The 140,360-nt window shown below is 47.7% G+C and overlaps 23 protein-coding genes across 23 annotated transcripts in view; 9 read left to right on the top strand and 14 right to left on the bottom strand.

Moving 5' to 3' along the window:
• PtA15_8A710 (uncharacterized protein) overlaps positions 1-1,260 on the top strand; it is a gene marked incomplete at both ends in the record, with an annotated part of 1,565 nt that extends 305 nt beyond the window's left edge. Inside the window, 4 exons of the mRNA XM_053172168.1 lie at positions 50-771; positions 859-952; positions 1,026-1,111; positions 1,225-1,260. Of these exons, the coding sequence (XP_053023358.1) occupies positions 50-771; positions 859-952; positions 1,026-1,111; positions 1,225-1,260 (938 nt within the window). The remainder of the gene's footprint in view (positions 1-49; positions 772-858; positions 953-1,025; positions 1,112-1,224) is intronic.
• Positions 1,261-31,491: 30,231 nt separating this feature from the next.
• Positions 31,492-35,300, bottom strand: PtA15_8A709 (uncharacterized protein; the record flags this gene model as incomplete). Its single annotated transcript, XM_053172166.1, has 10 exons — positions 31,492-31,600; positions 31,667-31,840; positions 31,922-32,019; positions 32,086-32,181; positions 32,261-32,377; positions 32,488-32,575; positions 32,655-33,189; positions 33,257-33,292; positions 33,445-34,060; positions 34,212-35,300. 10 exons carry the CDS (start codon positions 35,298-35,300, stop codon positions 31,492-31,494), a joined length of 2,958 nt encoding a protein of 985 aa, XP_053023357.1.
• Positions 35,301-36,889: 1,589 nt separating this feature from the next.
• Positions 36,890-39,445, bottom strand: PtA15_8A708 (uncharacterized protein; the record flags this gene model as incomplete). The annotated part of the gene is made up of 11 exons (XM_053172165.1): positions 36,890-36,926; positions 37,085-37,190; positions 37,279-37,385; positions 37,472-37,655; positions 37,714-38,158; positions 38,231-38,477; positions 38,561-38,646; positions 38,723-38,921; positions 38,996-39,078; positions 39,184-39,291; positions 39,383-39,445. 11 exons carry the CDS (start codon positions 39,443-39,445, stop codon positions 36,890-36,892), a joined length of 1,665 nt encoding a protein of 554 aa, XP_053023356.1.
• A 349-nt stretch (positions 39,446-39,794) lies between these two features.
• Positions 39,795-41,515, top strand: PtA15_8A707 (uncharacterized protein; the record flags this gene model as incomplete). Its single annotated transcript, XM_053172164.1, has 8 exons — positions 39,795-39,821; positions 39,910-39,987; positions 40,172-40,231; positions 40,397-40,555; positions 40,641-40,853; positions 40,982-41,148; positions 41,237-41,412; positions 41,484-41,515. The coding sequence occupies 8 exons, from the start codon at positions 39,795-39,797 to the stop codon at positions 41,513-41,515; spliced, it is 912 nt and encodes a 303-aa protein (XP_053023355.1).
• A 1,759-nt stretch (positions 41,516-43,274) lies between these two features.
• Positions 43,275-48,486, top strand: PtA15_8A706 (uncharacterized protein; the record flags this gene model as incomplete). The annotated part of the gene is made up of 11 exons (XM_053172163.1): positions 43,275-43,524; positions 43,587-43,677; positions 43,758-44,457; positions 44,519-45,110; positions 45,575-45,757; positions 45,871-46,227; positions 46,303-46,485; positions 46,578-46,793; positions 46,863-47,989; positions 48,059-48,211; positions 48,283-48,486. The coding sequence occupies 11 exons, from the start codon at positions 43,275-43,277 to the stop codon at positions 48,484-48,486; spliced, it is 4,056 nt and encodes a 1,351-aa protein (XP_053023354.1).
• Positions 48,487-60,326: 11,840 nt separating this feature from the next.
• On the top strand, positions 60,327-62,832 carry PtA15_8A705 (uncharacterized protein; the record flags this gene model as incomplete). Its single annotated transcript, XM_053172162.1, has 3 exons — positions 60,327-60,580; positions 60,868-61,030; positions 62,827-62,832. 3 exons carry the CDS (start codon positions 60,327-60,329, stop codon positions 62,830-62,832), a joined length of 423 nt encoding a protein of 140 aa, XP_053023353.1.
• An 8,642-nt stretch (positions 62,833-71,474) lies between these two features.
• On the bottom strand, positions 71,475-73,122 carry PtA15_8A704 (uncharacterized protein; the record flags this gene model as incomplete). The annotated part of the gene is made up of 2 exons (XM_053172161.1): positions 71,475-72,029; positions 73,108-73,122. 2 exons carry the CDS (start codon positions 73,120-73,122, stop codon positions 71,475-71,477), a joined length of 570 nt encoding a protein of 189 aa, XP_053023352.1.
• Positions 73,123-76,142: 3,020 nt separating this feature from the next.
• PtA15_8A703 (uncharacterized protein) lies at positions 76,143-79,404 on the top strand (the record flags this gene model as incomplete). The annotated part of the gene is made up of 5 exons (XM_053172160.1): positions 76,143-77,321; positions 77,400-78,585; positions 78,705-78,772; positions 78,855-78,961; positions 79,062-79,404. 5 exons carry the CDS (start codon positions 76,143-76,145, stop codon positions 79,402-79,404), a joined length of 2,883 nt encoding a protein of 960 aa, XP_053023351.1.
• Positions 79,405-80,841: 1,437 nt separating this feature from the next.
• On the bottom strand, positions 80,842-83,115 carry PtA15_8A702 (uncharacterized protein; the record flags this gene model as incomplete). Its single annotated transcript, XM_053172159.1, has 11 exons — positions 80,842-80,904; positions 80,966-80,984; positions 81,050-81,232; positions 81,311-81,369; positions 81,440-81,529; positions 81,759-81,817; positions 82,201-82,287; positions 82,350-82,464; positions 82,521-82,706; positions 82,896-82,961; positions 83,035-83,115. 11 exons carry the CDS (start codon positions 83,113-83,115, stop codon positions 80,842-80,844), a joined length of 1,008 nt encoding a protein of 335 aa, XP_053023350.1.
• Positions 83,116-91,131: 8,016 nt separating this feature from the next.
• On the bottom strand, positions 91,132-92,606 carry PtA15_8A701 (uncharacterized protein; the record flags this gene model as incomplete). The annotated part of the gene is made up of 4 exons (XM_053172158.1): positions 91,132-91,262; positions 91,348-91,443; positions 91,518-92,242; positions 92,329-92,606. 4 exons carry the CDS (start codon positions 92,604-92,606, stop codon positions 91,132-91,134), a joined length of 1,230 nt encoding a protein of 409 aa, XP_053023349.1.
• A 524-nt stretch (positions 92,607-93,130) lies between these two features.
• PtA15_8A700 (uncharacterized protein) lies at positions 93,131-93,512 on the bottom strand (the record flags this gene model as incomplete). The annotated part of the gene is made up of 2 exons (XM_053172157.1): positions 93,131-93,349; positions 93,435-93,512. The coding sequence occupies 2 exons, from the start codon at positions 93,510-93,512 to the stop codon at positions 93,131-93,133; spliced, it is 297 nt and encodes a 98-aa protein (XP_053023348.1).
• Positions 93,513-93,873: 361 nt separating this feature from the next.
• Positions 93,874-94,186, bottom strand: PtA15_8A699 (uncharacterized protein; the record flags this gene model as incomplete). The annotated part of the gene is made up of 2 exons (XM_053172154.1): positions 93,874-94,002; positions 94,094-94,186. 2 exons carry the CDS (start codon positions 94,184-94,186, stop codon positions 93,874-93,876), a joined length of 222 nt encoding a protein of 73 aa, XP_053023347.1.
• Positions 94,187-94,377: 191 nt separating this feature from the next.
• On the top strand, positions 94,378-99,050 carry PtA15_8A698 (uncharacterized protein; the record flags this gene model as incomplete). The annotated part of the gene is made up of 4 exons (XM_053172153.1): positions 94,378-95,662; positions 95,749-96,195; positions 96,291-96,470; positions 96,625-99,050. The coding sequence occupies 4 exons, from the start codon at positions 94,378-94,380 to the stop codon at positions 99,048-99,050; spliced, it is 4,338 nt and encodes a 1,445-aa protein (XP_053023346.1).
• Positions 99,051-101,395: 2,345 nt separating this feature from the next.
• On the bottom strand, positions 101,396-104,437 carry PtA15_8A696 (uncharacterized protein; the record flags this gene model as incomplete). The annotated part of the gene is made up of 9 exons (XM_053172152.1): positions 101,396-101,510; positions 101,593-101,908; positions 101,980-102,148; positions 102,214-102,560; positions 102,633-102,784; positions 102,909-103,422; positions 103,511-103,764; positions 103,860-103,975; positions 104,063-104,437. The coding sequence occupies 9 exons, from the start codon at positions 104,435-104,437 to the stop codon at positions 101,396-101,398; spliced, it is 2,358 nt and encodes a 785-aa protein (XP_053023345.1).
• Positions 104,438-105,878: 1,441 nt separating this feature from the next.
• PtA15_8A695 (uncharacterized protein) lies at positions 105,879-108,997 on the bottom strand (the record flags this gene model as incomplete). Its single annotated transcript, XM_053172151.1, has 18 exons — positions 105,879-105,887; positions 105,978-106,185; positions 106,280-106,440; positions 106,512-106,735; positions 106,864-107,151; positions 107,221-107,330; positions 107,410-107,443; positions 107,512-107,571; positions 107,638-107,653; positions 107,740-107,793; positions 107,891-107,938; positions 108,012-108,063; positions 108,131-108,146; positions 108,274-108,334; positions 108,438-108,461; positions 108,550-108,581; positions 108,660-108,749; positions 108,826-108,997. The coding sequence occupies 18 exons, from the start codon at positions 108,995-108,997 to the stop codon at positions 105,879-105,881; spliced, it is 1,659 nt and encodes a 552-aa protein (XP_053023344.1).
• Positions 108,998-117,634: 8,637 nt separating this feature from the next.
• On the bottom strand, positions 117,635-119,012 carry PtA15_8A694 (uncharacterized protein; the record flags this gene model as incomplete). The annotated part of the gene is made up of 6 exons (XM_053172150.1): positions 117,635-117,754; positions 117,843-117,909; positions 117,996-118,070; positions 118,162-118,614; positions 118,684-118,752; positions 118,813-119,012. The coding sequence occupies 6 exons, from the start codon at positions 119,010-119,012 to the stop codon at positions 117,635-117,637; spliced, it is 984 nt and encodes a 327-aa protein (XP_053023343.1).
• Positions 119,013-119,437: 425 nt separating this feature from the next.
• Positions 119,438-122,098, bottom strand: PtA15_8A693 (uncharacterized protein; the record flags this gene model as incomplete). The annotated part of the gene is made up of 5 exons (XM_053172149.1): positions 119,438-120,887; positions 120,952-121,197; positions 121,282-121,412; positions 121,484-121,698; positions 121,825-122,098. 5 exons carry the CDS (start codon positions 122,096-122,098, stop codon positions 119,438-119,440), a joined length of 2,316 nt encoding a protein of 771 aa, XP_053023342.1.
• Positions 122,099-122,277: 179 nt separating this feature from the next.
• PtA15_8A692 (uncharacterized protein) lies at positions 122,278-122,626 on the bottom strand (the record flags this gene model as incomplete). The annotated part of the gene is made up of 2 exons (XM_053172148.1): positions 122,278-122,435; positions 122,605-122,626. The coding sequence occupies 2 exons, from the start codon at positions 122,624-122,626 to the stop codon at positions 122,278-122,280; spliced, it is 180 nt and encodes a 59-aa protein (XP_053023341.1).
• A 394-nt stretch (positions 122,627-123,020) lies between these two features.
• PtA15_8A691 (uncharacterized protein) lies at positions 123,021-126,750 on the top strand (the record flags this gene model as incomplete). The annotated part of the gene is made up of 10 exons (XM_053172147.1): positions 123,021-123,202; positions 123,835-124,135; positions 124,215-124,260; positions 124,328-125,224; positions 125,293-125,379; positions 125,459-125,487; positions 125,558-125,900; positions 125,960-126,337; positions 126,409-126,622; positions 126,699-126,750. 10 exons carry the CDS (start codon positions 123,021-123,023, stop codon positions 126,748-126,750), a joined length of 2,529 nt encoding a protein of 842 aa, XP_053023340.1.
• Positions 126,751-127,703: 953 nt separating this feature from the next.
• On the bottom strand, positions 127,704-128,849 carry PtA15_8A690 (uncharacterized protein; the record flags this gene model as incomplete). The annotated part of the gene is made up of 1 exon (XM_053172146.1): positions 127,704-128,849. The coding sequence occupies one exon, from the start codon at positions 128,847-128,849 to the stop codon at positions 127,704-127,706; it is 1,146 nt and encodes a 381-aa protein (XP_053023339.1).
• A 1,490-nt stretch (positions 128,850-130,339) lies between these two features.
• On the bottom strand, positions 130,340-131,773 carry PtA15_8A689 (uncharacterized protein; the record flags this gene model as incomplete). Its single annotated transcript, XM_053172144.1, has 1 exon — positions 130,340-131,773. One exon carries the CDS (start codon positions 131,771-131,773, stop codon positions 130,340-130,342), a length of 1,434 nt encoding a protein of 477 aa, XP_053023338.1.
• A 231-nt stretch (positions 131,774-132,004) lies between these two features.
• Positions 132,005-134,042, top strand: PtA15_8A688 (uncharacterized protein; the record flags this gene model as incomplete). The annotated part of the gene is made up of 5 exons (XM_053172143.1): positions 132,005-132,070; positions 132,160-132,176; positions 132,256-132,594; positions 132,682-132,833; positions 132,904-134,042. The coding sequence occupies 5 exons, from the start codon at positions 132,005-132,007 to the stop codon at positions 134,040-134,042; spliced, it is 1,713 nt and encodes a 570-aa protein (XP_053023337.1).
• A 5,333-nt stretch (positions 134,043-139,375) lies between these two features.
• Positions 139,376-139,614, top strand: PtA15_8A687 (uncharacterized protein; the record flags this gene model as incomplete). Its single annotated transcript, XM_053172142.1, has 2 exons — positions 139,376-139,437; positions 139,503-139,614. 2 exons carry the CDS (start codon positions 139,376-139,378, stop codon positions 139,612-139,614), a joined length of 174 nt encoding a protein of 57 aa, XP_053023336.1.
• Positions 139,615-140,360: the final 746 nt, after the last annotated feature.

Below are 140,360 nucleotides of genomic sequence, written 5' to 3'. Positions count from 1 at the left end.
GTTCCCCACACACAGGCAACTAAACTGACTGTCTGTATGCTGTCCGTAGTTGTTGATTTTGCACCATCGATTCAGCTGTCCCAGCTCACGCCTGCACTGCGGGTCGCCCTGCGCTCGGATTCCTATCAGCTCCACTCGATCCTGCCATCCAAGGTCGATCCCCTGGTCTCGCTGATGATGGTCGAGAAGGTGCCTGACTCGACGTACGAGATGGTCGGAGGGCTTGACAAGCAGATCAAGGAGATCAAGGAGGTCATCGAGCTGCCCGTCAAGCATCCCGAACTATTCGATGCGCTGGGAATCGCCCAGCCGAAAGGGGTGCTGCTCTACGGGCCTCCGGGCACGGGCAAGACGCTGCTGGCTCGTGCGGTCGCACACCACACCGACTGCCGGTTCATCCGGGTCAGTGGGAGCGAGCTCGTCCAGAAGTACATCGGCGAGGGCTCCCGAATGGTCAGGGAGCTGTTCGTGATGGCCCGGGAACATGCGCCCTCGATCATCTTCATGGACGAGATCGACTCGATCGGCAGTTCCCGGGGCGAGAGCGGCAGCGGCGGCGGCGACTCGGAGGTCCAGCGTACCATGCTCGAACTCCTCAACCAGCTCGACGGCTTCGAACCCACCAAAAACATCAAGGTCATCATGGCCACCAACCGTATCGATATCCTCGACTCCGCCCTCCTCAGACCAGGCCGAGTCGACCGCAAGATCGAGTTCCCCCCTCCCGGCCCCGAAGCAAGAGTCTCGATCCTCCGAATTCACTCCCGAAAGGTTGGCTTCCTACCCTCCTAGTCGCCCGTCTGATAGTAATACATCATCCCACTGAAAAAAAAAAAAAACGCCTTCTTCCCTCTCAAGATGTCCTTGACCCGTGGGATCAATTTGAGAGCCTTGGCAGAAAAAATGGGCAACTGTAGTGGAGCTGAAGTGAAAGGCATCTGTACCGAAGCAGGCAAGTTGTCTAGGAGGGTTCTCTCATCAGGCCTCGGATAATAACGTGCTCTTCTTTTCTTTTCTTTTCGTAGGGATGTATGCCTTACGTGAGCGTCGACAACACGTGACTCAAGAGGACTTGGAACTGGCCGTAGCTAAGGTCTTGAAGCGCAACCTCGTCAGTCTTCTGTCTCCTTTGCACCCGCTCTCCATCCAAAACAAGCCTAGCAATACACTGACTCTCTTCCTTTTTTTCTTCTTTCCTGGCAAAAAAAAAAAAAAAAAACACAGGATGCAAGTACCTCGACTAATAAGCTGTTCACATGAGCTCAACTTAATGCTCACCACTTCTACAATCTAGGTCAATGTACTCACCTCATGTAATTTCCTTGCCGCTCTACATAATCCTTCCTATGATGCATTGAACCTATCCATCATGTCTCTCATCTTATTGAGCACATTGCTGAGCAATGGTCGTCTTAGCAGTCCTGTTGGAAAAATCTTGCTCAATGGGTCTTCGAATACATTAGTAAACCAACTTCTTCACACCTCCACACAAGGCCTCTTCAGTTGCGGGTCAGATGTCGGCGGATTTCAATCTATTCTTAGACAAGGACAAGAAAAAGAAGGTGCTTGGTGTGTTTAATCTGAACCCTTGTTGTGTATCTTGTTTAACAGCAGTCCGCTATCACCACAATACCGTAGGATGCGGCGGCCCAGCTGTGATACCCTGCGGTGCTCGCCTCACCCAGAGGATTTGATAGGCTCGCAACTTGAAGTGTTTCATCTCCGCAGTTTGAACTGCTGATTGTGGGATCCCCAGTCACATTAAGTCAGGCTGCTTTGAGATGAACATAAGTCCCTCCTTGGGGGAGCGTAGCAACCTCCGAAGGAGGCACTTGTCTCTAGGCCTGGTGACATGTCTGTCCTACAGAATCAAGCCAAATAAATGGCAGGGCATGTGTCACACTCCCCTATCTTCCCCAATACCTCCACAAAGCCTTCTAATTTTTGCTGTGCCTTTGGCACCATTGGAATCACAAGATTCTTGACTTATTTCCCACCACTTCAAACTCCTCCTGAACATCCATTGATGCCCCCCTGGTAGAGATGGCACTTGGGTACCCATTTGCGGGTACCCGGCACCCGCCAGCAGGTACCCGGAACACCCGCTCAGCACCCGCCGGCGGGTGCTGGGTGCGGGTGCGGGTGTTCAGTTTTTGGGGAGGAAAAAAACGGGTACCCATCCGGGTACCCGCCCATCTTGGTGGGCCAGATGGATCGGAGGGATCTCTCCACTTGAAGAGGTGGGAGGTGTACATACCACCTCAAGCGGAGCGATCCCTCCGCCCAGAGGTGTGTACACCTCCTCAAGCGGAGCGATCCCTCCACCCAGAGGTGTGTACACCTCCACAACCGGAGGGACTCCTTGACCGGAGGAGTCCCTCCGATCGAAAAGCTTGTGCACCTCTTTGACTGGAGGGATCCCTCCGGTCAAGGAGGTACTATACCCCCGGACTCCGGGAGGAATCCCGGGGTCAGCAAGTATATTGATGACCAGGAGGAAGTCCTCCCAGCCATCGATATAATCAATGGCTGGGAGGACTTCCTCCCGGTCATCAATATAATCAATGGCTGGGAGGACTTCCTCCCGGTCATCAATATAATCGATGGCTGGGAGGACTTCCTCCCGGTCATCGATATAATCAATGGCTGGGAGGACTTCCTCCCGGTCATCGATATAATCAATGGCTGGGAGGACTTCCTCCCAGTCATCAATATAATCAATTATATCAATGACCGGGAGGAAGTCCTCCCAGCCATTGATTATATCGATGGCTGGGAGGACTTCCTCCTGGTCATCAATATACTCGCTGCGATGACCGGGAGGAAGTCCTCCCTCCCGGTCATCAATATAATTGATGGCTGGGAGGACTCCCTCCCAGTCATTGATATAATCAATGGCTCGATGGCTGGGAGGACTCCCTCCCAGTCATCAATATAATTGATGGCTTGATGGCTGGGAGGACTCCCTCCCTGCCATCGCGATGAGCTTGCTGACTGTGGTAATCCCTCTCGGTCAGCGAGTGTATGTATTGCTGACCGGGAGGGATTTCTCACCGGCAGTGAGTATATCAGAGCGGGTACCCGCCCCTGCACCCGGCACCCGCCAGCAGGTACCCGGTATACCCGCCGAGCACAAGCCGGTGGGTGCCGGGTGCGGGTGCGGGTGTTGAGATTTTGCGAAATTTCAGGTGGGTACCCGCACCCGCGGTGGGTACCCGGGTGCAAGAGGCCATCTCTACCCCCTGGCAAGGAACATCCTGTAAATGATTTTATGTACAGTGGGTCATCTAATGTTTTTGGCACCACATGTTTGAATGCAGAAGCTCAGGCCACAGCCTTTAAGTCATGAGATTGGCTACAGGGAAAATAAGTTCCTAAGAATGATTATGAAATATATAAAAAAAGTAAAAATAAAAAAATGAAAAATGTGGAAATTTTCTCATCCAAGTATATTAAAGTCAGTGAAATATAGAATGAAAGATCAAGGGTTCTCCCTAGCAATTTACAAAATCACAAAAACAAATACCAAGGGTTTCCCCTCTACAAAAGCTAAAATCAAAAAAAAACAAAAAAACACTTGGGTATACAAGACACTCAGACAAAAGAAAGAAAAAAAACTACACTCAGCCCGCTCCCACCTTCCATTCCTGTCTAGCAGGGTTAAAAAAAGGTGGGTAGATGACCCTCAGCGCGCGCAGTAAAGGCATTATGCAAAGGGGGGCCATCAAATATTGCCCCTCAGACTGCGCAAGTGCAACAGCGGAGGGGTTGAGGACAAAGGATAGCTGGAAGTTCAGCATGTCCAATTGCCTGTGGATTCAACTGCACCACCCAGCTATACCTGCCTCTAATTAAGGTCTCTGCTCACGACAAATCAACTCAAATCTCAACCTACGGCCAGAACGCTCGTTCCCCTCACACAAACACCCCACACCGCGGCCCAGTAACTGTAACAGATTCCACGGAAACCGCGCCAGCCATCAAGAATTTCAAGCCTATATACTCAATTCCCCAGGCTCACCTGTACCCACCCAACCCACAGCCCTCGCAACCATTCACATTTATTTGATCCCCTCACAATTGGTATCCCCAGCCATGTTGGAATTTTTCTTGCTACCTGAAACTGCTGGATTTTCTTTGACCCATCACCAGACAGTAGCACTTGTGGCCGCAAAGATCACTAAGAAAAATCCAAATGATCTCTTGATACATGAAGGAATGGTATCCAAATTGAGCTTGGCCACGCCAAGACCCTCAAGACTGTTTCAGTCGCCGAAGCGGCCTCCACAGCCGACATGGTGATTTCCAAATCCAAGCCAAAGTTCTTCTCCAAGCTCCTCGCCCCAAGCTTGACGGTGTGGTGGTCAACCCGGTAGTCAAATTATTTTTCAGTTCTCAAATTCCACCGGCGCTCCTCTCAAGATCAATCCTCTCAAGACTCAAGACTCTCAGTTCATGACTCCTTTCCCTTTCCCCTATTTCCCACTTCTCTACCTATTTCCTCCCTTTTTTTTTTCTTCTTGGTCCTAACACAGCTTGTACTGTGGGTTTATTCCATGTCTTTGTTTCTGACCTGCTTCTCTGCTCCTCCTCTCTGTGTTGTGTCATTTCCTTCTCATCTCTTAGGCTGTGGTTTTCTCTTCTTTCTACTTTATTTTCATCCTGCTGAGTTCTTTTGTTCTGTTTTGTTTTTGATCCTGTTTCCTAGTTTCTTTTGTTTGATTTGTTTTTTTTTGTGTTGTGTTGTGTGCGCGCGCACGGCGCGCAAGGAGATGATGAAATGTATGTGACATGTTGCCTCCCCGAGTCCAAGTTCGCAGAACTTGGAGGAGGGGAGCAGCATGGCATTCTGATCCGCCATCTCGAGTCAAGAGTCAAGAATCCGAGTCCGACATCCAAAAGAAGTCCCAATCACCCATCCAGAATCCTATCAACAAAACCCAACCACCGCCAAGGATCCAAACCCCGGCGAAACAAAATCAAAACCACTTCCCCCCCCCCAGCTATCGCTTCGCATCCACACGACTCTTCTGGACCGATCCGTGAGGGCAGCCACCAGGCACATCTTTCCCCTCCCAGCGCTGCCGCCGGCCTAGCACCGAGCGGAGCTCCATAACGGCTCCTCCTCACGCCCTCAAATCCAAGATCGTCAAACGGTTGCGGGACTACATCTTTGCATTGGCTGACATATTGTATCATGATTGGGCAAGTTTTTTCCCCTCCCCCTGTTCTCTTTCCTAGACCCCACTTGCTAATAAATCCAATAATTCCACCCGATACCACATTTGCAGAACAGAAATTTGATGATCAGATCATTGCCAACTTTTGCTGCTCCTATTTTGAGGAGAGGAGAAGCGCTCTGATACGTAGTTATTGCTTTAGTGTTGCACATAGGTCAGGATTTATTTTTGCACATTCTCAGCCTGCGTGTGGCCTCTCCAAAAGCTGGTCTCAAATTCCGCCACCCTCTCACAATGACTACTGTGCAACATGATTGTGCTCGTGTATGTTAGACCGTAAAGGACTGTCAAGCTGATTCATCTTCCAATCCAAGCTAAGCATTGTTCGAGGGAGCCAGTACAGTATTACCACAATGAATCTCCCCGTTAAGCCCAGGTTTCTGCCTGCCTGTCTCAAATTCTCACGTCTTCAGCTGAGCCGCTTCCAGAACTGACAATCTTTTTGTTTGGAATCAGGAAATGCTACAATCAACTACTCACAGGAGCACAACGCCGGCAGCGGGCGGGCCAGAGCACAAGATTATGGAGATAAGTAAAAAGGTACGTCTCTGTGAAAGCAACAGCTTTTTTATCTCCAAACACGGCAATTTTTCCTTCAGTGCAACATCAAGCAAGCTTCCCACAACACTGTCATCTGCACAATAAACACTGGTGAAAATGACAATCCTGTATTGGTATTTCATGTGAAAGACTTGGCTGTTTTTATGAAGGATCTCAACCAGGGCATAGCACATCGAATCAAATTGATTCAAGTGTTTGTATTCAAATTTGATTCAAGTCGAATAATGCCTGGGCAAATTTAAGCTTGAATATTCGAAAAAATTTGAATAATGGCTCAAAGGGGCGCGTAGAGGGCCAATGCAAGCTTCCCTGGGACCCAAAGGCCCCAGATGAGTTTGCACAGGCCCTATACCAGCCCCTTTGATGCAACACAAAAAAAATCTGCCTCTGGCACTTTGAAAAGTGCGTCCGCCACTACAATAGGTGCGTCTGCCACTATGCAAAGTGCGTCTGCCACGTTGAAAAGTGCGTCCGCCACTTTGAAAAGTGCGTCCACCACTTTGAAAAGTGCGTCCACCACTTTGAAAAGTGTGTCTGCCACTATGAATAGTGAGTCCGCCACTATCCAAAGTGTGTCAGCACTCTGAATAGTGAGTCCGTCACCATCAAAATTGCGACCGTCACTGTGAAAAGTGCATCCGCCACTATGAAGAGTGCGTCCGACACTATCAAAAGTGCATCCGGCAGTGAGTCCGCCACTATCAACAGTGTGTCTGCCACAACACTGGGTCGCTACGCTAACCATAGCGGTTAGCGTAGCGTAGCGCAGCGCAAATGCGCTATTTTTTAGCGTAGTGTTAGCGCAATTGCACGCATATGCGCTAACGCTACGCGCACGCGGTGCGCAGCTATTTTAGCTGATAGCGTAGCGTTAGCGCAGATGCGCGCAATTGCGCTAACGCTAAACATGTAGGGCGCAAAAGAGCGCGCGCTACGCTGCGCTACAGCGCCTTTAGCGGGAAAAAAGGGCTTTTTTTCCGCTAAAAGCGCTGTAGCGCAGCGCAGCGTAGCGTAGCGACTGTAGCGGCGCGCTAACGCTAACAAAGAATTGGCGCGCTGTTAGCGCCGCTGAAAATTAGCGCAGCGTAGCGGCGCTAACAGCGCGCTAACGCTATGCAAGATAGATGGGCGCTTTTTGCCGCTACGCTAACGCGTAGCGCTGAAATAGCGTAGCGACCCAGTGTTGTCTGCCACTATGAAAAGTGCGTCCGCCACTATGAAGAGTGCGTCCAGCACTATCAAAAGTGCGTCTGGCACTATGAAGAGTGCGTCCAGCACTATCAGAAGTGCGTCTGGCACTATCAAAAGTGCATCTGGCACTATCAAAAGTGTGTCCAGAACTCTGAATAGTGAGTCCACCACTATCAAAATTGCGTCCGCCACTATGAAAAGTGCGTCTGGCACTATCAAAAGTGCGTCTGGCACTATCAAAAGTGCGTCCGGCACTCTGAATAGTGCGTCCGCCATTATGAGATATGCCTCTGGCAATATTATAAGCGCCTTTGGCACCAATATATGTTTGAAGGATGACCCCCTCAAAATTATATGGCCCAGAAATGGGCCAAAATAAGTCAAAAACACAAAAAATGTAATTTTTTGGTGTTTTTAATGTATTTAGGAAGTTTTTCCGTCGAATATCTCCGAATACTTGGATATTCAACGAATCAGTATTCGAGGGGCCCAAAAAACGCGTCAAATACTACCGTGCTATTCTCTGATCTCAACCCCTTCAAAGATGAAATCAAGGCTGAATTCAACATGAAGGACATTGGTTGTGCCAACCTGATGCCTGATATCAAGGTCCTTGATGGGCTGGACGCCATTGTCTTATTGCAGCTCCATTTTGTCAACTTGCTCCTTGATCTGTACCGCATAACTTCCCTTCACCCTCTACACCACTTGTCCCCAACTCTTATCTTGCTAAAGTGACTGTTGAACAACAAGACAGATTCAAGTCACAAACTGCTTTCCTTAGACAAGCTAATCAACAAAAAAAATCCACACACTCTCTTCCAACGGCGCACTCTTAACAAACGCCTCATTGCTTCCATCTGTACGCACATGTGGTTCATCTTCAATGGTGCTGCAAAGCGGCTACGCGCACATCCAATTTGTCGGAAAAAGCACGGGTTCCCGCTGGATACAGTTGCAAGGGGCATATTACTGTACGGCCTTGCCCGCAAAATCAGATCTGAGACGCGGGCCAAATTAAGCCCATGCATATGGGCTTGATATAACATGTAAATGATAGTTTTGGGCCTTTTGGAGGCTGTAGATTCTAGTTCTAACTTCTATCCGGGCTAAGTTTTCTGACCAGCCAATTTTTTTTTTGTCCCCTACATTACAAACCCAATGCTAAGTACATGCCATAAACCCATAATTATGGGTTTATAACCTGTAACTCCATGACTATGTATCTCATAAACCCATAGCCATGGGGTCCAAGCCTGTTCCAGCACTCATCAGCCCATAGCTACAGAGTCCAACGGCCCTCTTCACCTCTCAGCACCCTTCACACAATTTTGATACACACGCGGCCCTCGCCGACTGCTTCTCTTTGAGACTCAAGACCATCCAAGAGGTTGTTCATTCAGAAAATCAGTGTCAGATCCTGCCAAATTAGGCTGAATCTCCTGTTGTTTTCCCCTCCCAGATCCCAAAATTCCAAACCGGGGACCCCCGGGGGTTTAATCTGTACAGGAATATGCCCCTTGCAACTGTACAACCGGATCCTGTTCCAGATGCCGGTGGGCGGCCTGATCTTGCAGGTGCCCTCCTTGCCCAACTGGCCATGTAAATCCAAACCTTTCCCACTTGTGCCTCCTCACGCTCCTCATCCTCATTGCCTTTGCCTGTCAAACTGCTTGCCTACTGTCGCTAGAAGATCAGCATCTTCTACTGCCTTCAATGTCTGCATTATTTTTCATTATTCCCTGTGTCACATGCAGGAATAGGGAGATTAACATAGAGAGAAGGAAATTTGTCAGGCTGATGTTGTTGGCCATTTATGGCCTGATTATTCCTACTTTTAAGTTTCTGGCTAAATTATTTTTTTCCTCAGCCTGCTCCTCATGCCTCCCTCTGGAGAGATCACTGATGTTGTATCATATTCATGATGTGCCACAGTTTATCTATTGAAATTGAACATTTAATGTGAAAAACTGCTCCACACCAATGTCAATGTTGGATTTTAAAGTGGATCACAGGTGCAGTTGATGAATTTCATATCACAACTATGTGAGAATTCCAGCTCAGGGGAACGGGGCCATTCTCATAAATTGAGAAAGGTGCCGCGAACCAAATCAGCTGCGGAAAATGGTAAGCAAACGCGAACAACTTCCGCAGTCCAAATCAGAAGCCGCGGGAGCTGTAAAACTAAAATCATCTTTTGATTGTTATAGTTTTGGCGAACGTGAGCGGACAGATTAGGCTCAAGGAAAATCCTGGCCCACAATCACTCAAAGAGAGAATCACAGTTAGCGCCGAAGGTAAGCAACCGTAGATAACTCAAGAGATGTTCAGATAGACACTAAAGTGCTATCGTTCTTTAGGCAAAACTGTCGAGAACAATCAGACCAATCAAACCGATACCGCTCAAAGAGACGGAGAAACCATTGGTGAGTATTGTGTTCTTAGCCTCATTGAGCAATAACAAAAGACAGTGACTGATGCAACATTGTTCTGTAAAACAGACAGCGTTGCATCACTCCTAAGTCGTTTTGCAGAGGCTACGTGAAGGAAATCCTAGGTCAACAGACCAAATCACGTAAGGAGATCTAATCCCCAAGAAGAGAATGGCGTAGACCAAGAACTTATGAAAGAATAATGTTCTGCTCTATATAAGATTGAGTGACGCATCGAATCGAGTGTTGCATCGAACTTGCTCTTGTCCCTTAAAGACAAAACTCTCAACTATTCCTTATTTCTCAGTAGAGAGCGGTCCTCGTTCCTGCTCTTAGGTAAAACTCTTTTCAATTACATTTGTCTTTTACGCACTAGTCTCAACAGTGTCAAGATCTCTAAATAAAAGTTGTAGTACAAGTCTGATAAAGAAATACATCTTAGTGGTTTGGAGTTTTTCAGATTTACAGTCTCAAGACTACAAACGCAACCTCAGAACACCAACACTAGGAGCAGGACGAAAAGATGGCCAACTCTGACAGCGACTCAGGTGAATCCATTTCTCTCGGAGTAGAGATGAACATTTGGTACCTGTTGGGGGGTACCCTGCACCGCTTTGCAGGTACCTCTCACACCCGCCATGCACCCGCGCAGAGGTGCCGGGTGCGGTACTAGGTGCTTGGTTTTGGCTGGAAAGCGGTGCGGTACCCGGGTACCGCCCACAAGTACCTCCCACCCCCCGGGGGATCAAGGGTTGAGACCTGGTAAATCTAGTTCGGCGGGGAGGTCTCCCAGCAACAAGGCTGAAACGCTGCGCGGTCAGCCCAAAAAGCGGTAGCGCAGCGCCAGTCCCGCTGCGCTACCGCTCCAAATAGCGGGGCCCCGCTTTTTCCCCAACCCAGAAAGCGGTAGCGCAGCGGGCGGGACTGCTCCGTTCAGTGCCGCGCAGCGCCCACCAAAACAGCTGCGCTCTGCTTTTTTGGCTGGCAGCGGGGGAGCGCTATGCGGCCAGCTCAAAAAGCGGTAGCGCAGCGATGGTTCCGCTGCGCTACCGCTGAAAGTAGCGGGACCCCGCTTCTTGCCAGACCCAAAAATTGGTAGCGCAGCGGGGGGGCCGCTACTTTCAGCGCAGCGCAGCGGCCACCAATCGGCGAGCTGGATACACATGTATCCAGCTTGGCGAGGGGACTCCTCTCCAGCTCACCGGGTGGACCTCCCTTGCCGAGGCTCGCCGCTGAGGGGGGTACCTGGGGTACCTGCAAAAAGTACCGCCGGTACCCTCCAAGCGGTGCCAGGTGCGGTGTGAGGTGTTGATTTTGGAAAAAAAACAAGCAGGTACCCGGGTGCCAACAGGTACCCGAGTCTCGATTGTTAATCTTTATCTCGGAGGAAAGCCAACGATGAAAGTGCCTACTTTCTCGGGCGAGAACTTCGAAATCTGGGAGAAAAAGATAAGGATGGCGCTGTCGGAATTCAATCTGGAACATTTCATCGACAACCCACCTCTGCCCGACGTGAACAAAAGAACAAAGTCAAAATCTCAGAAAGCAGCAAATCTATTGTGCGCTAATCTGACGGACGGAGTCTTCAATACAATCGTAAAGAAGAACAACTCCAACAATCCTTACGAACTCTGGAATATGTTTAAGTCAGTGTACGCCTCCGACTCCATTTTGGCGAGCTACAAGGTTTGGGCCCGATGGGAAGATACCCAGTTCAACAATGACATGGCTACATACATCAATGGGATAGAGGAATGCTTGGCTAAATTTGACTTGCTCGGCATGGTCGTTCCCGACTTCGTTATCTGCTGTAGCATAATCAGTCGAATCACCAAGAAAAGGCCATTTCTGATGCAAAGCTTATTTGGTGATTTAAACTCACTCAGGAAGCCGAAATATGTCATTAATCGACTGCGAGAAGTAGGAAGGTTTGAACAAACCAACAAAAGAAAGGCCACTGAAGCACCCTCCTCAAACAACTCAACAACAGCCCTCGTAACAGAAGCTGGCAGTGCCTCAAAGAGAAAGCGTCCCTACGTACCAATCACGTGTCCTGGGAAGAAACACAATCCTGAATCCAATCACACCGAGGAGAATTGCTGGACCCTGCATCCTGAAAAGTACCAGCAACATCTGGAGAAGCAGAAGGAAAGGCGTGATAAGGACAGAAAGAAGGGCTCTTCCTATCACACCACGACGCAAAAGTCACCCGAAGGACAGGAAAGCGAGAACATTCGTCCCTTGTTCAGTTACTTGTCTGGTACTCAGGGACCAAAATCGCAAACCACGATTCTCGACTCCGGCGCTAGCAATCATATGCTGACGTTGCTGGGCTACTTTAAAGAGACCACAAAGGTGCAGATCGATATAGTTACCGGAAGCGGATCTGGCGAACTGATTGCGACGGCGAGGGGAGACGCCACTTTGCTTCTGGCGAACAGAGGATCTCTTACGCTCAAAGATGCGCTCTACGTACCTAATTTAACTCAAAACCTGGTTTCTTTCGTACAACTTATGAAGACAAAAGCCCTGGTTCAACAAGGGGTGGATGGACTGGACGGGTTTGCTGTGAAGATTGATGACGGACAAGCTTTCGGTGTTGATACCAGCAATGATCTACTTGAAATCAAAGGATTCCTGGACCCAATCAATCTTCCTGTTGGTCTGTTCTCAGCTGCATTGTTGAAGACATCTGAATTCGTAAAATGGCACAATAGGCTGGGACATGCATGTGCCTCTCGAATAGCCACCGCATTGCCGGAACATCTGGACAGAACAAAGCTCAAGGCCGGCGATGCTTGTATGCTAGGAAAAATCGTCAAGCTTCCGTGCAAAAGCCACTTCAAGCCGGCATCTGCGCCTCTGGAAACCGTTCATGGCGATTTGGTTGGTCCTATCTCTCCGTCCACGAATGGCGGCGCAAGGTATTTCTTGACTCTAGTGGACCAGTACACTGGTTATATACACACTGTGATCTTGAAGGAAAAGAGTCAAGCAGCCGAAGCCGTACAAAACTTCAGAACACTGTTTGAAAAGCAAACCAGCCATTCGATGAAGAAGCTAATTACTGACGGCGGGGGCGAATTCTGTAACAACTTACTGGGTGAGCTGCTACGGGAGGCAGGTATACAACATAATGTTTCTCCGCCGTACACGCCACAAAATAACGGGCTAGCTGAGCGGGCCAACCAAACCATTATCGACATGACAAGATGCATGCTCATGCAATCAAACCTGGCGCCGGAGTGGTGGGCGGAGGCGGTCAAGACAGCAACAGCAACAACCAACAGTCTACCGTCGCTCTTGAAGAGCAAGAAATCACCGATTGAACTCCTGTTCAAAACCCCGCCAAATATGAATTTTTTCCGGCCGTTTGGGTGCCGCGCATGGATTGTTAAGCCAAAACAGCATAGGACGGAAAAATTTGGACCGATATCCTGGGAGGGCGTCTTGATAGGGTACAAGAACGACTACTTGTCATACAAAATCTGTCGAATGGAGGATAAGCAAATACTCACAGTCAAGCACGCACACTTCGATGAGCACACGTTTCCTGAGTGCGCTGCCTTGAAGAAGAGTGTCAATCGTTTGTTGGACCAGAGGCTACCGGTCTTCAATTCAGAAGTTGATCTCCCGTTTCAGGAAGAAGATGAAATCAGTGATGAAGCACCTGCTGCGTCCTTGGAGGACGATGACCCAGAAGATATTCGAGGCATTGATGAAATTCTAGATACACTGCGTTCTTGGAGCGGAAGTCCGGGCGTCATCACTGGAATAGAAGACCCGGATCAAACTGAAGCTCGCCAACCGTCTAGAGCAATAATTGGGGTGATTGATCAGCAAAACATCGTTGAAGGCAAACGAGAACGCCGCCAAGCCTATACTGTAACGGTTTCAATTGAACCAAAGACGCATAAACAGGCCATGGAGTGCTCTGAGAGTCTCAGCTGGAAAGAAGCAGAGCTCAAAGAAATCAATAACATGAAGAAGCATCAAGTGTGGGAAGTTCGGGTCAGAGTGGCGAGTGACAATCCTATCCCGGCAACATGGGCGTATCGGAAAAAGCTGGGCTCAGAGAATCAGGTGGTGGAATTCAAGGCACGGATATGCGCGCAAGGGTTTAAGCAGGTTCATGGCTTAAACTTTGAGGCAAAATATGCTCCAACCGGTAAACCGGCCTCTCTTTGCTTCTTGCTCTCATTTGCGGTCAACAACAATCTGCAAATCCATCAGCTTGACGTGCAAAGTGCGTTCCTCACTTGTCCTCTCAACGACAAAGTGACACTGCTACCTCCACCCGGTCTAGAATGCCCGCAAAACTCGGTTCTAGAGCTGAAAAAGGCCATCTACGGATTGAAGCAGGCGCCGCTGGTATGGTATAAGCGACTCTCGTCCTATCTCATCAGTCTCGGCTTCAAGGCGGCTCTGTCGGACCCGTGCGTGTTCTGGCGCATGGCAGCGGGAGGCAAACCCGCGAGTTGGATATTTGCGCATGTGGACAATCTCGTGATCATCAGCGACAAGCCTGAAGTGTTCAAAGAAGAAATGGAACGTGAATTTGAAATTAAATACATGGGGAACGCTGAGTTTCTTCTAGGAATGAATATCAACAGATTCAACGGTGGGTTGCAAATCAATCAGACGCAGTATACCGACAGGAAATTGCAAGAGTTTGATCTGGAGAATCTGCATCCGGCATCCTGTCCGCTAAATCCTCGCGAATACCTAAAAAAGGCGACCCAGGCGGAACTCAAGGCCTTCCAAGAGCTGGCTGTAAACTATTGAGCGCTTGTTGGATCTCTCAACTATCTCAGTATCCTGACCAGACCGGACATAGCGTACACGGTCAGCACGTTATCTCAATACTTGGAATCCCCTGGAATAAAACATTATCACGCTGCGGTGCAAGTTTTTCGTTACCTGAAGGGAACCAAGGAAATAGGGCTAACGTACGCGAGGGGCAGTGGCAAGGCAGTACAGGCGTTCGTTGACTCAGATTGGGGAAACTGTCCCGACACCAGAAGGTCCACAACAGGCTACGTGGTACAAGTAGGAAATCACCTCATAAACTGGAAATCCACCAAACAAACCACCGTGTCGCTGTCGACAACAGAAGCCAAGTACAAAGCGTTTTCAGATCTTGGTCGGGACCTTGCTTGGATTGCGAACCTAGCCGATGAAACCCTAGTGATGCCGCAACTCAAGCACATCAATGTCTACATTGACAACAGGGGAGCCCTAGATCTTGCAAAGAGCGAAACGTTGCAAAACAGATTTAGGACGAAACACATGTCGATTTGCCTACATTTTGTTTGAGAGCTGATTGCCATTGGACTCATCAGAGTGCTCTACGTGAAAACAACCAAGAATTCAGCCGACTTCCTGACCAAGCCGACAGGAAGGGTGACCATCAAGAAATCTCTTGCAAAACTGGCTGTAATCCAAGTCTCAGAAACTGCTTCGAATCGTGAGACTCGAAGCATGGAAGGCTGTGAGAATTCCAGCTCAGGGGAACGGGGCCATTCTCATAAATTGAGAAAGGTGCCGCGAACCAAATCAGCTGCGGAAAATGGTAAGCAAACGCAAACCACTTCTGCAGTCCAAATCAGAAGCCGCGGGAGCTGTAAAACTAAAATCATCTTTTGATTGTTATAGTTTTGGCAAACGTGAGCGGACAAATTAGGCTCAAGGAAAATCCTGGCCCACGATCACTCAAAGAGAGAATCAATGTTAGTGCCGAAGGTAAGCGACCGTAGATAACTCAAGAGATGTTCAGATAGACACTAACGTGCTATCATTCTTTAGGCAAAACTGTCAAGAACAATCAGACCGATCAAACCAATACCGCTCAAAGAGACGGAGAAACCATTGGTGAGCATCGCGTTCTTAGCCTCATTGAGCAATAACAAAAGACAGGGACTGATGCAACATTGTTCTGTAAAACAGACAATGTTGTTTTGCAGAGGCTACGTGAAGGAAATCCTAGGTCAACAGACCAAATCACGTAAGGAGATCTAATCCCCAAGAAGAGAATGGCGTAGACCAAGAACTTATGAAAGAATAATGTTCTGCTCTATATAAGATTGAGTGACGCATTGAATCGAGTGTTGCATCAAACTTGCTCTTGTCCCTTAAAGACAAAACTCTCAACTATTCCTTATTTCTCAGTAGAGAGCGGTCCTTGTTCCTGCTCTTAGGTAAAACTCTTTTCAATTACATTTGTCTTTTACGCACTAGTCTCAACAGTGTCAAGATCTCTAAATAAAAGTTGTAGTACAAGTCTGATAAAGAAATACATCTTAGTGCTTTGGAGTTTTTCAAACTACACAAAGGGAAGTATTGCAATTTTAGATTGGTGGTTGGAAAACCTGGTACATTGGGGTTTGCTTGGGTGTCCCAATTTTAATCTAGCAGAGGTTGAGTGCCTTGGCCCCTGCAGCGGCAAAGCAGCCTTGGCCTCTAGTCTCATCTTAGACATGATTATCTTTCCCAAAGTGTTGGGACACCACTTGTGGAACTTCTACACAAGGAGTGATATGAGCTTGGAAGGGAATATAGCAAAAACTAGGAAAGTTTAGGCTAAAGGTGCTTGAAGGTATGCCTTGCTAAAAAAAGCTCTGGAGAATTTTAGTGTGGCACAATCTACTGAATTATTCTATTTTCTAGCTTTTTCAGAACCTAAGAACCAGGTTTTGTGCGCATAAAGAGATGTTATAAATGGTGTGATTGGGTTTGTTATCAAGGGAAAGTTATAATTATCAATTTCTAAATTTATGATCTAATTCTTAACTATGATGATCTAACTATAATAAAGTGATGAATGCGGAAGTAATATCTTAATATTACTATTTGGTGCAAGCATGGGGAAAAAGGAAACAGGAAGGGGCAAGGAAGGCCTCCTTTTATAGATGAAAACTTTTCTGAGAGTGGTTTTTGTGATGTACAATAATGTATGTAGTGTGAAATAAAATATCAGAGTGTGAAAAAGAAATTAATATAGTGTGAAAAGGAATTAATGTAATGTGAAATAAAATGACTACTTTGGGAAAGATAATCATGTCTAAGATGAGATTTACCAACATGTTAAAATGCAAATCATTGAGGGGAAATATGTGTGAAAACAAAAACAGCCAGAAGTAGCTGTGGGCCTAGTATGAGTATGAATCTTTGTGTGAAACTGATGTTTTACTGTGCTAATTTGTGGTGTGATTGATTCCTGCTGAGTGGACTATCACATGTTTTCTGGGTGATAAAAAGACGTGAAATCTGAGAGAAAAGATTTAATGTAAAGTATTTGTACTAAAGATATTTAATATGCAGTTTGTATTGTACTTTATTATATAAAACTATACTAATTTGGCGCTGTTGATGGTTGATTGATCTCACCACAACCTCCCCCAACTTAGTTGTCTGCCCTCAGACAAAAACTCAAAAATTCTAACTGAGAATTATAAATTTTCCAGCTTGAAAGAGTATTATTACCTTGAGTGAGTCCCGCGCTCCACGCGCTAGATTTAACGTCTTGAGTCTGAGAAAAACTGAGGACTTGAGAAATGTAATTGATTTCATTATGCAACTTGTGTGCGCTGTCCTGCGGCGTATTTATCCTATTGAGTTGCTGGACCCAATTGAAGGAACTTTGGCAAAAGTTATCCTAGTGCGCGGGAATAGACGTTTTGCTCAGAGATTTCGTACTTGAGATGTTGAATAATATCAATAGATTTGTTTTGACTTTAATTGAAGTAAGGCAGAATCATATCAAACTATTAATCTAATTTATATATCAATAACATCCAAGTTTATCAAAGCCTCTGAATCACAAAACAAAACTCCAAGGGTTTCCCCTACAAATCTCCAAAAATCACAAAAAAAATCAAGGGTTTCCCCTTTACAACTTCCAGGAAAAAAACATGACCGGTTTTCTGTCTACAAATGCCAAAATCAACAAAACACTGCAACCAGCCACCTAACATCAGCAAGCTGATGCACCGTGGCCCACCATCCATCCCTGTCTAGCAGGGTTAAAAAATGGCGAGAGGATGACCCCCAGCGCGCCGCATTTAAGGCATTATGCAAAGGGGGGCCAACAAATTTAGCCCCTCAAACTGTGCAAGTGCAACAGCGGAGGGGGTTGAGGACGAACCGCACGCTGGAAGTACAGTGGCAGAGGACGCCTGGGGCAAACAAGTAGACAAGGCAAAACCCTCTTTTTATAGAAATTTGGCACCACCTGGCACAGCCCTCTCAAGATCCACCAGACTAGCACACTCGACTGGCGCATTGATCCTTCCCTGACAACTATACCACCGCCACGCCCCTGCCAAACCCATGTAACCCTCGCCACAAGATGAACTGAGCCGGGATTTTCTCAAACCGTCGCCTTCACAATACGCCTGCCAACGCAGGTCCACTCCGAACCAGCCATGCCTGCAACTTTTTCCTTGCATCAGAATGACACCATTGCCAATAGGGCAGAGCGCAAGCCCCGCTTGTTCAATTTCCGCCAGCTTTCGCCCACCGCCTCCTACTCCTGCGTCTCCAGCTCCAAAACAACACTGAGCGTGCCTTCGACGACGAGATTCGTCATGGCGATGGCCCGCCATGCTACATATGCTGGAATCTTGCATCCTTTTGTCAAATATTTCTGCGCTGGCGCAGCTGCGGCGGCTATGTCAAGGATGGTGGTCTTGCCCCTCGAGCATCTCAAAATCATGTTGTTCACTCCCTCTCTCCATTCTTCCCTATCTACCTCTCTCTCTTCTCTATATTGTCAAGTCTCTGCTTGAGCTCTTATGCAATTTTGTCTCCCTGTACTTAGTCAGACCAAGGCTCTGGAGTAACGAAGATTCAACGGCTAAGCTGTTTCTCAAACATCTCGCAGTATAGATCCGGCCAGTAATCACACCTGACCAGGCTAATGCTGAGTGTGACGCCAAGCCCAGCTGTGATTGTATGTCCACACAGCCGCGTCTCCTTTTGGTATGAGTCGTCTTTCAAATTGTGGACTCTCTCGGAGAGCTTATGTAGATTATTTGAAGTCCTATTGATTCAGACCACAAGAGTAACTTGGGCTCAAATTTCACCCCGACCAGACCCCTTCAAAGTCTGGAACAGTAAACAGCCACCCAACCACGACCGGCGAAGATGAGATCCCAGCAGAAGCTGCGGGGGACGCAGAAAGGGGGATCTAGAAATTTCCTGACCCAATCAAGGCGATCAATCAGGTTGTTGCCAGCAATCCCGCCTACTGGTTTATAATCTCTGTCCACCCAATCAACCCCTTGATTGCAAAGTCCACGCTCCCATTGTTGGTTTTGCTCCTGTGTTTCTATCCGTAGACATTCCAGCATGATCCACTGATAACCCTTCCCGCTATCCTCCACCCTCACCAACTGCCTCAGGCCAATTGATTGTGCCAGTTCTTCGCCAAGCCCCCTTAGTCGCAATGTTCCATTCCGGCTTGCTGAACATCCGCTTGGCGATGTACTCATTTAGCGCCGGCCATCGGGCCAGGCCGCTGGCCAAAGGGAGCAGCCGGATGAAGAACTAGATCAAGTGGAAAGAGCTCCCCACCGCCCATCCCCTTGCCCCCGCCCCCTCCAACGCAGATGCTTGTAAAAATAAGCAGAACTCTAGGGACCTCAGGCCAAAGTTGGAATGAGCAGCTCTACAGACCCACCCCGCCCTCTGCTGGCTCCTCAACTCTCATCCCCCCCTCCTCCGCCGCAGACCACGCTTCACCCCCTGACCTGTCCTTGGACCGGCTCCTGTCCCCCCAAGAACCTGCCGTCTCCGGCCACTGGACTGAGGTCATCAACCAATCCTCAGCACCTCTGGCATACCTTACCAACTGTGTTATGCAGGCCAAGGCCCTACCCACCATTGTCTATATTTTTCCTTTCTACTGTCTATTTATTGTGAAATTGAGCTGTAGTATTCAATTTTAACTCCATCATTATGTGGAGAAGATTCATGCTTAACAGAAAGACAGCACCATAAGCTACAATTTGCTGCTAGACTATACCCCTTGAGATTCCACTTTGAAATCTATTTTTATATATACAAGCTTTTCCAGCTTCTTTTTCAATTGAAGAACAAAAATGGGGGGAAATTGAATCAGATCAAATAATAGCTGGTGGTGACAAAAAAATTGCACCAGTGAAGAGGATGAACTTAGAATACAGTGAATAGAATCTGCAATAATCAATATGAAACCTAAGCTCAGTACAGCAGATTTGTATACTTTCATATGTATCCTACATGTGTTTCTCTTTCCTTAATCTTTTTTTACAGTTTCACTAATCTGTATCTAATCCCCTTTGTTTTGCCTCCATTTTTTTTATCTTTGCAATCACTCTCTTCTTTTTGTTCCTGCCCATTTCTCATGCTGTTCCTTTGAGGTTTTCACCCTTAGCTCTCAGGTTTTTATTGAATCTGTGTTTCCTAATGTCCATATTGGTTGGAAAAATTAATGGAGATTTTGGCTTTTAGTGATAACATCTTGCCATACTTATATGAAGCAATTCTGTCAGACTGGAGGAATTTTTCTGCAACTTTCAGAAGGTGAGCTTAAATGACTTTTCTGTATATAATGAGGGATGAGTTTCTGAAGGCAAGATAAGGGTTCCCTTGGGGGTTTAAACCCTGCAGCGGCAGAGCCGCCTTTGCCTCTAGTTCATTTAAATCATCCTCATAGATCACATTCCATGAAGATTACCTGGATTTCTAAACTAAGTGTGTTAACTTTCTTGATTCTGGCTGAGTTCAATTATCGTCTTCAAATCTAAATTCTAATTTTCTTCACCCTTCACACAATCACCCTGTCAATTTGACCATTTCAACTTGACTAGCTCAACCCCACGTTTGGATTCCGCAACTGGTCACTCATTTTTGCCGGCCAAAGATCATTGCCAAGGATTTCGCAGCGCCAAGGTAAGCCACTTCCTAATTCTTTCATATGTACAAATTTTACTGATGTTTCCTTCTTTCATTTGGGGTGCTTTTCAGGACTTCGCCGTATTGGTCCAATGCTAAGATTTCATGAGGCTGGATGATTTGTTTTCAGCTAATTGAGAAGGTTTGCTGTTTGGGTCAAATCGCTCCTCTAAAACCACAGCTTCTTTTTCAACTGATCATTCCCACAGCTTGAGTGCTTCACAACACCTTTTGAAATCAATCATCAGTGCAACGTTCCTCAATTTGACTTCAATTTTGCTACGAATTATATCTTTATTTGATCTCAACATCTTTCACGGATGTACTAATGTTGATTTCACCCACGGTGTGGTAGACGGAAAGGTTCCACTACATCAAAAATAAAAATAAAATAAAAACTTCTCTGTTTTCTTTTCAATACATAACATTCATCAGAAAACATGGACTTTGGCGCAAGGACGGGACTCTACAGGACTAGAAGTTACATTCAAAGCTACATATACACCTCACCTCCTATTACAACCTCACGTTTACATACACAACCCAGCTGCAGGACAGCTACACATACTCATTTACACTGCATAGTATATACATACATTCTAAACTAGTGGATTTTCACAACTGACAGCTGCAGGCGACATCATAGAAGTACCACATTAAATCCCTCATGTTCTGACCAATCATAGTCACTCATTCAGTTTCCCTGCAGCTAAAATCCCTCATACAGGGCTTCCTTGTAGCTAAATTACCTCACATTTGTCTATATAAGGAGCTCTCTCCCCCCCTCAGTTGTTTTTCCCGCAGTTCAGTACCCACCTATCACAAACCCCACAACATTACATACCATCCAAACCCTTTACACATTATAACAACCCTTACCAACTCAATAACAACTGAACTCACTCTCATATTCTCATATCTCTCACCGCAGTTCATTACTCACCAATTACAGTCACCCCAACATTTACATAAACAACCTTACATACATTTAACAACCTACATACATAACAACCCTTACAATAACAATATCAACAAATTATTCAGTGTCATCAACAAGCTCATCTTGAACCAACCAACCCTATCACTTCATTAAACTTGCCAAGCTTACCTTGGTGGGTCTTGTTATCTGATAGTATAGAAGGGCAGAGTTTGCACCTCCATCATCCCCTTCTCCATTCAGCAAAAGGCTCTCAGGAACACTTTTGAGTCTTACAACGGTATGCTTTTCAGGACTTCACCAATTGGTCCAATATAGATTTCACAAAACTAGACGGTTCGGCTTTGATTCTCAAGATCATTTGCGGATCTTTGACTACAGTTTCCTTTTCGACCAATTTTTCTTGAATCCGATAGGGCTTCTTCTTGTTTTGCAGTGCGTAAATTTTGTTTGACTTCAAACCAGTCGACCGATCTGTCTCAAATATAAAAGACCACACTTTCTCTCCATAAATTAATCAACAGACCTCCTCCCACTAAAAAGTCCTTCTAACAATGCAAAAGAAAAGAAAAATGTCATTCAAATCTCTGATATATGTACCTGAAGATTATTCTACTGAAATCCAAATCGGTCCACTTACTGAGCTCTTGTGATATTTATGATTTCCTTTGAATCCGATCGGGCTTCTTTTTAGGTACATCACCGGATCAATCTTCCGCTGAATTCACGAATCTAGTCGTCACTGATCTGATCTCGACTATAAAACTGAGCTTTTCTTCCTCTAGCTCGACCAACAAACCAGACCAACAAAAACACCCTACTGACAACCTTTACTATACCAAAATAAGACCAAATCACGATGTCTTATGAATCCCCGATATTCGTCCCTGAAGACTATTCCACTGAGAAAGCTCGTGCCGCAGAGCTTGAAGCCGCCATTAGAATTCTTTCACCAAACGGAATTAGCCCCGTCTTCAAAGACTCTTTCACCCAAACAGAGTTTAATGAGTTAGGGGGCTAATTCCGTTTGGTGAAAGAATTCTAACGGCGGCTTCAAGCTCGGCGGCACGAGCTTTCTCAGTGGAATAGTCTTTGGGGACGAATATCGGGGATCCATAAGACATCGTGATTTGGTCTTATTTTGGTATAGTAAAGGTTGTCAGTAGGGTGTTTTTGTTGGTCTGGTTTGTTGGTCGAGCTAGAGGAAGAAAAGCTCAGTTTTATAGTCGAGATCAGATCAGTGACGACTAGATTCGTGAATTCAGCAGAAGATTGATCCGGTGATGTACCTAAAAAGAAGCCCGATCGGATTCAAAGGAAATCATAAATATCACGAGAGCTCAGTAAGTGGACCGATTTGGAGATGTCCTGAAAAGAAGCCGATCGGATTCGAGTAAAGATGATGAAAAGCTTTAGCTGTGCATTGTTTGGGACGGGGAGAAGCTGTAGTCGACAATTTGCGAATGGTCTCGAGAATCAAAGTCGAACCGTCTAGTTTTGTGAAAATTATGCAAGGACCGATCCGGGGAAGTCCTGAAAAACAGACCGTGAGTTAAATTAACATCAGTATTCGTGAAATCCGTCGAGATCAAGAGAAGAAACAATTACTAGTAAAATCAAAGGCGAGTTGAGAATCAGTGCGGTGACGATTGGTTTTGAAAGAAATTGTGAAGAACTTAAGCTGTGGGATCAGTTTGTCAATAAAGAGCTGTGAGCTAGCGTACAGCGAACGCTCCCGATAAGCTGAAAAAAAGAAAAAAAAATCCAGCCTCATGAAAGCTCAGCAGCGGACCAACACGGCGAAGTCCTAAAAAGCACCCCAGTACTCATCAGTGAAATAGTAAATATGAAAGAATCAGTAAGTGGCTTACTTTGACACTGCGAGGTCCTTGGCGATGAGCTTCGGCCGGCGGAAACGAGTGACGGCCAGTTGCGGAATCCGAACGTGGGGTTGAGTTAGTTGATTTGAAAAGGACCCTGGCAACCCCCTATAAATGGGCGGCACCAAAATGTATGAATTTCCCGGCCAAATTGCAAAATGGTACGCACGGAAAATGTATGAATGGCATTTTTTGCCATTAAGGGTAGGCACCTCAAATGTATAAAATTTTCCTCAGAGAAGGGAGGGTAGTAACCAGAAATGTATGAATTTATGAGGGGAACACAACTGCTCTCCCCCCCCCCCCCCCCCCTCAGCAGCGGTGAACACCCATTAAAATTTTTGTACCAGTTTACGTAGTTTACCCAGGATCCCTGAAGCTATGAGAAATGGCTAGCTGCAAAAAAAAAAAAAACAGGCTTTGCGCCCCTGTCCACAAAAATAATGGTAGGCATGAAAAATGTATGAAAATTTTGGATATCCTCTGAGGGTACGCACAAAATGTGTATGAATGGGATCTGCAAATGTATGAATTTTTGCAAATTTCCAGATTTTTGGTGCCGCCCATTTATAGGGGGTTGCCAGGGTCCTATTTGAAATGGACGAATTGACAAGGTGATCGTGTGAAGGATGAAGAGTAACAGAATTAAGATTTGAAGACAAAAATTGAACTCAGCTAAGAATAAAGAAAATTGAGGCACTCAGTTTAGAAAATCTGGATAATCCTCATAGAATGTGATCTACGGGGAGGATTTAAATGAATATTATTAGGCCCCGTTTGGAGCCAATATAATTGCGCGATATAATCCAGAAACTTGTGACATCTGCTCAAGTTTTGGCGGACCTGATCAGATGTCACATAGGATGTCATGCAAAAAAACTCATATATTGCCTGGATTATATTGGCTCCAAATGGGGCCTTAGAGCATCCACCCTCGTCTCCGTAAACCCGCTCTTTAAGGCAGATTTACAGAGTATGTAAGCGATTTTCCACCCCCGTGCCCTCTTTAGGGCTCTTTAGCTAAGTAGTCGTTTGGCAAATCTTTAAGGCTTGCTAGATTTACCAACGGCTACAGAGCCTCTGTAAGTAAATATTTGACGAGCCTCCCGACCCTCGCCAAACACAAGTACATACTACACAAACATGCCAACACCCACCCCCCGCCCCCCACAAAAGAAAAAATAAAAAACAATAATATCTACATATAACTAAAGAAATGGCCTCTGGGGGCCAAACAAACCAGTACAAATACCTGTCATGCGAGTAACGCCGGCGTCGATACTTTTTTGTATTAACCGCGTCCATTCAATGCAGAGTCCGTTCAGGTCCGTTCCCTCTGAATTGACTCTGCTTGAACGGACTCCTGGTGCCGGCAAGACTCTCTTGCAGGAACTCTTGGTTGATCTCTACATTTGTGTTGAGGGAAAGCAGCTTGATTACTACAGGTTCAATCAGGCTCCAATCAAGGCTGACAGCTATCAAGGAGTGCTCGAAGCTTTCTATGAAGGCGCGGAACAAACGGGCCGACGGGTCATTCTCCCATCGTCATTCTCCGGATCGCCGCAGGCGATGAAGCAGCACTATCAGGATGCAATGGCTACAGTACGTGAATTTGGGAAACCGTCTCTGTTTATAACCATGACCGCCAACCCGAAATGGCTGGAGATGGCAGCTGTACTTCAACCACATCAAACTGCACCTGATTGCGCGGATTTGGTCACCCAGCTGTTCCGACTGAAAGTTGAAGACAGGATGGAGCACATAACCAAGGGCAAGTGGCTTGGGACCGTTGCCGCGTGGTTTTATACTGTTGAGTTCCAAAAAAGGGGGCTGCCCCATGCCCATGTCATCATTATCATGGAACCGGGAAGCGTTCCTCGAACTCCCGCCGATAAGACTGCTTAGTCACGGCAGAAATACCTAACTTAACTAAGTCCCTCTATTGGAGGGGGGACGCCGTCCCGCAGGGACCCTCTGAAGGAGGGACTTATGCACTATGTCGACCCCGTGGCAGTAGAGAATTAGAAAAATGATCTTTTTCAATCCTCTCTGGACGCGCCATTTGTCACCAGGCAATAAAACTTTGGGCAAGCAAAATGTGCACAACATCATGGAGTTTCTTTGTACATATTTTACAAATTTTTTGGGGCCTTGGGTGCCCCATGAAGTCCTTTTTTGTGACTGACAAGTGTCCACTTCATCGTGCATTCCACATTTTGCACTGTACAGAATCTGAAATTGATAATGTTACAACTATGATTGCAGCTCAACCAGAGGAGTTGAGGATGAGAAAAAATAGTAGAAAGAAGGGGACAGCTTAAGCCATCCCAGAAATGTAAATTAGAAAAAAAAAGGTTCAGAAACTCATGCGGGAGATTGGTTTTAAAAAAGTCCCCACCAAAATGCCTAATTCTCTACTGCCGCGGGGTCGACATAGCGCGTAAGTCCCTCCTTCGGAGGTCGCTTCGCTCCCCCGAGGAGGGAATTAGCTAAGTTAGCAGAAATACCCAACCCAACTCAAGAGCTGAGGCTCTACAACATAATCAAGTTGTGTATGCTCCATGGCCCCTGCACACCCAATTCGATGTGCTGAAAAAACGGGGCTTGCAGCAAGAAGTTCCCCAAGCCTTTTGCGCCAACCACAATTGTTGGGGACGACTCTTACCCAACCTACCGTTGGCGCGACAATGGCCGGACAATAAATAAAGGGCACAATGTCTTTCACAATGGACATGTTGTGCCTTATCACAAGTGGCTTTCACTTTGGTACAACTGTCACATTAATATTGAGATTCCCTATGGTATTGCGGCGGTAAAACATCTTTTCAAGTACATCACCAAGGGTGTCGATTGCGCAAGCATGGCATTGGACAAGCGGGACAAGGTAAAGAAATTCATCAATGGACGCTACATAGGGCCGTCCAAAGGTAAGCCACTATATTTATATTGTACCCTCTCAATTTCATTTGCTGACGCCTTGCCCCTCAGCCGCATACCGCCTGTTCCAGTATCCAATGAGTGAGAGATTCCCCCCGATCAAGCGGTTGACATTGCACTTGGAAGGACAACACATTAGGGGGGTTCACAATTGAAATTTACAAAACTTTGGGACATTTTTTAACGTGTTTACAAACATTTTTTTTTAAAATTAGCAAATTGCACTGATTGATCAGTATCACCTGCTGCTGTGCATTTTCCCACAATTTTAAAATTTTGTTCATAAAGGCCTTAAATTTGGCTCCAAAGTTTGGTAAAATTCAATCGTGAACCCCCCTATTGTGTACTTCATTGACGGCCTATGGATGCCCCATCTGCAACTAACGTCATCAATCTCGACGTCCTCAGACGGGCAGGCGACACAACCTTACCAGCCAACCAAAGGTAGGCACACACAGTGAATCTCATGTCCCTATCCCATGACCAAACTTCCCCATTGTCTCTTATAATCATCATTCTTCACTTTATACATAATATTCTCAACCCTATGCGCTCTCCCAAAGATCGCATTGTACCTTCCACTCAGGACCAATTCCCATTTCTTTCCCTTTCCCAAAGCTTGCTGCGGATACGCCGCGAAGGTAACCTTCCTTCGGAAATATTCCAAGAATCATGTAAACAGACCAAATGCATGGTGTTGGACTGAGCCTCCTGGGTTCAGGCCAGAAACTTAGGGCAGTGAGATGTTGCGTGAAGTGTCAAGCCATAATCTTCACAGGATAAACAACCTAACTTTGCTGCCACCAAGGCAGGATCACTTTATAAAAACCACCCCCACCACCTGAATTGCTTCAGATCTTCAAAATTACATATCAACCCAATATACCTGAGGGAAATCAACTCATTCTATCCATCCGCTTGATAAATAGCAACTTCACATTTACATCTCTTGGAGTCAATGCCTCAACCAGAGATGCACTCAACAATCAAGGTGAAGGTATCCATACATTCAAGGTGAAGGGTACAATTCACCATAACATTGGAAGTTTGCTTCAACTTTCACAGGAATTCCCCAAATTCTTACAGCTGGACATATATGACACAGAAAATGAGTTTGAAAACCACAGAGTTCATGGTCAAGATCTACTTCCAGGACTTATGCAAAGAATCTAAACAATTCTTCACCATTAATATCCTCTCATGCAACAGTTTGAATTTGTTCCATCTGAAATAAATCCAAATCACTCAATAAGGCTTACTGATAATGCTACAAATGTGGATCAAAGAGTTTACAAACTCCCAACAGGTGACCAAATTGCTTGATAATAATGCTCAGGAACCTTGATTGTAAAATGGGACTTTGTAATGGAACCAGGTTGGGCCCAAATGTGATTTACATAAGAGTTGTATCAGGTAACAGAGTTAATGATTCTGTGCCCATCCCTCAGAGTCACATTCCTTTCAATCTGACCGAGATAAGTCTGGAGCTGTCTGGACTGCCTTTCAAGCTCATACACAAGAAATTTCCGGTCAATCTGGCCTCCTCCCTCACAATCAATAAATCTCAAGGTCAAAAAATTGGTAATTTTGGTATTGTACTTCATGAACCTGTGTTTTGCATTGTCAAGAAGCAAGTCAAGCCAAAATACTAAGGTAGTGTTTCCAAAGCCTGAAAGTGGCCAGCCTTCATAATAAACTTCAAAAATTGTTTAAAAGGAATTTCTCTCACATTTCCAGAGTTTTTGAGTATCTCTCATCACCATTTTTCCAAATATTTACTTTTTCAGTAACAAAATTTGTGTCTTTTCCCAAAATAATATGCCCTTATTTCACCCAGTTTTCACTTGAAATGTTGTTTTTCAACCTATTTTTCAGTTGAAATTTGGTTTCTCCTTTGACTGAATGCATAGTCACCCTGAAATTGCATCATCAAAGGTTTGAAAATTTTATGTCATTTCCTTTGCTCTGTCCCATTCCCTTTTGGTCCTTTCACATCCTGTGACTTTCACACCCCCTGTAACCCCAAATTTGGGGGCTAGGCCCTTGCTGTGATTTACAAACCCCTATGACTTTAACACCCCCTGGAACCCCAAATTTGGGGGCTTCCCCTTGTACAATATACATAACACTTTGACTCACCGGTCATGGATCGAGCGGTCATCAATGGGATGAACGGTCATTGATTGACTGGTCATCAATGGGATGACCGGTCATTGATCAAGCGGTCATCAATGGGATGACCGGTCATCAATCAACCGGCCAATGATAGGATGGCCAGACCGGTCCTTAATCAAGCGGTCATCCCATTGATGACTGGACATTGATCAACCGGTCAATGATAGCAATCAACCGGTCAATGATAGGATGGCCAGACATTGATAGACCGGTCATTGGAATATAGGATGACCGGACATTGATATGATGACTGGTCATTGAATGATCCATCATCAATAGACCCGTCCTTGATGGGATGACCGGTCATCGGATAGTACAACCGGTCATCAGGATGACCTAGTTGAGATGATAACTGGTCTTCAGTAGACCGGGCATTGGGTCATTGGCCTATATTCTTATGAATATGTGGGCTGTGTTGTGCTTAAATACATACATACATATTTATGTAGACACGAGGGTGGCGGCGGTGTCTTTATCTAAATATGTGTAGCCTACCGAGCCGCTATCTAGCGATGAGGGTGGGTTTTTTCTTTAGCTAAGCAACCAATCCTCGCGGGACTCGCTGGCTACCTAAAGATTTACCGCAACGAGGGTGGATGCTCTTAATATCATATAACTTAGATTAATAATCAATAAGATTCATCCCTAGTTTGATTAAAGTCAAAAACAAGTCTAATGATATTAGGACGGTTCACGTAGGGATTTTTTAACCACGACTCGGCACACAAACCAGGCACGAGCTGCTCAACAGAATCACGGAAGACACAGACAACCGTAAGCACTGGAGCAGCTCCTTAGACCAGAAAGAGACAGAAGCCAAGCTGATCAAGAATGACGCTTGCGCAAACAGAAAGAACCGCAGCGGAAATATTTCGTCAGGACAAAACGTGATTACTCCAATAATCCGTTGTCACTAGAGTAAGCAAACAGCAAACAAAAAGACAAATCCAGATGAGCACCAGGGACCGACCAAGGTAGGAGCTCTGCTTGATGTGTAGACCAACCAGACAATTAGCAACGACAGCGCAGACTCAGTTTTTCCTCAGTTATCCCACTCATCCCTTGTACCCAAACCAGCCATCAGGTTGATCTTGACCTGCCTTTAGGTACACAGCGAGATCTATTTCTTATTCATGATCTTGTAGTTACAAACATAGTAGTACAAGTCTAATGAGAAATAAATCCTTTAGCTACTCCAAAATTTTCAAGAACTGCCCCAGAGGGCACCTCAACCATTCCGCTGCTCTCACTGCCCCTCCATTACATCCCATTAGGGATATAAATCTTTAAACCACACCTTCTTAAGGAGTTACCTCCTTAACCCCATTTTTCTACCGCGTCTAAAGACACATTCAGTCACCGCAGTCACTTGTGCAGCTAGAAGACTTTGCGTCTTGGCATCACCAAGCCTGACATTTGCTGATGCTGAGGTGTGATTGTCTTTGAATATTGTAAGTCCACTCATATTGACCATCCATCTCTGACACATGTTTTGGCTCTGCAAATTATTGGAGGCAACCCAATGAATGGGTGAAGCAGAAGGTAAAGCCAAAGGTGCATCCCTGAAGGATTTTTTTTCTGGACAAGTGCACCAGGGGAGATATGTTCCCACTCCCCAGGGAGTGCCAGAGCTGAATTTTATGTGAGTTTTGGTCGGATGTGAGCCTGATGTGGATTAGTAACTCATCCCCAAAATAGTAAATTGGATGGGGAAGTTAGTGAAAAGTCAGTCACAATTGATTTGGAAGTCAACACAATGTTGTGTAGAATTCTTTTGTTTTCTATGTACAACTGTAGGAAGAAATATGATGAAATGATATTTCACCAAAGTCCAACTCATCAATTGCTCCTGTTTACTGATTTTTAAGGATAGCAAAGCAAAATTCCCATTCTCAAAAGTAATTCCTCCAAAAAAATGGGTTTCTTGTAATTCACATTACATGCCCTGATGTACAAAATTAAACTAAAAGTCAACTTGGTATTATTGGGTTTAGATTTTTGGAATGTGGTAATGTTGCAGTCATTGAAATTGAAACCCATTTTCTTGGAAATGTGGGAATTAATTTGAATTTGGCTGATAAAAATGACAAAAAACTGTTTTAATAGGGTGAAAGTCTGAGTTAAGTCAAGGTTGGATTGTGGTGCCAATTCACTTTGGCCATATATCCTGTCCTCCTCACAAAAATGATCTAGTGAATTTTGTATTTTTTTGCTTTTCAAAATTCACATGTGCACATGCAAGTTAACCTTTTTGCACTTTGCTAATAGTCACCCTGATGTACGCGCGTACATTGAGGTGGAAATATCACAGGATGGGCCTTTCACAGCCACATGAAAAGTAAAAAATTTGTTTTGAGACAACAATTGTCCCCCTGATGTACGCGAGTGCATGAGGGGGAAAAAATCACAGGCTGGGCCTTTCACATCTCCATGCAAAGGACACACTGGTCATGGAGCCAAGAAAGGACTATATTCTGGATGAGTTCTGGATGAATTATAGATGAGTCCTGGATGATTTTTTGGCAAATTATAGTTTATTTCAGGATGATTTCCAACTGATTTCCACGCTGACTTCCAGTCTTGCTCATACCTATTCAATATTGCTTTACCAAAGGCCTCCAGCACAGTTATGGAAAAAAGTTACGGTAAGGCACTCCCTGGGGAGTGGGAACATATCTCCCCTGGTGGTGAATGGTGTGACTTGAGGGGAAGTGGGGATAACATTCACTAGCAAGTTGATTGCTCAATCACCATTCCCCCTTGTTGTGCATCTCTTCTGATGAAGCCCTTGGAATTCTTCAACTATGGGGCAGAATATTTGACAGGGGGTTTAAATTGATTTAAATTTGAAAATGAAAGCCACACATGCACTTGCAACCAAATTTGGGGAGTACAACTTTGAGTAAAAAAACATTTATTATAAGTTCTGATATATAAATAGAAAAATACAGATGATATCTTTATTTGAAATGTGAAAGTTTAAAGTAGCACTAAGCACATGCTAATAATGATAGAACCAAGGGGTCCATGATAAGTTACATCATAAGTAAAACATATTTGGAGTTTGCTGATGATAAATAGATGTTGAGTTGAATACAAAACAGGGTATACATTTTAAAAGAGGGGCTGGATTGAGTTAAGAAAGGAATGAAGAACTAGCTCAGATTTAACATCAGCCATCCTTCAAATGGAAAATAATGTATTCAACATGTATCAAGGAGTTTATTTTTAGGAAAGCCAGTTTTAGCGTTTCCAGTGTTATCTCCGTGGGCTTGCTGGTATTGTACCCATGTAGTTAAGTTGGGATTCATACTGCACAGAAAGAACACATTCTCAGCAAATCAATTTGATCATCGCTCAAGCTACATGAAAACTCACTAAGCTGCTTGATGGTCTTGGATGTACTGGGCGGTCGGGTAGTTACTTGGACTACAATTTGTGTTAATGGGTGTACCCGCCGGCTGATAAACTCGAACCCAGTCTACCCTCATCTTCGCTGGAAGACCTAGCTTTTTCAAATCAACCGCTCCAAACGTCGCCGAAATCCCAAGGCTTCAATTATGAAAGGAAAACCGCATCATCTTAGCAATACTTTGGAATAATAAAAATCAAAGAGTAAAGCGAAACGCTTACTTGAGCAGTATGTACATTGGCTCGTTCGGAATCACCCTGGGTCCAATTTGTGATAGTGGATCTGGTCCAATCGCCCCGGGAGTGAGTTGCCACATGGTCTAACAAAAAAAATTGATGGGTCAGTTGACGAAATATTTTTCAAAATATATTGAGCCTCCGTTTACCTGATCCTTCTGGGTCCACGTGATGAATGGATTGGCTGAATCTGAAGTGGCATATTCAAATCCGTAGCTTGCGTATCCCTTACCATCGTATGATGTCTTGAGGATGAAAGGAAAACCGTGTTTTAATGTTGTGTTAAAAAAATACCGGAGTGAATTTCAAAAATAACAAGCTTACCTGGTCGGTATTACTAAGGCCAGAGGCGGCTTGTTGATATATGTTTCCTGTGTATGGATTCATGACTGTTTCGAATGAATTGTCGGCTACTTTCACATATCCCTGGGTGCGGTTGTTCTACAGGAGATAGAGGTGGCATGGCTTGTGTGGGTTCCAGATCCACGTTTTGGAGTGCGAAAACAAAGAAGAGCTTGTGATTTTTCCTTTCGGCACTTTTGGATGCTCACCATACGATAATTGGCGTTATACGGAGCTAACTGCACAGATTGCGAGATTTGTCCCAACTTGGTTTTTGGATCGGTAATTGCTTCAAGACTAAAGACGTTCCAAAAATATTCAGTGGTCAACTACCGAGCTCGTCCAGTATTATTTTACCCCAGCCCATCAAGCTTACATATCGATCTCAGGTGCACTTCTTCCCACCCAAGTACCATCAGGATGCTTCGGGCCCGGGTGATAGTTTTTTCCAGATGCTTTTGGACATGTGCACCGACTGAAACGCTGACCCGGTAAGTAACTCAAGACATTATCGTGGTAGGGATCCCCCATTGTTTGAGCAGCAATAGGTCCTCCGGTTTTAGGATCAGTTTGGTTGGGCAATGTGCCTATATCGCAGCTGTCATAACTATACGGCCATGTGCCATCTAGTGATGCACCGTAGCCAGCTCGCCCCAAGTTGCCCATCGTCCAAAAAGCAGGCCAAAATCCACCAGCCTTTGGGTCTCCTGGCAAAGATATCGAAGCCTCTATGATGCCCCCTGTGAAACAAAATTTATTCCAGCTTTGCAGCATGCCCCCTTTGAAGTCGAGGTTGTGATTCATTGATGGATCGGCCACTTTGTCCAAAGAAATCACCAACGATCCATTCCGAGTTGTGATTTGATCGGGATCGTACCATTCAAGATTATTAGTAGCCCAATAGTGCAGATCTATTTCGAAGTAGTTTGTTAACCTCTTTTCTCCACATGCGGGAAAGAGCTCAAAATTGGAGCTCACCCACTGCCTCCCAATATGGGTCGTCTCCCGGCCAAACTATATGGAAGACACCAACGAATTTTCAGATAAATAATATCAATTCAGTAATGCATTCACCGATTCAAGCAGCGACGAGAAGCTTCAATGACTCGCGCTTGTGACATTCATGTCTTAGATAGTTGAGGTTTTCAAAGCAAGAAATAACTTACATGTACGATTGTCTTGATTAAATTCATCTGAAAAAACCAGTTGATAGTCTTTTCCATCCGTGCCTTTCCTCGTTCTAGCCGATCGCGGTGTATCAGCATCAATCAACCCTCGGAAGCCAAGTATTTGCGGCACCTGTCCAGTGGCGTTGATACCCCCAAGATTGAAGCCCCCAAGAGTCCCGATGGGATGTTTGATGAAATAATCGATGATTGGAAACCCAGCGAACAAAGACACCAGGGTGATTGCTAGTATTCCCAGGCCGATTGCGTTCAGCCAGCCTCGAACAGATAACCAATCAGTTTCGCCTGAGACCGCTTTGCTTTCGACGATCATGCGGTCGACGCCTTTCCGGGGCAGAACGGGACCTGGGTCGTGAAGGGCGTCGTCCACCTCCGCTTCCCGAAAGTCAAACACGTCGAGATTGTGGGGTAAATATCCTAGGCGTTTCTCATCTTCCTTATCTCTGATTGAAAGATCCTCCGTCATTCTCGAGTGACCAAATCTATTGTAAAGACCAGAGTCATTTCCGGAGAGAACGCTTGCCGTACTGCCACGGACAGAAGATAACGATTCAGAGTTATTCAGAGGCGGACAAAAACGCATGGCGGTGGGGTTCTGTTAAAAAAGACATGACTGATTAGTGAATTTCTGCTTAAAATTCCAGCTCTCTGAGAAGCTAGGCTTTTTTTTTGTTTCAACTCAAGTGAATTTCTGCTTAGAATTCCGGCTCTCTGAGAAGCTAGGCTTTTTTTTTGTCTCAACTCACCGGGTCCAGCCTGTCCCCGCGCATCATTTGGAGATTTTGGTCCCCAGCCATACTGATAGGTCGCATGAAACTCGCAGATGGATTAGCTAGATCGTGATCCACATTCATCACAAAGGTAGTGTCGTGCGATCTGGCAAGGTTAGGCTGTTCTACCATGATAGACAACGACGATTCTTTCCTCGCAGGAAAGTCCTGAAGCTCCTCCAATGTGTCCTTGCTTCTGCCGTTGTCCATAGGTTCAGGTATCTCTGCGTACTTGCTCACATCATCTGAGCTGCCGAATTTCCCAAAGAAGCTTTGTCTCCAACCTTGGTTCGACGAATTCGAGTTGTTGGATGTTTGTCGGAGCATACTTTGACGGCGAACCTCAGTCCAGCCAGCGCTTTTCGCACCTTTGATTCCGAACCTAACATCTTCCGCCGTTGGGATCTCAATTGGCTCCGGGGGCGGCATCATGGAAAGCCGCTTGACATGATCAAAGTCCTGAGATTCGCTTCGATCCCTCTGGCCAGAATATTCTGAATTTCTACCGGGCGAATGAAGACCAGATTGGTAAAAATTGTCGATATCTTGCGCTGTGAAACGGTGAGAATTTCGCGAGTTTTCTTGAGGACTCTGGAGATAATCGAGCATGTCTTCTTGCTGCTCAGAAGGGGATAAATCCGGTTCCCCATACGTCGTACCAGCCATGCCAAGCCCGGTGTTGGGAGGAAATGTTGCAGGTGGGTTGTCCACAGAGATCGGTGAGTAGCGATTAAGATAGCTCCCCGCAGGACTCGCAGAGACTACATTGAGAGGCGCCGTTTCGTTGTGATAGTTCCTCAGAGTTGAAGAGGGCTGAGAGGGTGATAGGAAAGCTTGACCAGGCGAAGAAATTCGAGGCGAGGGAAAAGCGTTTAGTAATTCGCGGGTTGACTGTGGTGGACTGTTGGACCTTTCTCTCTGGAGGAAAAAAGAATTCGGAGAATAAGTTGATAGAGGTGATACCAAGCGAGAGGGCTCCCCGTTGCTGAATGAGGTGATCAACGGAGAAGCCGGTTGGCGACCAGGCTCTTGTGAGCTTTCTTGATTCCTGTTGAACTGAGACATTCGCTCGACCTAACGCGTGAGCTGCTTCAAAATAATTGTCTAAAGGTTAAAAAATATGCAGGCAGCGAAATGGACAAGGAGAACTTTTGGAGGTAGTTGATTTCAGGTCTTGTGATGTGGTCTTATTGGCTAGCTGCCTGACTTAGACTAATAAAGAAATCAAGCTGCATCCAAATGAGGTTTAGGACAGGACAAGGTCGGCGAATGGGTAACATAGCGCCTGAGCTCACTTGAATGGGCTAAGATGGGCTATATATGTACTAGCCTCAAAAAAAAGTCAAGAGACTGTGCTCTCAATGCTACTGACAAGCTCAGCGGTAAGAGGACCAAGCGCGGCGACGCGCAAAACGTCACCGTGAGCGACCATCAGCACCAGTGAGGCTGAGCGCCGGTGGCCCACCTGGCGGTCGGACAACTGTGCCGAGCTTGCCAGCATGCTGTGGTCCCCTCCGACTAAGTCCTTCCCGGGCGCTAAGTTCGCCGAGCTTGCCGTGTCAATGATCCACATTGACTTTGGGCCGACGGGCGACAATTCAGATTGGTAAAGGGAAGCTGCTCCTTCGGAGGCGGGCGCTTCGCGGCCAGGAGAGACTTAGTTAAGTTCGGCTGCAGCTACCCATTTCGCAAGTGTGCTGCTGCAACCTCTAGCGGAAAAACTTGAGAGGATCAAGAGGAAGCGAAAAGTGCGACTGGAACAGAGCAAAATGTAAAACTGGTAAAACAGTTGGGTGGGCTACAAAGTATGTACTTTGAGTCCTGTGGAAATCACACCAGACCCCGGTTTACTAGGAATCCCTGGTTTTCCTTTTCTAAACTGAAAAGGAAACTATTTTGGATCACATGCATATGTACCCCGAAGTTCTTTGAGCTGCTATGTCAGACTTTTGCCTGTTTTGTCATCGTCACTGGTCAGGCTGGACTGCATCTCTTCGAACATGACTCTCTCCGACCAGATCAACACAAGCCTCTCAGTGATGGGCCGGCCGCAGGATCTCTATTTTTACCCATCAGTGAGAAGAGAAATAAGCAACGCAGTTGGACTGGCTGAAAGCCCTTAGACCCCTGGCATTGGGAAAACCATCAGTTTTCATCATAGAGTCAAAATTGACACATATATGCTTTGATGAAGACATCAAAGGGTTCTGCCTCAGGCTAAAGCTGCCTCAAGATCATTGCTGATGCCCGTCCCCCCCCCCCCCCCTCCCCCCCCCCCCCCGCAGCGGTAGAACTGTGTCGAGCCTTGCCGAGCTCCCCGACCCGAGAGGGCTGTATCGGGGATTTCGGGGGGCGACTGGACTACATGCATGGGAGCCAATTTGAATTACATACTTCGGAAATCCTCGTGAATTGCTTGTACATCTAATTGAAGCCCTGTTCAAGTAATTGTGACAGAAACGAGCAGTGAAATTTGCTAGATCAAACTCCATGTTGCAAAGCCGGAATAATGGAAAGGGAGGCAGTGATTGTATCCACGCGGTCCAATGTTCAAGGCGTTTTCAGCGGACGGCCAGGTGATTCGGTAATTACGAAAAAATGTGATTCCGAAGGTGTCAAATATCTTCGGGGGGCATGTATTTTCACACCCTTGCTTAGACCAAGTTGGAGGGATAGTGGGCTTCCTCAATGCTACCAGATACCCCACAACAATTCAGTATTTGAGCGGTGCCAATTTAGAGAAGTGTTGCCAACCATTGAGACGGAACAAAGGCATGTGTGATAAGCTGACTTTAAATATTTGGTTGTGTTGATAGATGAGACTAGAGATTAATGATCATTGGACTTACGGCAAGAATTCCTCTTTGATGCTTCGGGCATTGACGAATCTGTAGAGCAGGTTAATGCTACCAGCTTTGTCATTAGTACCACTGGCTCTGGATCCTCCGAACGGCTCTGCGAATCATCAGCAATGAGTATAAGCCATCGATCAAATCGCTCGTAAGATGAGGGATTTCGAGTAAATAATGGGAAGAACCCTCACGTTGACCAACAACAGCTCCAGTACATTTCGAGTTGATGTAGAAGTTACCAGCAGCCCGTCTAAGCTTGTTTGATGCCAAGACTACAGCATGGCGATCGGCAGCAAAGCTAGAATGCACAGGACAGGTACTCTTAGCGCTGCTGATCGGAAGACCTTCAAAATACTATAACGGCCAGTTGTTTTTGCGACTTACATAGAGCCAGTCAGCGCGTAAGCTGAGCTCGAGTCTATCAAATCACAAGTCTGCTCAAACTCTGCATCGGGATACACGTATGTGGTGATGACCGGACCGAACAGTTCCTCAGTCATGGTGATGGAGCGAGGATTTCGGGTCAAGATGACGGTGGGGTCGATGAAGTATCCCTTCGAGGCATCAGCTGTTCAATTCGAGTCAGCAAAGAAGTCAATCACGTGATTAAAGTCGAAACTAAATACCTTTGCCGCCAATGAGAATCTCGTCGCCTGCGTTTTTGGCACTTTGGATCAAGCCAGTGATTTTATCAAATGAACCTTGCGAGATCACAGGTCCTAAAAAGGTGCTCCACTCTTCGGGGCTTCCAACTTTGAGCTTGGCAACCTCCTCCTTAAGGATTCGGGAAAACTCAGGCCAGATGCTTTCCGGGACATACAGACGGGACAAAGCGCTGCACTTCTGACCGCTGTATTCAAAGGCGGCACGGATTGACTGCAGCACGGTTGGTCGGACCGGTGCCGAGGAATGGACGAGATGGAAGTTTTTCCCGCCAGTCTCACCGACCACTCGAGGGTATGATCGCAAGGCGGCAGTCGAGACCCCTTGGGCAATGTCAGACCACAATTTGCGGAAGACTGCGGTGGACCCAGTGAAATGCAACGAGGCGAATTCTGGATGACCAAAAATCTAGAGGTAATCGTTAATCAGCGATCATGTCCGGTCAAGTCTGCACGTAGACGGGTGTTAGGGCGCAAGTACCTGTTTACAGGCAGTTTCCACATCAGCGCCAGCCACCGGTATGAATTGGATAACACCTTTGGGAAGTCCGGCCTCTTCTAACAGCTTGTAAGTGAGGTAGTTGGCGTAAACAGCCATTGGAGACGGCTTCCAGATAGCTACATTTCCAAGGAGGGCAGGTGCTGCAGCCAAGTTACCACCAATGGCAGTAAAGTTGAAAGGAGAGATCGCATACACAAAACCTTCAAGGGGTCTGTACTCGACTCGGCTAGAAAAAAAAAACCGAGATTCAAGCAAGTCCGTTAGCGCCCAACATCCAAAGTGCCCAGGAAACTGTAGGAGGGAACTTGCTTCCAAACACCGGCCGAGTTCTTTGGTGGTTGCTGAGCATACATTTCCTCGGCGTATTTGACGCCAAACCTGAAGAAGTCGCACATCTGCGTATAGGTAGAATTGCTCAGTCAACCCATTGCGTGGTGAGGGTGTGCGTGAACAAGTTGTGATTTTTCTGACCTCAGCAGCAGCGTCTATCTCTGCTTGCCAAGCGTTTTTTCCTTGGCCAAGCATGGTAGCAGCCATTATTTTGTACCTCCATCTGGGGGATGATAGCAGGTCGGCCGCCTTCAAGAAGATTGCAGACCGGTCGTTAAATGGTAAGGCTTCCCATTGCGCCTTGGCTTTCAAGCATCCTTCGATTGACTTGGTGATCAACCTGAACAGTTTTCCGGAAGGGAAGAAATAGACGGTCAACACACTGTTGCGCTTTGTTTACTCCGTTGAACTGACTCAGGAGAAGCGGTGTGGAAGTTGCAAAGCACGGTTTGGTGGTCGTGTGGGAGCACTTGAGCTACAGTAGGGCCGTTGTGTAGCTAAGCACCAGCCAAGTAGAGCCCAGCGGTTAGCTTTGGCGAACGTACAGATTGAGAGACGTATTTGCTTTCCTAGAGACTAGAAAAGGATTTGGATGGGCTTACCTCGACACCATCGATTACGGGTCCGACGGAATATGGCATGCCGGCCCTCATCTCTTTGACAGCAGCATCCAAGGCAATCCTAGATGGGCTGCCAGGCTCATAGTGTTGCTAAATCGATATTTGGATTGGGGTGAGTTAGTGGGATACGACGTGGGACTAGCGTTGGAGGGAGCTGTGAGCCCGGCAAATGAGACCTTACATTGGGTTCATTGGGGATTTCGGGAAGCTTGAAGGTAGCTAGAGTAGGGCAAGCGTTCGACATGTTGGAAGTAAAAGGCGTGGTGGACGGGGGGGATGGGATTGGACGACTGCTCTGAGATGGTAGAGGGCAGGGTTTTGACCACTGTATCTCGGCCCAAGCCACGGAACCGGGAAGGGGGACCCTAGGACCCGTCAGACATGAAGACGAAACACTTGAGTGGACTTACTGGATTTGAAGTGTTTGGAGTATTTTGATGACCTCATGGCTGGAACGCGGTCGGCCATCGACGATGGGGGAAGTGGGGGGTGGGAGAGGAAACGCGGACTTGGGAAGCCAGCTGTGTTGAGCTCGACCAACAACAACCCACGAACGACGACGCCATCGACCAACCAGCTACATAGCAGAAAGGATGGCTTCCTCATCGAGTACTTCCAAGGTAGAATAGCTTATCCTGAACGCTCTGGAGTTTTCAAGACTGTGCTGAGCTCCATTGCTTCCCAATTCGCGGCAACCCTGTTCTGTAGACTGGAGACAAACGGGCTAATCCAGCCGCCTCGCTTATCGCTGGTGCCCTCGCCGGATCGATCGAAGGATTCGTTACCGTCAGGATCCTTCATTTTTGTTTTCTTGAGGCTAGCCACATACAGCCTAGGAAGATAATTGACGAGCAACTCAAACTCTCTTGACATCCAATACCATCCATCGAACCACACCTTCGGGCGCCATCACACTCTGATGTCTAGCGTTTTCGTTTCCCCCCGATAATTCTCAAACGCCCACAATCAGTATCCAACCGAATTTGTAAAGACCCGATCCCAATTCAGGTCCGCAACGGCAGTCGGAAAGGTACGTAATTTTCAGGTCGAATATCCCGCCAAACGGCTTTTCCAACCGAAGAAAACAGAGCAATACATATTCACGACGGTTTTCAACCCATCAACCTCCTCATTACCATCCCCCGCAATAAATAAATTCAAACTTGAAATCTCATCGAAACACAAATATTTCAAGCCACCGGGACCGATCGAAATATTGAAGACGACAGTAGCAAAAGATGGAGTCAGAGGACTCTACTCTGGATGCTCAGCTCTAGTGATCGGTAATGGTCTAAAAGCCGGAGTCAGATTCTTTAGTTATGAGAAATTCAAGAAGGCTTTAGTGGACCAAGACGTATGCATCCTTTCTTTCAAAATCTTCAGATGCCATTTTTTGATCGATCTGCAAGGCTGAAATCACGTTTTTTTATTACCGAAAGGGAAAACTTACTGGCCCAAGGTCATTATTAGCTGGACTAGGCGCGGGAATGTTCGAGGCCTTATTGGCAGTCACTCCTTCGGAAACCATCAAAACTAAACTGGTTAATGAATCGATGAAGCCTAATCCTAGATTCACTGGACTCGTTCAAGGTACCAAAGAAATCATCAAACTCGAAGGTATGGGAGGGATATATCGGGGCTTGTTTCCTGTTGTTTGTCCTCCTTCTCTGCACTTCTCTCCCTGCATCTGACCACTCTCTCAGCATTATCGCTGAAATTTGTTCAAATTTGGCTTCACTTCCCTCCCGAAATACGCATGGACATTGAATAAAAATTCAAGATGATGCGACAAGGAGCGAACTCAGCAGTCAGATTTTCCACTTACAGTTCATTGAAAGCACTCTTTCAAGGAAATGTTCGATCCGGACAACAGCTACCAAGTTTCATGACCTTCGCGATAGGGGGAGTAGCGGGAGTAGTGACAGTATATTGCACGATGCCATTAGAGTGAGCAGAACGTGACTCTGCACGCAACAACAAAAGATTTACGATGCTTTAACTGATACGCTCCATCTACCGACACCCGATTACTCAGCGTGATTAAGACTCGGATGCAGTCTCTCGAAGCAAAAGCTAAATATTCTAACTCATTTGATTGCGCTTATCAAATATTTAAGTTTGAAGGAATCTCCCGATTTTGGAAAGGAACTACACCCAGACTAATCCGATTGAGTCTTAGTGGTGGCATCGTCTTCACTGTCTATGAAAATGGTCCGTCCTTTTTCTCTCCTACAATTTTTACTAGGATCTTCAATCTGACTGTCTGTCTTGATTTTTCTCAGTGATCAAGATGTTAGGAGGCATTTCAATTTAGACGAACCTCTCCAAAAACGATGCATGGAATGATCCGAAACGCATTATTCATTTTATCCACACGCCTGTGCTTACTTACAAACAACCAGAAACTAACCATTCTTCTGGTGAATTTTATGTAATGGATTACATGAACATGTGAATGAAGAAGTATCATTTACTGAATCTCTTAAACCTGTCAGGCTATGGTGAAAACTGCAAGAAAAACTTGATTAACTGGGTGCAGTTGACATTTGCAGTACTTTGACATGGGCTGTACATGGAAGCTAGTGTACTAATAAAATCTGAGCAACACCATAAGTTTCATTAGAGTTGCTGGATGTCAAAACAGGGCTCCAGTCTCACCCCATTAAGCAAGTTTGATTTGCAGTGGGTTATGTTTTGAAGCTTCATGTTTGGGTTTGAATGACCCTCAAGAATATGTGTATAGCACTGCAAAAATAACTTGGTCAACTGCTTGCAGTTGACATGCAGGATACTCAAGCCAAGCTGCCATTGTAACTCCACATGAATGCAGAAGCGCCTTTTTTTGCACAGTCACTGTGCAAGGTCCACAGTGACTGTGCATTGAAGCTTGGGTTGAGTCAAACCTTGAGTAAGGCTGGTGTAACACCACAAGCTTCCTCAGAGTTGCCACATGTCAACTGCTCACATTTGACACAGTTTTTTTTGCAGTGTAGACATGCTTGATGACCAGCACCAGAAGAGATACTTCTCAAGGCCCTGACATCAAATCAAGGAGACACTCCAGCTGCTTGCTATCTATAAAATTCTTCTTGATAGTTCTTACTCCCTGTATTCCCAGCTGTGTTTCACTTGACTTTAGGGCTACATACTTTGCCCCTGCCATAATTTAGGAGTACTTTGACCAAGCATAATGATGTAAACCTGCCCGGCATCTTGTTGCATGATGAAAAGTTGAATGATAAATTGATGTCTCAGATTATAATCAATTTCACCTGGAATACCAAGCTCACTGCAAAAAGAAAATGTAAAAATACTTCTCTCTCCTTGGTATTTTATTGGCACTTCAGGGGTTAGGGGTTAGGGCTGTCTTCTGAAAACACTTGGCAAGGTGTGACATTGATATGCACAATGGTGCAATCAATCCAATACACATATCAGTATTTCTTGGTTACAGGTATTGGATTGGTTTCACATCTGATACACTGTATTGGTATTGTATCTGAAGACCAATACAATTCACATGCATCAAAAAACTGTCAACTGGCACAACAATACAATCCAATTTATACTAGGTGTATTGCTGGGATGGGTGTTTTTTTTCAGCTCACCCAGCTCCATTTCTAGTGCCCCAGCTCCGTTGTCTTTTGGCTTTTAGCCAAAGATTTTTTTTTTTTCTTTGGCTAACAGCCAAGGCAATAAAGGTTCAAAACTCAGTTTAGAACTAGTGCTTTCAACAGATTTTGAGTTTATTTACAAATTGGCCAACTGACTGATTTTTGATTGTTCACCCCAGGATCCTAGGTCAAGAATGCCGTCAGGACGTAGGGATGACCAAAAGTTTGGCGCCCAATGTAAAGGTGTTTGAAATGTAGATGTGATGTTGGCTTGCTGAGCCTGTGGGAAAGAATGTTTTGTGTTCCAAAATTGTGGAAGGTTTCCAAAAGCAGCTGAAACAGGCTGAAACCGAGAGATTGAATTGAATTTATCCGATCGTCAGATGACGTCCGGCCGCCCGATCGATCGGCGTTTGATGGGTTTGGTCGGGGTGTCGTCGGGGGTTCTGTATATCGATAATGAATTTTGAAGCTTTGCCCTGCTTTCCCCCCTCCGGCCTTCCGCTGTTGCCTTGCGCCCTTTCTCTCCTACTTTTCCTCCAAAACTTCTCCGGACTTCTCAATCGACTCATCGCCGGTCGCACCCGCCTGAGCCATCTCCACCATCCTGACCCCATCTACCGTCTGTCACGCGGCCCTCGATCAGAAGACATCCCCTCCACTTGGCATCACATGGACCCAGAAGACGTCCTTGACTTCGGCGAAGACGGTGAGCAGTTCCAAGAACCCCCCTTTGCATACCTCTCACTAACGCATAAGCTTCCCCCCCAGATGATGGTTTGGATGTGATCTCATTGGGCGGTTCCGATCACGATGGCCGGCCTGTCTCCAACCGCTCGAGCTCCGCCGCAGAATCTACCACGTCAGTCTTATCTTCTCTATCAATTCTTTCCGATTAACCCATCAGTCACACGCTCCTAAGCATCCTCCATCCCTCTGCAGTCGGAGCGTCCGTCAAAATCGACCCTCTTCCCCACCTCACAGCCGTAATCCCAAGAGTGTATCCCACAATCAATCCAACGGTTCTGAGAGGCGACGCCACGAATCTGTTTCTCGGACAACCAATCCTCCTCACCCACCTCACCGCGAGCATAACCACCAACCAGTTTCGCGCTCCGCCGATCCTTCAGCCCCTCATCCAGACCGGCGTTCACGTCTTCATGATGGATCCCGCCATGCCGCACACTCGTCTGTTACCGCTCCGTCTCGTCACAAACCACCCATCGACCGTCCAAGACCTGGCGAAAGAGCCTCGTACATGCCACCCGACCGTCTCCAAGCTGTAGCAGCTGCCTCTCATTCTAGTGATCCTCTGATTCCTAAACCCGATCCAAAGCATCCCGCGGCAAGCTTATCGACGCGAATAACAACTGCCCATCGGGATACCGATCAGAAAGCATCAAACCCTTTGAGCACATCGAAGCCAGCTACTGAGCGTGAGAAGTTTGAAGAAGCTAAAGACGTTGAAAAACCAGCTGAACCATCTCTTGACCCAGCTTCCGCTGAGCTCCCCGAGGGTTGGATTTCCAGGATTTCTAAAGGCAGTAAAAAAACTTACTACGTCAATGCTCTTACTCGAACAAGCCAGTGGAATCGGCCCACCGAACCAGCTTGTGCCAGACCAACCAAACCTACTCTCAAGGTGTGCTTCCAAGCCTGGGATACTATCATTTGTCGTCATGCTTACATTCTGGATATCACAGGTGGCTTCTAAGGCTGCAGTTCAGCAACCTGCTCAAGAAGTAACAGAAAGCCGTACTCATCCAAGCCGAAGCAATCTCTCCAAAAAAGATGTCGTGGGCTCATCCACTGATTTGCCTCTGGCCAGCAGGCCCCAAAAAGAAGGGTCTGATGTCCAAGCTTGCGCCCATTCACGGCCATTGGATGAACAATCAATGCCTTCTCGCAACACGGTGTCACATGACCACCAGCACCACCGCGTTCAACCTCAAGAACCGTCACAACATCACGATACTAGCAAGTCGGCGATGGATGACCATCACGGCCAATCAAACCCCATGGACTCTCGAGCCACTCATGCTTCAGATAGTGACATTGACGGCCGATCCATAAACCAAGAAAAATTGCAACCTGACCCAAGTGAACCCTGCTTCGATCATCGGATCCATCCTGACCGTCGACAAGAGATTGCTTCTACTATCCATCCTGACTGTCGCCAAGAGATTGCATCTGCGATCCATCCTGACCGTCGCCAAGAGATTGCTGCTGCGAAGTCACATCGAGGACGGGTCAGCGCTCCTGAACCCTCGAAAGCAGTTATCGTCGGCTCTTTCCGTAAGCTTCAATCATGTTTATGCCCCTCATTTTTCACCAATGTCGAATTCGGGCTTCGCTCGCAGTCTTGTGGATGGATATCAGTAGCATGCATCGTTCACATGATCTACGTCGCCCTCGTCGAATATTGCCAAAATGCCCGTTGCATTGCTCTCGACGGTCGCTTGTGCGTCCAGAAGAGATGAATTGCCTCCGTGGATTTCCGCAATGAGCTGTCTCATTACCATTCTCACTCCTGTGGGGCTAGCAGGGACATTGTGGAAATATGGATCGCCCCCTCATCCCAGTTACATAATGCAATTCTAAACTTGACATACAATCGAATGGACTCGTCACGAATGTCGATCCAGCCATTGCCAACTTTCATGACAAAACGATTTAAATCAACAATGAAGTCTAATAGCGAAACCTGCATCGTAACTCATTGCTTTCCGCCGCCTCCCTCCTTCATGTCACATGTGTAGATCGCGACCCCCCACCCCATACGGACATCGACAATAGGGATATCCCTCCTCACCGGTTACCAGCGCGGTATCCTCATGACTCTGATCCCTATCGCTCGGTTGGAATTCCGAGGCCTCGTTCAGTCTCTCCAGTTCCTCGTCGCGTCTCCTCTCATCGCGGTGGAAGGCGTGAGCACAGAGACCGTACGTTGTTTACATTAATCAAGCAAGATGGTGTATGGTTTATGGCTTTACAGCTCGCCACTCCCTGACGCTGTCTCTCAAAATGCGGACTGACTGCTTTTTTATTCGCACAGACATCCACCTGTCTGGTGCCAACGGAATACCCACCGCCCCGGGTCGCTGTTTTCCCGAGCCGATGGCTCCGATAACGCGCTTGCAGCCTCATGAAATGTACATCAACCCTGAAGCTGCCCGATTCACCAAGCCACTGTCAATCCCACCGAAGATCACTCAACCATCCGACTACCGGGATGTGGACTGGCGACGAGGACCCGATCATCCACGAGGACCCGACTATCCACGAGGACCCGACTATCCACGAGGACCCGACTATCCACGAGGACCCGACTATCCACGAGGACGCGACTATCCACGAGGACCCGACTATCCGCGAGGACCCGACCATCCACGAGGATCCGACCATCCATATGGTAAGATTCCCGAATCGCACTCAACTAGACTAGCTGAAAGTTCTTTCCGTTCTAACGAACCCGCTGGTCTTTCAGATCGTGATATATCCTCTCAAGACCGTAGGCCCTCTAGTTGGGCACGTCATGAAGCTGCCGTGATCACTCCAATTCATCCTCCGCACCGTCATTCCCCGATGACGCGGCTTAGATCTCTATCTCCACCACCTCGACGCATGCCGACTTCGATACAGGTCTCGCGTACTCCCCTGCAACCCGACTGTGAGCCACCCCCTCAAATATCTAACCTTTGCCACTAAATAATTCCTAGAAGATTCTATTAGAGTCCCTGTTGAGCTCCAATGTTACTCTAGTGTATCCCCCTGTACAACCCCGTTCACCCCCCGCCTCAAGCCGGTTATCGCTAGGAGAGCGCCCAATCAGGCCACCTGAGCCGGGTGACTTACCGCGTCGCAATCAAACGACTCGATACGATGCATACAGGCCTTCGCCTTCGTTCCCTTCGGAAACCGATGGCCCCCGTCCTTACAATCCCAGGCGTGGCGACGGTTATTATCCGCGTGACCAAGGTAAGCGTCTATGGTAACTTGATATATACAAAGCAAACGTTCTTGACGTCTGAACTCGGACCCTCAAAGACCTGCATCGCTCAGAGCCCACCCTCATAGATATTAGAAGATCCCAAGTAGCGCAACACTCGCCTCTTTTGCCAGAACCACCCAGGATTCGTAGTGGCATGAGCCAACCTGACTCATATCGGCCCGCTCATCGCCCCTCACATACCGCAAGGGCTTCTCCCCGCCACAACGAACCCACCGGGTATTATCCAATCATTGATTTGGACGAGATCCCCAATAAAAACGATGCTACGGCTGGACCTTCGACTGCCCGAGACGCCAAGGTATTGTCCCCTGAAACTGAACCGGTGGAGGTAGCACGTCGCCCTTCCCTGAAGCAACCTCCCGTTCGACTACCAAATATCAATCAAAGCAAACTTGCCTCGGACAGTTTGGGCAAGTTTCCGGCAGACAGTACAAGAGAACTTCCCACGCATGATTCGAGGCAACCACCTCTCACGGATGACGCAGTTCGCACCCCTCCGGATTACACAATTCCAACCCCTCCGAGCAACGCGAGAGACGATACAAGTAAAATTTACATCCATGACGCAAACAAGGCTGTGATGAATACTGCAACTCAGCCATCAAGAGCAATATTAGAAATTCCACATCGTAATAGCAGCAATAGGAATGGAAGACGTGGACGAAGCCTTGAACCCGAAGATCTCAGTGAAAAGGGTGCACATGCGTCATCGGATATTATTGAAATAATCCCGCCTCAACATGCGCAACTTGAGGTTGAGCCCCCCAAACGACCTGTATCACTGGCCAAGCGGCTTGGGCCTATGGCCGACTGCTCAGTAGAGCCTGATAAGTTCTCACCCCCCGCCAAAAGGTCCAGACGAAATCCAGTCGATCGAACAGAAGCCTGCGACGTGTCGAATGATAATGCTCAAAATCCAACAGCAATCCATCCGTTACCGGAAGAAATAAGTCCAACTAGACAAAATCTTCCATCCAGTCCTCCTGATTCTTCAGAAAAAATCCAAAGCCAACTCGCGATTGCTGGACGAACTCCCAAGATTGAGCAAATGGCTGAGAGTAACTACTCTCCGCCAACCCCTCAAGACAAGGGAATCAGTCTCCGTGGGAGGGCAGGACGGAAGTCTGATCGCAGTGAAGTCGCAGAAAAACCCAGGCCTCATGTAAGCGTTGTTGTGATGAGGTTGTCATCCTGTTGAGCTTAAAAGCTGACCCACTCGATATGTCCAAAGATTGAAGAAAGCGGTAAAGGTGAGACAATACCTACTGGTAATGGCTCACTTCGAGACCGAATCCAAGACCTCGCTTTTACTCCAGTGGGGCCCGTTCCATCCCGGCCCCCATCTCAGCAAGCTTCTCCGACGAGTGGCGCTCAACAGAGACCGGTGAGTCAAGACATCGGACTTTTTGTCGTTCACGATGGTGGATTGCTGACTTTATCTGCTGCTCTATCCAGCAAGCCACTCGCCCTCACGACGTCCGTCATGGCCCGGCGAGGCCCGACCAAGACCCGCCCGTCGGCCGACACATCTCTGAAAGGATCTCAGGCTTCCGCGCTCCCTTCGGCCAGTCTTCTCCAACCAACGGAAACCATCGCGCTCGATACGCGCCCCGTCAGAGCGACTCCGGCTGGAGCGGTCGAAAGGCCCGATATTCCTGATCGGCCTGTCTCACATAAGCGCACCTTTCGGCCCAAAGGTCCCTTTCCCTTTGTCATCCTCCCTTGGCAATATTGCGCTTGCTTCCGTTGATCAAACCTGGAAACAAGGCGGCAAGAGAAAGGAAAACTCACAACTCACCTCAGAAAAATATCACTGTTTCTTTTTGCGCGTCTCTTTGAAATACACTTAGGCGTGAAGAGGTACATTTACATTTCACATTAGTCGTAATTCTTCCCTCTCCATTGCTTTTTTTTGGAGAGAATAAACCCTTATCTCAATTGGGTGTTTGTTTGGCTGTTTTGTTGTTTTTGTTTGTTGAAGGGATGAGATCCTGGTTCATTGCAAACAGAAAATTGATGAAGATTCACGCGAAGATTGTCCAATATGTCTGTTCCATTATCCCAGTAATGCCATCTGCTTTTTACATGTGTTCAAATTGAAGATGAATTGTGCCACTGCATGTATGGCAGTTGAAATTGCATTCAGGTCATAAGCCACCTGAATGGACTGCGGAGATAGACGGTTCACATTTGAAATTCTTCAGCAATAATTTCAAACCAGCAGAGCACTTAAGGTTTTGACTTATGAGCTGAAGCCAATTTGGCTGGCAAGTTAACTATTTTCTGAAACCAGCAAGCAGTATCATGTAAGCAAACCAGCAGCGGTGTTATGAGCTGTAGTGCGGGCTCCGTAGCACATGCCGAACTTAACCAAGTCTTGCCTGAGGCTTTGCCGGAGGAACTTATGACTTTTCAGGAATTCTCCCATGAGAGATATTTTTGTTTTGGTGGTGTTTTCCTTTGAACCACCAGAACTCAACTCTGACCATCACAAACCTTCTAAGTTTTTGATAGATGGTACGCCTGCATCTGCTCCTCCTTCTCATATAATTTCAGACTCCCTTGCCTCAATCTTCATCCCTCTTTTATTTTTTGAAAAGTCTCATTTTTGAAGAAATCAACCGGATCACACAGAAAAGGTCCGAGCGCAATCAGCCAAAGTGCTGTACTTTTATTGAATTATTATTTTCTCAATCAAATGTTTGAAAAATTTGAGTTAAGAAATAGAGAATCTAAAAAATGTGTAAAATATGAGAAAAAGCATGCAATGTACAAAAAGTTGGTCTTGTGAAATGATGGTTGAGAATTACATGAGATACGGTGGATGTAACAAAATGGCTGAAATATCCAGTTCTCTCAAGCAAGAATTCCTGATAAGTCATAAGTCCCTCCAGCAAAGCCTCAGGCAAGAGAGGGATTTAGTTAAGTTTGAGCACAGGCTCCCTACATAGCTTACATGTCCATGCCACAGACAGCACTCTCAAGGTTCAAGAGTCTGAAGATCCAGACTGCTTCCTCATCCTGCAATCTACCATCTTAGGATCCAGAACCCATAAAACCTCAGAGTCTCTCTTTCACTCCACAGACTAGATGATAGATCATAACAGTCACTCTCAAATGTGACCTAACCAAGCCATTTTTCACTGGTATTTTGACTAACACTCACAATCATCAGATCCTATGTATTTGACACTGACAACTGGCTGCATTGATTCAAAAAATCAAGAGAGGGTCCATGGACCAATAATCCAATGGATCAACACCTGTCAAACTCTACTTTGCAAAATTAAAAACCAGGATGACAGACTACAAATCACAAGCCACTGGCTATTTTTGGCCAAATGTTTCCAAAAAAATATAGAAAAGATACCTCAGAAGCAAGGCTGCAGCTTTGTCTACTCAAAATCATCTTCAAGAGGTTCTGTTATCTTTAAATAGATTTTGAGCTTGAACAATGTGAAAATCAGACCAATTTCTCAAAGTGCTCAGGCCATGCAGGCAACTTATGAAGTAAACCTTGTAAAGCTATGAATCCTTGATATGAGATGTGATGAATAAAAACTCCCCCAAGAAGCATATATTTCTGAAATAGAGAAGGATTATATATTAATGGTAAATGCATATTTTGGTTGATGAGAAAGCAAAACAAACAAAGACTATGTACAGTGGGTCATCTAATGTTTTTGCATCACATTTTTCAATGCAGAAGCTCAGGCCACAGACTTCAAGTCATGAAATTGGCTTTAGGGGCAGAAAAGAAGTTCCCAAGAATGATTATGAAATAAATAAAAAAAGTAAAAATAAATAAATGAAAAATGTGGAAATTTTCTAATTTCTTGCCAATTTCTCAGAATTTCCATTACTGTTCAAACCAAGGAGGGAAAACTGGAGAGCACAGTATTGCATGCAACAGGAATGATAAAAATTGAAAAAAATTGAAACCATTGACAATGGAGATGGCCTCTTGCACCCGGGTACCCACTGCGGGTGAGGGTACCCGCCTAAAATTTCACAAATTCTCAACATCCACACCTGCCGGCATGTGCTCGGCGGGTATAACGGGTACCCGCTCTGATATACTCATTGCCCATGAGAAATCCCTCCCAGTCAGCAATACATACACTTGCTGACCGGGAGGGATTCCCACATTCAGCAAGCTCATCAATGACTGGGAGGGAATCCTCCCAGCCATTGAGTAGATTTACAACCGGGAGAGAATCCTCCCAGCCATTGAGTATATTGATGACTGGGAGGGAATCCTCCCAGCCATTGAGTAGATCAATGACAGGCAGGGAATCCTCCCAGCCATCAAGTAGATTGATCACCAGGAGGGAATCCTCCCAGCCATCAAGTAGATCAATTACCAGGAGGGAATCCTCCCAGCCACTGAGTAGATTGATGACCGGGAAGGAATCCTCCCAGTGTGGTGGTAGATCCGGGTCGGGGACCCAAATTTACCGCACCAGTTTGCAGAGGTTGCGGACTGCGGATTCCGCAAGGCTGGCGCAGAGGATGTTCAAGCGGCGGAGGCGGAGCCCAAACACTGGGCGGGGAGTGTGTGGTCAAAGGCGGCAGAGCTGCGGCGTGCAGAGCGGAGAGGACTTGCTGAGTCCAGGCAGTCCAGCGCGGACTATCTCAAGTGGCACGGCAATTGGGGGAAGCCGTGGAAGCTGAAGCAGGCTACATCAGCGGAAATAACTGGGGCAGAGGCGGCGTTTGGGTGCCGCTACGCTAACGCATAGCGCTGAAATAGCGTAGCGTAGCGGCCCATTGTTGATCCCAACACCAGAGGCTAGACAGGGGTGTTGTGGTGTGCCAAATGTGTTTCAAGTACCAAATCACATAAATTGACAGTTTATTAAAGAGAACAAGACACATTTCAAGATTCATTATTGCATAATTGAATTCTACAGGTCATTTAACCCCTAGTCACTCACTGGAACCAGTAGGCTAGCTGCACTCAGTCCAAAGTTACTAGTATTATACTATGTTCATAAGCATAATTAAATACTGTAGAGATATTTTGATAGTACATAGTATAGAATTAGACTCAAGGACATATTTATAATGTATGTAGTGGCGTGGTTTGGCTCTGCCCATGGCATGGTTCCACCGGTGGAAAACTCCATGGTTGTTGTTTGGTTCCACCCATGTACCAAGGCATGGTTCCACCTGTGGACACCTCCAGGGTTGTTGTTTGGCTCCACCCACCCACCATGGCATGGTTCTATCTTTGGACACCTCCATAATTGTGTAGGCTCCATGGACACCACCACGTGGACATATGGGCACCACCACCACAACCACGTGGGTACCATCACCACATGGGCACCTGTATGGTGGTGACACCAAAAAAAAAATCCCTCACAAGGATCCCCACCAGCAAAAATCCCTCACATTTTACCATAAAAGGAGGATTTTTCCCCTCCTCAGTTTCAGCATGCCACTCAGGCAATCCTAACCAGAACACACATCTCACTCAGAGTTACAAGTCACATCCACATAAAATCCAGTAGTGCAATCTCAATCAAGTTGCCCATCAACATCTTTCATGCCTCAGAGTAGTTCTAAGTAGTCAAGTAGCAAGCATCACCCACTTGTTCTCTTAACAAGTCAAAGTGATCTTAACTAATTTTTCTCTTAAATGAAGGCTAAGGAAGAGGGCAAAGACACTTTGAATAGTTCACATATAACATCAGTTCTCTCAGAAGTTTTGTGTCATTTTATCTCCACTTTCATATCACAAACATATAAAACCATATAAAACATATCTTATGTTAAGGCTCATTTCCATTATCTGACTCAAGGCTGCTGTAAACCACTCCAACTCCATTTCCCATACAAAATACACTTTCTGCTGAATTCAAGTTTGATCTAGGTCTGATAAGAGACTGCTGCACATAGTTTTCTCTATCATTAGTTTGCCACAACAATAAATAAATTTGTTGTGAAAGCTCTTGTGTAGTATTGTAGAGGGGCAGGTCTTTCAAACCACCCATAACAGTTGTAATAGCTTCTTAAATCTTTGAAATATTATAACTGGTATTTCCCCCTGGCAGAACTGCCACCCGTCCCAAAGGAGTTCTCACAGCGTGGAATGATGATGGATGATCAGGAGTTTGGCGGCTGTCTACGGCGAGCAGTGGAGGCGCAGATGATGATGTGGGAGCGGAGGCATGCAGCGTGCGTGGGATGGGAGGAAGATTTCTATTGGTTTATGACATGCGGCTGAGTTTTCTCATGTTTAATTTTCTATAGTGGAGCAGTGGAGATTTGTCTATACAAGGGGGAGGTGTTTTCCTCCTGCAGGAGATATTTTTCAGGCTATCACCATTGGAGTTTGCGTGGCACTTGTGTGCAAGTGCCATCACGCAATATTGTTCAAGAAACCTGTTGGATATAACCTGGAACTTGAGCCTCAATGTATGCTGAATTCATGATGAATTTATGTTTAACTTATGCTCAATTGAGCTGAAGGCACTTTGGAAAGGAGTTGAATTCAATTGAAAACCAGCTCCAACTTGAATCTAGTTATTACTGGAACTATTTTAGAACACATTTTCAACTACCTTGCAAAGCAATATCTAATACTTGGCATAAAAAAGGTATTTACCATGGGAATCATACATTTCTAGAGATGGTCCCTACCATCTGGTGGCAGGTACTTGGCACCCGCAGGCAGGTACCTGTGGCAGTGCGCAGGTATCCTCCGGTGGGTGCAGGTTTCCAGTCTGGGTCCAAATTCAGGCAGGTACCTGCGCACAAATTGCCATTCTGCACAGCTCTGCTTGCCCCTAGTGCCAATTAGCAGGTAATAGGTACCTGTGGGCGGGTACCCGTGGAAGTACGTAAAATCCAGTGGTTGCTGGGTATGGGTGCAGGTGTCCATTCTGGGTCAAAATTCAGGAAGGTACCTGCACCCGCTGCGGGTACCCGGGTGCAAAGTTCCAGCTCTATATATTGTGAGAATGCACGCCTAGGTGAATGGCATCAATCTCATAAATTGAGAGAGATGCCAGGATCTCAATCAGCTGCGGACAAAGGTAAGCAAAAAGCAAACCTTTTCCGCAGTCCAAGACTGCGCAAGCGAAGTTGAAAAAACTGATCCACCTCTGGTGCATGCAGGCACATCATACGCAAGCCAGACGACTAGGCTCGAGGATATTCCCAGCCCCAAGACACTCGGAGAAAGAATCACAGCAAGCGCCAAAGGGCGAAGCCAAACAGACAAAGACCGAACCGATTCCACTCGAAGAGTTGGAGAGACAATCGAAAACATTGCTCGACTCCTCAGCCGTCTCGCCATACCGCCGTAAGCCGGATTGAAAACGGGAAACAGACAAATCAAAACACCACTCTTGTTTTAGCTTTCATATTTTTACTTTGTCAGAGCGGAAAATCGCCTGCTCTTAGTTCTCTGAATTCTTTCAGATTTACAGTCTCGGCGCTCGAACGTGACCTCTAGATTCATTTGACTAGGAGCAGGACGATCAGATGGCGGACTCTGACAATGAGTCAAGCGAGTCCAGCTTTGGAGGAAAACCAACTATGAAGGTACCTAAATTCACTGGCGAGAACTTCGAAATTTGGGAAAAGAAAATCCGAATGGTCCTCGCCGAGTACAACCTTGAACACTTCATCGACGAACCTCCCCTGCCCGACATGACGCGAAGAAGCAAGACCAAAGCGCAAAAGGCGGCTAACCTACTTTGCGCGAATCTCACTGACGGGGTTTTCAACACCATTGTGAAGAAAAATAACTCAAAGAATCCGTACGAGCTCTGGCAGATGTTCAAGTCCGTCTACGCCTCAGACTCAATTCTTGCTAGTTACGAGGTCTGGGCGAAATGGGAGGACACTCAGTTTAATGACGATATGGCGGCTTATATTGCCGGAATTGAAGAATGCTTGGCTAAATTTGAATCTCTGGCAATGATCATACCAGACTTCGTTATCTGCTGCAGCATTATTAGCAGAATCACCAAGAAAAGACCCTTCCTGATGCAAAGTTTATTCGGTGATCTCAACTCGCTCGGTAAACCAAAATTCGTCATCAATCGATTACGGGAAGTCGGTCGCTTCGAGAGATCAAACAAAAGAAACGCAACTGAATCAACATCTGACAACGCCACATCCACAGCTCTAGCCACTAATACCTCAAACAAGAAGAAGAAGGTCTACAACCCGATTAGATGCTATGATCATAAGCACAATCCCGCTGCAACTCACTCTGAACAGGACTGTTGGACTCTTCATCCCTCAAAGTTTCAAGAGGCCATGGAGAAACGAAAAGCCGAAAAGGAACAAGGCTCGTCCTACCACACGATGACTCAGCATCGAGCGACTCCATCAAACGAAAACATCCGCCCTTCGTTCAGTTACCTGTCTAACCACAGCACTTCTCAACACCAGACGACAATTTTGGACTCTGGTGCGAGCAATCACCTGCTCACAGCGCTCGGATATTTCAAGCAAACAAGTCCGGTTAGCATCAACATAGCCACGGGGAGCGGACCTGGTGATCTAGTTGCAACAGCCCGAGGAGACGCAACGCTACCGTTAGCGAACGGGGGCACCCTCACGCTTAAGGACGCTCTCTATGTCCCGAAACTCACGCGCAATCTGGTCTCCTTCGTCAAGTTAATGACTTCGAAAGCCTTGATTCAGCTGGGAGAGGAAGGCTTCGCAGTCAAGATTGACGACGGCCAACCAATTGCAGTCGACACCAGTAATGATCTCCTTGAGATCAAAGGAGTCCTTGATCCAGTGAATCTAGCCGTCGGAACGATAGTAGGTGCACCGCTGCAGCTATCAGACTTTGCCGAATGGCACTATAATCTCAGTCGCGCATGTTCATCTCGTACCGCTATCACACTCCCTGATACCCTGGACATGAGTCAATTTCAGCTGGAAAAGGCATCACTTGAAGCCGTGCATGAAGATCTCACCGGATCGATAACTCTAGCCAAAAAGGGTGGAGCTCGGTACCTTCTTACGTCAGCGTACCAGTTCACCGGCTACGATCAAGCGGCAATACTTGAGAAAAGCCACGACCTAGCGGTTGCCCAACTCAAGTGGCCATTTGGCTGCTGGGTGCTCGATGACAAGCAGGTGCAAACGGGCAAGCATGCCTTCTCCAATGAGCTGACCTGTCACACATGGGTTGAAGTCTCTAATCTGGAAGCCGTGAATTTGGAGGAGGATGATCGAGAAGAACAGTTGAACATTGACAACATCGCAACTAATCTGAAATGGACGAAGAAAAACATGATGTTGCTATCTACGACCGAGGTGGCGGACAACACCTCTTTCGATCCAGATCGGTATCTGTCATCGAAAGCCAACGTAGCCACTGAGATCCCGATCTTTCCGAATCTTAAGAGCAACGAGGCCTACAGTGAAAGCCGAGCTGCTCTTGATCTGGCGGCAAGCGGAACTTCACAGATCGAGTTTAAAACGACACCAATCGAGGCGGCGGACAAGACCTCTTTCAATTCAGATCGGCATCTGCCATCGACAGCCAACGTAGCCACTGAGATCCTGATCTTTCCGAATCTTAAGAGCAACGAGGCCTACAGTGAAACCCGAGCTGCTCTTGATCTAGCGGCAAGCGGAACTTCACAGATCGAGTTTAAAATGACATCAATTTCAATCAGACTGTATCTGTTTAGGGAACACATAGTCGCGGACCTTATTGAAGCACTTCACATCAAAACCAACGATCAATTCCCCACTAAACCAATTGAATGGATGATCATCAAACGCTCATTCCCAAATCTAGCGGCAAGCGAGTGGATGATCAGCAAGCGCACACTCTCAAAGCCAGTGGCAATCCAAACCTCGAATGTTGCTTCGCATCTTGCGACTCAAAGCACGGAAGGCTGTGAGAATGCACGCCTAGGTGAATGGCATCAATCTCATAAATTGAGAGAGATGCCAGGATCTCAATCAGCTGCGGACAAAGGTAAGCAAAAAGCAAACCTTTTCCGCAGTCCAAGACTGCGCAAGCGAAGTTGAAAAAACTGATCCACCTCTGGTGCATGCAGGCACATCATACGCAAGCCAGACGACTAGGCTCGAGGATATTCCCAGCCCCAAGACACTCGGAGAAAGAATCACAGCAAGCGCCAAAGGGCGAAGCCAAACAGACAAAGACCGAACCGATTCCACTCGAAGAGTTGGAGAGACAATCGAAAACATTGCTCGACTCCTCAGCCGTCTCGCCATACCGCCGTAAGCCGGATTGAAAACGGGAAACAGACAAATCAAAACACCACTCTTGTTTTAGCTTTCATATTTTTACTTTGTCAGAGCGGAAAATCGCCTGCTCTTAGTTCTCTGAATTCTTTCATATATTTCATTCTATCATGTGTTTATCATAAATCCCAAAAAGCTTGAGATATGTTAGTGGTACACAAAAAGAAGGTTTGTGTGACACATTCTTTAGTTGCTGAGTTTTTCACAAAATATTTGAAGTTCTGGGAAACGTCCAGCGGAAAAAAAACCTCATTTTAATCAGGAGTTGTCTATGACTTCAGAAAATATCCCCAAAATCATTTGTGTATATATGGTTGAACGTTATAAACAATTTTTGAAGGGTCCACCTAAGCCCCTGGCTCTTCATGAGCACCCAGGCTGGCATCACTTGACTCAGTGATGAAAAATGTGACACACCAGCACACATGTGTAAATTTGTGTGACACATTCTTCAGCTGCTAAATTTTATCCCAAGGGAGTTAGAATTCTGGGACAAGTCCAGGGGAGCCTCAGATTACCCAGGGTTTGTGAATGAATTCAGAAAATTTCCTCAACAGTATTTCTGTACTGATGGATGAAAATCAGATACAATTCTTAAAGGATTCAGCTAATTTGGCCCTGGGATTGCAGGCACTCATCTTGGCATGATATGGCTGGGTGATGGTCTATGTGTCACACGAACGTACGCGCGCGCGTTTGTGTGACACAATGTGTCACAGAAACCGGCACAGTTTACATAGTTGTGTGACATCTGGCCCCACAGCGCCAAAGTCAAACCGTAGTACCAGAGCAAAATCAGACCTCCCACTAGAGCTGACACTTTGCACCCGGGTACCCGCAGCAGGTGTGGGTACCTGCCTGAATTTTGACCCAGAATGGACACCCGCACCCATACCCGGAACCTGCTGGCAGTTACCTGTGTACTTCCATGGGTACCCGTCCACAGGTACCTAGTACCCTCCAATGGGCACTAGGGGCAAGCAGAGCTGTGCAGAATGGCAATTTGTGCGCAGGTACCTGCCTGACTTTGGACCCAGACTGGACACCCGCACCCGCACCTGGCAGATACCTGCGCACTTCCACGGGTACTAGGGACCAGCTCTACCTCCCACAGTATCACTACACTCCATCCAAAGTTTTCACCATGTGTAATAGAAACAAATTAAAAAGAACTGGCAGATTTTTGGTGTGTGCCCTGAAAATAAATATAAAAATTGTTTCAGAGAAACCTACACCATGGGAGTTTCCTCAGCACTTGTGTGCAAGTGCAATCTCTGAACTCGGTCATAGATTTGGTCGGATCTCAGTTAGATGCTGGTTGGAATGCAATTTCATGTCTGCCACAAAGTAAGCTTATAAGAACTGGAATCATACCAAATGTGTTGTGCAATGTCTGTGTAAAATTTATGCCATACCTATGCTGAAAACCAGGCCAATTTAATGATAAGTTTTACTTGATCCGCAAGCTTGACCAAAGTTCCTCATATTTCAATCATCATGATTTTTGACCTCTTTGGAAACCCATACCCAGTAGGTTTCTCTGAAACAGTTTTTACATTTATTTTCAGGGCACACACCAAAAAGCTGCCAGTTCTTTTTAGGTTGTTTCTGTTACACATGGTTAAAACTTTGGATGGAGTGTAGTGATACTGTGGGAGGTAGAGCGTGTCCCTAGTACCCCTTGGCGGGTACACAGGGGGGTACCCATTGAAGTGCGCAGGTATCTACCAGGTGCGGGTGCGGGTGTCCAGTCTGGGTCCAAATACAGGCAGGTACCTGCGCACAAATTGCCATTCTGCACAGCTCTGCGTGCCCCTAGTGGCCATTGGCGGGTACTAGGTACCTGTGGGCAGGTACCCATGGAAGTACGCAGGTAACTGCCAGCGGGTGTGGGTGTCCATTCTGGGTCAAAATTCAGGCAGGTGACCACACCTGCCGCGGGTACCTGGGTGCAAAGTGTCAGCTCCAGTGGGAGTTCTGATTTTGCTCTGGTACTACGGTTTGACTTTGGCGCTGTGGGGCCAACTGTCACAAAACCATGTAACCTGTGCGGGTTTCTGTGACACATTGTGTCACACAAACGTACGCGTGTGCGTTTGTGTGACACGTAGACCATCACCCAGCCATATCATGCCAAGGATGACTGCCCGGCAATCCCAGGGGCAAATTAGCTGAATCCTTCAATTATTGTATCTGATTTTCATCCATCAGTACAGAAATCCTGTTGAGGAAATTTTCTGAATTCATTCACAAACACTGGGCAATCTGAGGCTCCCCTGGACTTGTCCCAGAATTCTGACTCCCTTGGGAAAAAATTTAGCAGCTGAAGAATGTGTCACACAAATTTACACATGTGCGCTGGTGTGTCACATTTTTCATCACTGAGCCAAGTGATGCCAACCTGAGTGCTCATGCAGAGCCAGGGGCTTAGGTGGACCCTTCAAAAATCCAAGTATATTAAAGTCTTGGAATCATGAAACAAAACTTCAAGGGTTTCCCCTACACATAGCCACAAGTCAAAAAAAAAACAGATTAAAACACCAAGGGTTCTCCCTAGAAGTAGACAAATACAACAAAAAAATCATGGGTTTTCCCCTTTTTGCCAACAAAGAAAAAAAAAAAAAACAAGAAGTCACACAACAAAAATATAAAAGCAACACAGAACATGCCACCTAACATCAGCAAGCTGATGCACCGTGGCCCACCATCCATCCCTGTCTAGCAGGGTTAAAAAATGGTGAGAGGATGACCCCCAGCGCGCCGCATTGAAGGCATTATGCAAAGGGGGGCCAACGAGTTTAACCCCTCAAACTGCCCAAGTGCAACAGCGGAGGGGGCGAGGACGAACCGCACGCTGGAATTACAGCGGCAGAGGACGTCCTGGGGAACAATCACTCCCAAGACAACCTTTATATAGCCATCATCCGACCCAATCCACCAGCAATCTAGCACCGTCCCCTACACTATGGCCTTGGCAGCAACAATCACCGCCACACCACTACAGGTAACTGCAGCCTCAACCCTTCTCAACGCGCGACCGAGTGGCACTGACTGTGTATGTAAGCTGCACCTCAATCCAGATTGCCGTTGCCCTCACTCCTACCTGGACCTTCCCCAGAGCACCCGCAACACCAAACTCTGTCCTTCCAAAGCCCGTGCCTACCAACCCCGATCTTCACCCCAACACCGCGCTCCGAAGCCTGCCCCAAGCCGTCCAAGGCGCCCGTCACACACACCGCCCAATGCTACTCCGGCTCATCTACACCCTCCAGCTCCGCATCCTCTCCGCTGGCTGGCCATCAGCGCCACCCTGTGGCTCTGCGGCTAGCAGACAGACTGTCTCTCGCTCGCCGGCCTTGGTTACATGCTTGTCTTCGACCCCCTTGGCGCCGCACATTCCCTCCTCTTCAACCCCCGTCTGGACGACGGGTTGGACCGGCTCTGGGATGCCCTGTGCACTAAGGACGGCGGCTCCATCATCCGCTTGCCCCTTTGGGTACGTTCCCTCCCTCCCTATCTTATAGTCGCGGACTCCCCAGCGCCCAGAGATAAGCTGACCTTCTCTCCTGGGCTAGGTAAGCTCATTTCATTTCATTCTTCCTCCCTCAAGACTTTGTTGTCATTAGAGATAGAAGCTGACCTTCTCTCCTGGGCTAGACAAAGATATTAGTTGGTTCATAGAACTCCCCAAAAGGCTTCAAGCCTGTGCCCTGTGCCCCCTTTGTAAGCTCAGTGAAGAGTCCTTTTGAGGACTCTTACACTTTTTTTTCTTGAACCACTCAGGTCCTTTCGCTATGGATCTTCCGAGCACTACGGCTCGCGCTTCTCTCACTCCGAGCAAAACGGCTCGCGCTTCTTTTTCGAGCACTACGCCTCGCGCAACCCCCAGGAACACCACGGTTCCATCGCCCTCCTTCTCGCATCATCCTGGAGCTTCTGGTCAACGGTATTCGCGCTAGGGCTCTCATCGACACGGGCTCCGAGATTGACATCATCTCGGATCGCGCCGTGGATGCCGCTAGCTAGCCTTGAACGTAGGCCACTAGGCCGACCGATGCTGGTTCGTTTGGCCCTCGGGGACAACGCTAAACCTCTCCTCCCCATTGGACACTTGGTACGGACGACCATCTACGCAGAGAACCCTGGAAAATTCTTCGAAGATGTCTCCTTGAGGATCGTGCCGGTGTTGGGACCATACGACCTCATACTCGGCATCCCTTTCCTCCACAGATTCGGCCTGACAGTATCTATCAAAGACCGCGTGGTCACCTGCAATCGGACAAACATTCAACTCCCTGACTACCGGCTCTCCACGGTGTCCTCAGCTGCAATCTCCACCAACCAAGACACGAACCGCTACCCCTCCGCAGCGTCATAAGCCAAGATACTTGCAGATTGCTGCGATCTGTTCCCGGAGGATATTCCGGCACTCCCCGACGAAGCGGACGAGGCCATTGACTATATGGACCGCTCCTTCCCTGAAAAGTTACAGAACGAGGCTTCCAGAGTGCGCCATCGCATCATCTTGACGGACACGAAGGCTGTCATCAATGAAAGTCAATTCCCCTACCCACCGAAGCATTTGGAAGCGTGGAGGACTCTCATTGACCAACACATCCGCGCAGGACGAATCCAACGCTCCACGAGCCAGTACGCCTCTCCTAGCCTCATTCTCAAGAAAGACCCAGCAGTCCTTCCGCAGTGGGTATGTGATTACAGGAAGCTCAACTCCCTAACTGTGAAAGACCGCTCGCCCCTCCCAAATGTTGACGAACTAGTGGTTCTTTAATTTCTGGTGAACATGCAACTTTGCTTGTGATATCACTGGTCGGGTTCTGTGTGTTTTGTGATGAATTAGTTGCTTGTATGAATTTCTCATCTGTACTGTTTGGTAAAATTGGGATTCAATGACAATGAAATTTTATGTCAAGCAAAATGTTCTCCAATTTGTGAGATTATTAGAATGGTCTGTTACTAGATGACCTTAAAAATTGTTGACTGTGCAATTTGGGTGAAATTGAATTAACCTTCCTCTGAGGAACTCTGAGGTATCAATAAAATTGTTCTTTGGCATGGTTAGCACTAAAACACAACAATAAACACGCTGACTCTTAAATACAGTTTGCACTTTACATGAATTTGCACTAACAATAAATATGCTGACTCTGAAACAAAGTTCACACTTCACATGGATTTGCACTATGATTCAAACCTGTGACCAAAGACACTAATTTTTGGGGAGGGTGTATTTAACATTTCCTGGAATGATAGACAGAAAATATGATTGCCTTGAAAATTCAATTCTGAAATGCAGCAAGCCACAAAGAAAACTTGGGGTGTGGGTTGATTTTGCACAGGTGATTTGACAATGGAGAGTGGGGATTTTAAGACTTGATGAGATGTAATGTGATACATTTCTGACATCCAAATATCTCCAGTCCAATTCTGTGAATTGTCCCAAGAATACCTGGCCTACTTGATGAGGTATAATAGCTTATGTTAAGCCTCCCTCAAATGAACATGTGGCCACCTGTGGGCCTAAGGCTGACATAGACTCTCAACTTATCTAGGTCTCCACATGGGGTCCACCAGGAAAAAAGAATGAAAGTTGTCAGAAGTGACATAGCAAAGTACAAAGGGACCCTTGTAATTTTGATGTCATTTGCAGGCAAGTGATCATTGTTTTTTCTCCTGGTGAGGGGCCTTTGATGAAGAGGGATTTGAATGCTGATTTGAATGTAGAGGTAGACTGCAAAAATGACACAATAAGTCACATTGCTGATGGCTAATGAAATGGCTGCTGGAAATTGGAACCGCAAAAATGGGGAACTGAGGAGAATTTGGCCCTCAAATTGAATGGGCCATTACTTGACTTGTTTTCCTGGGCTGCTTATGATTGCTGTGTTACTAAGTGGATTACATCAATAATCCTGGAAACCATAATTGCAATCTGTAGAAGGGTTGGTAGACGGAGGAAGTGAGGTGAAATGTCTGTCTCAAGTTGGAGTTTAATACCAGTGGGGCCGTTTGAAATAGCCTTTTCATTTTCAATCCTATTGTATGATGCTGATATGTGGCTGTGTCAATTAAAGGCCTGTATTTAAAGGGGGTGACTGAAAGTAGGGAATGGAGCAGCTTGAGCTGGGAAAAAGGTGGGCCGCTCCACTAAACTATCTGTAGCGTGCGCTATCCGCTAGCTTAGCGTTGCGTAGTTCCTGACACAGTTCTGTTAGCTGTAGCGCCCTCTACAGGCCGCTATGATACACTAACGGGTGCTAACAGCGCTATCAGCTTTTTTAGCGGTTGAATAGCACTGCTAGGCCTGATAGCAGCGATAGAGGCCCTGTAGTCTCAAGGGGTGCCTGTTAGTGGTAGTGGGAAAACACTGCCCGCTAACGGAAAACCCCATCATTTGTAGTTCAGATCCGCTACGCTGCACTGAACTACTGACTAAATTTAGCGTAGCGGCCCACCGCTGGCTGGGATTTGCAGCGGCGAAGCCGCCTTGGCCTCTAGTTGTTTATAACATTCAGTCATATGTACACAAATGATTGTGGGGATATTTTCTGAAGTCATAAACAACTCCTGATTAATATGAGATTTTTTCCGCTGGACTTTCCCAGAACTTCAAATATTTTGTGAAAAAATTCAGCAACTAAAGAATGTGTCACACAAAATTACACATGTATCTTTTTGTGTACCACTAAAATTTTTGGGATTTATGATAAACACATTATAGAACAAAATATATAGCGCTGGCACTTTGCACCTGGGTGAAGGTACCTTCCTGAATTTTGACCCAGAATGGACACCCACACCTGCTGGCTGTTACCTGCATACTTCCACAGGTACCTAGTACCCGCCAATGGGCACTAAGGGCAAGCAGAGCTGTGTAGAATGGCAATTTGTGCGCAGGTAACTGCCTGAATTTGGACCCAGACTGGACAACCCCGCCCGCACCCGGCGGGTACCTGCGCACTTCCACAGGTACCCACCCGCGGGTGCCAAGTACCCGCCAACAGATGCAGCTCTAGAAATATATGATTCCCGTGGTAAGTACCTTGTTTCTTCCAAGTATTTGATATTGCTTTGCAAGGTAGTTGAAAATGTGTTCTAAAATAGTTCCAGTAATAACTAGAGTCAAGTTGGAGCTGGTTTTCAATTGAATTCAACTCCTTTTCAAAGTGCCTTCAGCTCAATTGAGCATAAGTTAAACATGAATTCATCATGAATTCAACTCCTTTCCAAAGTGCCTTCAGCTCAATTGAGCATAAGTTAAACATGAATTCATCATGAATTCAGCATACATTGAGTTTCAAGTTCCAGGATATATCTAACAGGGTTCTTAAACAATATTGTGCAATGGCACTTGCACGCAAGTGCCAAGCAAACTCCCATGGTGCTACTGGGTATGGGTTTCCAAATAGGTCAAAAATCATGATAATTGGAATATGAGGAACTTTGGTCAAGCTTGAGGATCAAGTAACACTTATTGTTAAAATGGCCTTGTTTTTGGCATAGGGGTAGCATACATTTTACACATACATTACACAATAAATCAAGTATTGTTCCAGGTCATTTCAGGATATTTTGTGGCAGACATGAAACTTGCCTTCAAACCAGAATCTAAGTGAGATCCAACCAAATCTATGACTGAGTTAAGAGATGGCACTTGCACGCAAGTGGTGTATCTTCTACAAAATTTTGTTTATTATTATTATGGATTCTTACTAATACTTTTCTTGCGGATTGTGATTGCTGAGCTATTTATTATGGCTACTTCCTGCGGTGTTTTACGGTTCTTGCTTTACTATTTTGACGTAGTACTACTATTATTATTGCTTTACAGTTACTTTTCTTCTCTGGAGTTATTTATACACTTATGCTACGCGGAGTTTGGAGTTTCCCTTGACCACTCAGGAATATCTTGCGTAGAAGAAGGTCCGCTCCGGTCATTTCATACAGGAGGTACCCGTTCTTCTACCACAACGGTCATCAATATACTTGCTGACCCGGGGATTCCTCCCAAAGTCCCAGCCCTCTAGTTCAAGAGGTGTGTGTACCTCTTGAAGAGGTGTGTGTACCTCTTGAATAGGTGTGTGTACCTCTTGAAGAGGTGTGTGTACCTCTTGAAGAGGTGTGTGTACCTCTTGAAGAGGTGTGTGTACCTCTTGAAGAGGTGTGTGTACCTCTTTGACTGGAGGAATCCCTCTGATCAAGGAGGAATGTACACCTCTTTGCCCAGAGGAATCCCTCCGGCCGAGGAGGTTGTACACCACTTTGACAGGGCAGATCCCTACAGTCAAGGAGGATGTACGCATCTTTGACCAGGATCCCTTGAGTGTACACCTCCTCAGCCAGAGGGAAACCCCCGGTAGGGCTGGGCCCCGGGTGATACCCAAGGCCTGGAGGCCATCCCGCGCTGGTGCCCTGTGGGTATACCCAAGGTTGGGTATCTAATTACCTACTGCCGGGCACTATCCGCTGGATATTGGGTACCTTCCGCGGGGAACAACTGTCCCACTGGTTCAGGTTGTGTAGAAACTACTCTGTCCAACTCAGGTGGCCTACTTGGAATTTTCCAACAAAAATACAAGCAATACAATATCAAAAAAGGCTCTGCTCCAGATGACAACCCTCAGACAATTCAGTCCACTCCTGAAGAGCCTCAAACTCCCCAACCAACTCACAATTCATGGGGTTGGAATTTTGTCAATGAAAAAAAAAAAAAAACAAGGAGGTACAATGCACAGCAATTTTGAAGAAAAACAGCCGTTCATGTAACACTTTGCTAGCCCAAGACCAAAGCTCAAGCACAAAGCCTATGAGTGAGAGCTTAGCTTGCAAACATCAGAAGATGATCAGTTAGGTCATTGAGCAGCTGCCTCTCAATGAACAGTCTGAATTGGTCATTGAGAGGTTTGGATCCCCTTGATGACAGCTCAGACTTGTCATCCAGCAGCTTGAGTCTACTAGCTGGATGATGGGTTTGTACCATTCATTGGTAGAACTCACACCCCCCCGCCCATGACCGGTAGAGTACGTACAAACCGGTCATGGAGAGACTTGAGTTGCATTGAAACCTCTTGATGACCAGTCAGACAGGTCATCAAGAGGGTTATTGCCACTGTTGCACATTTGATTCAACAAAATTCTACATTTTTTTCTTTCAGCAGCACCTTCTGTCACTTGTAATAAAAAGTCAGTCTCTGAACTCCTCCAAGACTTGTCCCAAGTCATTTAGCCAAGATATCCGCTTGGGTAAAAAATCTCGTGCTCCGACCAACCATGTTGGATAGTCGGTGTGGAACTCCGACCAGTGCTGGCCGGCGGCAGTTACTTGAAGGGATGAGTGCACCTAAACGCTTCCTTCACGGTGTAAGACTCAAAAGTGTTCCTGAGAACCTTTTGCTGAATGGAGAAGGGGATGATGGAGGTGCAAACTCTGCCCTTCTATACTATCAGATAACAAGACCCACCAAGCTAAGCTTGGCGAGTTTTAATCAAGTGATAGGTCTGGTCTAGTTCCAGATGAAGTTGTTCAACGACAGGTAAGTGAGAGTTGAGAGTGAGTTCAGTAGTTCTTTGCAAATATGAGGGTTGTGGTGAGGTATAGATGTGATGGTAAGTGTGAAGGTGGTATGTAAATAACTGGGGAGTACTGAGCTGAGGAGCTGACAACTGGGGAGGAGAGAGCTCCTTATATAGACAGAAGTGGAGCCCCAGAGGGCTTGTGGGTTAGGGTTTCAGCTGATCTAGACAATAGGATGAGGGATTTTAGCCGGTGAGAGTAGATACAAATGATGTCATAATGTGTCAGGGGTACATAAATGATGTCATAAGAATGCAGTAGGGCTGCATGAAGGCTGCGTAAAGTGACATTAGGCTGCATGAGTTGACAGGTGGATGCAGGGGGTGCATAAATGAAGTCTGAGGCTGCAGAATCAGTGTGTGATGACATCATAATATGGAAATAGAAGAGTACTTGATACTATGTGATGACTATAGTCTGATGAGGAGATTTATGCTTGTATCCTGTGATGTGTATAAGCATATTACTGTGATCCTTGACTTGAGGCTTGTGACAGGCTGGTGACTGGTATGTTGAACGTGTGATGGGTGTCCAGTGTCCAAAGAAGTGTAGGTTCCAATCCAGAGGGGCTCCAGTGACGCTTCCAGTGGTGACTAGGGGTAAAATTGGCCGTAGAATCCATTTCTGGGGTCCATTTGATGGTATCTGGAGGCCTAGTATGAGTAATTATGTGGCATAGAAAAAACTTTTTGATTTTTCACTTTTCCGTCTACCACAACGGTGGTCCGGGGAGATTCTAGGATTCAAGGTTGATAGCGGGAGTGGGGAAGGATTTATTGAGAGGCAATGAGGGGTAGATCCTCGTCGGCGGGGGGGAAAGGTTTTGTTGTTTCAAGAAAAGGAAAACTGAGGAGGTTTGGCAAACTTCGCCAGGGAAAGTGATCTCAAAGAGTTTTTGAAAGAAAGATCAGTGCTGGGCTGAGAAATAAAGTTCAGAAGCCTTCCAAAGATATCAGATTTCAAGATATAAGATTATGGGATTGGAGCCGTAAGAATTTGATGGAAATAACCAAGATGAATAATATGGTTCAGACGGGGTCCATGCCGCCCCGTTGCCTGAGTTTGAGTTGAACTCAAACTCAAAATCTGGGGTTTGTGACATGCTGCAGACAAGTCATCACACACCTGCGCGCCTCTGCGCGCCCTACAACCAGGAAACAAAACCAAAAGAAAACAGAACAAAACAGAACAAAACAGAACAGAACACACAAAAGACCAAACAAGACCAACCCAACAAATAACCAACCATCCAAGAGCGCGCCAAAAGAAATGTAAAAGAAAATATAAAAGAAGAAAGCACCAAACAAATCACACAACAAACCCACAGAAATTCTGTGTTAAGACCAAGAAAAAGAAAAGGGAAAAGAAAATAATTAAGAGAGGGGGGAATTAAGTTGAATGTGAGAAGGGATCTTGAGGGTGAACTTGAGGACTTGAATCTTGAGGAAAGTTTGAATGGAGTTGAAATCCTAATACGCGCACGGCGCCACCAGAATGTTCACCACATCGGGTATACCCAATTGGCCTCGGGTTGGGGCCCAGCCCTCACAGAGGTGTACAAACCTCTCTGACCAAGGATCCCAGTCAAAGGGGTGTCTGTGCCTCCATGACTGGAGGGATCCCTCCAGTCAAGGAGGTGTACGCACCTCTGGGTGGAGGGATTACTCCGCTTGAGGTGGTATGTACAACCCCCACCTCTTCAAACAGAGAGATCCCTCCAATCCATCTGGCCCACCAGGATGGGTGGGTACCCGTTTTTTTCCTGCCCAAAAACTGAACACCCGCACCGGCACCGGCACCCGCACCCGCCGGCGGGTACTGAGCAGGTGTTTTGGGTACCTGCTGGCGGGTTCTGGGTACCCAAGTGCCATCTCTAATTGAAAATGATTTTTATTGGATCAAATAAATTGAGTCCAATTGGTGGTGATTTGGGCTACAGTCCCTGAGTTCAATTTGAAATTGGTGGACAACCCATCTAACCAAAAATAAAATTGACCATGGTTTCAAAAAATTTCACTTTTTATCATTCCTGTTGCATGCCATACTGTGATCTCCAATTTTCCCTCCTTGGTGTGAACAGTAATGAACATTTGGAGAAATTTTCCACATTTTTCATTTTTACTTTTTTTATTTCATAATCACTAGAGGCCAAGGCGGCTTTGCCGCTGCAGATACCTGGTCCCATTTCTCCCAACTTCCTTGATCCCTCCTTCAAAATGTCACAATCAACCTTTCAGCATCACACCTCACTTATGTTCATTCCAATTTCCAAAGTACTGGTGGCAATATGTTTTCTGTCCTGTTGGCCAAGTTGTAGATCCAACCCAAATGATGTGTCTACCACTTCAAAATTGGCACAATTTATCTACAAAGCATTATTTTGACAATAAAATTCTGCAGATCTTCACAAGTGGTGAGGTCCACATCAGGCAAGTAAACTTGGGTGTAGTCAAGTTTGATGATGAATGTAGCCCAGAATAGTAGATATATCCCATATTTTTGACATATTATCTCCCAGATTTTTACAAGATCATGCACCAGAAACTTTGTTTGTATTCCACCCCTGAAAAAAAAATTCATCAACAGGGTAAATTAAACTGCAAATTTGATTTTTTTTCTGCAGTTTGTTTTTGTATTGGAAAAAAATACATCTAGGTTGATTTGTGTGGAAGAGTGTACAATGCATAATTGTAGATAGAATTATTTTTCATCACCATGTTGGGAAGATAATTTGTCACAACAAGAAGTCAAAAACCTGTCATTTTTTTCTCATTTTCTTCCTTCATCACCCATTCCTTTGCCTCCTAAATCCGTTTTTTATCACATTCCTTCCTATGTCCTTTTTTTCCCATCATTGTAAAATATGTGTAGTCTTTTTTCAAAGCTTGGTAACAAAAATTACAAACATCATAATGGTGACCTTTTTTTTAAGTCATAAGGAAATGTAATTTTTTTGCCATTTGGCAAGGCACATTGTTCCACTGGTGTCTCCTTGCAGCCCAAAAAAAAGCTTTGAGGAGGGGGGGTGCAATCAAACTGGTTGAGTGATTGATCAAGATTGTGTAGACCAAAAAAACAAGGGTCAGGCTTTAGGCACGCCAAAGAAATGCCGGATGCACGCCAAAAAAGGCGTGAACTCCGGACCACTCCAAGATTTTTGGAGTGGAGGATTTATGGTATTCAAAATTGCATATGTCACTGTTTACATAAAATCATAAAGCCAATTTTGGCTGGGAGATTTCAGCGTGCATAAAACTTAAAGTGACATCTCCCAGCCAAAATTGCAGTTTATGATTTTATGTAAAAAAATCTTATGCAATTTTGAATACCACAATTGTTCACTCCAAAACCAGCCCCCATTTGGAGTGCCCAACCCGGCACTCCAGGCTGGTATGGAGTGAACACCCTGCCACGCCAAAACCAGCCCCCCCTCGATCCGGTCTGCGCCGGCCATCGAGGGCAGTATGTACACTCGATGACCGGCACAGGCCGGTCATCGAGGGCAGTACACTCGATGACCGGCACAGGCCGGTCATCGAGGGCAGTACACTCGATGACCGGCACAGGCCGGTCATCGAGGGCAGTACACTCGATGACCGGCCTGTGCCGGTCATCGAGCGGACACACCCCTCTCGATGACCGGCAAGACCGGTCATCAAGAGACACACTCCTCTCGATGACCGGCATAGACCGGTCATCGAGAGGATTCATCCCTCTCGATGGGACACACCCCTCTCGATGACCGGTTTGTACCGGTCATCAAGAGGACACACCCCTCTTGATGACCGGCATAGACCGGTCATCGAGAGGATCCCGGTCATCTAGAGGACAGATCCCTCTTGATGACCGGGATAGACCGGTCATCGAGAGGATATATCCCTCTCAATGACCAATGTAGACCAGTCATCGAGAGGGATATATCCCTCTCGATGACTGGTCTGTACCGTTCATTGGGAGGGGTGTGTCCTCTTGATGACCGGTACAACAAACCGGTCATCAAGAGGGATGGATCCTCTTGATGACCGGTACATCATCGAGAGGGATGGATCCTCTCGATGACCGGTACATCATCGAGAGGGATGGATCCTCTCGATGACCGGTCTGTGCCGGTCATCAAGAGGGGTGTGTCCTCTTGATGACCGGTACAAACCGGTCATCGAGAGGGATGGATCCTCTCGATGACCGGTCAATGGCGGTCATCAAGGGGTGTGTCCTCTTGATGACCGGTACAAACCGGTCATCGAGAGGGGTGTGTCCCATTGGGAGGGATGAATCCTCTCGATGACCGGTCTATGCCGGTCATCGAGAGGAGTGTGTCTCTCGATGACCGGTCTTGCCGGTCATCGAGAGGGGTGTGTCCGCTCGATGACCGGCCTGTGCCGGTCATCGAGTGTACATACTGCCCTCGATGGCCGGCGCAGACCGGCCATCAAGGGGGGGCTGGTTTTGGCGTGGCAGGGTGTTCACTCCATACCAGCCTGGAGTGCCGGGTTGGGCACTCCAAATGGGGGCTGGTTTGGAGTGAACAATCCTCCACTCCAAAAATCTTGGAGTGGTCCGGAGTTCACGCCTTTTTTGGCGTGCATCCGGCATTTTTTTGGCGTGCCTAAAGGCCGACCCAAAAACAAAGGCCGGCGTTGATTGTTCGCCCGGTCGTCTATCTGCGCTGCAGGAAGGGGGGACCGTGTTCTGGAGAGGGAAATTGAGAGGGGGCCGGAGTCGTTTTTTGGTGGTCCTTTGCCACATCGAATCCGAAAGGGGTCGGGGCTGGTCGGGGACATCGTGCAATCAACGGCCATCATGGACCAGGTCGCCAGTAGCTGCTGGCGCGGACTGAAGCGCGAATGTCTTGAACTGCTGGGGCAGGCTTCTGGCCGCGCGGACACAACTGGTGGTCAGCTTGAGCCAGGGCTGTAAGAGGGCGAGCTGATGGATATGCAAGAGATAGACCCAGAACCCGTTCGTCTCTGCCAATGAGCCCTCCGGCTTCCTCGGTTGCTGTCTCATTCCGACTCGTTGTCAAGTTGTTTCCGGCCGGCTCGGGCAGGCGAAGCACGCTCAATACGGCCGCACACCATCCTGGAAGGTCGTAGGAGATCGAGGTGGAGCTTGCGCCGCCATAATGGCTCGCAGCACTGCTTACGTCGCCACCATTCTGAGTGGACAAGCTCGGTCTACAGGGGATCAAAGTGAAGGATTCAGGGGGGGGGGGGGGGGCGTAGTCGAAGCTGCGGGCGGGGCTGATGCCAATCTTGCCCTGAGTGATCCTGCCGAGCCTGGTAGCAAGGGTGTGGAAGGCGCTTGCAGGGCTACTGAAGTTGTTCTTAGGGGGGCGAGGGCGGTGTTGAGGAGGCTGCAGACGACGAAATTGTTACCAAACTCGACCAGCTGTTGTTCTTTGATCTCAGCAATAAGTTCCTTATTCCGTTGGTCAGCCAATTGGATTTCTTCATCACCTTGATGACCTTGTATCATACCTTCCTAGGAGAAAGAACTTGAGGCGAGATGCAATGGTTGCGTGGGTCCAGCCTCCAGGTGATCAAAGGCTGTTGAGTTGTAGTTGGTGCCGCGCAGGTCAGACATACATCAGCGGCGTGGCGGTGACATTGTTGTCAAGGATATGAGGCATGCAGGGCGGAGTCGAGGAGAAGTTGAGGCGAGCTTGCTGGTGGAGCATGCAATATAAGAGGGGGTGCTCTTGTGTGTTTGGATAATCCCCAGGGCGTCCTCTGCTGCTGTAATTCCAGCGGACGGTTCGCCCTCACCCCCTCCGCTGTTGGACTTGCACAGTCTGAGGGGCTAAAGAGTGGGCCCCCCACTGGTCTGCAGCCTTTGCTGTGGGCCGGGGGCCTTCACGTCCATCACTTTTGACCCGTGCACTTGACACGGGCTGGGTGATGCGCCTGTGGGCACAGCTTTGCTGATGTTGGAAGGCTGGTTGAGGTTTGCATGTGATCACTTTTGTTATTTTTGTATTAGATCAGCTTATTTTTGTATGTATGTTTATTGGGAGGTGAATTTGTGGTCTTTTTTTTTTACCCTTTTGTAACTTGGGGAAACCCTTGATTTTTTTTTTTGATTTTGTGTTTTTACAGAGGGAACCCTTGATCTTGATTTTTTTAATTGTGGCAAAACTGTGTCTTTAATAAACTTGGATTCTTGGGAAATTCTCTTCCACCCATGTAGCCAATGTCATGACTTGGAGTCTGTGGCCTGTGCTTCTGCATTGAAAAATGTGATGCCAAAAACAATAGATGACCTAGATAGGAAAAGATGAAAACATAAGATATGAATAAACACATAATTTGAAATAACAAGCCTCTCCTATGGTCAACAGTTGCTTTGGGACCCCCATTTGAGAGGCTTTGTTAATCTTGTTGCAAGATCTGCTTTACATTTAATCCAAACGGCCCCTTACAGCAGGAGCTCACTTCTGTGCTAGCCATGTCTGGCACAAAGGGTTTTTTTTCATGATTGAGACCTATCAGTGCATTCATATGTCATGTACAATACATAAAAATGATGTTTTTGAGCTCTACAGAGCTAGGGGATTCAATGAATATCTTGCCAGCTCTGTATCCTAACTTAACTAAGTCCCTCTCTATGTGGAGGGGGGGCGCTGTCCCACAAGGACCCTCCAAAGGAGGGACTTATGCACTATGTCAACCTTGTGGCCTGAGAGAATTTCAAAAATGCTGTTTTTATATGTTTTGTAGCAGCACCAATTCTCATTGGGTGATTAGGTGTTGGGGGAACAAAAGATGCAGAAGACCATGGAGAATCTTCCTACATATTTTTCACATTTTTTGAAGCCTTGAGTGGCACTCAAATTACTTTTTATGACCACCATTGTGTCTACTTCATCCTCCATTACACATCTTGCACTGTACAGGATCCAAAACTAATGATATTACAAAGGGTATTGCAGATCAAAGAAAAGGGATGGGGGGAGATGGAAATAGTACATAGATGGGGACAGCTTGGGTGGTCCCAGAAATGAAAACTAGAAGGAATTTGGTCCAGGGACCCATGTGTTATGTTGATTATAAAAAAGTGCCCACCAAAAGTTGAAATTCTCTCAGGCCGCGGGGTGGACATAGCGCGTAGGTCCCTCCTTTGGAGGTTGCTTTGCTCCCCCAAGGAGGGAAATTAGCTAAGTTAGCTTTGTATCACTGCTCAGATTTTTTTCTTTTTGGTTAGTTGGATTTGGGACCCATGGACTTATAGTATGGCATTAGGGAGCCGGAGGGGGTGCATTGTGCATATATCATATGTTCTAAGTACATAGTCTGCATTTTAAGTGTATCTTGGAGCATGTAAATGCAATGATGTTTTCCAAAGTAGAGCCTCCTGTTGTCACCTATCAATCTCGAACTTAGCACAAGTCCCTTGCCTGCCGGGGGGTGCGGCGCGAAGGGCCTTGCACAAAGTGCGACCTCCCGTCAGGGAGGGACTTGCATGGAATTTCTGATTCCAGGCGTGAGAGCCCCGCGTACAGCTCTTAGTTTTTGCAGGTGTCCAACTTTGTGCCCCCAAAAACCCCACTTCCCAAAAGAACTGAGTCCCGCCCCGGATATCAAAGAAAGGCCTGCTTCTCCTCTTTAATTTGGCGGCAGTCACAGGCTGATAGCACTTGGTTTATGGCCTGAAGAGCAGTTTGAAAAGGGGCTCTTTTTGAGACGCATTCCTGCTGATGTAAGCAAGAATGCAGTATTCAACTGCCTTTCAATAGATTGAAACAGATTTTGATACAAAGCCACATGTATTTACGAAAAAATTCTCTCAATATGGTTTGCTTTTCTCGGTGTTTGAAAACTTCAAACACAAGGATCAGGCCTTATATTGGCAGCTACAAGACCTAAATTGCATCAGAAGAAGCGCACTCCCAAGCACTTCTTAAGTCCTGAGGGGCAGCCTCAGCAGGCTGACGGTTGAGTTAAAAAAAAGGAAAAAGTGAAAAAAGCCTGATACAGGCTGATATTCCTGGGGCTCTCAGGCCAGATACAGGTTTTTGCAGCTAAGCCTCTCTGTGAGACAGAGACCCTGCGGGGCTGCCTCACTGGGAGGCTTTGTTAAGCTTGTATCAATCTGGGCTCTTTGAGCATCTGTCATTAAGGCCAGTTTGGAACCAAACTTATTCAGTCCTCCCTTCTGAGTTGGCAGGCTGGCGCCCCTCGCGCAAAGCGCAAGCCTCTGAAGGAGGGACTTGGGAGTAAGTGGGGAAATTTGGTGTGAGCGCTGAGGACCACCTCCAACCATTTGGCTGGTGTCAAACTTCAACACCACACTAAATTTGCCTCCTGCTGGCCAATCAGGCCGCCCTGGTGCCAGATTGAAGGCCTGCATCTCGCCTTCAATCCTACATAGGTCACATGTCATTAACTCAAACGGTCTTGAAGCTACAAAGCTTGTAACATCATCTTACCAAGATTCTTGGATTGTCCGTACATTTGTACATGCGAGGCAAGTACATAAAAGCTAAATACACATGCCAAAGTGAACAGTTATGGTGGCTTCTGTACTATGTTTTTTTCACGGTACAGGTAGGACACAGCAATTTGATTGGATAGTGGAATGTACAGGAGTGAAAAAAAAAAGAGTTTGACTTTTGGAAAACAGCTCATCGTGTTTTTTGAAAGGATGTCTAGCACTGCTCTGGGGGGATGGATAGATGATGGATGGATGGATGGCTGCGCAAGCAGCCAGGCTACAAGGCCGTGCTACTCATGACCCCGTATGTTGCGTGAAAAATGTGTAGGCATTGATTTAGTGGAATTTGGGTGCTGGCCAGGACTACGGTCTGTCAGCTCTCACGCCAAAATCAGTGGCTTGGGGGCAAGCCTCTCTGTGAGACAGAGACCCTGCGGGGCTCTCCTCCAGAGAGGCTTGGTTAAGCTCGGTTTGGAACAGAGTCTTTAGATACACAGAAGCGAGGTCCCGCCCTGTAGTTGTCAAAAAGTTTGAGCCAGCAGGTGGTTTAATCTTGGTTGAGAGAGACTCTTGGAAGACACTTAATGATTTTATTGCTCATCACCGAGTTTGACTTGCTTCCAACGCAGTCTTGATCAGTGCGGGGTATTGATCGATTAATAATGGCGTAGGAGTGTACCGGCGTGCGGGTCGTCAGCGGGCCATGCTGACTGATGATGAAATGTGTCTGTAGTTCTGTATGGGATCACGAATACGCTATGTAAGCTGTTGTGCTGGTGCGTGGATTGTTTTAGGTTGATCTCCAAGCGCTCAAACGACTGACTGGTTGGGGGGGCGGTTGGGCTCGGTTGGCGGTGCTGCTGTACCGTCCAGACGACCCAAGAGGATGCCAAGTGCCAGGTAACACAGCAGACATCCCAAACGCTGGCCTTCATCAAGTGCTGCTTGTTTCGTTCGTCGCCTTTTCTTTTCTTCTTCTTCTTCTTCTTTTTTGGATAAACCCTTTACACTTCCGACATAGCACTTCCACCCAACCATGTGTACTCGGCCAATCGATTGCACAGCACCGCCGGCCCGCCACCCAGACCCCTCCACCTCCACCGCCCAGCTCAGCCGGTTCATCCGATTCAGCCCCAACATCCTCCTCGTCATCGACGAGGACCTCCGGATCAGACTGGCGTCGGCAAGAGCCACCGATCTGCTCGGCCCCATCATCAACCGCAACCTGTCCACACTCTGCCGCACTCATCCCAACCGGCCAAGATCCGATAATACTAGCAGCAGCAGTAGCACCCGCGGCGATCAGGATGCCGATGACCGAGCAGAGGACGATGCTGAGGAAGACGATGACCAGCAATCAACCTACTTCGAACTCAAACGGATCTGCGCCCATGCCAAGCGCCAGATCCAACAACACAAACATCCCCAGCCCTCAACATCAGCATCATCCGCCTCCTCCTCCTCCTCACCCGTCGCCCAGCCCAAAAACTTGAACGTCTGTCTATCACCACCCCCAACAGGCCTGCTCAAGACTGCTAGCGAGAGCCCGATCGGACTGCTCGAGATCTATGGATTCGAACCCTGGCCATCGGATCAAGAAATCTGGTTCAGCTGCACGTTCGCCCATACCCCTGCGCCGATCGACCGTCTCAGTAACCGCGACCGATTTGTGGAGCGGATGAAACACGTGCTCTTTGAATCGGTCGTCGATTGGCCCATCCATGCCATCTCCGTCGACCGGACAGTCTCGATGGCCAACCATGCCGCCTGCGAATCCTTTCAAGAGCTTCGGCCGATCGAAGAACATCCCAGCCCGAACGACTCCCAATCAAGCTCAACAGATTGCTTATTCAGGCTCGATAGATGGAGACTCTTCGACCCCCAATTCCAGAACGAGTATCAGCTCACCGACTTCCCCATCGAGCGTGCTCTCAGAGGCGAGACGACCAGGAACCAGCAGTACGGCTGCATCATGCCAGATGGCGCCAAGAGGATACTCACCTTGAGTGCCAAGCCGATCAGGGAATATCCCATGCAAGACTATCCCGATGGATCTCCCGACCACATCCTCGGCGGTCTGATCTATGTCATGGATGTCTCCCATCAAAACGAGAACACAAAGCAGATCGAACAAGAGAAGGAGGCCCTCAGGGCCGAGGCATCGGCTGCTGAGGACGCTAATAAGTCCAAATCAGCCTTCCTGAGCAACATGTCGGTAAGCATTTCAAAGTCTCTCTCTTCAAGTGACATAGTCCTACCATCCCTAACTGTGACTCGGAACTTCCGTACACAGCATGAGATTCGGATGCCGATCGCTGTGATCCAAGGACTTATAGACCTTCTACTCGATAGTGACCTCACCACACAGCAGAGAGATCATGCAGAAACTATCAAAGCTTCCGCAGATGGCTTGCTCACCGTCGTAGGTGATGTCTTAGATCTCAGTAAAATCGAATCCGGTAAAATCACCTTTGAACATGAGCCGTTTGATCTAGCACAACTGATCTCAGAAACCGAGAAATTCTTTGCTTACACGGCCAGGTCTCAATCCAATCTATTCGAATGCCACCTCTCAATCTCGCCTCTCTTGAACCCACAAACGATCGTCGTCGGTGATCGTTGCAGGATCCGTCAAATCTTGAATAACTTACTCAGTAATGCTCTCAAGTTTACCACTCGGGGCTCAGTTATCTGTTCTATCAAGCTCGAACCACATCAGAACGGCCTCTCCACAGAACCTCAACATCAGCAACAGTTACGATTGACAGCAGAAGTGGTGGACACAGGAATCGGCTTAACCGCTCAGTCGATCAACAAGCTTAGCCAGTTCGAACCTTTCTCGCAAGCTGATTCATCAACCTCCAAGTTGTACGGTGGATCTGGTCTTGGCCTGTGTATCGTCAAAAGCTTTGTCGAAGGATTGGGCGGCCAGATCCTATTGGAAAGTAATGGACTGGGAAAAGGGTGTAAAGTCACTGCGTCTGTGATCCTCGACCAATTCCACGAAGCCCCATCACCGTCCCCACTCAAGCCTAACCCAGGGCAAGCCAGTCCTAGGTCGCGCCAACACTCGCCACCCCATCACGGCAGTACTCGCCACATCAGAAATACGTCGACTCATTCATCATTCCACGGCCCCCTAACACCGAACAGAAATGGACGAGAGACACCGACAGACATCATCGACAAGAGCAAGTATTCGATTTTGATTGCTGAAGATAACCCGATCGTCGGCCAGATCACCCTCAACCATCTCAAGAAGGCCGGCTTTGTCGGGGTCGATCTGGTCAATAATGGCCAACTTGCGTTGAATGCAATTTTGAAAAAGTTCTATCATCCTCTCAACCAATCGCCCGTCAAAGAGGAAGATGCACTTAAATCGATCCGCAGTCATTCTTCGAACGAAAATGATCAACAACACCCACCCAGAAAAACTTACGATTTGGTCCTGCTTGATTTGAAGATGCCTTTACTTGATGGTTCAGTTCATTTTCCCTCTATCTTCTCATTGGTTTTATCACTCTTGCATTGTGCTAATTCAAGCAAATTTAATCTCTTTCTCTGATTGGCATTTTTTCATCTTTGCTTTTGAATATAGGTTATCAAACTCTGAAAGCCATTCGGAAAGCGATTCCTAAAGTTTACTTGCCCGTCATTGCTCTCTCGGTAATGAAATCATCATTTTCTTGGTTGTTTTAGAAGACAATAGTGAGACTCATTTGCTTCTTCCCCTTCAAAATCATTTTAGGCTTCAGACTCGAGAGAAGACAAAGAGCGATGGGAAGAAGCCCAGTTTGATGATTATTTAAGTAAGCCCATCAAAGGAGACGAACTGGCGAGACGAGTGTTGTATTTGTGAGTCCTGAAATGGTGGGAATCACGATTTTTAAAAAATCCATTTGACTGATCCATTTGTTCGTGTGTAACCATTCGGGAACGGGATTCGTGATCATAGTCTATTGCTTGTGGATGAAGTCAGAAGTAGGGATGATTCGAACCTCACTACAAAGGATGAAATGGTAACGGATGACCCAGACCAAACAAACGCGCCCTCCTTACTACTCGTCCCACCCAAACAACACCCCCAACTGGAATTGAAGTGTGACAGTCCATCTTCGAATATACACTCAGAGTTGATAAATTTTTACACAGACAAACCATCCGAGAATGTGCCCCAAGACGCCCGGACTCAGTCGCCACAACCACCAACATCTTTCGTGACGACGCCCATTGCAATCCAAGTCGATCAGCAAATTCTTGCCCCTTGTCCCGAGTCCACAATCACCCAATTTATTTGAAGCTGTAGATCCGATCGCCTGACCGACCAGTAAAACCCGGAAATTGATGCATATTTACTCAACCATTGACCCTCGTCTTTCTCCCTCGCGCCGGTACTACCTTGTGCGATATTTATTTTCGCTCACCTTTGGGGCATAATTCATCCCTCGACAAATCGAGATCCGCAGATCCATTGACAACCTTACCAGTGATCATACCATTAATTTCTAATCCATTTTCATTCGCCCGCGTTTATCATCATCCCTTTAATCGAGTTCATTCCACACTTTTCCACCAAAATTCCGCCCAAGTTGAATGTCAAGAGAGAAGAGACGTGCGCTCCATGACAAAGAAGCTTGTATACACTGGCTGTTGGGGTTTGTCTTGTACAAAAATCGACTATCGCTTCCGAAAGTGGACTGGACTTTCCTTTCTCATGTGTATGTGTGTGTTACCAACCCAAAAAAATTGTAAACAATCTGCCCATTTGCGGCCTTGCCTTGCCTCTTCTTCTGCACCCTTGCATGTCATTCTCGTCTTCTTGTCCCCCTTCCTACCGCCCTCCCAAGGCCCTCCCCGTCTTGCAAAAAAAATCATCCGCTTAGTCCTCAATGAAATGTCGGATTCGTTCGCCCGCCCCCGTGCGCCTCAATGTATACATATCAATCCCCCCTCCCCTCCCCACTCTGCCTGCCCGCTCTGTCACTCTCAACGTCTCGTTACTTGTAAAAAAAGGCCCCTCGTGGCCGCCTGTTTGTACGCTCTGAAAATATGTGTGTGTGTGTTTGTATAGGAAAGCCTTCTTCGGTGCGCCTTGCACTTCCTTCGACTCCTTTTGGCTCGATCATATACACTGTTTCTTTGCTTTTCGTCCAAATTGATTTTCTTGTCTCTCCCCCCGGTTTGTTTGGTTTACAATTGGATGAATGAACGTATGCATTGCGCAACATGGAAAATCTGTCGGGTGCTGTGGATTTCTGTGGTAAATAGGCAAATTTACATGTCCCAAACATTAGCCCCCGAGTCTCAGGTGTACCAGGGCATCCAAACTGGGCCTTTATGATCCCCACTTTGAGCACCCCTAATACAAAACACATCTTATTGTGCATAAATGTTTTTACAGATGAAGGGTGAAAAGGGGAATCAAGAACACTTCAAGAGAAAATTAAAAGAGGAGCAGCGCCTGAAGATGTTGATGTAGGAGCAAAAAAAAAACCCTTAATTTCAATGGGGAAATGTAGTACCAGAGCCTCTAGATTTGTTTCCGCAGCAATCTGCTGGGTAACACCTAAACCACCAATCTTCAGATCAAGCTAATTACGGTTCCTGTCCATGATGCGAAAAGGATGGGCCTCGGTGGCTGAATCAAAGCAAGCAGTCATCGTACCGGAGTGTAAGTATCTTTGACAAAGCTTGATAAAAGACAAGTCCCCTGAAAGTGGTCCTGGTGAAGAAGCTTAACTGAAAAGGTATTCATCCAGTGATAGAAGTTTCGGATCGGCAAAAGTCAGGTAAATATACTGTCATCGAAGAACATGATCAGTCGGTGTGTTTGTAAAATAGCGCCTACACCCACTCAACTTTGAACAATTCGGCGTAACTGAAAATGAAGCATCGAGTTGAGTGACAATTTGAATACTCGGTTGAGCTGGGGAATGAACTTACAGAAAACTTTCAGAACTATTCGTGGCATTGGCGGGAAGAGAGTTGACATCGGAGATGGCAGAGAAACTAGCTGGGGCTTTGCAATGCTTTTGTAAAGACTTGAATGCGTCCCAAACAAAGTCTTGGTAGCGGGTATCGCCTGTTAATCGCCAAGCATAAAATGCAGATTCAACCACCTCTGGCCTAAGTGAATGAAAATAGCTCAGAGACTGTCAACGGCTAATCATTATTATCTATTTCTTTTCAAATAAGCTTGCTGACCTTAGCTCATAGGATTTGAAGCCAATATAAAAGCCGTTTTTCTTAAAAAATTCCAGATCCTGTTTGAAATGAAAGAAGTTTCCAATAAGTTTGCAAGCCTTATATACGGGTAGTTTTAAAATTACCAACTTTTAAGCTTGGTTTTTGAGGCGGCTTTTCGCCATTTGGCCCTAAAAAGTTGAAAGTCTCAGGACCTAGCCCAGTGGCAGTTCGTTTGTACTTTAAAAAGACCAGGGATGTCAGTATAATTTTCTGGTGACCTGACCTTAACCATCACCATATCAATATATGAAGAAACCTAACTGTTTCCATGCAGGTTTCGACCAATCGTAGGCCATACTGAAATGTTGATGAATCATTGAGCACTCGCCCGCCCAGTAACCAATTTCCGCCTGTCAAGTAGTTTGTCAAGCCCCCCAAAAAGACATCGATAACAAGCTTGACTGACCAGCAAAACAACCGAGATGAGAGAACACACGACGGATTCCTCCTTTGGAAGAGGAAAAACTGGCTAGATATGTTAGATTGTGCACTGGTGAAACCTGGATCAGGTGCTGCTTTGATGATTTCACGGCCAACTTCCATGCTGCTCCGCAAAAAAAGACAATCCAGGTTTCAGATCGACGAAAATAGGTCGTTGGCGGAAGCTCTTACCATCAAGGTATGATTCGTCTCGATTATCAATTAGTATTCCATATTTTAAGAGGTATTCATAATAAGAGCTGAGGCATAAAATCGATCACAGGTAGCGTGAGTTCATCCCCCTTGCTATGTTGTATAATTTAAACCTGTGAAAACCCACTCCGCGCCTCCTGTTCAAGGAAAAAATGAATGAAAAGAGCGAGTCATCTTGAAGTTGGCCAATCAGCTGTTTGGTCTGTAACACTTACCGCCCCATGTAGCAAGATCATTCTTTACTTCTTGATTTTGAACGGCGAGGAAAAATCCAGCAAGACCAGGAAAGGTGGATGGAGTATCTAACAACAATAGCACGACTTCACAAGCTAATCGGATTCAAAGCGTTTCAATTGTGCCTTACTCATAATTGCCTGCATTGCTTTGATGGCCTGACGGAGATACTTGGGGTCTTGAGTGTAATAACTCAAGCGCTCGAACTCAAGAATCAAAGTCCCAGCCTTCAAAAAGTGAACCGGCTTTTGTCAGCAATCTCAAGGATTCCTTCAATGGTGACAAATCAAGCGGTGCTCACCTCGGCAATGACCACCTCTACATCCGACGCTTTCTTCTTAAAGGATGGTTTGCTGCGTCTAAAATCGAGTTGGGGAAAGGGCAAATTTTGCCGATGATCTGGCCAGGCTATCAATAACTTGTCTCCAAGTGCTCGTGCCTGTTTCAGAAGAGCCACATTTTTTGATCCTGAGAGTTCGTACGCTGACTGTAATCCAGAATCACCCAAGTTAACTCCACCCTATTATGGAAGGCCATGTGAAGATCTTACCAGCATCCCTCCTAGGTATCGAATTGTGGTTTCGAATAAAGAAACCGTCTGCCCCCTCCCCCTCGTTGTTCTTCAGTTTTGCTCACTCTTGAGAAGATTTTTTTTAAGAATTAAAGTAAGGCACACATCGTTTGTTTGGCTCCTGGAGAAATCAATTTTCAAAGTGTTCAAGACGCCTTTATCGAATTCATCCTGAGCCCGGATATGATTATTGAGTCTTTTATACAGTTCCCCATTCCAGCCCGCAAGGAGGAACCAGACTCACTCGCAAGCCCATGATAAACAAGGTATCAAGCGAATCGACGAGGGTAGCCGACCTTTTTTGGCGCAATTTGGTGAGGATCATTCTGTTGGAGGATGTTTTCTGTTCGGGGAGAAGCAGTGACACTCTGCTTACCATCCATTCCGGGTATTTTGGCCCCGCTTGGTTACCGGTAGCACTGCTCGAAGGATTTGACATGAGTGATTCTTAAATTTGTCAAAGTGCTTTAGCTTGGACATACCTTCGTCATACGGAAAACCAAACTTCATATAGTCGGCGAACGCAGAAGCAAAAACCTTTTTTACTTCATTTTGCCGTGCCTTGGAAAGACTAGAGTGTACAAGTCCGGGTTTCTGAGCGCCACAGGCTAAACTTTGGTGTAATGAAGATAAAAAAGCATTACATGTAAGCGTTCTGAACAGCGTGAAGGAGATCATCATGGCCTTACTGAGCCTTAGTCTTCTCGGGTGCAGGGTTGGCAAAGACACCTAAACCTCGTGAATTAAGAAATTTCAGTAGCTGGGAATCCCCCAAGACAGCAGAGTAAGTGGTAGAAGAAACTGACCAGTGCAGAAAGCAAGGGAAGCGACGAGAACAGTTAATTGCATAATAAAGATAGATCGTGGATTAAGAAAATCTGTTGATAATGTTGGATTGTGGATTAAGAAAATTTGTGATCCAGCCAAAGCGCCAAAAGGAGATCACGTAAAGCTGGGGTTGAAAGTGGAAGTGTGGCAAGTGGATGCGCAAAAGAATTTCGGGTCAGGCAGATTTCTTTACCTCGTCACGAGAAGGTTAGGTAGTGATTTATGGCAACAAGAAAGATCATCCAAGTCTTGTGGGTATATTGATGGAATCGGCTGTCGCTCGACAGCCAAATATTTCCCCAAAATCAAAACAAGCGCGTGGGGTTCTGGCCCCGCAACAGTGTGCACCCCGATTAGGATGTCTCTTCTCGGTGTCGGTGGACATGGTTGGAAGACTGGTGCTTGATTAAAGCAAGTGGTTATGGAGCTGAAGCTCACATGTGGAACAGCGGGCAGAAGATCAATATGTTGATCGACGTCGTAACTCAAGCACAAACAGCGGAACTTGTGTCGCCGGCAAAACCGCCAGAGGAGAGGACACTTCGCAACAAATCCCTTACCTGGGTCTTGATCAGGTGGATAGGTGTTCAGGCAATTTGCGGAGGGGGGGGGGGGATATTCGAAGGTTTTTCAACTGGGCCTTTCAGTTTTCACTTATTGTCTTTTCCTTAAAGCTTGGATGATTTCTCAAAATTTCTCGTTTCGTCGACCGAGGTGTGTTAGAGTACCTCTGGCGGAGTCAACGGTGCCAAGATTACATAAACAACATTGTAGCATAATCATGTACTTAGAGCTAAACCTAACCGGTGCTTAGTCATCATCAACCGGTTAGGTTTAGACTACATAACCTGGTCGGACCCGCGCCCGGCTCCAGTCTCTTTTCCTCACCGAGATTTGGAGCCGGATTCGTCAGTGCCGAGACTGACCGCGACGGGACTGTTCCGCCCAGGTTAGTACATCTATCTATGCAATTACCTCACCGAGATTTGGAGCCGGATTCGTCAGTGCCGAGACTGACCGCGACGGGACTGTTCCGCCCAGTTCCCATTTGCCTGAGGCATCTTATAGGTTAAAAGCCTGCTCGCTGCGCTGTTCGTCTCCCCGCTCCTAAGTTCGGATCCTGGATGAATTGGATTGATAAGAAGAAGGAACGTTACAAAGAAGTTACCGAAGAATTGAAGAAGAAGAATCGTGAATCTGAGATTGAAAAACGAAGATCAACCCTCCTCAACCAACCCTCCACATCACAAAACCCCCTGTCCAACTCTTTTACTTTCCCCTCATCCCCTTCATCCAGCGACGACATGGACCAAGACATCACCCCGGCCCAGGCGAAACAGCTCTTCCAAGAGCTTCGTGAAGAAATCGCCAGCCTGCGCCTCAACCAAGCGCAAGCTCAACCAGCCCAAGTTCTGGTCGTCACCCGCTCTCGAACTCGTCAAGAAATGATCATGGACAATTTCTTGAACAAGCCAATGCAGGTTCATCATCAACTCAATCCTCGCAAACCCGTTCTGGCCTATGAAGGAACGAACTTCCCATCGTGGGAAGCCGCAATCGATCGAACTCTCTGTCACATCCTTGTCCGCCAAGAGCCTTTTACTACCAAGCTGGACAACTTCGCCCTCTTATCTGTGGAGGAAGCGTTGACAGTCGCAAGTCTGATGTGCAACACTATTGTCGACACCCTTGGCGACATTATTGATGCCTCGAAGATGTCGTCCCCAAAAGAAATCTTTGAGTTGCTTCGAACCAAATGTTCTCGATCTGACCAACGCCGCAAGATCGAACTCCTGAACCAGCTTGTCCAACTGGTCAACGATCCCTTGCCTGCTTCGGATGCGACGTTGTCGGTCTGGGCAAAACTCAAGTCCGAACTCAGTGAACTCAAAATCACCTGGGATGAAGCTCTCGGAATCTTCCTTCAATCCCACTTCAAACCACCGATCGGCGTTGAACCGATGACCTTCGAATTCACTATCAGCCAACAGCTCAATGAGAAGGAGGCCCCGCCCTTCGATGATGTGATGACGATATTGCAGTTCGCCTCCAACAAGCTGCGTAACAAGACGGGCGGTCCGATGCCAACTTTGCTGCCTAGTGTTCCCGACCCGATGGCCATGGATCTGGACCGTATCCAGGCGCTTCAACACCAACCGCGCTATGTGGCCCCTCAACAAAGAGCAGTAGCGCAGCCAGCCCGCCAACCGACAACCCTCTCCCTTGAAAAAGCGACTCACTTCAAAGGAAAAGGGCAGTCGGAATCTCTTGTGAAAAAGCACGGCAGTCATTGTATTTACTGCGGCGAAGACGGCCATTGGTACGCCGACTGCTGTCACTTCTGGAAAGACGTTGCCACTGGAAAAATCAGTCCGCCAGACGCCGACTACAATGAGAAGAACTCGAAATATCGCCCGCCCCCTCGCCCTGAAGGCAACCGTTTACGTCAAGTCAACATCCCTGACGTCTCTGATGGGGTTCTCCTCGACTCTGGTGCCTCGGCCCACGTAAGCGGCGACTCACCACTGTTCAAAGTCAAGAAGAAGCTGACTAATCCTCACACCTTCTACTTGGCTGTCTCCGATTGCAATGTCTCGGTCTCCGAAATTGGAAGTGTGACAATACCTACGCCAACGGGACCGCTGAAGATTGAAAATGTCTACCACTGTCCAGGCGTTGATGGGATTATTCTCTCCACTGGCCGCTTGCTGTCTTCGGGGTGGAAGTTGAACTATGACGGGACTCAGGCGACGTTGATCGATCCTTGTAACAATAGCTATGCGACTGTATTCCATAACTATTGTTGGTCTCTTAAGACTAGTGCTATTTTGCAATCAAAGAAGGTTTCTCAATTACCATCCTTTGACCCATACATATGGCATATCCGCCTTGGCCACGTCTCCGACGAAGTGGTAAAACACTTCCTCCGTCTCAACTACCCGGAGGTGAAAGTAAACTGGAAGTCTTTCTTCTGTGAGCAGTGTGCAAGGTCAAAGAGCCTTGACAAGAAGACATTGGGGATGGAGACTCAGATTCCTCGCGATGAGCCCCTCGATTTTTGTGTCTCAGATGTTATCGGCCCACTCAACCTGGACATCAACGGTTGCCAGTACCTCGTGACCCTGAGAGATCATGCAAGCACCTACACCTTCTGCGCGCCAATGCAAAATAGGAGCGACGTACCAGAGAAGATAATGGGATGGATTCGACACCTCAAGACTGCCCTTGGAAAAGTGCCAACCTACCTGCGCTGTGACAACGCCCTCGAATACACCAAAAGCCTTAAGCCCCAACTGGAGGCAATTGGTACGACACTAGCACCTGTTACTCCTTATTCACCGGAACAGAATGGAGAAGCTGAGTGAGTCAACCGAACTCTTGGCGATATGGCTCGCACCATGCTGCACTCAAGTGAGTTATCCAGCAAGTGGTGGAGTTTTGCGTATTCGACGGCTGCGCATCTCCATAACAGGATGCCTAACAGTAGGACTAAAGACAAGACGCCTCTCGAACTGCTTTACAAGGTTAAACCAATTGCTGCAACTCTATTCCCCTTTGGAGCAAGAGCAATAATACACATCCCGAAGGAGCAGCGGAAGAAACTTGACAAGCGCGCACGTGAAGGTCAACTGCTTGGGTATCCAGCGTCTGGCACCGGATGGCTGTTTTGGGTTCCCAACGAAAGAAGAATGGTTCATTCAAGCTCCGTGAATTTTCCAGATTTTCAGAAATTGCCGGTTCAAAAGACCTCAACGAAAACAGCGCCGGACCTAGTCGCAGTACCAGAACCCACTGAACATCAAGTGGATTTGATTTTGAAACAAATCATGCTGCGTCTGGGAGAAGAGAAGACAGCTGAAATCGCGGAGGAGGAACGACGACAGCTATCTCTTTTGTCGACTGATGAGGAACACAACTTGCCAAAAACAATCAAGCAAGCTCTAGCCGGACCCGATGCTCATCTATGGCGGGAGGCGGCAGAGTATGAAATGCTTAAATTCGGTCAGTTGGAAGTCTGGGTCCCAACCAACCCTCCAAAGGCCTGCAAAGCACTCGGTGCACGCTGGGTTTTCTTGATCAAACAAAAACCGGACGGCTCAATAGATAAGTACCGTGCTCGTTATGTCGCAAAAGGTTTTAATCAACAAATGGGACAAGACTATAACAAGACCTACGCGCCGACAGCCTCTCTCAACACACTCCGCCTGCTCATTTCCCTGGCAATCTCAAATCGACTCCACACGGCAACTTTTGATGTGAGCTCCGCTTACCTGTACAGCCCAATTGAGGAAGAGGTGTATATACAACCTCCGGTTGAGATCACTCCCTCACTCAAGGGTAAGGTCATGCGCCTCAAGAAAGCACTTTACGGCACCAAGCAAGCAGCCTGCTGCTGGTGGAAATTCTTTCAGCAAACGGTTGAATCACTTGGTTTCGAGGCCAGTGAAATTGAACCCTCCTTGTACCTCTTTTGGCGCGCAGGCCATTTCATCATTATTTGGCTTCACGTCGACAATGGCTTCGCGGTGTCCTCGGATAAAAGATTACTGTCTGACTTGAGGAATGGAATGGAGAAGCAACTTGAAATTAAATGGTCTGAAGATGTTCGGCGGCTCGTCGGTATCGAATTCACCTGGGATGGTCCCCATCTCCGCCTTGCTCAATCACTCATGGCTAAACAAATCGTTGCGACCTACCACCGGAAGACTCTACCCCATCACTGCCCATTACCTGAATCTGATCTTGAAACTTTTTCCGGAGATCCTATTGATCAAACTGAATATAGGTCGGTGATTGGCTCTCTCATGTACCTTGCATGCGGTACAAGGCCGGATATATCTTATGGGGTCAATTTATTGGCGCGGTTTTCGGCGGCACCATCAGAGGAACATTGGAAGGCGCTCGACTGGTTAATCGGATATTTGGGACGGACGGCGGACAAGGCCCTTGTGTACAGGGCAGGGAACGGCGACATGGATCTTTGGACGGACGCAAATTGGGGCGGCGAACACGAGCGGTCGACAACGGGTTATCTCCTCACGCATGGTGGAAACAGTGTGGCATGGGGGTCTAGGCGGCAAACCGTTGTGGCGATGTCAACTTGCGCGGCTGAGTACCTTGCGCTTTCAGAAGGAGCTCAGCAACTGGCTCACTTACTCAACATTTTCGAAGAGATCGGAGTCAGTCCCAAGCTATCAATGCACTGCGACAATGAGGCCGCTATACTCATTGCGACAGACAACACCTCAAAGAAAAAAACAAAATACCTCCGGCGAGCCTTTTATTTCGTGAATGACTTAATCAGAGAAAATCACATCAATGTCTCGTGGACCAGTACTCATAACCAACTGGCGGATGTGCTCACAAAGCGCTTGGGACCGACAAAAATGACGGCAGCGCTGGAACAGCTAGGTGTGAGCCGGTAGTTTTTGTAATCTTGGGGGGGGGTGTTAGAGTACCTCTGGCGGAGTCAACGGTGCCAAGATTACATAAACAAAATTGTAGCATAATCATGTACTTAGAGCTAAACCTAACCGGTGCTTAGTCATCATCAACCGGTTAGGTTTAGACTACATAACCTGGTCGGACCCGCGCCCGGCTCCAGTCTCTTTTCCTCACCGAGATTTGGAGCCGGATTCGTCAGTGCCAAGACTGACCGCGACGGGACTGTTCCGCCCAGGTTAGTACATCTATCTATGCAATTACCTCACCGAGATTTGGAGCCGGATTCGTCAGTGCCGAGACTGACCGCGACGGGACTGTTCCGCCCAGTTCCCATTTGCCTGAGGCATCTTATACGAGGGAAATGCCACATTTTTCATATCCCTCCGCATGCGGCATCTTGACAGATGTCAGATAAGGCCCAAGGCCAAATCCACCCCCAGAGCCAACATCCTCCAGTAGGTGGTCTACGAGTTGGGTTAGAGAAAAACCGAGTTCATATTCTGAACCGGAGTACCTTTCATACCCCTTCATCCAGTGCCCATGACCATTGACTGCTGCCCTCTGCCAGTATGGGGGCCAGGAAGGGGCCGACAGAGGGCTGGGTTGTCATCCCAGGCAGAAGTAAATATCAAAGTTTCTTTAAAGTTGGGTGATGATTTTTTTGTGCATGTGCTTAAATAACCTTGAATGCAAGGTTTGCCCAAAGTTTGCTGCAAACTGTGATTTTAGGCTAAGTGCATAACAAAACCAGAATTTGTGGAAAAAAACCAAGCATTCTAGAAAAGACAATAGACGACAACCAATGTTGTACACAAATCCACATCCCAATCAGAATGTTTCGTGAAAGAGCAACAGACTGGGTGACTTCCCTTCGAGATCTGAGGGCCTCCCAGAAGTGATCTGAAGCTCGAAAAGCTAGATTTCCCTGCAAAAATCTAAACTTTTCGGGTCTATATCATCAACTGGAAGGGTCTCAGATATGACGGGAAGTCATCCACTCCTGGCCCATCCTCACAAAGAGTCTGATGATAACACATGAATCCGTATACCTCAGCTTGTAAAAGCCCCGGGGAAGGAAGAAAAGGTACCACCCGACTACACGATCGTAGCGGGCATCAACTCTCCCCCGGAGAGGTATAACACCAGGCCATAACACAGCTCTCAGCGTGGGCCGCCGTGGCCGAATCTAGCAAAAATGCTATTTATTCGCCCACCGAGCTCTCTAGGTGCGCTTGTAGACGTACAACAGAGGTTTGTTGCCCCATTCTGTAGTTTTAATACTTGTGAGCTTTGTTTTTGGATGTCTTCAGAACTGCCAGCATCGTTGGCTGGGTTGAGGTCATCCCAGTTCAACTGTTACTAGGATGCATTCAACCAATTCAATGTTGGTTGATCACAACCAATCCAGTATGTAGAAATCCAACGTACCTAAGTTGGTTGGGTACATCCCAATTACTGGGATGCACTCAACCCAGCCAATTATGCCGGCATGCCGGCCATGATATGTTTATAGATCATTTCCATAGGAAAATATTCAAAAGACTGTAGCAAGAAACATAATTGCAATCTCCTATCCTGGCTGCCTTGATGAAAAATGAGTAAATACACTTGGAGTATTGGCCTCAGATCACAAGACTGCAAGCTTTCTTCTTATAGCTACATGCTATTGGCAGGAAGACACGACAATTCCTTGCGTGAGGGAATAAAGATAAGGTTTCCTTTTTTAGAATTTGCAGTCACCTTTCTTGCGGTTCCCCAAGGGTTCTTACTTTTTATCTTTCATTTGAGGAGTTGAGGACATAGATATGATCATCACAACTTACAAAACTCAGGAGAGAGATCAAGATCAATAGCAAAATAGAAACAATCGAGATAAAATGTATACAAAAATATGTATATGCTCTTCAAGTGATATTCAAGCGGGTAGAGAATTGATATTTTCTGCCAGTGAAGACAGTCGCGAGTATACTCTGATCAAATGGGGCAGCTAAAGGCTTTATGAGATCTGATCTCAATCCTTCCAGTCTCCTCTCGAGATCATGGATGTGACGTACGCAGCGTGTAGGGTTCACTCGGCAACAAATAGGGACGACTTTCCGAACCCAGTGCCACAGCATAGAGTGGCCACGCCGATCCTCTTCTCGGTTCGACGCAGCTCATGGATGAGTGAGCTGACCAGTCTTCCACCTGTTGCGCCAACTGTTCCGGTATAAACAAGCAGATTGATTAATGCTTCTAAGGTCAGTTCTGATGGATCGTAAATTGTCATCGGAGAGGAACTCACGAGGATGGCCGATGGCTATCGCACCACCTTTAGGGTTCACTTTGGCCATGTCAAGGTTGAGGTGTTCGATGGTCATCAACGCTTGAGAAGCAAAGGCTACGTGCGGTAGAGATATGTTAGTGTGAAGTGGGTCTATGGCCAAATTGTAAGCTTAACCAAGTGAAAGTTACCTTCGTTCAGTTCAAATAGATCAACATCACCAACCTCAAGCCCGAAGCGCTTTAGTAAGACGGGGGTCGAGAAAGCCGGTCCGACACCCATGATATGTGGAGGCACGCCGACCACATTGCTGCCGACGAATTTGGCGAGCGGTTTGAGGCCCAGCTGGTCGGCCAACGATCGCCGCATCAACGTGATGGCCGAGGCTCCGTCGCTGATTTGAGAAGAATTGCCAGCAGTGCTGCGACCGTCTGGTTTGAAAGCAGGTTTGAGGGCGTTGAGTTTCTCGAGCGTGAGTCCGGGCCGGACGCCCTCATCTTTCGAGACAGTCTTCTTCACCTTTGCGCCTTCCTGGGTGATGTAGTCGACCTCGATCGGCACGATCTCCTCCTCAAAGAGCCCGCCCTCCATGGCCGCAGAAGCCTTGAGATGGCTCGAGAGCGAGAATTCGTCGAGAGCCGCCCGGCCGATCCCGTACTTCTCAGCGACGGCCTCACTTGTCAGACCCATCGGTAGGAGACAGTCGCGTGCCTCTTGGACCGGGCTCGAGCTGAGAGCGGGGGAAAGATCGGTGGGGATCGCACGACTGCCGTAGTTGCGCGTCATCGATTCCGTCCCCGCTGCTATCCCGCAATCGATCGCTCCCGAATCGATCGTCGCGGCCATATCCGTCAGGGCTTGAAGGGACGATGAACATTGTCGATTGACGGTCCGGAAGGTGGTCTGGTATGGATAACTGGAAGGCATTTTGGATGAGTGTGCCCCAGATCTGGCTGGAAGAAGTCCAATGGAATATGGTGATGCGGTGTGGAGCGGACTTACCCAGCATGGAGGGCGGCAAGTCGGCCACTCTTGGCCCCACCGAGCTCCATCAAGACCGTACCGACGGCGATGTCTTGGACCTGGCCAGCGTGGACGCCCATCGCTTTCAGTCTCTGTCGGCTGGCAGCGAGCACGTGGGCCAGGAGCTCCTCGGGATAGCTGTCTTTGAACCCGCCTTTCCCGGCGCGTCCGATGGCCGTCCTCAACGCACTGACAATCACCACATCCGAGGCGCTCTTCCGGGTGATGGATGAAAGGCCGTGGCGTGCTAGGGTCATTGGGAATATTGCAGGTCGTTTATGGTCGTTCTTGGCCGCTCGCCTGATCAATGGGCTCGCCGAAGCCTTCCTCCTAAACCCTCACTTTAACCTTGACCCTGCCCGTCTTATGTACATCCTTCGACTGCAGATAAGCTGGAAGGGTACATAGATACATAATTATGTGCATCCTTGAACTGACTCAGACTGGAGACCGGTTGAGCCAGCATCTCAACAAGGAACCACCGGGAAATGGTTTGATGCGTTTGGAATACCTTTTGGCGAGGGGGTGAGTGTAAGGGGCCTTTACAGACTTCCACAACAAACATGGATGGCTCAATCAAACATCGACGACGATAGACATGTGTATACCGTTTAGAAAAAGCTGCGGACTAAAGCACAACATAGATCCGGTTTCTCTTTCATGGCATACAAGTTCAGGGATAGTGGGGGAGCAAGACATGGACCCGAGCGCCAGATGTGATTTGAAGAGGTATGTAGGGCCGTCGAAGAAGAGCGGGTCGGGTGTGTGAAGACGAGCCGGTTTAAGTACAGCTGTCGGTGGTGCTGCAGAAGACGTCGCCAACAGCCGGCAATGGGCTGTGCTTGATTTGGTTCTCAGCTTCACAGGCCATTCGGGGAGGAGTGCCTTCGTAGCACTGGCATTTTCCGCTGACCGAGCCATCGACAGCCGAAACGAATTGTCCCTGGGAATTCAAGTAGCCCTTTGATTGCTTGCCGACACAGATGTACTTCGCATCGGCCTGGAAAGCAAACACCCTGAGTCTCTCTTCTTGGAGCTGCGAAAATTCAAGTAACGGGATGTATGTGGATGTCTGCTGCACTCACCAGGTTACTTGCACTGGCATTGGCTACCCAAAGCGCCAGCAGAAATGGGACGATCAACAGCAGCGAGCGGGAAGACATCTGAGCCGGGATTGAAAGGGTGTCGAAAGGGTTGTGTGGAGACTGGATTTCGAGCGGATTTGTGTGGGTGAGACCGAAATGGGGGGTGTCTGTTGGGGTAGGGCCACGCCAGAGCCAGCGGAGTGTGCCGTATTTATAGGACAGTCATCGCTGCTCCCCTCCCACGTCAAGCTGCCTAGGCTTGCACAGCCACCCATACCATTCCCAGCCTAGTTCTTGGAATCTTGATTAATGCCGCATTGCCGCTGCATATGATGATGAATTGCCTTTATGCCCCACTCGGCCTCTCCACGGTACATATGAGAGGGTATGAGTCATGGGACAGCTACAAAAACGTGTGCAGGGTGCCGGGTGGAAGGAGTTAAGGGGCCCGGACTTGCCGAAGGATATCCTGCCTGGCGACAATATCACTGCTGGTGTTATCCTGGTACGACTCGCCAACATCCGTGTACATCACAGTTACCAAGTGCCCTGAGGCTGCCGGTCGGTACTGTGGTGCAGTGCAATCGTGAGCTGGCGTGGCTTCACGCCGGTCATTTGACGCGTCCAGGGCTCCTCAAAGGCTCTTCGGCTTCGCAGACTCCGTCCGCCTGTTGGTCCGTGGCTGGGTGACAGGATGGATCGATCGTGGAAACGTGGACCATGCCCTTCTTGCGTGTTTGTATGAGCTGCATCGACTGGTCATATTTATGTGGATGTCTCCAGGGCCAAGTCATCAGGACATCCTGAATACAATGTGGTTGTGGGTGGCGCAGCGGGTCTCCGGATCGGATATCGCTTGTCTCTTTCTCCCCTTCTCAGATGACCACCGCGCATATTTACACAAATACATCCCCAACCCACCACCACCCCAAACGCAACAAAAATGGCCGAGTCATCGTCCCAAGAGACCGAATATGAGGCAATCGAGATCTTGAAGGAACGCGGCGGACGGTACTACATCCGATGGGCCGGGATCGACCCTGAGACCGAAAAACCGTGGAAGCCGACATGGGAGCCAAAAGCACTGGCCAACGAACTCCTGGTCGACGACTGGAAGGGGAAGAAGAAGAAGCGGAAGCGACGGAGCTCGGGCCGGAACAGCTACCGATCCGAATCGATCTCATACTGGTCAAGCAACCAATCAACCTCAAAAGCCGCCGAGAAAACTCGCAGGAGCACGCGCCTCTCGCTTGCCGAACACTCCACCCCTAGCACCCCATCAAGCACCCCGAACTCGAGGAACAAGAGAAGGAAGACCGAGGAGGCTCCCACCCCATTCAGTCCCCTCCCCTCCAAGCTCCCCTCCATCCATCAACCCTCGCCACACGACAATCAGCAATCCCCCGCTCAACTCAACTCATCCCAAAAACTCAAGCGGACGGTCATCCCCGAGACCCAATCCGATGACGAACCTGACAACGACAAACAGAATGCTGCTGCTCAAACAAAACTGATGCAGGCACTCATTCCTGAGATTCAATCGGATGAAGCACCCGCAAAAGGAAAACAGAAAACTAATCAGCTCAACCCATCCCAGAAATCGAAGCGTACAGTCATCCCCGGGAGTCAATCTGATGAAGAACCTGATAATGAAAACCAGAGAGCCACCCAGTCCAACTCACCACAAAAACTGAAGCCGAAAGTCATTCCCGAGACTCAATCGGATGACGAACCTGACGAGGCAAACCCTAAACCTAATCAGTCCAACTCACCACAGAAACTGAAGCGGAAAGTCATTCCTGAGACTCAATCGGATGACGAACCTGACGAGGCAAACCCTAAACCTAATCAGTCCAACTCACCACAAAAACTGAAACGGAAAGTCCTTCCTGAGACTCAATCGGATGACGAACCTGACGAGGCACACCCTAAACCTAACCAGTCCAACTCACCACAAAAACTGAAACGGAAAGTCATTCCTGAGACTCAGTCGGATGACGAACCTGACGAGGCAAACCCTAAACCTAATCAGTCCAAATCACCACAAAAACTGAAACGGAAAGTCATTCCTGAGACTCAATCGGATGACGAACCTGACGAGGCACACCCTAAACCTAATCAGTCCAACTCACCACAAAAACTGAAACGGAAAGTCCTTCCTGAGACTCAATCGGATGACGAACCTGACGAGGCAAACCAGAATACTCAATCTAAATCCAAACCTTGTGGTATGTTTTTTTTTTTTCAAGCCTTTCATTTCTTCTCTAATTTCCCATACAAACAAATATAAACTGACTTGCCATAATAATCTTAGCCGATCCCACTCGTCTCCAGCTCGCATCTTCTTCTCCGACCCAAGACCCACCCCAATCCGCTGCGGATGCGCAGCCACTAGATGACCCGGCTGTAGTACTACATACCCAGGATACCTCAGAAGCCCAAGGCAACATCCTCGACCTATTTTCCAACGACTCATCGAGCCACCACAGTCACGAGGTCGAGGACAAATACTTGAACCTCGGCCAGGCTAACACGCCTAAATCACCATCCCCGCTGGCTTCTCCAGTTAATCAGCCCGCCTCACATCGCCAACAGAACTACGAACCTGATGCTGAAACGGCCGAGCTGATCGCTAGTCTCAATGATTACGACGACCCGGAACATCTCCTAAGAATCAGCCGTTACATATCCAAGAGCAATATCGACCCGGTCGATAAACAAGTCATCATTAAATTCATCGCCGATCCGCTTTCTTATCTTGGTAAGTTGGATGTACAGCTCGCAAAGCCCTAGACCTATCAAACCCAGCAGATCCTGATGAGCTTTTGTGTATCCATTTAAATTTCTCTCTTTTAGCGGATCCCGCAAACGATATCGACGCACTGCGAACTCAATACAATCTGTCGAACGCCTTGGGCTTTGAACTCGAGAGAACAGAAACCGGGTCGATCAATTTATGGCTTGAAATGAGCCCACCGAAGTATGGGATCAGATGGGACGATGAAACAGTTCGCAAGGCGCTTGAAGGCATGATTTGTAAGTCAATTAACCCGATATGCTCATATAGACATTTCTTCCATATGTTTCTCATCAGAACCTTCTTCTCTCTTCTCTCTTTCTCTCCCTCCCCCTCTATCCCCCTCTTTTTTTTTCTCCATGTTTCTACATTTTTTCAACCACAAACGCCCAGTCCGATACCCACCGAAGTCCGGCTCAAAGGATACCAAAACTAATCGGGAGCCTGAGTCTTCGCAGTCATCCCAATACCCCAAGGAACATCCACCACGCTTGCCTTCGCCCGACCATTCGCTTCCATCCCAAGAACCCCACCAGCATCGATCACCTTCTCATCAACAAACTGAGCCGTTGCGGCCAACCCAAGAAGATCAATCTCAAGACCCCGATGTGCATCGAACATCTTCGCCTCGAACCGAGCCCCCGCATCCAACCCAAGAAGATGAATCCCAAGACCCAGATCAACATCGACTACGTTCTCCTCAAACCGAGCCCTCCCATCCCACCCAAGAGGATTTATCCCAAGACCCCAATGAACATCAATCGCGTTCTCCACAAACTAGGCCATCGCGCGCAACTCAAGAATATCCAGATGTGCATCCGTCACCTTCTGCCCCAACTGAGCCGTCGCGTCCACTCCAAGACTCCGCTGAACATCAATCATGTTCTCCCCAAAATGCTCAGCCTCAAAAGCCTCAAACCGCGCCCGACTCGTCTGTACGTGTCAACAGCCCAATGGCCAACCAAGACGAATGCCAGCCCCCGGAAAAACAAGCTCCGTCCCCCTCTCGTCCAACTGATGCTCTTCCGGCTGGAATTCAAGACGATGCTGAACTGCCTCCAGTGACCAGCAATTCAAGTGACATGCATCCAGAACCTCATCTCCCCGACGAAGGAACTCGCCAAGTTGAGCCTCTTTCGACCGAAACTGACACAGCTAAAGACCACAGTCAAGTCGAGCCTCTTTCGAACGACACCGCCATGGATGATGCGAGCCAGATGAGCAAAGAAGAGCTTCAGAGGTCTGTTGCAGGGCTGCGCACGTTATTGAAAGGTGCCCTTGAAGTCAACGCTCTTCTTGAATCCCGGATCCCTGAAGAAGAGGATACAAGACGTCAAAAATCAGAGATCCAAGCTGACTTGAAGAAGGAGAAGGAGACAGTGGAAGAGTTGAGAAATCGACTCCTGGAGCAAGATACAGAGATGACCAAACAACGAGCGCAGTTGACGGGCACACTTGAAGCCAGTCGATTAGTCCAAGCTGAATTGACGAAAGAGAAGGAGACGGCAGAAGAGTTGAAAAGTCGACTCCAGAAGCAAGATGTAGAGATGACTAGACAACGAACGCAGCTACAGGACACACTCGAAACCGATCGATTGCTCCAAGCCGAATTGGCGAAAGAGAAGAAGGCTATAGAAGAGTTGAAAAGTCGACTGTTGAGGCAAGATTTAGAGATGACCAAGCAACGAGCGCAGTTAATGGGCACACTCGAAGCCGATCGATTACTCCAAGCTGAATTGACGAAAGAGAAGAAGACGGCGGCCGAGTTGAAAAATCGTCTCCTGGAGCAAGATGCAGAGATGGCCAAACAACGAACGGAGTTAATGGACACACTCGAAGCCAATCGATTGGTCCAAGCTGAAATGACCAAACAGAAGGAGACGGCGGCAGAGTTGAAAAATCGACTCTGGAAGCAAGATGTAGAGATGACGGGACAACGGGTGCAGTTAATGAACTCTCAGCAGGAAGTCGATCAACTGAACACCAAAGTTAAATCACTCCAGACTTTGCTAGCAACAGAAGAGAAACAGCCTGCCCGATTACTCTACCAGAAATTCTCGGATCGCCAGAAGCAGGAGTTGGCTCAAGCCCAAGCAGAGTCCAGATTGGCTAAGGAAGCTCTCAATAAACTCCAGAAACAGCATAAAATTTCCGACAAGAAGAATGACGAGCTCATCCAATCCTTTTCCCAACAAAACGAAGATCTACGCAGTCGACTCGAGCTTGCAAATGTGAAAGCTCGAGCCCAAGCTGTCCAGATCAGACGTCTCAACGTGGAAGTTAAGGATCTTGAAGAGGTCACCAAAATCCAGAGGATAGCAATTAAAGACTTGGAAGCTTGTGTCGAACGTCTGGCGCCATCAGATAAAAGAGAGACAGATGATCAAGACGAGACCCAATCATCGAATCCGGCAACAGGAGCGAATGGACAAAACGGGGATCGCTCGCAATCATTCCGTCCGATTTCACAGCTAGAACGATTCAGCTTAGGAGGCCCCAAGCCTATGAGTCAACTAAACCAATCACTAGAAACGATCCCCAGTGACGACCAAGAAGAGTCGAAGCAAATGATCGAATCCGGAAGCCAGGGAGTCCGATCTAACGGGCTTCGCTCAACCTCTCACTTCGAAACCCAGTCCCCTCATTCATCTCCCGATCCTCGCCGCTCTTGTCCTCCGCCTAACGGCCAAAAGAAAGTCAAGAGTCTCCGCAGCTCGCTTCAGTACTCTTCTTCCCCGCTCTGTCCTCCTCGGTTCGGCACCTCTTTAACCACTCCTACCTCAGTTGCTGCGACTTCTCACATTCGTCCCCCGCCTTAGCCTTGTGCTCTTATTATCTTTTTTTTTTTTTCTTCTTCTTGCTTGTATGATTCTCATGTACATACGCAGGAGTCCATCCCTGATATAAACATTTCTCTTCTTTTTTTTTCTTGGTTAGCGAGTATGTGTTAATTAGCTTTTGTAACTAGTCTCACCTCCTCAGAATGAAAAAGCTTGAAACAAAAAATACATAGTGGATGAGGAATGAAGAGAGGGGAGAAGGGATTAGGAGTGAGAGGGAGGAAAGACTTCCCACGCGACGACTTGGCCTGCGGCCCCAGAGGCGACGAGCAAGGCCAAGCCAGCCAGAGAGTCCAATCGGCAATTAGAGTTGGGGAAAGCAGCTTTAAGAGGAGGAGGGTAAGGCGCGAAGGCAAGGACGCCGGTGCGATGGTCAGGCTCGGTGGGGAGCTTGAGAACGACAAGGGGGCGAAGGGTGAACTGTCGGGCCCGGGCGGCGGCCGAAGGATGACGGCCACTAGCGCCATCCGCTGGCGTCGGGGCCTGTTCGCCCTGGTCGGCGGCGACGAGGGCCGTCGAGTCGAACAGCCACAGCTTTCCGCCCCAGGTGTATATCCCCAGCACTTTCCCGTCCGAGCGCACTTGGACATCGAACCGGCCAGGCTGGTTGGTTTCGAAGACCATCGGCTCCATTGATGTCTGATACAGGCCATGGTCCGGAGCAGGCTTTGGCTGCTGAACACCAAACGAACTCGTCAGTCTCTCGGCACACGCGCCCGGTCGATGTGGGTAGGCAGAGAGGGACGAACGGGATGGGCCGCAGGGTCGCAGGGGCGCGCAGTGAGCTCGTAGCGGACGATCTTCCGGTCCGCCGCCACGCTCCATCCGATCCCGGCCAGACGATCCAACGGGTCGATGGAAACGGCCATCGAGAGGATCGGCTCGGTGTGTCCCTTGAACCCGCCCACGCTCTCCCAATCCCCTTCCCCCAATAATCTCTCCGATAGACCGTCAACACTCCTCGACTCGGTCGAGCCCCGCCCGACTAGTCGCTCGTTCTTTAGCAGCCGTACTTCCCCGCTCTCGTACCCTATCATTAGTAGTATCAGGCCGCTCGCTTTCGGTGGCGAATACAGTTGGACTGCTACAACCGAACCTAATGAACGCGTTTAAACCAGAGAGCAAAAAAGCAATTCTTTAGCTTGTTGATTTATTTCCTTCCTTTGAAGACCTGATACATATTTTTTCGCTCAAGAGAAAAAAAAAAGAGAGAGAGGGAAAGATTTTGCTTGAACCTGTTTGGTTATTATCGCGTCTTTTGCCTTTGTGGTTTCCTAGTCCTTCATAAATCTTAGTGAGCTTGGGCGTTTCGCAGATTTGAATGGCGAAAAGGTCGACCTGAATAGTTCCGTATCGGCAGGGAAAACGAGTGAGTGGTAGGAGGGGATGACGATAGTTGAGGGGATAGACGAACGAAATCTTCGGAGATCAGACTAGGAAGGGCGACGATCGAATGCACAGTTTTGTGGTGGGCAGGCAAGGCGAGTAAGCTAGCCTTGCAGAAGTTGATAGCATTGATAGGCGTTTGGGCGCGGATCTCCACGTCGGCAGAGGGGGCGTTGCGGGTGGGTTTGAGGTTCGCTCTGGTGATTGTTGAGATGGAGGATGTCTTGGCGTAGTTGAGCAGCTGGCTGAGGACCAATCGGTGGTCTCTTCCCTGCCTATCTAAATCAACCAATCAATCTTTGTGGGTGAGCAAGTAGGCTAGCTATCCCGGTTACTGACGAGAGGACGAAGAGCGAGGGTTGCTGGGGGATGATATCCTCCTGGCATTGGGTGGTCAGCAGCGGGCACGCCCAGAGACAGCCCCCGACGGCCTGGGTGTGTGGGTGGGGATGCCACAGGGACTGGATCCGCTTGGAGTCCAGGTTCCAGACGGCCGCCCAGCCGTGGTTGTCGGTGGTGAGCAGGGCCAGATGGTTTTGCTGGGGGAGGGAGATGAACTCGAGATGGGTGATGGCTCGGTGGCTGTCGTCGCCGGCGGCCGTGTTGCTGTTCCGGATCAGCTCCTGGTGGGTCGGCCTGAAGAGGTAGACCGGCTGAGGGGCGGGGCGACTGGCCATCGGGCGCCGGGAGGAGGGAGTCGCTCGGCTTGGCTGGTCGGTTGAAGTCCGGCCTCGGCTCGGAGCCAGCGCTGGGCTCGGGGAAGTGGGACTCTGACGCAGTCATCATTGCATGGAGGCCCAAGTTCACAAGTTCAAAGACCAAAACACCCAAAGAAAATTTCCAGTGAAGACTTCAAAACTGAGATAGAAATCTTATTTACAAAACTGTAGATACAAAAGAAAAGAATAATTATGATGTTTTGGTGTGTCTGATCACTGCTAAGAGGATGGCGTTTTTCCCATCGGACCAACCCCAAGTAACAGATTCCTGGTCGTAAAGCTGACATTTAGGATCGGCGTTTGACGGGTGGGTAGGGTGAGTAACAAGTCGGGCCTGCCATCAAAAAGACATCGAATGTTGCGAGAGCGTAAGACCGATGTGTGGTGCAAGGAGGAAAGAGATTGGAGAAACATACGTATCACGATACTCGTGCAGGCCAAACAACCCGCGCCTTAGTAGCTTGATGGTCGACCGAGAGTCGCCCTGGAGTTTCAGTCCAAGATGGCCAACCGAGTCCTGGGGGTTCTCGAGCGAAGGATTGGAGATCATCTGGCCGGTCGTCCCCATACTCTGGACATCCCAAACCCGGATACTACAATCAGCACCAGCCGAGGCAAGGATGGTCGACTCGGCACTGAAAGTGAGCGAGTGTATTGATGCTTGATGGCCTCGCATCGTCTTCATCAGTCGCGATGATCCAATGTCCCACAGTTTAATCGATTGATCCTCTCCTGATTGCCCACATCCAGATTGTTTAAAAACTGCCAAAAGTTTGTTTTGAGGCTCACAGAATAAAACATACCTGCGGATGCTAATAGTTTTCCGTCAGGGCTGATTGCAACACAGTTAACCGGGCCTTCGTGTCCATGAAACACCCTGACCGAGTTGCCCCTTTGGACATCCCACAACCGACAAGTGCGGTCACTGGAGCCCGTGGCCAGATAAAGTGAATTCGGGTGGAATTTGACACACTAACGGGGGAAGAAAAAATCAGCCTATGTTGACGGGTGAGAAGGGAATAGTCATAAGAACGTACATCAACATCACTCAAATGGCCCACAAACATCCGCACCGCTCCAACACGCTCAGAGCACCACAGCCGGGCCGTTCGGTCCCTGCTCGCCGATGCGAAATAGATCCCCTTAGGACCCCATTCGACATCCCAAACAGGCTCCCTATGGCCCCGATAGACGACCAGGTTTTTGAAGAGGTCCAAGGACCAGAGCCGGATGGTTGAGTCTTGCGAGCTCGACAGAAGATGGCGAGGCGGCGAGGATGGGCCCGGAATTGGGTCGAACGACAGCGAATATACGGGCCCGGAATGACCGATTAGTTTGATCGAATTGCTGGACGTCTTCTTGCGCATCTTCCTTATCGTTTCAGCTGTCACGGAGTAGGGCGATCTTCTTAGCATATCTACTCATCACAGAAATCTCTCAAGAGAGGCCACAATACCTTCATTGCTCGCCATATTACTAGCCTCGGTGGTGCCATCATCTCTGATTGGCTCGAATGGTTCACCTTTGAGGTTCCAGAGCTTGATGTAGCTCTCCGAAAAACCAGCACCGAGAATCGTCACGTCATCTGAGAACCTAGCGGCAGTCATCCTAATCATCCCACAGCAGCCAGAAAAGAAGTGAGACAAGTTAGGTCCTGGGGGAAAGGAATCAGCGACTTGATAGGAGATGGAGTGGGATCGAACCAGAGAGTTCAAACAGATAGACTCCGTACGTTTGCCCGGCATCATGGATCGTGAATGCACACACACTCGGCTTCCCGACCTCCTTCTCAACTTGCTTGTTATCGTTGAACGCTTCTGGGCCCAGTCTGATCCGCTTTTTGGCTTCCCTGATCGACTCCACCTCTCTCCTCAAGTCGATCGTCTTGAAGTTGGTCGAATAGGGTAAAAGATCAGAAGGTGTCGGCGGGATCACGTCCGAGGTGGATAGGGAAGCTTCAGGTATGATCGGTGTTGTGGGCACATTGGTAGGATTCACTGTCGTCTTCGTGCCATCAGTCATCGCCGCGTCTGCATTTTCACCCTCTGGAAGATCACCGGGCTCTGTCGACTTGGGCGGAGCTCCTTCTTGCGCCAGAATTTTCGATACTTCCCTCATTAGTTTTGGATCTTTTGGAACAGGTCCCAGTTTTAGCGGAGGTTCGGTTGGAGCAGTTTGCTGCTGTTGCTGAGTGAAATCAGATTCAAGTCCGGATTGGAATTGACTGAGTAGGGATATAGGGGTATCTGGAGGAAAACAAATCAAAAGTAAATGAATAAAAGTTGAATGGGCCACGTCGGCAAATAAAGTGAGGCAAAAAGAGCTAGTGGTTACATTCAACTCGAACTTTCTCATTAATTGTACTTGTCATCCGATCCTTGGCTCTACTTTCATCGGTATCGCCACCCAGAGATTCAGTCTGTAGCCAAGTCATCAACAAATTTTTAGCGCGTTCACTGATCCTGATAACGTATCGCTCTCGCCTCCATCGTTGAGCGATCTCTGATTCTTGGATATGGTAGGGATGCCGTAGAGATGCTAAATGCTGGACCAAGTATGGCTCGGATATCTCGTGGTCTGTTGAAAAACTGAGTGTATAAGACAAGAAAGGAGAATTAGATTGGGGATGTCCAACTCGATCGTCTTGGACTCATGTCCGACGCATTCAGATTGAGCATTTTACCGATGCAAAAAATCGTCTGCAGCATCTCTTCTCCCATCCACTACCAAGTCAAGATATGAATGGACGAATAGAGGAAGTAAGAACGGCGTGAATGCAGGCCGATGGATATCCAGTGACTATTCAAAATCGACACAATAAGTAACGAGAGTCAGAAATTGATTACTAAAAGTAAAGATAAAAATCATCATGTTGAAGAGACTGACATTGTTCACAAACTCGCGCAGTCCTTCATAACCCTTGGCGTATTCAGATGGTTGCTTGATCAAGTTTCTACCGACGCCTTCTTTCTTCTTGCCCAGTCCAGCGATCGCGGCATCGGAAGTATTAGCGTTCTTGTCCGCGAATTCTTCAAGCCCAACGGTCCTTCCTTTAGCAGCAGAGGAGTTTGTGATGGCGTTGGCGAGCTCTGCACGGAGCGCCCCCTCGGCCTTGGCGAATCCACGCCGCGAGAGATATTCTAAGATCGCCTGGTCATTCAGGCCCCGTGGCGGTTGGAGGCCGGCAGCGGCGGGCTGAGGGACGGCCGGTCGTGGGGGAAGGCCGGCTGATGACGAGGACGGTGTGAGGTTGTTGGGCATCGTTGTGGTTGTTCGTCGATGGCCGCAGACTCCACTCACCGGGTGGCCGGCCAACAAATGGGCGTGCACCAAGAATGGCGTGACAGCTCAGTGAATCCAGTCGAGGCACGGCTGGAAAGCTGTCACATACCAACCAGAGCAGGGGAAACCCGCGGCCATGAATGTTTCTCAAATTTGCCCCCAAGAACAATGATCAGATATGACTACTTTGTTTGCACACACAGAGACGCACAGTCACATTTGTTTTTTATTATCTACCAGAAAAATGGTGTTGGATAAATCTGGCCACAAATCAATCATGAACAACCCCGTGTGCATCAGGCAACATGCAAAACCCAAAAATTACTCTGGTGGCCTGAACAAGAGGCACAAATGCCATAGTTCCATATTGCAGAAACTCATGTTGGTGGATGACACAAGAAGACTAGCCTTCACTTTGCAAGTGGAGAAAAAGTATAAATGTACAACCCGCAATGCATATACCAAGTTAAAGGGATTTGACACAATGAAGAGAGAGGAGACAGTGTCAAGCTGTAAGCATCATTAGAGCAGGCTAGACTATAGTAGTGTTATGAGCTGTAGAGGGTGGCTTTTCAGGTACATAGCCTATCACATACATGTCACAGCCTGCACACTCATAGTTTGAGATGGTGTGGATCCAGGCTGCAGCTTCCTTATCCTGCAATCTACCATCTTAGGATCCAGAACCCCCAGAACCCCAAAACCCAGACTCCTTCTTCCTCTCCTCATCACAGATCAGGCTAATATAATAAACTCAATCTTACTGATGGTTAAATTTGAAATGAGGCAACTGAGGGGACAAAAAGGCCCTCAGAAAGAACAGAGGATCAGAACCAATGATGTTCCATTGACTCAAGCCTGACAGTTGATATAGACTAGATACAAGGTGGCTGATTTGTGGGAACAACAGCATGATAATAAGGAATAATGAATAAAAAAATGAATGCAGGCAAGTGATACCTCATATGGGCAGAATTGCAATTCCAACACAAGTGGCAGCCAAGTGTCTTTGAAAATGCTGGAACAAGTCAGAGTTCATATAAGATAGGGAAGATTGAGGGAAGATCAAAGCAAGGGATTATTGTGATGACATCATGTGATCAACTCCCAGTGGTGGAGAAATAAGTGACCAAATGACAAGATGATTGAGCTGAAGCTAATCTTATACAGCCAGTGTAAAAGAAGTAGCGCTGCTCTGAAATTCAAGATAATTGTGTATATTGTTTTATCATACATACATTGATTGGCAACACCCCATTAATCTATTACTGTCTTGCCAAAAAATCGAACGTCTATCCTGACGCCAAAGTAACAATAGTTCAGTCAAGCAAAACCCACAAGATTCATGTATTCATGCAAATTATTCCAATTATTCCCTGCTCCGGATTTCCCCCCTCTGCTGAAAGTTGTTTTGATTAACTCAAATCAGCTTTACAAAAACAATGTTGGGAAGATATAGGTATCAGTGTCTTTTTTTAAAAAAAATGCAAGCAACACTGATAGAGGAAACCAAACAAACCGAATGCAAGAATTTGTTGAGCTTCCCAACTGGCTCAACTTCCTTCTCTTTCTCCATGGCATCCATGAGGTCTAGTTCACGCCTGCCTGTCTCGAAGTCCATCTGATCAAGTCTAACAAAATCTGTTTTGTGACATGTCTTCCATCCAATAAAAAACACGACAAATATCGGAAGGGAGATGTATGCTGATACGAATTTTGATATCGACCTGCGAATGAAAAGTGAAAGATGAAGATGTTTCTTCGTTAGAGCGAATGTTGCTGAAAACGAGTAACAAATTGATTAAAGTTTGACCCGCTTACCACTTGCCGGTCAAGAAGACCTCGAACCCGTTGAAGATGATAATCAAAGTACACATGGCCAATCCGAAATAAGATAGCCACGGCTGAAAAGGTGCCGTATAAGCAAACGTGTTGCGATCAATTCCGCTGTATTTTAATCCGTGATAAAATCGGATATAAGCCTATGCACATGAAATGCCAGAACGTTAGTTAGTACGGCTGATGACTGGCGGAGGCGGACATGCAAACGAACAAGTAGGATTGACCACCAAGTCACTAGCCCGGAGATGGATGATATGTTGGAAAACCATTCAAAAACCGTCCCTCCAGAAGTGGCCACATTCATGTAGGCCAGTAGTCCGAATACCGCTGTTAGGGCTATACCAGCAACCGGAATGCCTTGGCCCGTGCAGTGCGAAAATATCTTTGGAGCCATACGATCAGAAGATAAACCGAACAAAATTCTGGAACCAGCATCTGCGGATACGAATTCAAGCAGCCCGTCAGGATGTAAGAACAGGAATCAGTCCGGATTTACAAAATGAATCATTTCTGCTATTCTGCAGCCTTGCTAAAAGACCACATTGGCTGTGGAAAAAACTCACATAGATCTGAATTTGCTGCTGAGAATACCGCAGTTAGAATGACTACGTTCACAATGTCTGGTAATACTGAGATACCTGCTGATTTGATTGCAATAACAAATGGCGATGAAGTTGCATCGCCACTACCACCTAGTAGGTCCGGGGAATTATAGGGTACCAATAATCCAACGACTGTCATGCCACCAATGTAAAATATCAAGATACGATAAAACACTTTGTTGATGGCCTTGGGGACATTCTTCCGCGGATTTTCAGCTTCCCCGGCCGCCAGAGCTACGATCTCGGTACCTTCAATGGATTTGTTTATTTAGCTTTTGTAGTTAAGCAGTTATCTTTGTTTGAGAAAATCTCATATACCTTGGTATGAAAAAGCGGCTTGAACCAAGACCGACCAGAAGGCGAGAAATCTACCAGTGGATCCAGGGATCTCATTCAATTGGTTGAACGGACCTGGTGAAAGCCAGTATCTTTTAAAGAGTTGAGAGAAGAGCAATCAGCTGGTCTGAACTTGGCGTGTAGCTTGGAGAATCTGTTGATGTAATATACCTAAACCCGATTCGATCGTGATTTGGACCACCACCTAAGGAGATGTACGAGAGGCTTAAGAAAACATTCAATTGACACTTGATATGGACTCTTGAAACTTACCCAAGTCAAGAATGATACCGAGGATAATCAATCCTACTATAGCAATAACTTTGACAGCAGCTGTTTAAACACACAAAATTCAATATCCAACCCCTGAGCTGATAGAGATACATCAAAAATGCCCACAGCAAACAAATTCTGCCTTTCCGGAGGTTGAAGATCACGATTTTGACAAAGCGTCAAGTTTGTTGGTTTGTTTGACTTAAGATTTGGAAGAAGGCAACTCACTTCGCCATACCATTTCACGCCAAAGAAGTTGACAGTCGTCGTGGCAACTAAAAACTAAAAAGTTTAGATCGTCCAGAGTTTAAAAAAAGGGAATTGAGAAGCTTTCAACAACAAATCAAGGTTGGGATGAATTTATCAATAAGATCCTCACAATCGTAATCCATACGGCAACATTAACGTCCTTAGCCCAATACTTGATCTGCAATTCAAATACAATAAACATATGTCTATAATTGAGCGGGGTATTATGGGTGCGGTCTCGAGTTGCGTACCACGATGCCCGCCGCGGTGATCTCGGTTGGTAGAGTGACCGCGAATGAGTACCTAGAATGGATTTGAATTAGGCCATGGTAAAAGAGCCTTATGTTGGGAATCCTAGTCAGATGCTTACCAATAGTTCCAGCCAACTGTTTCGTTCAAATGAAGACATAGTAAATATTTGCCCAGGATTCATGCAGAGAGTACGACTTTATCGCAAAAACTCCCCCGGTACTTTGCGCACGAGATGGCAGAGTAGAGAAATAAAAAACTGACTGGCAAAACCCAGAGCTGGGTCCACAAACCGAGTGGTGTAGTGTATGAAAGCGCCGGTGACCTGTAGTTTGCAAGAAAAGGCCCCAGCATAGGCATCAGTCGAAATACCAGATGGTTGTAAAGTTGAATGTGGAGAACGGTAGATCAAAGACGGAAACACTTACTGGGAACATGGTGACCATTTCACCCTGCAATTACATTTGCGAGTAAAAAAGTGGAATAGGTGAATCAGTCAAACATTTTGTAGATTGCAACGATGCGCAAAACCGGACAGACCAATGCAACCATCATGCTATAGACAATCGCCCCTGGTGAGCAATAATGATTGTAAGAAGTAAGCCTAAAACGGGGGGTGTGACTGGATTAAAAGTGTCATCTTGACTAACCCATGATGGCGTACCCGAGAAGAAGGGCAACGGGGCCACCTTTATGCAATGCTTCTCCCGACCCAACGAACAAACCAGTGCCAATAGTACCTATTGCAGGTGAATTGAATAGTTTTACTTGCTTTAGCTGGGTCTTAGTGGACTTTCACATTGGGCAAGAACGAACCGCCAATGGCTATCATGGAAACATGGCGCGCTTTGAGACGCCGTTGCATCTGGCCATCTGGTTCATTGTTAGAAGCAGTTTCACCGACGATCTCATCGACAATTTCGGGTTCCAGGGATAGGTTCGATTTTTCCAGATCAGAATCAAGTTTCTTTTCTGGTGGGGAGTCCATAGTGTGCTCTTGAGGATGTCAAAGGTGCGATGTCAGCTATACAAAATGACCGGGTTGCTTGAAGTTTCACTGCGGATGAATCGGCAAGGGATAGTCAGTTGCTGCATGCACAAGCGACCGAATGTAAGCGAATCAACATCAATCAGACCTATCGCAAGTTCCGGCTGTCCCAGACGGCTTATCTCAAGTCCGGGCTGTGCACCCAAGAAGGCCTGGCTTATTCTGACGTAGCTGGTCGTCGCGAGAAGACTGGTCTCAATTTGAAGATCTGCCGAATAGAATACAGGGGAAAAAGGTGTTCGGAGTGGTGGCCGGAGTTAGCTAGAAACATTGGCCCACGGAGGATCATTATAAAGTTGGACCGAGATCACCTTAAAGATGATCACCATAGTGACTCGAGAGCTGCGAAGTTGTGTGCGCTCGATAGGCATGTGCTTGGTAAGTATGTAATTATGCATTTGTGTGTGTCTCCGGGTGAGAAAGCTCCTTCAAGCTCGGGCGGAGCAGAATATCAAGCTTCCACCGTAGGCTCCTCTGATGGCCCGATGGCAGGTCGCACTTCGTGTGAGGCTTCGCGCCGTGCTCCCAGGCAGGCGAGGGAAACCGTGCCCAAGCGGCCACAGAATTTTGGCAGGTTTTGGCCTGGGCCAGGCTCGCCCGGCTTCAGCAGAACGATGTGTTTCTCAGGAAGCGTGGACCATTTGATTTGTTTTCCTGGATTGGCAGCTCCTAAAATAGGGCCACGGGAATAGATTTCAGAAGATACTGAGCTCGTATTGTGAACCGGAATAGCTTGCGGACACCTTCGGCCACCGGTCATTGTCACGGGCAGCTGCCGCCTGCTGGAACGGAGAGGCCGATCGAGCACTGCTAGATCAATAAAAAGCTTTTGTTAAGGCCCGAACTGCCCTCCCCCGGGTCGAGCCTGTTTTTGACTGGGTGAGGTGAATAGTCGGCAATTTGCCGGTGGTTTGCCCGTCAGGGCGGTCGAACGTGCCTGTCCGCTGATCTTGTGGGGCTCCGGTTTGCTCGGCAATTTGACCGAATGGTCAAATCGGCGTTAGGTTTGACCAACATTTGACTGAATGTGGGTCGGGGCGGTTGGCGCTTCGACGGCGTGTTTGACGGCTGACCGGAGGCCTGTTTTTTGGCCGTTAACGGCCGCAGAGCGAGGTGCGTCAAATTGACGACCGAACTTCCGGCATTTTTGACGGCGCCCCGCAAATGCCGTGTAGGTGTGAGCCGAACTTGACGCAGTTCCTCCTGCGGAGGTCGCGCGAACGGAGGTCGCGTTCGCGCGACCTCCCCACAGGCGGTGATCTTTGGCACAGGAGGAAGTTGGTTTTTTGAGAAACTCACACTTTCTTTAGTAATCTCATCTCCCTAATCTTGCCAAGGCATTTCTCCTTGTTTTCAGTGCATGAAAGCTCTGCATGTTGCGGAGGGGACTACCTTTTCCAAAGTTTCATTATCTGATTTCTTCCGGAGGACTTCCCTCCAATCTGGGAACCCCTTCCAGACCCAGATCTGAACCAAATTTTGCAGGGAACTCTAGGCTTTGGGACTCTGGTAGGCTACCAGATTGCGACGGGAAGCCGCGCACTGGCTCGAACTTAGTCAGTCCCTCTTCTGAGGGGCGGGCAGGGGCCCCTCGCGCGAAGCGCGAGCCTCCGAAGGAGGAGACAGAGACCCTGCGGGGCCCTCCTCCAGAGAGGCTTTGTTAAGCTCGACTGTGGCTGGGACGTCAAGTGGACGCCCCCTGCAGTGCACAACAAGTTTTTCGCAGTGCGCAAAGTACATCCATTTTATTATCCAACATATTCATAAATTATTTTCCCACACACCACATGCATAGAAATGTCAGATCACCAGGAAATATTCATAAAATGAAACCTCTGAGGCCCTGTTTGGCAGCGTGATTATTACGCAATAAATAATCTTGCCATGTCCCCCTACATTGTGTAAGACACTACTTTTCCGCCTGATCTTTTGAAAGTAAACTGCCAAGCCTTATGAGGGTTTAATTTCAAAAGATTATCTTAAAAAGACATGTTTTACCATATGTAATGTAGCATGTTTCCAATTATTACGCTGCGTAATATGACACTGCCAAACAGGGCCTGAAATTTTTAGCAATAGTATGCCATCAGAACATGAGAAATGAGGGGTGCACAGCGGGAGTAGGAAAATGACTGCTAACCATACAGCTTTTTTGTTATAGACCCAAACAGTCTGAAACTTCCAGGAACCTTTGAATTATGAATATTATCTGTGATATCAAATATTAGAAATAGTGTGTCATCACAACATGAGATATAAGGGGGGTGTGATTGCCTCAGTAGGAAATTACCACTAACTGTATAACTTTGTTTGTTACACAACCAAACAGTCTGAAAAGTTCTGGGATATTCCTATCTTAAATATGCTATGTGCTATGAAAGTTATGGTGATTCACTGATAGTGTGTCATCAGAACATCACATATGATGGCTGCACATTAGTCATCATGCATTACCAACTTAACAATTTCTACATGTTTCCGCTGACGTCACCCTGGAGAGCCCCTACCAAGCCGCCTTGTGTAGCACATATCCAGGGGACATTTTTTGCAAAATGCTCCTCATGTAAATCACAGGATACATCTCCAATTTGATTTATTTTTCCAAGATGGTCCAAATGTAATTGGTATTTTATGGGGTTTGCCTCACCTTGGGAGTTTGCTTGGCACTTGCGTGCAAGTGCCATTGCACAATATTGTTTAAGAACCCTTTTAGATATATCCTGGAACTTGAGCCTCAATGTATGCTGAATTTCTGATGAATTTATGTTTAACTTATGCTCAATTGAGCTGAAGGCATTTTGGAAAGGAGTTGAATTCAATTGAAAACCAGCTCCAAATTGACTCTAGTTATTACTGGAACTATTTTAGAACACATTTTCAACCACCTTGCAAAGCAATATCAAATACTTGGCAGAAACAAGGCATTTACCACAGGAATCATATATTTCTAGAGTTGGCCCCTTTCAACAGTGGGTCAGCTACGCTACCATAGCTGTTAGTGTAGCGTAGCGCAGCGCAAATGCGCTATTTTTTAGTGTAGTGTTAGCGCAATTGCGCACATCTGCGCTAATGCTACGCACACAGGGTGCAAAGCTATTTTAGCTTTTAGCATAGCATTAGCACAGATTCGTGCAATGGCGCTAACGCTAAGCACGCAGGGCGCAAAAGAGCTTTCACTACGCTGCGCTACAGCACTTTTTGAGGCAAAAAGGCCTTTTTTCCGCTAAAAGCGCCTTAGCGCGACATAGCGCAGCGTAGCGGCTGTAGTGTAGCGCTAATGCTAAAGAAACATTGAGCTGCTGTTAGCGCCGCTGAAATTAGCGCAGCGTAGCGGTGCTAACAGCGGGCTAACGCTATTCAAAAAAGGCCAGCGCTTTTTGCCGCTAGGCTAAACGTTAGGGCTAAAATAGCATAGTTTAGCGTAACGGCCCACTGTTGCCCCTATCATCTGTTGGCAGGTACTTGGCACCCGCTGGTGGGTACCTGTGGAAGTGCGCAGGTATCCGTCAGGTGCGGGTGCCAGTGTCCAGTCTGGGTTCAAATTCAGGCAGGTACCTGCACACAAATCACCATTCTGCACAGCTCTGCTTGCCCCTAGTGCCCATTGGCGGGTACTAGGTACATGTGGGTGGGTACCCATGGAAATACTCAGGTAACTGCCAGCATGCGGGTGTCCATTCTGGGTCAAAATTCAGGAAGGTACCTGCACCCGCTGCAGGTACCCGCGTGCAAAGTCCCAGCTCTATATATTTAATACGACAAGATGTTTATCATAAATGCCCAAAAGCTCAAGAAATGTTAGTGGTTCACAAAAAGATACATGTGTCAGTTTGTGTGACACATTCTTTGATTTCTGAAGTTTTTCACAACATATTTGAAGTTCTGGGAAAAGTCTAGCAGAAAAAAATCACCATTCTGCACAGCTCTGCTTGCCCCTAGTGCCCATTGGCGGGTACTAGGTACATGTGGGTGGGTACCCATGGAAATACTCAGGTAACTGCCAGCATGCGGGTGTCCATTCTGGGTCAAAATTCAGGAAGGTACCTGCACCCGCTGCAGGTACCCGCGTGCAAAGTCCCAGCTCTATATATTTAATACTACAAGATGTTTATCATAAATTCCCAAAAGCTCAAGAAATGTTAGTGGTTCACAAAAAGATACATGTGTCAGTTTGTGTGACACATTCTTTGATTTCTGAAGTTTTTCACAACATATTTGAAGTTCTGGGAAAAGTCTAGCAGAAAAAACCTTATATTAGGGGGTTTCAAACATGGTGCAGGTCCTGTTTCAGGCACCCCAAATTCAGGAAATTGGTGCAACTGCAAGACACCCTGCATACATGGACCCAATTTTACCCAAAGAACATGCAGAAATAATTTAAAAAATCTTTGTGCAGGAACTTTGTTTTCCTGGATTGGGTTTCCTGAACTGGGACCTGCACCATGTTTGAAACCCCCTAATAATCAGGAGTTGTGTATGACTTCCCAAAATCATTTGTGTACATATGGCTGAACGTTATGAACCATTTTTGAAGGTTCCACCTAAGCCCCTGGCTCTGCATGAGCACTCAGCTTGGCATCACTTGGGTAAGTGATGAAAAATTTGACACACCAGCACACATGTGTAAATTTGTGTGACACATTCTTCAGCTGCTAAATTTTGTCCCAAGGGAGTTAGAATTCTGGGACAAGTCCAGGGGAGCCTCAGATTACCCAGGGTTTGTGAATGAATTCAGAAAATCTCCTCAACAGTATTTCTGTACTGATGGATGAAAATCAGATACAATTCTTAAAGGATTCAGCCAATTTGCCCCTGGGATTGCAGGCACTCATCTTGGCATGATATGGCTGGGTGATGGTCTACGTGTCACACAAACGCGCGCGCGTACATTTGTGTGACACAATGTGTCACAGAAATCTGCACAGGTTACATGGTTTTGTGACAGTTGGCCCCACAGCGCCAAAGTCAAACCGTAGTACCAGAGCAAAATCAGACCTCCCACTAGTAGTAGAGCTGACACTTTGCACCCGGTTACCCGCGGCGGGTGTGGGTACCTTCCTGAATTTTGACCCAGAATGGACACCTGCACCTGTACCCGGCACCTGCTGGCAGTTACCTGCGTACTTCCATGGGTACCCGCCCACAGGTACCTAGTACCCGCCAATGGGCACTAGGGGCAAGCAGAGCTGTGCAGAATGGCGATTTGTGCGCGGGTACCTGCCTGAATTTGGACCCAGACTGGACACCTGCACCCGCACCCGGCGGATACCTGCGCATTTCCATGGGTACCCGCCTGGGTACCTGCCAACGGGTACTAGGGACCAGCTCTACCCCCCACAGTATCACTACACTCCATCCAAAGTTTGAACCATGTGTAATAGAAAAAAACTTTAAAAGAACTGGCAGCTTTTTGGTGTGTTCCCTGATAATAAATACAAAAACAGTTTCAGAGAAACCTACTGGGTATGGGTTTCCAAAGAGGTCAAAAATCATGATAATTGAAATATGAGGAACTTTGGTAAAGCTTGAGGATCAAGTAAACCTTATCATCAAATTGGCCTGGTTTTCAGCAGAGGTATGGCATACATTTTACACAGACATTGCACAACACATTTGGTATGGTTCCAGTTTTATAAACTTACTTTGTGGCAGACATGAAATTGCCTTCCAACCAGCATATAACTGAGATCCAAACAAATCTATGACTGAGTTCAGAGATGGCACTTGCACACAAGTGCCAAGGAAAATCCCATGGTGCCTGGAAAGAAAAACCAAATGTTTAGGTCTTGGGTTCAATTCCCAGCAAAAAAAGGCTTTTTTTTTGTCCAATTTTGCCCTGCTGGACCTTTCTCCCAAAAATTCCTCCTTGTGTACTACATATCTAAACCGGGTCCAATTGGGAAAATCCCAATTCTGCCACGTATCAAAAACCCAAAATGAGTGGAATTCACATGAGGCAGCTTGGTTGGGGCTTTCCGGGGTCCTCATTCCGTCCAGCCTTCTACTCTAAAGGCGGTGTGCACACCCCCCATTAAACCTAACCCTAAAGAATCCATACATGGGTTATGTTACCTCTGTGGTGAAATGTTACATGGCATGTGCATGTGACATGTTGGGTTACGTGCTGAATGGTGCATGTGTATATTTTGCTTACAGTTTACATCATCATGGTGTTTATGAATGTCATGGGTGGTGTGTACATGTTATACATGGGTTACACTGTTGGTAAAATTCTTGCATGGGGGCCACATGGTGCAGGAAAATCACGTGAAGTTCTTGGGGTTTACATGTTGCGGGAAAATCATGTGGAGTTCTTGGGGTTTACATGTTGTGGGAAAATCTTACATGGGGTTGTGTGTTGCAGAAATCTGTTACATGGGAATTGTGTGCTACAGGAACATTTTACATGTTGCACAAGTTTGATACATGGGTTACTTGTTGTAAATGTTACATGGGTTTACTTGTTGTAAATTATAAATGGGTTTATTTGTTGCTGAAATATTTACATGGTGTTTATCTGCCAAAATATGATGTAGGGGGGGTAACATGTTACATACCAATTTTATATGGTTGTAAATTTTACATTAGGTTACTTGTTGCTGAGATATTTACATGGTGTTTATCTGCCAAAATATGATGTAAGGGGGGTAAAATGTTACATACCAATTTTATATGGTTGTAAATTTTACATTAGGTTACTTGTTGCTGAAATATTTGCATGGTGTTTATCTGCAGAAATATGTTGTACAGGGGTTACACATCGCATAACAATTTTACACAGGATTTGGTTGTGGTGCACGCAGATGACTACCAAAGAGGCCCTCTGCACAGGGCCAATTAGGCGGACAACTCCTTTTTACCTTTTCAAAAGAATAATAAAAATGATATATAAACAACTCCAAAAAAAAAGTTGGTAGAACAACTACCAAAACTGGTATCAGCAACATTAATCTGGAAATGGGAGTGATTTTTCCAAGACTCTTGTTAATTTGTGTGCTGGTTTAGTACAAGGAGGCTGCAAAAAACCCAACAGAGGCTGGTTATCTTTGATCTTTATTTCTTGCTTCCTTCTAAGTTCTGTTTGCTCTTTCTGGTCTTGATACTGTTGGAAAGATATTGATGAAATCAAAGAAAATTACACACCAGTCTACACCCCTCCTGAAGAGTCAGCCATTCACACAGAATCTCATGGCAATTGTATTATAGACAGGCTAACAGCCAGTCATTGCTGAGTAAGTAATACCCAGTTACATACCTCATTAAGAATCTTCCAGTGGTAGCTTCTTCACTTGGCTGCATGGATCATGTAAAATATTGCACTTTTGCTCATCTGAACTTGCAAGAGGGGCACATGATTACTAATTAGCAATACATACAAAAGAGTGAGGTATGTGTGAATCTGTTGAATGATTCACACTTGATGAACAAAAGGCATCAACAGGGGCACAATGTTTTTAGAGATTCTTCCTTGTTCATGCATAAGCAATAGTTTCTAACAAATGGCTGGCCTACAGATGTGGAGCTCTTGTTACATGTTCAATCATTGGTTTGCTCTCAAATAGCAATTCAAAACTGAGACACCAAGCACCACAAAAGCATTGAGGGGACTAGGTGACAGGTGACATGAAGCCAACTCCAGCCTCTACTCCAAACGTACCCTTGGGAAATGTGGTAGAACCCTCTGATAATCAAAAAGGGACCATTTTTATCCAAGAGGATTAATGTGGCAGTTACCGCTGGACTTTCAACAAATGTTACTGAATGTCACCTGACACCTATTCACATTGCTCCTTTTGGGAGTTGGGATTTTAATTCCTGAGAGAATATTTATTGGTCGCCACCCCGTCGCACTACAAGAAAAATTCATGCAACCAATGCCAGTTGACATGCAAGATAGTCCAGCATAATGGTTGTTGTGACTCCACCCAATCACATGACAATGTTTATTTGCACAGTGACTGGGCATTGGAGCTTGCTTGAGGCGTCCTTACACAAATGTCAAAGTAAGACCACCAGCTGCCTCAGAGTTCCTGCACGTCAACTGGTGGCGGTTGCTTGTCATTTTCTTGTAGTGTTGAGATGTAGAGTGCTAAGGTAAAATCTACTTTGTTCTATTCATTGTCTCTTCCTGATAGAATCATGCTCTGTATATGTATCTCTAAATGCAAAGAAAAACAAGAAAGATAGCGAAGATCATGAGGATGAGGATGATGGTGCTTGATCAAGAACTACAAAATGACAGCCTGCAAAGGCAACAAAACAATCTCGTCAACTGCTCTTTTCTCTGTATATGTGTGTGTCTGCTTGTTTGTGCTTATAGTTTTTGTGAATGGGGTGGGGGATAAGAAGAAGAAGAGGGTACAAACTTGAGAGCATCAAACCAAACCAAAAACCCAACAAAAAAAAAGAGCTACAACAAACAAAAAAAAGTGGATGAAAAGAAGAACGGAATCCAGCACCTAAACGAAGCGACAAAAAGAGGAGATCGAGTTCGATTGAGGGCAATTTTATGTGTGTATATAAGAGTGGAATGTGTTTGCGTGAAGGTAGGCGACCGAAGGAGAGGGAGGGCGGGTCCTAGTGGCTCGGCGGTTTAGAAGAGGGATGGTGGCCGTTGGATTGTATCTTGGTCTTGCCCTCTTCGACGGACATCATTCGGGTCTTGCCGTTCTTCGACCGGATCGTCACCGTCCCGTCCTGTCCCACACATCCACCAAACCGCACGTTCATGTCAGGTCATCTCAGGCCATATCTTCTACACAAAGTCCGGGACATCGGCTCTCACCGAGTTTCCGAAATACGCCTCCTGGGCCATCCCGCAAAACAGCCCCACTTCTAACACGCCGGTCAGCCTGTATACCGAAGACGGAAGCGCAAGGCAGAGTCAGCTTCGGGTGGCCGGGTTGGTGCTGTCTAGAGGTGGGACAGATGGACGGACATTTTCAGGCGGTACGACAGCTCGCTGGGGTCGCGCATGTAAATCTCGTCGAACGGGGCGTCGATGACGAAGTTTCTGGAGCATCGACCCGACGCAGGAAGGGAGGATGGGGGGCGGGATGAGAACGGGAGAGAGTCATGCGCTGGGGGCAGGTGGGACGTCTTACCCGTTATCGGTGACGACTGGGCCGGCTTTCGATTTTCCCATTCTGAGGGTCTGTGTGTGTGTGTGTGTGTGTGTGAGTGGAGAGAGGGAGGGAGGGAGAAGGGAAGGATGAGAGCGTACGGGATGAGGACAGCCCATGAGCTGGATGTTGGACATGACTTTGGCCCAGGCGAAGGGGACGACCTCGATAGGCACGCCGGCCCTCCAGTTGGTGCCGAGCAGGGCGGAGTCCTTGCGGGCGTCGGCGACGAGGATGAACTTGTCGGCGGCCTCGGCGAGCACCTTTTCTCGCAGATGGCACGCCCCCCCGCCCTTGATCGCATTCAGATCCGCATCCACCTCGTCCGCCCCGTCCAGGGTGATGTCCAGCCGGGGGAACTGGTCGACATCTCCGAGGTTCAAGCCCGCCTTGACTATCAGCTCTTTCGACTGGAATCCGGTGGGAATGAACCATCTTTGGATGTAAAAGTTAGTGGCTGTCAGTAGTTTTTTTTTTTTTCTTCGTTTGGGGATGTTGAGTTACCTAGATTCGTTTGTTTCGTGGCCCTGCTGGACGATTCTTTCGACGACGTAGGGCACGGTAGATCCACTCCTGCAGAGAAGCCGAGGCGGGTGAGCAGGAGTGAGGGCTGTTCGGAGGGAGGAGACTGACCCGATTCCGATGACCCGATGGTGGGGCAGGATGTGCTGGTCGACGGCGGCATATGCGGCGAGCTGTTTGGAGGCCTCGATGGGGTCCAGGCCGGCGGGGTTGGTTGCCGGGACTGACTGGCGGGTCTGCAGCTTCGGATCGGGCTTGGAGTGGAGGGGAGCTGTGGATGCTTGGGAGAAGGTATTGAATTGGCCGGTCATGGTGGCGAGTGTGTTCCGAGTGAATGTTGGCTGGGGGTGAGTGTTTATGTATTGGGTTTCGTCTGCGGGCGCTGTCTCCTGGGGAGTTCCATGGGTGCTCGTCTGAGAGTGGGGTGCCCATCGCCTGAGGCTGCACTTCCCAGCCGGGCACTCCCCGCTCATCTCCTGCCGCCCGCAGCCCCGCCTGGCGATCGGAGCCAGCCCAGCACACAGCTCGAGATCACTGATCGGGAGGCTGTACAGGCCCATGACTGCTTATTCAATTAGATATGTAGTACAAAGTATTCTAAGAAGACGGCCAACAAAAGGATGGCTGGTAGATGTCAAGTGGTAGAAAGAAAGAAAAAAAAAAAAAAAAAAAAAAAAGAAGAAATCCGAGGGATATAGAAGAACGTTGAGCCAAGAAGAGAGCCTGCAGAGTTCTTCTACGCCTGACGGCCCGGAGCGACATGTCTCACGTTTTCTTTGTCGGGAGGAGACGTCTTGGGGCGAGAGTTCTTGTGCGAAGTGCGCCGAAATTTGCGGAGATCGACCAGAGCCTGGACGGCTTGTTGGCCGCGCTGGACGGCCTGGAGCCAGGGCTGCATCATCTTGAGCTCGACCCACTCTGCGAACGCCTCCTCCTCCTGACGGGCGCGATAGGCGAAGTACTCGTTGAGCGGCATCTGGGCCTCCTCGGCCGTCAGCGGCGGGAACGGCCGCGAAGGGTTGTACGGGTTCGGCAGCCAGCCCTCCGGCAGCTTCCCCGGCTCCCCGGCCAGATACTCTTCCAGGAGATCGTCGATCCCCGCCGTCTCCGGCGCAGCCTTCTTCGGGAGCTCTTCTTGTCCACCCACCACTGGCCTGCTCTTCCCCGCTGGACGAGGACTGGTCGGCCCGGCCGTCGAGCCCGTCCGCTTGACTGTCGCTGCCGGCAACTGGTCCAGCGGCGGCGCTTGCGGAGTGAACCCTGGGAAGCGCGACGACGTCGCCTTTTGCGAGCTGGCTAGTTTGTGCGTCTTCTCGCCAGGACCCGGGCTGGTCGGGCCGGCGCTCGCCCCCGCTATCTTGGCTGCGATCGGCAGTAGAGTGGGATACAGTTGCGGGGCTTGCGGGTTGAATCCCGGGAAGAGTGATGGCATGAGAGCCTTGGGACGTGTCGAAGATTCGCCCGCTCCCGGTGAGCCGATCTCTGGGCTTTTCATCCGCTCCTTGGGCGCCGGCTGGGCCGGAGCTTCAGATCGGCTAAGGCTCTGCGAAAGCGGCGCCTTCTTCTTTCCGGGCACGCGAGTCTTCTTGGTCGTGATCTCTTCTTCAACCCGTGATTCATCTCCCGGACCGACAGTCGAAAGTTCTCGCTTGTCAGCCATCGTGTTTTGGCTGCGGTTCAGCTGACGGGCTGGGCGGTAATCTTCACTTTCACTGCCGAGCGCGGACGAGGGCTGGCTGGGTTTGACCGGCTTCTTTTGTCGCTGGGACTTCTTGGGCTTGGCTACCACTTCCTCGTCTTCCGTCTGAGGCTGGGACTGATCATCGCCGGTCTGGTTGATTGTTTGCCGGGTCGCATTATCGATGGTACTAGACGCGTTTGAGCTGGCTCTCGTCCTAGGCCGCTGGGCGGGATGGGAGGTCGTCGAGCGGTTGCTTGTGGAGGCAGATGCTGCCTTGGAGGTTGATCGCGACAGGCGCGTGGATTTTCCGAGGGCGACCGGAGGCTTCGAGGCGGTTTGCTCGGTGGCTGGCTCAGGTGAACGTGGAACGTCGCTGACCGGAGGGGCTTTGCGGGAGGCTCGGCTCGGCTTCAGCTGGACAGACTCTTCGGGCTCGGCAGCCATAGACTCGTTAGCAGCTGTAGCTGCTCCCGATATTGAAGACGCTAAAACCCGTCGTCCGGTTCTGGTAGGAGAAAGGCATGGTGAGCAGTAGTCAACACGAGCGATCACCTGTTGTTCACACTCACTTTACTGCACTGGAAGCCGTGGATGATGGCTTTTTCTTGCTGCGAGAGCTCTTCTCTATTATCACCGAATCACCGTTCAACTCTACCACTGACGAATCGGCAGCAGAAGCCTTGATTGAGCTCGACGGGCCAGAGTCCAAGTTTTTGGGAGGTTTCTTAGCCTGTTTGGCATTTGTTTTCTTGGCGTTTTCTGTTGGTTGGACTGCAGTGAAAAAGATACAGGCGCCTTTCTTCAGATGAACGGAACTATTGCGCAGAAAACAAATTCGCCCCAGGTCAGTTTGTCACTCTTCATACGTGCAGCAGAAAATACATCCAGGAAACACTCACACTGGGTCATCGTCAACTTCCCATTCAGTCACACTCCGATGACAGTAGCAACATGACGTAGTATCATCAACATCAAACTTGCGTCCTTTTTTGAACAGGTTGGGGGTGAAGTGAAATCCGGCGCGAGCCAGCTGAGGAATCGTATATTAGAGAGTCAAGATCTGTAGTGGATAAAAGTATGTTGAGCGTGGGCAAAACTCACTTCTAACCGGGTAGGTACTCCATTCTTGCCTTCGTGCTTCCAGGGACCGTCTGGGCCACCAAAAGTGGCTAAGCGTGCCTCGATGAGGGTTGATCCTCGGGGGAACCATTCCTGGCTGGGACCCCATGAATGGGTAGGCGAGTCGGACCACGAGGGGGTCTGGGTATCTCGCTGGTGTTCTAGTAGGGCTATCCGGGCAAATGGACACTTGGAACCTGAGGACCAAGCAGAACAACGGGGGCAAGACCAGAACAGGACAATGCAAGCGATCAATTCTTCTTGGATTCCTCTTGTTTCTTCTCGTTCTTCTTCAAAGCGGGTCAATCGGAAAATACACTTACTCCAAGTGAGGTGTAATTCCCACGGATCGTCGTCTTCTGCCCATCCCTTCATAGATTCTCCACACATCCAGCAGGTCGTCCTGTCGGGCTCATTGTCAGCCGGATCGTGGAAATAGCCCGCAGAGGCTAGGACTTCGGCCGTCAGAGGGAAGGATTGTGGGTGCGGCCATCGGGAAGCTTTGGGGAGCGTTTTCTTGGACTTGAATGACATGACCCGGGCGGCATGAGAACAAAATTCGAGGCGCAGGCCCGCCATGCTGATGTTTTCGTCCATCAGATCCTCCGTCGATTGTGTGGATGGAGCAGCTGACCTGGGCTCCGACTCTCGGCAGAAGGCTCGACGTTTGATCAGCGCCTTGGGCGATTTCCTGGAAGCTGGTGAGGATGTTGAGGTGGAGGGTGAGGTTGACCGAGTGATGAGGCGGCCAACGCGGACAGTCAGCGCGCCGCGAATCAGGCTTGGAGTGTCCACATCGCACGACTCGAGCGCGTCTTACGTAAACCACTCTTCTCATGCTTTCTCATGACCCCGATTTGCCCGAAGCCGCCGGCGGTCCCGAGCTCAAGGCCGGCCGCCGAATCGCACAGACCTAGGGCCGGACAGCCCCCGCCTGCTAAATACATAAATATGTGTTGGTTCACCCGCGTCGAGCAAGGGGATCGGTGGATTTCATACCGACTGATCCACTGTTGTGTGTATAGAAATACTCATCAGTCTTGTAGCAAGCCATAGTGTCAATTGAATCTTGGATGGGTGAACGGGGATGAACGTTGACCAACGTCCTCGATAGACCTGGATCATCTTGGAGGTGTGCCTCGGTCCGACAAAGCGATGGAGTCGCAAGCAGATGCATCTTCAGCCAGAAGCTGAACAGAAGAAAATAATGTATAAAAGCGAGTGCTCCTCTGGCTGAGGTTGACAAGTCTCATAGCTCCCCCTACCCACAGCCTCAGGCAGTCGTTGGATTTTTACACGCACTTCACTTCCTTGAACTGACTTTAAGAGGAACGCCTTCCTGATTGTTTTCGGATCTCCTGAACTCGGAACTGGACTTTCGGTTTAACTCCACCTGCATTTTCTATTAGGAAAGCCTTGCGTTGATCGTCGGCAATCTTGAAAGACAGTCAAGGCTTTCTTTTTCCCTCTGCTCATTATAACCAGCTCTTTCCAAAAACTCCCGACATACTTTTCCAGAATGCAAGACGATAACCCAGTCAAAGCTGCCCGGAACTTTGATAAAACCTTCGAAGAAGAAAAAGCGGCAACGAAATGTTTGGTTGACATGAAGACCATTCAGCTGAATGCTGAGGATCTTTACGATCGCGAAAAGGTGGACCTCGAACAAGTAGAGCTCGAAGACGTTTGGCAGCTCTTGCAGTGAGTTACAGTACATATATCAGCCTGCTGCGATGGCAATGGGGCAATCGCTGACGAGCTGTCTTCTCTCCTAGAACAAGCGAAAATGGCCTGGATGCCGCTGAAGTCGAACGGCGACGAGCAATCTTTGGTCCCAATCGTTTGGAGGAAAAATCCGTTAATCCGTTCTTACAGTTCTTAAGTTTCATGTGGAAGTAAGTTCAAATTTTCCAGGCATCCGATACCGACATGCATGAAATTAACATGGGACTGGGTTCGTATTAGCCCATTGTCGTGGGTCATGGAAGGCGCAGCAGTAGTCTCGATTGCGCTCTCCAACGGAGAAAATCGCCCCCCAGACTGGCAGGATTTCGTTGGTATTATGGCATTGCTACTTATTGTAAGTCATTTGATGTGTTAGCATTAGGGACACGAAAGTCACATCTGACCTTCTTGTCCACAGAACTCCGGGATTGGGTACTATGAGGAAAGATCCGCCGGTAATGCGGTTAAAGCCCTCATGGACTCTCTTGCTCCGAAAGCGAAGGCCCGGCGCAACGGAAGCTGGTCAGAGATTGACTCAGCTGATTTAGTCCCTGGTGATATCGTTGCTTTCAAGGTGGGTTCATTCATTCGGCCGTATTAATCTTCAGATCTTTGCTAGGTTTTCTAATTCTAATTGCCCGCCTTTTCCAGATCGGTGATGTGGTCCCTGGAGATTGTCGATTGTACGACGCAATTAACGTTAGCATCGACCAAGCGGCCTTGACCGGTGAATCACTTCCGATTTCCAAATCAGTCGGCGATCAATGTTTCTCGGGATCCATCTGCAAACAGGGTGAAGCTGAGGGCATTGTGAGTGCTACCGGTGCCAACACATTTTTCGGACGAGCTGCCACCCTGGTGGGTGCAGAAAATGATTCTACCGGACACATGCAAGCAGTTTTGGCCAAGGTGATTCGGCACTCCCTTGTGATTTGCGCCAAAAAGTAGATGACTAATTTTTTTTCTCTTCTACTTCTCATCTGTACAGATTGGTGGCTTCTGTCTCGTCTCAATCGGCATTGCCATTGCACTCGGTGAGTGATATTCATCATTCTTTTGATTTTACACCAGACCACTGATTTCTTGGTCTTTATATTGCAGAGCTCATCGTTCTCTATGGGGCATTCCGCTACTCTTACCGCCGGGGTTTGGACAACATTCTCGTGCTGCTCATCGGTGGTATTCCAATCGCTATGCCTACGGTTCTATCGGTCACTCTCGCTGTGGGCGCTCAACAGCTCGCCAAGTACAAGGCCATTGTCACCCGTATCACCGCTATCGAAGAACTTGCGGGTGTCACTATCCTTTGTTCTGACAAGACCGGAACCCTGACCACCAACAAGCTCACAATCGACAAATCAACCATCAAAACATACTCGGATGTCGGACCGGAGGACGTTTGTATTCTAGCCTCGTACGCTTCCCGGGTTGAAAACCAGGATGCGATTGATGGTTGTGTGGTTGGGACCGTTGGCGCCGATGTTGCACGTCGAGGGATCAGGCTCGTTGACTTCAAACCGTTCGATCCTGTGTCAAAACGGACGGAGATAACCTACATTGATGTTGTCACTGGGGAAATGCGCCGAGTTAGTAAGGGTATGACTGGAAAGATTATGGACCTTTGTACCTACAACAAGACGGAAGAAATCGAACGCCAGCTTGAAGCCGATGTCGAGGAATTTGCCCGTCGAGGTTTGCGAGCCCTAGCCGTTGCTTACGAAGATGTTCCCAGTGGCGACGCCGATGGACCTGGAAGTGGATTCCAACTGATTGGTCTGTTATCTATCTTCGACCCGCCCCGAGACGACACCAAACAAACAATCGACGATGCTGTGAGCTTGGGGCTAAAGGTTAAGATGGTCACCGGTGACCAGCTCGCTATCGCAAAGGAAACCGGTCGACGATTAGGCCTGGGTGACAACATGTTTGCCTCTAAGGTTCTCAAAGAGGGCCCCCCGCCCGGAAGCAAATTTTCTTCAGTGGATAACATGATTCTTGGTGTGTCTTGATTGATATGAGCGGCCTTGAAGATGAACTGCCAACTAATCGAGCTGGTTTCATCACAGACGCCGATGGATTTGCCGGAGTTTACCCCGAACACAAGTATGAAATTGTCAAAAAACTGCAGAGCTTGGGCCACATGGTTGCAATGAGTGAGTGGTCGTGATTCATCCATCAATTGTTAGCAGATTGTCTTACAGAACTTCTCATCAATCCCTCATTTCTCTGCAGCTGGTGACGGTGCCAATGATGCTCCTGCTGTAAGTCTAGATTATATGTTACGTGCTGTTTTAAAACCAGTCATTGATTTTTTTTGTACTGTTCGACTAGCTTGCCCGCGCTAATGTCGGAATCGCAGTTGAAGGAGCTACTGATGCCGCGAGAGGAGCCGCAGACATTGTCCTCACCGAGCCCGGTCTATCGACCATCGTCCACGCCATCAGACAGTCACGAATAGTCTTCCAAAGAATGAGAAACTACTCAATCTACGCCTGTGCCGTTACCATCCGTATTGTTGTTGGCTTCGCCATCATGGCCTTCGCCTTTCAGTTTGATTTCCCACCCTTCATGGTCCTGGTTATTGCTATCCTGAACGACGGAACTGTCATGACCATTTCACTTGATCGCGTCTTGCCCAACAACGAGCCTGATCACTGGGACTTGGCTGAGATCTGTAAGTAATCTTGCTTCATGTGGTCCTTGCCTTTGCTGAATCTTTGCCCTTGATAACAGTTACATATGCCGTCGCATATGGCCTTCACCTCGCTTTGTCAACCATCCTGCTGTTTGTTGTTATTGTAAACACAACATTCTTCGAAGACAACTTTGGCCTATCGCCATTGAAAGACGCCAATGACCCCCAGCTGCACATGGTTATCTACCTCCAAGTAGCCATCATCTCTCAAGCTCTGATCTTTGTTACCCGGTCTCACAGTTGGTTTTTTATGGAGAGACCATCTTTGGCCTTATTGGGCGCCTTTTGCATCGCTCAAACTGTCGCTTCCCTGTTGGCCGTCTTTGGAACTATGGAATTTTCGGCGGTTCAGGCTATTCCAGTGACCTGGGTCGCTGTTGCTTGGGTTTGGAACTTAATCTGGTTCCTTCCTATGGGTTAGTACATACCAAATACCACCTCATAGCTATCCCTTATAGAGTACTTACGAGGCAGTAATATATTTTAGACCTGATCAAATTCGCTACCCGAGCCGTACTCAAGAAGTATCGATCTCGCCAAGTCAAACCTGTGGTGGCCGATCTAACTCCGACAGCCCGTCAATCTACCACCGAATCCCTCTACAACAACAGAATGAGTTTCATTCAACGCGCAGAAAAATCGCAAAGTCTGCGAAGATCTTTTCACGGTCAAGTCCGCACAAATGAGCGCGATCTGCGCAGGTGAGAACATTACCACTCTTCCCTTAAATATTTACATGAATTGGGACCTTCACTAAATCATTGCTCTTACTTTTAGGTTTTCTTCGGCTCAAGTCGTCAGCACTGGAGCTGCCCTCAAACGCGCGTAGAGCATTACTTTTTTGGTTGTTATGCATTTGTTATGTGTTCATATGCCTTATAAAATTCTAGTCCGCATGTGTATCACTTCAAGCATAAATCATTTGTATCCTGTCTTTCACTCTCTTGTAGATTTTATTCTTTATTTCCATTTCTATTTTGAATAAAAAATCCTTCAATGTTTAATTCAATGTTAAGGTCAAATCTCTTTCTGATTATTTTGAAATCCCAGAGCTCACTATTTGGAAGGAAATTCAATGATCAGACAAATATGATTTTCCGGTGAATATGAAAGCTTTGGTTGATCTATGTACTCTTGACCCTGCTTCGTAGCTGTGTGCGCTTTTTTTTCAAGGAAGTATTCAAGCTGCACACATTTTCTATCAGGTTATTGATCGTGAGGCAGAATATTCAAAAAATTACAGTTACTATTAGTATCAAAAGTGGCTTACTGGAGGCTCTGAAACTCACTTTGCACTATTTGTTGATACACCTTCATTGATCTTCTTCCCATATAACAAAATGTGACCAAGACAGGCAGAGTGCTATGCTTAGGCGCTTGCACCCTGTACTAATTTTGTCACTTACTCTGGGGACGCGTTTCGTGGCCTTGAAATTCGAATCCCTAGCTGAGTGGAACTCAGTTTTGTCTGGCAAGTTTATGGATGCCAATTCGCCGAATAGAAACAGAATTATTTTGTTTGTTGAAGATCAAAGTCCACATCGGTATCCGTTTTTATTCCAACAGGCGACGTCCTAAAAAATAATCTCCGCGTACTATTAAGTATATACAAGAGAAAAACAGATACATGTTTTGCGATATTGACTAGTATCAAGATCAAAACCAAAACAAACCAGGGTACAATCCCGACGGATGCTTTCAAACAATTTGATGCAATGAGGTGTGAATACATGAATGAAGCGGAGTTTGAAGATGGATGGCTCTTGGCCAATTGACCAACAATTAAAGCGGCAAGTTCTGGAAGACTGAAGGGCACGCATATTCGTTGTAAACAGTCGTCTGGGAGTTGGGGTTCGGGAGACTACCATCAAGGCCAAAGGTAGGATTGGCATACAGCTGCTCCTGCCAAGGCAGACTCAAGCTGGGACAATTCAGGCGTGGGTCCAGATTCGGGTCAGGCTGGGGACTGGAAGATTGGGGTGGGTTGAGAGCTGGAAGGTGAGATGATTGCTGTTGAAGGTTGGCGAATTCTTGCAGGCCAGCCAGTGATTGAGGGTCATTCAATGGCTCAAAGCCAGGGTCGGCCATCATGCTTGGATCCCACTGAGAATAACCGAAGTTGTACTGGGGTGTAATCCCGTTATTATATTCAGTGCTAAGTAGGGATGCGATCTGATCATTCAGGGATTGGAAAGCGGATGACTGAGTTGAATTTTCGATGTTGGGCTCGCACAAAGCTTGGTCGTAGTTGTAAGTTGAAGATCCTTCTGCGGCTGAAAACAGCATATCTTGACTGTCTCTGTGGCTTTGGTTCGGCATCAATGTGACTTCTTCGGGCACCAAAGCTTCCTCCTGGATCGCTTGTGATAGTCCAGATGCGGACTTCGCTCTGGCAGCAGTTGACGCGGAGCTCTTCGGTTTTTGGGCCCTGCTCCTCTGGCTGCCCCTGCTGATCGCCCTCTTGGCCACGACTTCACCGCCCTTGACTTCAGCCAAGGATTTGGCCGGGCCATTAAGAGTGACACCCTTGAGGGCGTACATGTCAACTTCGACACCAGCAAGTTTGTATTCGTTCTTGGAAGGTCTACCCCTCTTGACAACGCCATTGGCTCCGGGCAACTGCCGGAAACCGGTCCGATGCTGTTTTCGGGGACCTTTCGGAGGCACAAACTGTGGTCGAGATGAGTTAGTGCCGGTGGTGTGGCAGGAGGACTCTGGCTTTGCCGGGACATCCTTTGCGAGTGCGTCATCATGGGATTGGAATAAGCTATTGAATGCTGCTAAATTGTGCTGGCTGAGTCCAATTTGTGACCTCGTGTTGGGATAATTTTCTCCGAAGCCAGCGTGAGGTGAATCTGGAGCAGCGGACAACATAGACTGTGTATCATCGTCAGTGAGTCCCTCGAATTCCAGTGAAAGGGAACCCATGCTTACAGCACCTAGTCCGACCGTCGAGGGAGGCAGACCTCTAAAGAATTGGAGAAAGGTCGGTCTTCAGAGTCGCTGAGGACACACGACAAGAGGAAATTGAGAGTTGCACAGAAATGCTCACAGTAAGTGGTCAAACTCCCGCTGATTCATCCTTCCTTGTTCCAAATTAGATAAATGTTCAGATTGCGACAAAAAATGCGGTAAAGAAAAGAGTATAATAACGAGAGTTGAAAGTATGCACAGGAGTGTATTTAATGAATGACTTTTCCGGCTGGTATGCTTTCCTTTGTAAAGAGTCGAGAATCCTTGCCGATAAAATAAGGATGGGAGATGTGCGAAATACTAAAAAAAAACTTTGGTAACAGCTGGGCTAATGGGTGAAGCGGCCTTGAGGAGAGAAAAGAGGGACGCGACTTGAGCGAAATTTCCCCGTGGTACGGCAGGAATCGGATGGTGGCAAGTGCGAAAAATTGCAAGCCAAACCCAGAGAACGATAGAGAAATGCCATATCCGAAATCCAATGTCTTACGGAGAAGGCAGGTGTGAAGTCGTGATGAACAATGACTCTCGAAGTACTGCCCAATCCATCGTGCCGACCGTGGCCAGATGTAAATATGATGATTGTCTACTTGGGTGAAACATATCACCAATGAATTATTTGATGATGGCCAACAATGTCGATGGGATTTCCTCATTTGTCAATTCGGGCGCGCTAGCAAGGACAACTCTTTTGTTGAAGTAGTACCTGAGCCCAACAGGCGAGAGCCCGAAAGGCAGCCCCGCAGGGTCTCTGCCTCAGAGAGACTTGCCCTCAATGTGAAAGTGAGCTGGCCTAAAGTCTTGCGGCGAGAGGACACTAGGGAGCCCTCGGTCACAGGCTCTTGTGCCAGCTGTCGACGCTGGGGATTCGGCCTCGTGCGGCGTGACGTCTCTGCTGGAACCAGCCTCTACACATACACCAGATTCGCCCCGCGGTGTAGACCTGCAGGCATGATTATGTGAGACAGGAGAAACCACATTGCGTACCAAAAAGAAAGAGAGCGCGGGGTACAAAACTAACAATGGAGGTGAACAACAGTTAAACTGATTATGAAAGGAAACTGCTGGCTTTACATAAATTATCACTAGTGACTGAAGAATGGGTACAAAAATGGTGATACATCAGAGATAGGATTTGGTGGGACAAAACTGCCGTTGTGCGAGAATAGCGACACGAATATTATAGATATACGTCGGGATGAATAGTTAATAGAGGTTCAAACTCCAAATAAGAACATTTAACTCGTACTGAGCCCACTGCCGAGTCAGATTAAACAACAGAGACACGCCCCAAAAGATAGAGAGAAGCGGAAAAAGGATTAAGGAGGGAAAACGGAAGTGAATGATTATGAGAATTAAGATGTTTGTTTAAAAGAAGGAAGATATGAGAAAGTTGGAGAAGGAATGGCCAATAGTGTTCGGAGAAGATCAAGAAGAGGAGTTGTAGTTCAAGTAGCAGACTGGTTAACGGACAGGTTATCGAAGATATCTGAAGAGAGAAGCTGGGAGCCTTTACTGAACCAATCAAGGAATGACGACGAAGGGAAAAGATCATCGTCCGATTCGCCATCGAAAGGATCATCGATTGGCGATGAAGGTCTTGCGTTCGCGGTGTCGGACGCGTGATTCTGTTGTTGTTGACTGGTCTTGGTCTGTTTAATGGCCTGTAAGAATTCGGTCGACGAGAGCTGGATCCGCTTGAGGCTCTCAATCTCCACCGGGGGTCGTGTGGCTGTAGAGCCCGGGGTAGAAAGCTGAGCTTGGACTTCACCGGGGGAGCCATCGGTCTGGTCCTGCGTCTTAGCATGCGGCTCAGCCCCTGTGACTCCAGTGACAGCGCTCGATGGCAGAAGCGGCGCAGCGCCGGCATCGTCGAATCCTCTGGAGATCAGATATTCGCACAGTTGTTGGATCTGGACCCGGCTGAGATCACGACCGTAGAGTCTGCGACACTCTTGGTTATAGTTCTGGTGGATGAACTTGATGATCTCAACATTCAACTCGAGCGGATCCGAGGCAGGATTACTTGAGCTTGTAACTGTGGTTGTCGTCGTTCGACTGGTGATCAGACTCGGCACACTGCTCGGTTCGCTGTCGGCCGTGTCATCGGTGTATGCGCTTGACGATTGTTTGCTGGACTTACTACGAGATTTACTTCGCTTTTGGAGCGAGGGGGTAGATGGGTTTAGATCTTTGAGTCGTTTCTGCTTGGGATCGTCGAGTGAGCCGCGTGAGTCAATCTTTTTGTTAACGGGAGCTGAGGCCTGAGAGCCATTCGGCCGAAATTGTTGATGGGTTGGACCATGGGCATGTTCTGAATTGCGTGATTTTTTTTTAGTATGGGTAGCAGTGACTGATGGAGAGGGTACTGGTTGAGGCTGATGGACCGTACGCGCGTTTGATTTAGACTTGGAAGAAGATTGTCGATGCAAGGAGCGCGCCTTGAGTGCGATAGAGATGTCGTCTAGAAGAAGCGCATCGGCTTGGTCCCCATGGGCTAAAGCTGAGGTTTCAATATCATTATCGAAAGGGTGAAGTGGCTTTGATGATAGTCGATCAAGGGTTTTGCTGGATAACCAACTGATCAGGAGCTCCCAGCGAGAGAGTTGTGAGTTGGACTGAAAGTAGTAAGCCGAGACTGGTTCCTCTGAGCCTGCGTGATCAATCTGTCCGTTCAACGCTTCTTGTTCCTCTAACAGACCGCGGTGGTCTGAGTCTGGGAAATAACTGTTTGCTGATGCTGATGGTGGGCTTGAGGATTGGGCGAGGCAGGGGAAGCAGGTGTTGAGACACGGTCGAAGCTGGTCGATGAGCGAGAACGAGTTTGTGTCTTCCATCCTGGGTGGTTTGGTTCGGCAAGCAGTCTGCTGGAGAGAAAACATATATATCAGCCTGGGCCTGGTCCGCGCACGAGGGTGCGCACGTTGCTATCTAAATAGTAAATACACAGTAGAAGAGGACACGGCTTGGAAGTGTCCCGCAATCCCGTGGGGCCTGCCAGATTCCCCCGTGGGTGTACATACCCGCGGGAGGGTGTACATACATATGTACCCGCGACGGGCGTGGTCCAGCGCTAAAAATTTCAATACCTGCCATCTAGCCAAACCTTGAGAATGTTGTCTCATCAGGCACCCGTATTTATCTTGATCAAGCATGCTACCACGACCCGCAAAATGCAAGTAAACCAGGCTGCTCCAATCTGGTTGGATTTTTCAGCAGCTATTGCCCAGAGGAACAACCAATTGGATTGCGATACCTCGACCCACAGGGGAACACCATCACCATGTCAGTTCGCCTCTAGTCTCTTTCCACATCTAAAAGTCAGACTGCACACCTCCATATAGCTTACTGTGAAAATCAACAGCTCCTCTCAAGCCGAGTGTGATGAACTTTGGCACGAAATCTTCTCTGTGGCTGCTATATCCTCCCAGGCGGGTGGTGTCAATCAAACAGGCCGCAGTCTTGAGCTCGCCCTCATCAATCACCAATCATCTAGTCAAACCTCCAGAATGTCCTCTCATCATGATCAGGCGCCCTTTTTCATCAAGATCAAGTATGACTCTGCAACCCACAAATTCCAAGTAAACCAGCCTGTTCCAATCTGGTTGAATTTTTCGGCAGCTATCGCCCAGAGGTTTGGGATCTCAGAGGAAAAAAGGATTGGATTGCGATATCTTGACCGCGAGGGGGACACCATCACCATGTCAGTTTGATTTTCAACCTCTAGTCTCCCTCCACATCTCAAAGTAAGACTGCACGCCTAAATAAAGTTTACTGTGACAATTGACAGCTCTACTCAAGCCGACTGTGATGAACTTTGGCACAAAGTCCTCTCTGTGGCTGCTACATCCTCCCAGACAGGTTGTGTCGATCAAAGAGCCCACATTCTCGAGCTCGCCCTCATCAATTGCCACTCATCTCAAGCTCAACCCTCTCCCGCATGTAAGCTTCCACAGCGCTCTTGTCTCTCTTCCTGCTTGACTAATACATATTTTGGTCCCATTCCTCGTAGTCAAATCAGACGTTGAAGATCACATCATACACTTTTGGAAGGATCTGCCAGCGGCCAAATTGGGTGGCGAGGGCGAGGGGCAATATCTGGACCTCAAAAATTCATATGTTCTCGGAAACCCAGAGCTTGGTCACCGCTTCCTCGTGCGCGCAGTTTACAAAGAGCTCCATGAACATTTTGATCGCCACGAACATCGTGGTTGCAAAACTGCCAAATCTAAATGGATCGTTACCGGTACTCCTGGGGTCGGAAAGACATTTTTTGCTGCTTACTACATGTGGGTTGCTGCATGCCAGAAAAAAAATGTGGTGTGGGAGCCTTTCGAAGATTCACAGAAAGATCGATCAACCTATTTGATGACATCGGACGGCGTTGAGCGCGTAAATTATGGCAGTCGTCAGCTTGTCAAGGCTTTCCAGGACTCCGAAACAGTATATATTGTTGATGGCCAACCTCCACTCCTGCGCCCCGTCTGGACTCTCCTCGTCACGTCTCCACAGTACCGAAATTACAAAAACCTTCTCAAACAATCAAAGTCAGATTTATTGTATATGCCACCTTGGAGCCAAAAGGAATTGCAACTTTGCAAAGAAATTCTCTATCCAGGTGAAAAAGAATTACCCACAACGCTCATGGGCCAGCTTTTCGAGTGGTACGGTGGTGTGCCGCGATACGTTCTAGAAATTCCGTCGACTGAATTCAAATTCAGTGATCGCAACGAGAAGGATGTGGTGCGAAAGCTTGTCGCCAATCTAAAATACGCCATCGGCAAAGTTTCATTGACCGGTCTTATAAAAGCGCATCAGGCCAGACACCGTGATGGAGAGTTCTTGCATCGTGTTCTACACCTATGTAGGCACCCTAGCGGAAGCCTTGATCAGATTCACTTGGCGTGGGCGTCACCCTCAGTCGAGAGAGAAGTGGTCGAACAATTCTCAAAGGAAATTCGCACTGACATGAAGCACTTCCTTCGATCCTCTAACGACGCCTCCCCTAGCAATTTGCGCGGACTGATTTTTGAGACATACGCTCACATCATGTTGGAAGATGGCGGAATTTTTCAAGCCCGGCGACTTTGCAAAGGCGATCCGACCAGCAACCAGAACGTCAAGGTAGAGTTTCTCCCAGCCAAGGTTTGAATGTTCCGAGCTTACGAAGAAGTTAACCTGGGCGACAACGTGTTCTGGCGGCCGCTCAATAAAAATCTGCCATCAATTGATTCACTGCGTGGACCTGCAGATTTTTTCCAAATGACAGTTTCCCAGACACACCCGATCAAGCACCAGGGCCTCAGCAATGCTCTAAAGAGGGTGGTGGACATATCCAAATCTCCCCCGAGGCTGTACTTTGTGGTTCCATCCGATGTTTATTTGGCCCACAAATGTCAGCCGTATCTGACCAAAGATGGGGAACCATTCAAAGATCGACTTGGTGATGTCCGCAAAGTAGAGCAGTGGGCTTTGATGATTGCGACGGGGGCCGAGTTGCCCGCGGCAGACAAAGACGAAGAACACCATGCTGGAACAAAAAAGAAGGCTACTGAAGAGATGCACTGACTGAAAATCATACTTCTGCAAACCCGCTCTTACCTGTGACTGCTGAGTTCTCTCTTTTAGCACCAAATGTGATCTTTTTATCATCTAAATCAACATATATACTATGAGGTCATAGATCAATTCCAATATGCTACCTTGACAGCATTCTTTAGACAGATTATTGCACTGGAAACAGAAAAGATTGAATCACTGTATTTATTCAAGTAAAAATGATTTTCCTGTTTTTTGGAGCAAACTGCAACCATCACAAAATCTTCATTTCCAGTTTTCTTATGATTATCTTTTCTTTGGAGTTCTCTATAGACCTGGATAGGGCTGTACCCTGAGGGGTACCTGAGAGTGTTATGGTATGTTCTGGGGAGAGGAAGATTGAGTCTGGGGTCTGGATCCAAGATGGTAGATTGCAGGATGAGGAAGAGGCTTGGATCTCCAGCCTCTCAAACCTTGAGTATGGTCTGTGACATGTACATGTGAGTCTGCGCTGCAGAGCCCGCGCTACAGCTCATAACATTATCCCCCCTTTAATGCCCAAACCGCACCCTTTTCTGGTTGATCAATGAAAAAAATCCTCCTCTTTTGGCTCTGCATTCTGTCCCTGGGAAGCATTAAAAAAACCAGTGGGAAAAAGCTTGCCCTCTAACTTTCTTCTCCGCGTCCTCCGATGCCTGGCCACTGCCTCCGGAAATTTTGAGTTGAACTCCGCCAATAGGTCTCTGCCGTTCTTCAGGTTTGCCTCCAGTTCCCACAAATTCTCCGCCGGTCCAAGTCTGCGCCAGCTGACAAGGTATTGAGTCGTCCGCCCTCTCCGCCGGTTTGTCCAGTATGCCGTCAACCTCCCACTCATCTCCGCTGTTGAATGTTACCAGTTCTGGGGTCTGCCGCTGTTGGTGGGCAATTTTGTAGGGCTTGTGTTTGTGGAGTATTGGCACATGGAAAACTGGGTGGACTCCCTGCATGGAGAGCAGAAGGGTCAGTTTTTAAGTGGAGTTTGAAATTCTGATAGCTATTGGAAATGGTCCAAGCCAGCGGTGTTCCAACTTGGGGCTGGGGCGGGTTGTTGAGATATTGCACCCATCTAGCCAAACCTTGTCTCCGCTGTTCCATTCCAGTGTTTTCCGCACTCTGCTGTCAAACTGGCTTTTCATGGCCTCTTGCACCGCTTCCAGACAGTGCTTCAGTTGGTCCTGTACCTCCGCCAGCTGGCGGAGTCTCTCCGCCACTGCTGGTACGCACTGCTCCGCCGACAGAACTCCACTGTATAATGGGTTAAATCCGCAATTTGCCTTGAATGCCCCTATTGACATGTGGTCTTTGTTGTTGTACGCAAAATCCACCCTTGCTAGGAGCGGGGCCCAATTGTTCTGTTGGTAGCTCACAAAGTGGCGGAGGTATTGCTCCACTGCTTTGTTTGCAATTTCCGACACGTGTCTGTCCTTGGGTGGTACAATGTTGATGGTTGGAGGCAGATGCCAAGTCAGTTGTCCAATTTGCGGGTGAGTTGGGACACAAAAATGCTCCCTCGGTCGGAGACAATAGTCTTCGGAGTGATGTGGAGCTTCCAAACGTGCTCCGCCATCAGGTCCGCTCACTGCTCTGCATTCATGGACTTCCTGCAGGGGATAAAGTGCACTATCTTTGTCAGGCGGTCAACAACAGTCAGTATGCTGTTGTAGGAGCGGGATTCAGGAAGGTCTGTGATGAGATCATAGCTGATGTCCATCCACGGCCCAGCCACAATTGGCAGCGGCTTCAGTGTCCCAAAATTTGTTGTACAAAATGCCATCTGCCTCTGCATATCTGTTCCGGTTTCCTGCAGAGGTTCTCAAGGATTCCATCCATCTGGTCAGTTGTGCGTCAAGCAAAGTCAATTCCCTGATTCTGGTGATGAGGACATGGCCAGTCTGTCCTCTGCCTTGCGCTCCACATCCGCTCCTAGTACGTGAACCTTGAACCAATGCTCTGCCTCCACCAAGTCAATGGATTCATCCTCAAACCAGGATTCAAACTTTGATATCTCCGCAAAGTTCCGCTGTGTGATGTTGTTGGGCTTCAACAGCTGCCCAAATTTCAGTTTCTCGCCAGGGGCGGGGGACAGGTCCGGTCTTTTGGAAAGAGAATTGGGTTTGGTGGCTTGGCCGCCGGGGCGGAAGATGATTTCAAAATCAAAGCAACCCATGGTCTCCGCCCACCGCGCCTGTCTCCGAGGGAGCTCCTTGGTGGGCATGAAGCTTTCCAGGTTCCGGTGTTCTGTGTAAACAATGGTGGTCAGGCGGTGCGGGTTTCCTTCAAGGTACTGCCACCACTCTTTGAAAGCAGCAACAATGGCCAACAGTTCCTTGTCAAAAATCTCGTAGTTCTTCTCCGCCTGCACTAACAATTGGGATAAGTAAGCGACTGGGTAGAGTTCCTTGTCTTTGTTGCAGAATTGAGACAGAACTGCTACAAGCGCGAAGTCGGAGCAGTTTCATTCCAGAATAAACGGCTTGTACAGTTCCGCAATCTTGAGTATTGGAGTGGAGGTGAAGGCGGTCTTTAGGCATTTGAAAGCGGAGTTACATTTGTTGTCCCAAACAAAGGGGGTTTTTGCTTTGGTCAGGTCATGTAGAGGTCTGGTCTTCCCCAAGAAGTGGTCAATGAACCGGCGGTAAAAGTTGGAGAATCCAATGAACCACTGGAGTTCCGTAACGTTCCGCGGCGCTGGCCACTCTGTCACCACCTTCACTTTTGAGGGGTCCATTCTAATCCGGTTACATGCAATTAAGATTCCAAGATATTCCACCTGTGGTTTTGAAAACTCACATTTCTCCGGTTTCAGCCATAATTGATGTTTGCTCAGGGTCTCCAGAATTCTGTTGACCGCCGCTGTGTGATTGGAGACTCTCTGTGTGTACAACATAATGTCATCCAGGTACACAGCGGTGTCCTTTCCAATTTGTTCAAGGAGGATTTCTTGCATGAAGTATTGAAAGTATCCCGGCGCTCCCGTGGGTCCAAATGGCATAGTGAGTGGAGCAAATTGCCCCGCCTTGCAGATGAAAGCTAGCTTATCCTCATCACCCTCCGCCACGCAGAGGTTCCTGTAGGCGTTGTGGAGGTCTAGTTTTGTAAAGGTGTTGGCGTTTAGCAGGCTTTCAACCAGGTCCATGGTCAGCAGAAGGGGATAGTGGTTCTTCACTGTCAGCTTGTTGAGTTTCCGGTAGTCAAAACAGGGGCAGAGGTTTCCGTCCTTCTTCCCGGTGAATAGAACTGGGGCCGCCCAGGGTGATTTGGTTCTCTGGATTGTTCCGCTGGCCAGTTGTGAGCCTGAGTCTCTTATATGACTACAGGACACAAAAAAAGGGGGCACTGATTGAATTTCTTGGGATAAAGAATGTCAGCTGGCTAGTATGGCAGCGCAACCGTGACATAAAAATATATAAACAAAATCTAAAAAGTAGTGTTACATATGAAAGAGACATTATTACTCTTACATATGTAAAACTATGCAAAAAAATTAAATACATAGATAGAATAATTAATTACTTAGTTTTATGTAAGTAATAAGTAAAATATTATATTGTATTCTGATTCTATGGTTAAAATAACCTAGGGTACCTCACTTACATGTACCATTAATTAGTACCCCTTCCTTGCGTAAACTAACTTCAAAGTTTAGAGCAAGGGCATCACGTCCCGTGTGAAGGCACTTGTATGCTTATGTATCTAAGTACATATGGATACACCCAGCTTTAGTGACGTAACTGAGGTGTTGTGTACAGTTTATAAGATGGCTTTATTTGTTGTGTGGCGCACCCAAGCCCGCGTGCTCTGTTGCCTAGAGCTCAAGCCCGCGCGCCTGGTGTACATATATGCATAATGCATAAAATAGCCCGCAACCAAAGCGCTTGGACGGCGGAGGTGCTTCCTGGCCTGCGCGTTTGTGGAGGTGACGGGATCACCGGCTCTGTGAAATCCATGTGGATTTCACTGCTCCCCCCGTGGAAAATGCGTGGAGACGACGGGCTTTCCCATTGTCTCCAGCCTGTGATTTTCCCGTCATTGCAATGGGGAGAATCACGACAAATCCATGGCTCCCTCAAGGATCCCAGTGGAAACTGTCCCTGTGAGTTCCTCGTTGTTCTCAATGACGAGGAACCCACAGATGCCCTTGCATTGTTGGTGTTAGGGTTATGTCAGTGATATTGGCTGGCTTTTGTGCGTTTTGAGGACACTTAACGGCTCCCAAGGGAAGTGACGACTTTATCCCCAGCCCCGCCACCCTGCCCTCTGACCCTTCAGTCCCACTTCCTCACGGCCCCTGGAGGCTTACCTTCACACCATCAACCCCACACCTTTCTTCCCACCCCGACCCACAAGCACCCACCATGGCCGCCCCTCGCCCCTCCTCCTCCTGGGCCACAGCTGGATCCAGCAAGCGCGCGGTCAGCAAATAACGATTGAGTTGCCGGCGAGCAGCGCCTTCCTGCGTCCGGGGCAGTGGGCCGACATCGTCCTCAAGCTAACGTGTGAGTCCCCCTTCTAGTGCCCTCGGCAGCTTGCTAAGGGCTCAGAGGACTGTCCGCAGCCACCACGTTGTCTGTGCAGACCATCGCGCTCTCCCTTGGCCTCAAAGCCGCCGCCCCCCAGGCCCTGGAAGCCGCCCTCAGCGACCTCGTGCTCAAGACCCCCTACGCCAGCAACCTGCACATCAATCTGCGCAACTACAGCAACCGCTTCTCGCTCGTCCTCCCACACCCAAAAGACCTCGCCGCCGGCGCCGCCTCCACCCCGTGCGCCACCAGCTCACCTTGACCAACCATCCAAACTTGAGCCAACTACCCCCAATTCCTGTGAAAAAATTTAAGGCGGATGTCCAAGCCCCTTGTGAAGGCACTTGGCTCAAATTTCTCCATATCTACTGCAACGAATGCGCTACAATGGCCAATCATACTCCATTATATGATGCTTATCAGAACTCAACTGACATCAAGCAGATGAAGTCTGTTGATCTAGATTGGAAGCTGTCAACTACAGCGCGTGTACCCCAGTGGTCAACTGTAGTAGAGAGCCCGTCAGGACAAGTAGCGCAGAGCAGCGCCACCGGTTCTGGCATCTTATCCTCTACAGCCATGTCCAACAACAGCTTGATGTCAAGGCAATCACAGGAACCTACTGACACCGCTGACAAGGACAACTAGAAAACAACTAATGAAATTCCTTTCTGCATGTATTTCCTGATCATTTGTGCTTTCACACTCTTAACTTGCTTTCTTGTTGTTTTTCCCAACTCATTTTGTCTGGCATATTGCACCAGGAAAAATAAAATTTCACTAGACTACAGGTGACATCAGCCTAAGTCCAATGAGCCACCCACCAGCTGCACAGCTGGCCGCATGGACATCCCCCTGTAGGAAACAAAGGGGCCATTGTAGCCTGGTTGTGGTAGCACCAGAGCAGGAACAAAGTGACAGTCATTGTTTCTTGATGTCACCTGATGTCTGGTGACAATTTATTTTTCCTGGTGTTATTGTTTTTATTTTATTTTTACTTTGTTTATTTACATTTCACAGCTACTTGATATGCAATGCAGTTGTGGTACCACATTCTGCAATATTACCCGCGGTTTTGATCCGCTCCGCCCCCCCCCCCCCGCGGGTTACCTAACCAAACCACATCTTGTGGGCCCGACCCGTGCGTGGGTATCACGGAAAATCCTCGGGGAGTCCACGGTTGAAGGACCCGTGATCCACCCGTGGGACCAACCTTCACATTGGGATCACAGGGAATCCACGGGGATTCCACGCAGAGCCAAAAGCTGCCTTGGAATCCACGGGTGATCCTCCCAGTGGAGACCCCGTGATTCCCTGGACCTCCAGCCGCTGCTACGACCTCGCGCGCGGCTACCACGTGGAGTCCTTGTGG

The sequence above is a fragment of the Puccinia triticina genome, chromosome 8A (genome assembly GCF_026914185.1).
Source record: "Puccinia triticina chromosome 8A, complete sequence".
Lineage (NCBI taxonomy): Eukaryota > Fungi > Basidiomycota > Pucciniomycetes > Pucciniales > Pucciniaceae > Puccinia > Puccinia triticina.
The sequence above is the reverse complement of the archived record's forward strand: the minus strand, read 5'-3'. Positions and strand labels throughout refer to the sequence as shown.